The 120,510-nt window shown below is 42.1% G+C and overlaps 8 protein-coding genes across 13 annotated transcripts in view; 3 read left to right on the forward strand and 5 right to left on the reverse strand.

The window, feature by feature from the left end:
- Nucleotides 1–55, forward strand: part of atoh8 (atonal bHLH transcription factor 8) — an 11,387-nt gene extending 11,332 nt beyond the window's left edge. Inside the window, exon 4 of the mRNA XM_079168088.1 lies at nt 1–55. This exon is cut by the window's left edge and continues 501 nt beyond it. The gene's annotated coding sequence lies outside the window, so the exon portion shown is untranslated.
- A 4,345-nt stretch (nt 56–4,400) lies between these two features.
- Nucleotides 4,401–17,111, reverse strand: tmem129 (transmembrane protein 129, E3 ubiquitin protein ligase). The gene is made up of 7 exons (XM_079167867.1): nt 16,799–17,111; nt 14,206–14,264; nt 11,659–11,916; nt 8,558–8,718; nt 8,282–8,441; nt 8,117–8,189; nt 4,401–6,901 (listed from the first exon to the last, which is right to left on the reverse strand). The coding sequence occupies exons 1-7, from the start codon at nt 17,001–17,003 to the stop codon at nt 6,717–6,719; spliced, it is 1,101 nt and encodes a 366-aa protein (XP_079023993.1). The 5' UTR covers nt 17,004–17,111; the 3' UTR covers nt 4,401–6,716.
- A 2,464-nt stretch (nt 17,112–19,575) lies between these two features.
- LOC306701892 (uncharacterized protein) lies at nt 19,576–28,517 on the forward strand. 5 transcript variants are annotated; one of them, XM_079167323.1, is made up of 8 exons: nt 19,576–19,794; nt 21,858–21,954; nt 23,107–23,313; nt 24,899–25,064; nt 25,219–25,668; nt 25,896–25,963; nt 26,428–26,471; nt 28,305–28,517. In XM_079167323.1, the coding sequence occupies exons 3-8, from the start codon at nt 23,110–23,112 to the stop codon at nt 28,354–28,356; spliced, it is 984 nt and encodes a 327-aa protein (XP_079023449.1). In that variant the 5' UTR covers nt 19,576–19,794; nt 21,858–21,954; nt 23,107–23,109; the 3' UTR covers nt 28,357–28,517. The 5 variants fall into 5 exon arrangements, with proteins under 5 accessions (XP_079023449.1, XP_079023451.1, XP_079023450.1 ...); XM_079167325.1 differs by having other exon boundaries at nt 21,861–21,954; XM_079167324.1 differs by having other exon boundaries at nt 19,791–19,917.
- A 2,294-nt stretch (nt 28,518–30,811) lies between these two features.
- Nucleotides 30,812–40,649, reverse strand: rnf103 (ring finger protein 103). Its single transcript, XM_079168064.1, has 7 exons — nt 39,968–40,649; nt 38,780–38,928; nt 37,215–37,330; nt 36,158–36,580; nt 35,801–35,933; nt 35,071–35,157; nt 30,812–33,603 (listed from the first exon to the last, which is right to left on the reverse strand). Exons 1-7 carry the CDS (start codon nt 40,191–40,193, stop codon nt 32,665–32,667), a joined length of 2,073 nt encoding a protein of 690 aa, XP_079024190.1. The 5' UTR covers nt 40,194–40,649; the 3' UTR covers nt 30,812–32,664.
- A 2,615-nt stretch (nt 40,650–43,264) lies between these two features.
- Nucleotides 43,265–58,091, reverse strand: abhd18 (abhydrolase domain containing 18). The gene is made up of 14 exons (XM_079167452.1): nt 57,985–58,091; nt 55,080–55,188; nt 53,657–53,741; nt 53,343–53,443; nt 53,158–53,233; nt 52,691–52,777; nt 52,117–52,142; nt 50,652–50,790; nt 50,434–50,523; nt 48,844–48,945; nt 48,074–48,309; nt 47,673–47,809; nt 45,638–45,800; nt 43,265–44,907 (listed from the first exon to the last, which is right to left on the reverse strand). The coding sequence occupies exons 2-14, from the start codon at nt 55,169–55,171 to the stop codon at nt 44,850–44,852; spliced, it is 1,392 nt and encodes a 463-aa protein (XP_079023578.1). The 5' UTR covers nt 55,172–55,188; nt 57,985–58,091; the 3' UTR covers nt 43,265–44,849.
- Nucleotides 58,092–59,899: 1,808 nt separating this feature from the next.
- Nucleotides 59,900–63,854, reverse strand: igbp1 (immunoglobulin (CD79A) binding protein 1). The gene is made up of 3 exons (XM_079167630.1): nt 63,400–63,854; nt 60,977–61,309; nt 59,900–60,676 (listed from the first exon to the last, which is right to left on the reverse strand). Exons 1-3 carry the CDS (start codon nt 63,850–63,852, stop codon nt 60,404–60,406), a joined length of 1,059 nt encoding a protein of 352 aa, XP_079023756.1. The 5' UTR covers nt 63,853–63,854; the 3' UTR covers nt 59,900–60,403.
- A 3,754-nt stretch (nt 63,855–67,608) lies between these two features.
- On the reverse strand, nt 67,609–74,646 carry magt1 (magnesium transporter 1). The gene is made up of 10 exons (XM_079167009.1): nt 74,519–74,646; nt 72,778–72,947; nt 72,584–72,701; nt 72,058–72,198; nt 71,775–71,915; nt 71,192–71,281; nt 70,982–71,045; nt 69,986–70,060; nt 69,216–69,306; nt 67,609–69,135 (listed from the first exon to the last, which is right to left on the reverse strand). The coding sequence occupies exons 1-10, from the start codon at nt 74,597–74,599 to the stop codon at nt 69,120–69,122; spliced, it is 987 nt and encodes a 328-aa protein (XP_079023135.1). The 5' UTR covers nt 74,600–74,646; the 3' UTR covers nt 67,609–69,119.
- A 3,877-nt stretch (nt 74,647–78,523) lies between these two features.
- On the forward strand, nt 78,524–99,721 carry fbxo38 (F-box protein 38). Of its 2 annotated transcripts, none has more exons than XM_079168190.1 (21): nt 78,524–78,617; nt 79,987–80,209; nt 80,730–80,863; nt 83,070–83,233; nt 84,029–84,194; nt 84,364–84,639; nt 86,776–86,869; nt 87,252–87,382; nt 87,637–87,807; nt 87,953–88,095; nt 88,527–88,734; nt 89,004–89,207; nt 89,347–89,502; nt 89,855–90,598; nt 92,334–92,434; nt 93,115–93,217; nt 94,552–94,718; nt 96,187–96,332; nt 96,597–96,700; nt 97,572–97,685; nt 97,826–99,721. In XM_079168190.1, exons 2-21 carry the CDS (start codon nt 80,076–80,078, stop codon nt 98,002–98,004), a joined length of 3,639 nt encoding a protein of 1,212 aa, XP_079024316.1. In that variant the 5' UTR covers nt 78,524–78,617; nt 79,987–80,075; the 3' UTR covers nt 98,005–99,721. The 2 variants fall into 2 exon arrangements, with proteins under 2 accessions (XP_079024316.1, XP_079024317.1); XM_079168191.1 differs by having other exon boundaries at nt 97,845–99,721.
- Nucleotides 99,722–120,510: the final 20,789 nt, after the last annotated feature.

The following is a 120,510-nucleotide window of genomic DNA, read 5'->3' on the forward strand; positions in this document are numbered from 1 at the left end:
GCAGTTTTAATACTAGATGTTTTATAGTTTATAATCCTGTTATATTTCAAAGTATGCCAACTATGTTTATTCAGTACAAATAAAAATTATTGAAAACATATTAACTATTGTGATTTTTCACAAACACTACGTTAATACAATAAACTACTATACATTATATTTCTCTCTATATGTATTTATATGAAAGGAACAGTGTGTATGTTTTACGGGGATTTATTGGCAGAAATTGAATATAATATTCACAACCATGTTTTTATTCGTATATAATCATCTGAAACTAACAAGGGTTTTATTGCAATAAAATGATCCCTTCACATCTACTGTACATGGGAATGGGTTCACTCCACAGATTCACCATGTTTCTACAGTAGCCCAGTAGGGGCAAACCAAACACTGGCTGTAGAGAGAGACGTTTGCTTCTATTTGTTACCTGAAGGCCACTGTAGTTCTTCAGCACGCTTAGAAAAGGAGTGAAAGGAATTCAGTTTGTTGCAATCTGTAACTTTACCACTAGGTGCCACTAAATCGTACACACTGCTCCTTTAAAGGCCGCAATAAACTGTTATAACACAAATGTTAATGGGCCACTACAGTGCACCTCTATTAAGGTGGGGGACTAGTGAAAAAAAGACACTGGATCCACCGGATTTCTAATAATACAACTTGATGGCATCTTTCATTAGAACCTGAAGCTGTGACAGTCAACTTTGACATTGAAAAAAGGAAACATTGGCATTGAGATACTTGTGTAGGAAAAAAGTTGTATTGGCAATGAAAAAAAATTAAACACTGGCATTAGAAATAGTTTTGTTCTATTTTCACAGTTTTTTTACGATGACAGTTTTTTCCCACTGATCTAAAATCTATATATATATATGCAGATACATATACATATATATATATATATATATATATATGTATATGTATCTTAGGAAAAATTCACTCGAGCCGTGGTAACAATCATTAAACAGGACATTTATTCTTTGCAAAGAAGGAGACAGAGTTGATTCACATACAGTATACATGGATCAAGGCTGCTCGGAGATCTGTCTCCGAGCCTCGGATATTTATACCAAGTAAACATATAGTGTCACAGGCAATACGTCACAAAATCATAACACACACAAATTGCCTTAATACAGCATATTCTAAGTATCTGGACACTTTAACAATTGGTTCTAGTACAAAGGTCACTTTTATAATCAGAAGACTCCATGAAGTATTGACGCCGTCTACAACTTTATTTACCATTACAAGCAGTGCTGAGTGTTCAGATAGACTAAACAGCTGTGGCGCTTAATGTCAGAGGATGTTCACACAACAAGGACACATAAGGACACCAAGCTTTGTAAGCACACATTATATTTAGTCATTTAGATTTTCCCCAACAATGTATCTGCATAATGAGGAGAGAACTCTTTCAAATATCATTTTTGATGCCAAAATCTATCGTCACTGTCTTCCTCCATAGATTATTGCCCATGTGTTTCAAACACCACAACCTCCTCACAGCTGTGATCTTCTGATCATCAGTGTTATTTTACCAGATTTGACCAAGCTCCCCCAGAGCCACAGAAAACATTACACAACTGATTTCACAGGCTGAGTAGTACATCTCAAGTCATGAAAGTAGCAGAGGACTTTTACTTGTGACGAACTGCTCATAGATGCAACAATCTTTTCAATAAAGTATGTGTTGGCAACACGCAACCTCAAAGCCATGATGGCAATCTGTCACTAAGCAGAAAGAAAAAGAGTTGTTGAGGCTCAGCAGAGAGAGCAGGCTGCTCAGCAGCAGAAGGATTTACAGTCGTCATCTTAGATAACCAATGATTCAGGAAAATGAATTAAATAACAACACTGGTGGCAGGAGGTACTTGAGATCATACCTTGCTACTCTAATACAGACAAATGGGCGAGAGAATAAGATGAAGCAAAAAAGGTAGAATTCTAGTCTGTTGACAACACATCCCTATGAGCCGCAAAGTTCCTTTTATACAGTACCTGGTATAAGGGTATTAAACCCTTTTCCCACCAAAATAATATATGCGTGTTTTAAACCTCACTATAAATAGACGACAGTCTTCTTTCCCATTGCCATTAGAAGGGTAGCCTTTCTGGTTTCCTTCCTGTCACTTCCGCCATCAGAAGCAGGGTTAGGAAAAGAGTGAACATCTTAAGGTGGTTACTTCTTTTTCTAATATATTTTGCTGATTAAGTCTCTCTTTCAAACTCTCAAAACAGAGTTGTTGATTGTTGGAACAGTTGAAAGACTGAAAGAATTTTATTTGTGTCTCGATGATCAGCAATGTCAAATTACTGTTGTCTGATTGGAGTCTGGTACATGGGCTGAACTTATAGTCTTTTCGACCACTCAAAGCTTTCACACTACTTGTCATCATTCACACACCATCAGACTATCTAAAACACTCATATGCCTTGGCAAATTTGGGGTTAAGTGTCTTGCTCAAGGACACATCGAGATCCGACTAACCGGGGATCGAACCACCGATCCTCTGCTCTCCACTTAGCCACAGTTGCTGGTGGCTTTGATGATATCATATTAATTATATGTTTTGTATGTTAATACATTCTGATAATTGTCCAAATCTCTGTTGATTTTATTTATCATATATCCACTTCAATGTGCGTCACATAGCATTGCGCCATTAAAGTGGCGAAAACCTGCATGTCATGTTTCCGTCACTGTCCATCGGAACTGGAGCCGATACCTACCATAACTACTAGGGGTGCAACGGATCACAAACCTCACGGTTCGGTTCGGATCATGGTTTTGAGTCACAGTTCAAATAATTTTTCGGATCAACAAAGAAAAGGGGAGGAGACAAATATAACTTTGCTTTCCATTTATTAATTAAAAAAATGCAAGAACACTTAAAGCACAGAATGTTGGGCTATAGTCTTACATAAAAACAAAAATATTGAAGATGTCCAATTTGAAATAAAATGAAATGAATAAATAAAAATAAAACTTTCAAGAATACTAATTTTTGTGCAACATGAGGTATGTTAATACCCTCGTCCTTTGATCAATATTGAAAGAAAGAAACAGCCAGTGAGCTAGCTTACACTGTTTCAACTGAACTGAACTGCTCGGCCACAACTTGGGTCTCTGTTTATTTCCTGTCAGGCAGGGACGTGCGGTCAGGGGAGGCAGAGCCTCACCTGCCATCATGAAAAGTAAAAAAACAAATAATGATAAAATAAAATAAATTATATGTATCTACTGACCTGTGCTATAAATGTAATTGCTGTATGATTTCAATCATTTTAAGCATGTTTATAGTCAAAATCGCAGAATTTGCTCATGTCTTGTTCAAACAGAGAGGAGGCACGCGAGGTGAGGCAGCGACGAGCTGTGCCTCACCTCAGATTGCGCAATCCCTCACAGACAAGTTGAGCGCGTGCCTTTTGCTTTCTCATCGTTTGTCACCACTGTAATATTTGTAGACACTTGTATTATAAGTCCTTTCTTTCAATAGAATAGGTCATGTATTTCACGTGTGTGTAGAACTTATTATTCAGTCTTGCTGATCTGACATTAAACCGCAGTGAAGGACAGAGGGGAGGCAAACAGTACCTCTGCCTCACTGAAGGGGGCGTGCGAGAGCCCACGAGGCGGGTTCATGCTTGTAGTTCCGTTACTCTTCTTCTACACTTCTCTTCTTCTTCTTATATTTTCCTTTGACAGCAAACATTGAAGATTAAATATCTAAGCTTTAACAATTCCCCAAAAACAGGGAAGTATGACCAAATCAACAGCAATTCAACGTCGGACAGGTAAAGTAACATTTTATGTGTTTGTTGTTCTCTCTATAAATCCGTGGTTGTTACAGATTATCGCGGGATCTCGCGGGATCGCGCTCCGCTTCTGAAACGCTCCCGATGGGTCAGGTCGCAGATCGCGGAGCAGACGCTCGTGGTGGAATCAAATATGTACCATACCTATGTGTGTGTAAAGAATGCTGATATGAAATATGAAAAACAACCAGTAGTCAATGTGCAAGCTGCCAATTGAGAATGGTGATTTAAGATACTCTATATTGGGTTCATATATTTGTAAATCTGACTCTGAAAGAGTGTGCGTCACCAGCCACGAACCTCACCGGACGTCACTGCTGTCAGGTTATGTCATTCAAATACACTGCAATACTGTTTACCTATGTGTAACATAGTTGAACACGTTCAGATTAAATCCCGCTAAATGGGAAAACTACGCCACCTGCTGTTGTAAAGTTGGACCTGCACTGAATAAATTGATAAACGCAACGGTTTTGTCATAAGCAGACATGCATGCAAACATTTCTAATACAAATTTTAAAAATGACATTTTTGACTTAATCCATTTGTGAGTAGAACTTTATTCTTTCATCAGCAAAAACATAGTGTTATCAACCCCCCCCCAAAAAAAGTCTAAATGTCTTCCTGGACCTCATCAACGTCCTCCTCACGGTCCACTTCCTCGACATCTGACTCGTCGTCATCTTCGGTGTCACAGTCCAACCTTGTTGAGGAAGGCTCTGTGTCAGGCTCAAAGAGCCTTAGGTTTGCCCGGATTGCCACCAGTTGTTCGACCCTTGCATTGGTGAGCCTGTTGCGAACCTTTGTGTGCATGTTCCCCAACAGTGACCAGTTGCGCTCAGAGGCGGCTGATGTTGGTTTACAATAGCTAGCTACATCCTTTGCAAAGAAACACAGCATGTGCTGCATTCCATACATCTTTAAAATATAGTTTTGAATTACGTTTTTATTGCTCAGCCTTTCATTTGCAGTAATTACTTTTATTTATGATAAGTCGCCCAACTCATGTTTCTGGCAGACAATGTTCCCAACTAGCTGCATCCAGGGTCCAGCTGAGCTAGGCTTGCATAGTCTTGTTCTCAACTACATTTAAGTAAGTTGTTATATGCTTTTGCAAAAAAACTTCAGAAAAGTTCAAAATTTCCAAAATTCCCGAGCTTAACTTCCCATGGAAGGTTTCTGGAAATTTACCGGAAACTTTCCGCCCCTTTGCAACCCTATTTACTGCAGTCATTAGTCCCGGGACTGCAGCCTGCAGCCCGGCTCGGGAATGAATGACGATTATAATCTTTCCCATTGAAAGCAGAATGTTAGTGGGTGTTAATGTTTTTTTTCTACAGTGGTATGTTGCTTTACTTCAGCAGGCTCGATGAGAAAGGAGAGAATAGATTTCCAACACTTCTAGAGAGGCACCAAGGTCAGGAAGAGAAGCTGTTCAATGACAGACAAGAGGATGCTTCTCTAACTAATACACTAAAGAGGAGGGAAGTAAATCATGCCCACATATGAGAAAGGTAGATCTACAGCAGAATAAATATTTGAAAGCAATAGAGAATGTCTGAAAGCCTTACTGCTTTTCATTTCTTTGTCACCTGAATTACGTGTTTTCAGTTGTTTAAATTGACGCACAAAAATTCACTAGAATGCAGAGAATGAAGTGTTTGACACTCAAAATGTCAAGGGGGAGGACCCAAGACCCCCCACTTAACAGTATAATATGTATATATCTATTGAGATGAAATCTGATTGAGTAATATTCTCAGCAACGCAAGATAAGAGCTTTTTCTTGTTTACCTTTCCACTATATATTCAAGCTTGTATTTATTCAACATCTGGCATATAGCTCATGATTGTCTATGTGTATCTTTTGATGTAGAGCCGGATGTAAATTAAAACATTTTCTATTAATACAATATCTAATTAAGGATTGACCAAGATTTATTCGGAAGTAGTAGTTTCTAGTTTTAAATGGATTGTTATTTTTTCCTTTTGACCAATACATTTGGTACCTCCACATAATATTTAAAAAAGTTCTAATCTTGAGTTTTGGTGGTGCGTTTAACTCTGTTTGCATTTGTATTGCATTGTGTGCCTTATTGTCTCAACTCAAGCCATGACTATAAGAACACTTGAATAGTTTGTGTTTATATCGGAATGCTTGTTATTAGTATTAGGCTGCTGCTGCCTGCAGGCCTAGCCCATAATGCAGCAACTGTATCTGATCTTAACTGCAAGAAATATCTTTTATACAGTAAGAAGTACTTTGTGATTATCCTCAACTTTTTCGATTGTCACCCAAATTCAAATCTTTTAAGTTCTGTCATGGGGAAGTATCAATACTTCCGCTTCTACTTGTGCGAGATAGCATGAGTCACTGTGAACATATGCTGTAAGTTGAATCCTTGGTTGTGATCGTCTATTCCTGTGAATAACCATGTGATCACTTGAGTTGCTCCTAAAGGCTGCTTTTACATGTTGATGTAGAGTAGGAGTGAGTGGTACGTTGGCTCATCAGAGCATTCTGAAGTGGATGTACAGTGATACAGGCTCTTGTCATACAGTCGGCATATTTATTCATTGTTCACTTGGACGTCTTTATGCAAACCTAAACACATTGTGGATGTCTTACTGACGCACAGGGTAACCAGGGTAACTGAGATCAAACCTCTTATCTGAAAACCCCAAACAAGCATACCTCTCAAAATGTCACATTGATCATGCCATGTACAGCAGTTTCAAAACAATTGTTTATCAGAGCGTTTTTCACGATCACTCAGAATAAGTTCAGTCCAATGTCCTGTCCACTGCTTCTCTCTCAGAGGTTTGCTACTGAATGTTGCTCAAAAACACATTATTTTGAGCGGGAATAGTCTGTTTGGATCTGTTTAGTCGTCTCAGTGGACCGCACAGATGTCCAGTATACAGAATTTGGCTCTACAGGTGGGACAAGGGACTCTGCTGGACAACCAGGTCTCAGGTCTTTGCTGGTCTTGGCGGCTGGCGAACCATCGACCCAGACAGGACAGACACCACATAGGTCTGCAGAAACACTGCTGGCACTCGGACTCGTTATCGGCTGCTATAAACACACAGCGGTCACAGGGTCACAATTAGAATCACACAGCTATGAATAAGGACAACAAAGCTAGAGAAATAAAGGCAAGGAATAGACGGGACTATCATGTTCACAAGACATCGTCACATGAATGAACTCACACACACTAGAGTTGTTTTGATACCAACACCAGTATCAGAAATGCCTCTGATACAGACTAAAATACTGGATCGGGTATCGGCGAGTATGCAAGTCTATGCACTGATCTGATATCAAGTTATAATATCATGCATCAGCTCATTTAGGCTACACAGCTTCACTGACATTACTGCACATGTGCAAACTAGTACTACACACCTGAGGTTAAACTGGTAAATGGACTGTACTTTTATTTCTCTTTTCTAGTCTTCTGACCACTCAAAGCTCTTTAACACTACATGTCCTCATTCACCCATTCACACACGGCAGGCGCTGTGCTACGGGAGCAATTTGGGATGAAGTGTCTTTCCCAAGGACACGTCAACATGGACTAGAGGAGCCAGGGATCGAACTACCTTCTAATTGAAGGACAACCCGCTCTACTACTAAGCCACAGTCGCCCCTCACTCTCATGTATCCGATTTTTCCTTGATAATTACTGTGAACAATAAATTTGTGCTTAAATCAGCAGCAGGAGAGCTAGTTAGCATTAGCTGTTGGCAGCCAGTGGGAAGCACAGCCCTGCTTGGCGACAGCACTAGCAGCTAACAGTACCAGTGGTTCCAATAAGCTACATCATTTACTGAAGCTCTATTCAGTAAAATTAGTATTAGGCAAAGGTAAATTATAACGTTATCATGATGTGTTCAAATGCAATGTTGTAAAATGCTGTTTTGGAGAAAAACTTGAATAAATCCAGTTGTGTTAAAGAGATGTTTTCTATAAAATAGATATTAGAGAGTGAATTTCGACCTGTTTAACTTCCTAACCCTAGCTCTAAGCAGCTTAGAATACGTCATTAAAACTACTATTTTCTTTATCAGAGCAAATACAATCATGTTTTATAATCACTTCAATCTTGTGCTTTTATGGAAATAACCACTTTAGATGACAATAACAAAGTAAAAGGTTAACATTTGTAATTGTTGACAGTTTACACTGACTTTGGGATGGTATAGTCAGAGTACATATATACTGTATATGAACTTAGTATCGGTACCTGGGAAGAAAATAAAAAGGTATTCACACACTCTCTCTTACCTTCTGCCTGGCAGAGTCTGACCAGCTTGCTGTTTGCTGGAACCTGCATACAGCCTATACATGGCTCCACCTCCTGAGTACGGAGAGACAATATTCTTCTGAATCATTTTTGCATGTTCTTAGTGATCCTGTGGTCAGGATTCAAACACACAGACAGTAGTGTACCTGTCCACTGGGTAGTGTGTACGGTTGATTGAGGTCCACCTGAGCTCGGAATGTTTCCAGGAAGAGTTCACTCATGGTTTGGTGGATCACTACATTGGGAGAGTTTCTGATGGGAGCATGGAGCTTCTCCCTGAGCTCTGCATACTCTGTAGAGAGGAGCCTGGAAACAGTGGGAAAGTGACATGACATATGCCGCTTTTTCCTGACAGCTCAAGACCCCCCCCCCCCCCCCCCCCCCCCCAACACACACACACACACACACACACACACAAACACCTGATATCAAAAGGTCTGACAGCAGGGTTGATGCTGTCCACTCTCAGGGTCAAGATCTGTGCTGGGGAGGTTAAGTCTGGAGTCAGCTGGTGCTGCCTGGAATCTGTCACTGTCACATGACATTCAGTCTGTAAGGCCATGTAGATGTGATATGTGGTCACCTACAGAAGGACAGAGATGGTCAGGCATGTGGATGAACAATGTTATTTTTTAGGTTTTTTTGCCAATTTAGAAAACTTCAGATTTCAGTCGCCAACCAACCCCGATGACGGGAAGATAGTGGAAATGTTTAGCTTGGTTTTACTGGTCTACACCTCGCTATGTGTGCACTCTTTAAGTTAGAAGTTCAATGCCTTTAAACATGCTGCAGACACAGAGCAACATTAGCATTTTTTCAGTGTTGAAAAAATTGATATTCAATTAATGATGAATATTCAATTGTGAAAAACCACACTACCACGGATGTCTGTGTCACACGTTCTCATGCGGGCCTGGGCCACTGCACGTAAAGCACTGAATGATGGGAGTCCCACAACGTCACTTTCATTGATTGAACATGCAACTTTAGTGGACAATAGTTCAACAACAACTGAAGGAACAACCTTAAACTAACTGTTTCAGATACTTGTTATATTGTAATTCATTCCCTGACAGCACAGTCCTGTTTATACGGAGCAAACAGCTAATGTTAATGGAGGTTGCATTGACTTGCAATGCACATGGAGTAAAAAGTATATAACTCAGGGCAATGTGCTTTTTCAGTTAAGATACCAACTAACAAGAGAGTTTGAAGCACTCTGTGCTGAACACCTGACTCTGCAGTAAGATGATTTGATCACTTTTCCAAACCCCTGTAGTACTCTGACTGGTGGTGGAGGAAAGCCTGAAACTCCTGCTGATTCAGCGGGGGTCCAGCTGGGCGGCTGTGGTGCAGAGTGCTTCCTAAGGTGTAATACATTTAAAGGCTTCTCCTCCAGACTGCCTAACTTTGGTGCTGAACATTATTCCTTTCCGCTCACCTGTCACGGCCAAACAGCTGTAACTCAACACAATTTCTCCCACAGGAGACTGACTTCCTGGATGGCATCTGGCAATCTACACATATAGTGATAATGACACCTAGTGTTTACATTAAGAACTGCATTTTAATATAGCCAGCAGGCCAACTATAGGTGTAATTTAAAAATAACTCCTGGACCATATTAATGAAGGTGTCAGCCAGCACATGGTCGTAGTTTGGACACATCTAGTTTGCACCAAAACATTGAAAACACAGATGCCCCTATCACCCTGTATGACTCTCCCATCGACGCTGTGAAGTCCTTCCACTTCCTGGGCTCCATCATATCCCAGGACCTCAAGGTGGGAGCTGAACATCAGCTCCATCACCAAGAAGGCTCAGCAGAGGATGTACTTCCTGAAGCAGCTGAAGAAATTCAACCTGCTAAAGACAATGATGGTGCACCATCGTTGAGTCCATCCTCTGCTCCTCCATCAGTGTCTGGTATGCTGCAGCCACAGTCAAGGACAAGGACAGGCTGCAGCGCATCATTCGCTCTGCTGAGAGGGTGATTGGCTGCAAGCTGCCGTCCCTCCAAGACTTGTTCGCTTCAAGAACCCTGAAGCGATCAAGACATGAGCTGTTTGATTCCCTTCCATCTGGCAGGAGGCTGCGGTCCATGAGGACCAAGACCTCACGCCACATGAACAGGTTTTTTTCCGTCTGCAGTTGGGTTCATCAACAAAGCCCTCACTGACTCGGACTCTTACACCCCCAGAACAATTTGTTAGTTATACACCCTTGCACATCTTTTCTTTATCAATATACACTTGCCACTAACATACTGTTATTTGTTTACCATATTGTAAATGTTAATATTTTTCTATTTTTAAATTATGTCACATACTATTGCACTGTGTTTATTGCACTGCTGGCCTAAACAGAATCAAAGTTATAGCTATTTTATAATTTAATAATGTTTCTTAAATACACTACATGTATCATAATTTATACAAATATTTTTTCCATTATCTTATTTTCTCATTGCACAGCTACTGTGTTCCTCAGTTGCTCTGCTTCCAGTGCAGCTTGTTTTAAGTAGAGCTTTTATCCAATCAGATGTCACCTCTGTGTCTCTAGGTAGAAGAGAGGCCCCAGGCCTGCAGACTCACCAGTGCCTCCATGTGCAGTTTAAGTGAATGGGGACGATATTGTTGATTGTCATAGTGTTCAACCAATCAGATCTTTAGTTTAACATTCGTTGACGCACTAGAGTGGCCTGCAGGCCTACAACTACGTCAGCATTAGCAGCAGCGCTGCAGTGAGATTCTGTGCTGTGATTGGTCAGTGGGCGAGCACGTGACTCTCGTAAAACGAAACTTAACAGCAGAGGCTTAGTCATGAGTTCATATTGAAAGATATGAATGAAATTATGATTCTTTTGCATTTTGCTTGGTGTAGACTTTTTATTTTTTTTTACCTAGCTTTGTTTTTTAACACTCAATGGCTGAAGGAGGATAAACGGATTTGTGAGTTGGGATTTAACTGTGGGATTAATCTTTGTCAACAAAGAAAAGAGGATGTGATCAGCATTTGGTAAGTCAACTGGTTTGTTTTTTTACATCTAATATCTGAATGGCCCTTGAGTGTGTAGCAGAATGCGTGTTGCTGCTGTTGTTTTTCCGTTAAGCTAGTTAGCCTAGCCTCCCAGAACACTTGCGGAGCATCAGCTGTTTTTTGTTGTGGTTCTTTTTGTTCCGGGTTCAGAGGTCACACAGACCGCTGTCTCCTAGTGAGCACAGAAAACATTATATTTCCTACAATTTAAGCTTCTGTATTTACCAAATGCACTCGTATTATTCAAACGTATTGTTCGGTTTGTAAGCCTCGTACCAAACGGTTTAATACAAATACATAACGTTACATAGTTACAGCCCAAGAAACGAATAATAACCCTAGCTGTGGCGCCATCATGTGGTTATAAGGTGGTATTTCAGCAGTGAAGGGCCAGGTATAAAATGCACGGCCCGCCACTGGTTTATTGTTATGCACCAGTATGCACTAGTCAAATTCCTTGTGCAATAAACTGTTTGTTACTCACCTTTAACACCCAGCTGTCAGTAACAATTACTCTGGCTCCAGGCACCCCCGTAGCAAACTTGTCTATGCGTCTGAACTCGGTGTTGACGCTGGATGCCACAGATCCCCAGCCGGGGTGAGGAGGCTGTATGTGGGCCTGCAGGGCCTGGCTGATTGGGTGGTTGTGCCAGTGACACCGAGACCAGTAGATGACAAGCGTCCAGCTGGTCAACTGGATGCAGAGAGAGATGAGGAGAAATGCTCTCCAGCTGTCACTCACCTGGTGAGACACAACAACACAGCTGAGACCAATATTTAAGAACTACTGACAACAAGGTGGCACCGAAAACACCGGAGATGCTCCACACTTAATCAGGACATACAGTGGGTACGGAAAGTACCCCTTTAAATTTTTCACTCTGTGTTTCATTGCAGCCATTTGCTAAAATCAAAAAAGTTCATTTTATTTCTCATTAATGTACACTCAGCACCCCATCTTGACAGAAAAAAACAGAAACGTAGAAATGTTTGCAAATTTATTAAAAAAGAAAAACTGAAATATCACATGTTCATAAGTATTCAGACCCTTTGCTGTGACACTCATATTTAACTCACATGCTGTCCATTTCTTCTGATCCTCCTTGAGATGGTTCTACTCCTTCATTGGAGTCCAGCTGTGTTTAATTAAACTGATTGGACTTGATTAGGAAAGGCACACACCTGTCTATATAAGACCTTATAGCTCACAGTGCATGTCAGAGCAAATGAGAATCATGAGGTCGAAGGAACTGCCCAAGGAGCTCAGAGACAGAATTGTGGCAAGGCACAGATCTGGCCAAGGTTACAAAAGAATTTCTGCAGCACTCAAGGTTCCTAAGAGCACAGTGGCCTCCATAATCCTTAAATGGAAGTTTGGGACGACCAGAACTCTTCCTAGACCTGGCCGTCCAGCCAAACTGAGCAATCATGGGAGAAGAGCCTTGGTGAGAGAGGTAAAGAAGAACCCAAAGATCACTGTGGCTGAGCTCCAGAGATGCAGTAGGGAGATGGGAGAAAGTTCCACAAAGTCAACTATCACTGCAGCCCTCCACCAGTCGGGGCTTCATGGCAGAGTGGCCCGACGGAAGCCTCTCCTCAGTGCAAGACATATGAAAGCCTGCATAGAGTTTGCCAAAAAACACATGAAGGACTCTCAGACTACGAGAAATAAGATTCTCTGGTCTGATGAGACCAGAGAAAACTTCTTCCAGAGTGCTCTGGACCTCAGACTGGGCCGAAGGTTCACCTTCCAACAAGACAATGACCCGAAGCACACAGCTAAAATAACAAAGGAGTGGCTTCAGAACAACTTTGTGACCATTCTTGACTGGCCCAGCCAGAGCCCTGACCTAACCTAGCCCTGACCTAAACCCAATTGAGCATCTCTGGAGAGACCTGAAAATGTCTGTCCACCAACATTCACCATCCAACCTGACGGAACTGGAGAGGATCTGCAAGGAAGAATGGCAGAGGATCCCCAAATCCAGGTGAGAAAAACTTATTTCATCATTCCCAAGAAGACTCATGGCTGTACTAGCTCAAAAGGGTGCTTCTACTCAATACTGAGCAAAGGGTCTGAATACTTATGACCATGTGATATTTCAATTTCTTTTTTAATAAATTTGCAAAAATGTCTACATTTGTTTTTTTCTGTCAAGATGGGGTGCTGAGTGTACATTAATGAGAAACAAAATGAACTTTTTTGATTTTAGCAAATGGCTGCAATGAAACAGAGTGAAAAATTTAAAGGGGTCTGAATACTTTCCGTACCCACTGTAGCTGCTCATACTGTAACTATATAGTTATATTATGCACATGTTCTCTCATTCTAGCCTGATTTTAAGTCTTGTTAAAATAACATCTCTATTTAAGAGTTCACCTGAAGTCCTCAGCATCAGCCACTGACTTTGACAAAACTGTTTTTGTTCATCACAATTTTGACTTCCCACAATTAAATGAACATGAGCAGCTGCAATATTGATGTTGATCGACTGCAATATTGACACTCAAACTCTGCTGCATATCAAACTGTGTACAAAGCATTCAACAACAGCATGAGAGAAACCCTCCTGAATGTTGCAGATGCAGTCGAGAGTAGAAGAGTAATACACTGTTTATTTTATGGGCAAAACGAAAATGCTCTTAATTCAGGTGAGGAAGAACCTTGTTTTAAGACTTATTTTGATGCAAAGGTTTGTTCATTAGCAGGAATGTAGCACCACATGATAGTGAAAGCAGTGCTCTGTTGATTTTTTATTTTGGCTCAGAAGTTTGGTACAATTTGATTTCTCCTGTAGGAGCTGCACCGTCTTATTCCGATGCAGAGATTTGTACATGAGCAGGAATGAAGTAGAGAAAGCAGTGCTGTTCATCTATATGTGAAAGTACAACCTAAACATCAATGAAAAATTGCTTTGGTCATTCTGTTCATAATCTTGCAGCCTTACTGGGAACGGACTAAAGTGTAATGCATGTGTATAGAATCCAAGTGTGTTCACAAATCTGCAGACAGAGAGACAGACAGGCTGACCTGGTGAATGTATCCCAGGTTTTTCTCTGGAGCGGCGATACACATCCCCATGTAGTAACCTGGAGAGATGGACAACAACTTAGACATGAGCAAGACACATGATATGAACAAGAGCACCAAACGACATCATCAGAGGCAGATCCCATCCACTTCGCCTACCTGCACCATACACAAACATCTAATGCCGCCCATGAGGACAGCCACAGGTTGTTTAGTGGTGTTCTCTGTACTTCAGCACATTGGATGCAAAATGTCATCATGATCATGTGGCTACGGCTCAGGCGGTGAGTGCTAGGGGCCCCATGCCCACAGTAGGGCCCCCAATTCAGAATGTGTCACCGTGACTTTCTTTTGCAAATACTTTTTTCATACTATTATTTCAGAATAGACATGAATAGAAAAATAAAAGTACAATGTAGCCCTAGTACATGTACACATATAAGTGCTGATTCAGGTTTAGTAAGGGGGAAACGCATCGATGGGGAAACAGCACTCAACACGATTTAGGCCGTGGGCCAACAGGAGCTTGGTAATAGACAAGCTTATTAATGAAGATTAAAACATGTATAACCGTTTATGAATTGCATACTAATGTGTTAATGTAGGAACAATGCCTTATTAAGGGTATACTCATACTACTGCTTCATAGCGTGCAGTTATTATAAAGGACCCCTTTTATGCTAACAACTTCTACAGTGGACAAATGAAAAATAATTGTTGCCACTCGGAATTCTTGCACACTTTTTGTTTATCGGTAACTTTGTCGAAGTTACTTTTTCAAGCAAATAGAGCGGGCGGCTATCTTTGGGGTCCGGCATGAATGACGTATAAGTAGTTAATATCCAATAGCGTGCTTGGAAAAGTGCAAGTTAAACGACCTCAATCCCAGTTACCGCTGCAGTGTCAATGTCATCAATGACATTAGTTTGTATTATTTAACATTTTTAAATGTACAACCACATTTGACTGTCAACAGAGTTAAAAAAAAAAAACATGTCGTATTCAACTATTGTTCTTTTGCACATTAGTTTCATTGTACTTGCTTATCGTGACATCTTGGATTTGAGGATTATAAAATCAAATATTCCCTGAAACTTCAGGCTTCAGCTGCATAATAAATACATCTGGTTTCACAAATATGAGACGTATTGTATTGAATGGGAACTTCAGCTGTCTCTTTGTCAAAGTGATGAACATAACGTCATCAAAACGAGCCACCCAGTACTTCTTTCCCTTTATTCAACGTTCATTTAAGGTTACAAAGAAGATGAGGAATACAATTAGTAACAAAAGAACTAGAAGAGGAAAATCAGTACATACATACTTAACTAAAGAGGTTTTGAAGGTGAATACTGGTCAAAAATATATATATATGGTAAAACTTACCATATAAATGAGAAGATTAAAAAGGTAACTTCTGTCCAGATCATTTCCCCATTATACTAGAAAAACACATCTTTTCTTTCAATTAATCTTAGTCTCACCTAACATTTTAAATCTATTAAACATTAATCCAGAAAAAGATTACATACATTTATTCATGAAAATAAATGTAGAGTTGTTTCTTTGCCAGTATTACTTCATACACAGGACTCAGAACGATCATTTCTATATGTTTGTTGGGTAGATCAAATGTATATTTTTAAAACACTTCACTAACTTAATTCTTGACAAACTATATATTCTGAGCTGCTGTAGAAACATGGTGATGCAAGATGGTAGACTCTGTGGAAGATGACCCGCTCCCTATGTAGATATAAATGGCTTTTTCTATGCTAACGAAAAGCAATTCTTAATTTCGGGTGATTATACACGGATTCAAATATATAAAATAAGTCTAAATCCATCCCTGATGATTGGACCACTCTTGTACCATCCATGTTTGTTAGGGAAGTTGAGAAAACTGGACCCATAACTCTAACAGACACAGGATGGGAAAAAATGTATTTGGAATGATCTTGAAACTTGAAAGAGTCTTGTGGCTGAACAGGTATTGCAAAGATTCAACTTGGAAACCCAGGAACCTGCTGCTAAAGCAGCTAACACGAGGCTGATACCGTCCTGTTACCAACAACACAAAGACTAAACCAGCTAACACGAGGCTGATACCGTCCTGTTACCAACAACACAAAGACTAAACCATCTAACACGAGGCTGATACCGTCCTGTTACCAACAACACAGACTAAACTCACTGGAGATCAGTATTTTCTCAAACTAAAGCAGATACGTGGCAGTCCATTTCGGGGCCTTTGACGTCCTTACTAGGTGAAGAGTTTAGGAGGTGTAGCTCTGTGAATGCATCACGTGATGTCCCACACGTGCCACAGATATTGACACCGTGCATAGAAAGTAGAACACTGTCCCACAACATTGTCCCACAACACTGTCCCACCTCAACATGAAGGCGTCAAGTCACCTGCTGGCTCGTCGTGTATGTTGTCTTTAACAGGAGCTCTGATCACTTATTAAGCTATCATGACGTGTGTACAACTAGACCTTCCAACCAATGAAGTTGATCAACATGTTCAACATAGCGACATTGTGACACATTTTAATGTTAGTTCTTTACGTATCTGAATGTTTGGTCTTACCTAAAGGCAGAGCGGAGTGGACCAAGACGGTGATGCTGGTCCTCCTGACGTGGTACTGGATGAAGCCCATGTCCTCACTCCCCAGCCACGACGAAAACACATTCTGGATGGTGAGACCGGCCGAACGGAACTCGTTGGGCGTAAACACGAAGCAGAGAGAGAACGCTACATAAGCCAGAGTAAAAGATAACTCCGGGCTCTCCATACCTTCTCTGAGTACACTACTACCGTGGTGGGACCTCCTCTACTTCCTTATGAATGTCTTCTTCTACCCGTCCTCCCCTAGTGTAAAGGTCCGTGCTGCCATCTGCTGCTCTACTTCTTCTGTTTTTGTGTTGTTGTTGTTTTTTTCCTTTTTCTTCTTCTTTGTTTTTTTTTCCGACAGCTGCCATCCTTTATTTTGTATTACTGCCTCCTACCGGGTTTAACGAACACTGTTATGTATTCAGTTACCGTTTTGAAAAGCTCCCATCCACCGTGTCTCCATGGTGACACCTTTGACCCTGACCTGTCCTCGTGCTAACCCTCTGATTTTGAAAGTTTCATATTTATTTTTATCAAGAATAGCCCCTTTTTTATAATTTGAACTATAAAAATCAGAATCAGCTTTATTAGGCATACATGGAATTTTACTTGGGTTTCCACTTTGGTCTAAACATACAAACAAGAGAAATGTAAGTATAAACATTTAACGACTATGTACAGTATAAATATAATTATATATCCAAAAGTATATATATAAATATATATTAGTGGTGTAATGGATCACGGTTCAGATCACCCCTCACGGTTCGATCACTCATGAACCGCGGATCAATTGAGTATTTATTTTCTTGTTTTTTTACAGTTTAATCATCATGTGTGTTATAAAGTGTTACTGCTGCTGTTCCTTTTCAAGTAACAAGTCCCCGAATACCAATGCAGAGTGTCAGTGAACAGATATAAAGCAGTAGTGTGTTCACTGAACGGAGCAGGTTAGAAGCATTTAACGGTGAAAGTCATGGTGAGCGGAGGAACTTGAGAAGCCCCCAGCATCATTTAAGTCGCATGTTTGGGAGCATTTTGTCTTCCCTGTAACTTATAATGACGGATAAGGGAGGTGGGCAAAACTGTTACGTATGTAGGCATTATTTAAAGAGAAAGACATACGATAACGGCAATACATCGACATGTCCACACATATGAAGAGCCACCATCCCGTCTGTCAGCGACGGGGGACACTCCGTTGTGGAAAACAAAGGATTTCAAAATCTGGTTAAAGTGCTTGAACCACGCTACGAAATCCACTCACGCGCCCACTTCAGTGTGAAGCTTGTTCCAGGCCTCTATGAAAAGGAAAATACTGTGACCGCTTTCACCACGGAGGAGTGGAGATTCATAGACACGCCCCCTCTGAGAGTCACACAGACGCACACCTGGTGCAGGTGCTGACAGAAGCAGCAGAGTGGAAGCTAGACAGGCCCAATAGTAATATCCCAGTCACCACAGAAAGGTCTACCCTCTCCCCAGACAATGGAGATATTCTCGTATTTTTTTAAATAATGTCACAGTAATGGTAAACATTATTGCAGTGTATTTGAATGACTTAACCTGACAGGAAATAAACAGAGACCCAAGTTGTTGCAGTTCAGTTCAGTTGAAACAGTGTAAGCTAGCTCACTGGCTGTTTCTTTCTTTTAATATTGATCAAAGGACGAGGGTATTAACATACCCCATGTTGCAATTAAACTTAACAGAATTGAATATTCTTGAATGTTTTATTTGTATTTATTTATTTCATTTTGTTTCAAATTGGACATCTTCAATATTTTTGTTTTTATGTAAGACTATAGCCCAAAGTGTTCTTTAAGTTCTTTAATTAATAAAGGAAAGCAAAGTTATATTTGTCTCCTCCCCTTTTCTTTGTTGATCCAAAAAATGATCCGAACCGTGACTCAAGAACCGTGATCCGAACCAAACAGTGAGGTTTGTGATCTGTTGCACCCCTAATATATATGAACATAAACCTATACAACAACGACAGTGGATATTGTTCTTGATAGTGGTAAAGTCAAAAACAGGAGCACTCAGAATGTCAAGTCAAGACAAACGGTATCCAGCTTTGGTTCCACTGCTTCAAAGCTGAGATCAAATGAGTCCATCTTCTCTTAATGATGCCCATGAGGTTGGTCCTGCAGTTTTCTCCTTTTGCTGTGGTTTATGCTCTTAGATGCTTGTTTTAAAAAATAGATGCACTTCTGACTTCTGGTGACTAGTAGTTGAATACCTATGTTGAATACACTTATTGTAAGTCGCTTTGGGTAAAAGCGTCTGCTAAAATACTTTAATGTAATGTAATGTAATGCTGCAGTACATTTATTAATTTCATTTATTTGATTAAAGCAATTAATTACGTAATCGATTAATGATTAAATCAAAGTGATTAACTCATTAGTTGATTATTTAATACATTTTAAGAATAAAAAAAATAAACAAGCAGGATTTCTTTTTAAATAAATTCTGATTTTGTTGCTGGCCACAGAATTCTGAAAAATCATCTTTGACCTAACAATATTACCATACTGTACTTAAATACTACTTACATACTGTACTTAAATACTTCACCGACTTTAAACAGTTAGGAACAGGCTACAGGATAATCTGAGGAATATACCTCTGAGGTTCTCCTCACATTTACCACATTTACCTTAGTCAGTCCTCCTAGCTTCTGATTGGTTAGTTCTGTCACGTGTCGTGTAGAAACAAGGAAGTGTTGTTGTTGTGAACTTGTGGATCAGTCTGGAGAACAGTTAGGCGCTGGTATCCGCGTCCATCCAGCTCTGTGTTCCCAATAGGAGTGACCCAACCACCACACACACAACCCTGTGTTAGGTGGTGTTATGTTAAGGATTTGGTGACTTTTAGTCCCTGTAACTGTGGATATCGCCATTTTTGTGCACCCGGATTGTTGTCCGTTCGAGAGAAGCTGATGAACTGAACGCTCCTAGTAGTTGGAGGTATGAAGGATTTCTGCAGCTTTTCCCCTATTTCATGATTTTTGTGATATTTGAACCAGACATTTTTCTCCCTCCATGTGTGACGATGAGAGTGAATCGGTTCATGTGCTGCAGTCTGAGGAGGTCAGTGGGCTTTCACAGCGGCTGGTGCTACCGGCAGGGTTTAACAGTAGAGCGTACAGTGTCCAGCTGTGTAAGTAATCACGTCAGCCAGCTGGAGACCCGGGGGCATCAATATCAAACACTTTATTTCCTGCATGCTGGTGAATTATTGAAATGATGGTGTTAATCTTTTTTCTTATGAAAAGGAAAGCACAAAATCCAGGTGCCAATTCAAATTATAACAAATATAATTGAAAAGTTGTAATATTAATTGAATAAAGTAGTAACTTAATTGTTATAAAGTCATATTTCAAGAAAATAATCTCCCTGCCCTGTAGTCTGCTTTATGTAATTGCTCGCTGGATGTCCCTACCTCATTGTCAAATGAGGAACTTTCTTTTGGAATATTGCTGAATCTGTGTAAAAGGGGCTTTTGACTGATCCAAAGTCAGTTTAATTCCACACATTGATGGTTAAGGTAAATTAAATCAACCGTGGCTTCACCCTCAGAGAGGTTCAACAGAACACTCATTAGTCAGATAAACAAGACACGAGCTCAGCAGCCTGTGAATGGAATGACGGCCTTAACCAAGATGCTTTGGCTTACAGCACAAGCCTTCACTCTGCAACAGGTTTCTGTTGGTTTCTGCTTGGAATAAGACCGAGGCCCACAACCAGCAGAAACAACAGTATGACTAAACGGTCAAGTGTCCCTATGGTTTCGGAGACCTTGTCTACATCAAAACAAAAACTCAACCCTGCACTGGAAAGTCCCCTTTGAAATATCGGAGTGCCTCAGATCAGATGTACAAGATTACTTTCCTCCTAGATCAGTGTGTAGGTTCTCAGATTGTCCATCAGATTGTCCTTGGTTGGATGGTGGACATAAGACCCCTGATTGTGACTCAGCTGTGCCCCCAACCCCCTCGTTTCACGGTATTGGCCTAACGGCTGCGTTCACACAAATCCCGGCGTTGCGACAATTTGCAGCAGGGTTGTGCGGCGGTGGGGGAGTGTCACTATTAGGGCGATCTAATCGACCAATTGAATGATGAAATACATAATACATGCATAACGTGTGTGGCAAGAATGACAAAGCGTGCGTTCCCCCACAGAAGAAGCTGAAAACCTCGCCCACGATCCCCTAAAGCATGGAAGCATTCTAGACTGACACCCAACTATGAGGTTCTCTGTCAACTCTGCAAACACTTCCTACTGCGAAAGCATCCCGAGCTCTTCGTCGTCAGCAGCAGACAGCAGCGTGTCCTGTTTTTCTTCTCATCTCAATCAAAGCATGATATATTAGGATTTACTGTTTTCACTTCAAATAGTTATTTCTTCATCTTCTTCATGTTCATTTCTGAAACGTTATTATGGTAACATAACGTTACACCATGTGTAACAGTGTTATTCCTCTGTTTTATGTTTTCTCTTTAATGGGTTTATTTTAATTATGAGTGAGAAAATGGCCTAAACCAAAAAAAGGAGACTGTTGTTACAATCTGTTGATCTATTCAGTTATTTTCCTCACCCCACACTGATGCAAAAATACATTTGATTATCTTAACTGCATCTAACTTCAGAGATAAAATCAATCCAAGTCATAACCGTTTAAGTTTTAGGTCGAGTACTTCAGTGAGATACTGATGATCCAGTTCATGGAAAGAGTTTCTATGATTAAATGAATGTGTCACAGTAATCCTTTGAATTGTTCTCATCAGGTATTTCAGAAATAGGGGTTAATAACTTGTGTATTTGTTTTTAAGACAAGATGATTGAATAAAATATTGAAATATGAATCAGAAAAGTTTTTGATGTATATTTTGGGTAAATGACTGGTCATATAAAACCAGTCATGTTTAGAATAATGGATAAATGTAGCAAAGGTAGTAGTACCTAATACACTTTTATTTTTTTCCGTCAGAGCGTTTTTATGATCTTCAGCTTCATTCATTTCTCAGCAGATAGAAGAAAAGACGGAGCGCTGGAGCTCGAGCAGGAAGCACGCTGCAGTGAGGATCCATGTAGTCAGCTGTTACACCATCCTGGGCAGTTGTGGTACGTGCTAATGTTTAGTTTTTTACCCTCATAGTTTTTTTTATCTTTCTTGTATACAGTATAGTTTTTGGCCCCATACACACACACACACACACACACACACACACACATGTCTTGAAGTTCTTCAGCGTGAGGGACGAAGACACAAAGCTCACAATTTGTCACAGCTGCAAGTCTAAAATAAGCCGTGGAGGAACAACCGTAAAAGATTTGGAACAACTAACTAATCAGACACTTGTTGTAATTCATCAGAGAAACTCAGTGCTCAGTCAGCACCGAGTCTCTCCAGCACAGTCCTGCTTATAACTGAGCTAACGGCTAACGTTAATGGTTGCATTGACTTACATTATGATGCATTCAACCTCTACTCTGTACTGAGTATTGAGTTAAAGCAAATATAAAGCTGTCATGATGTGTCCAAATGCAATCATGTCAAATTTAGTTTTTGTCGAGAAATGAATGCATTTGTTTGAAGGAGATGTTTTTACAGTAATATAAAATAGATATTATTCAGGGAGTGACCTGTTTATCTTTCTTACACTAACTCTAAACAGCTGATCATTATATAAGTAAAACTGATTTTCTTTTAATCAAAGCAAATGTTTTGAATACAATTTGACTTGTGTGTTTTATAATCAATATGGCAAATGGGTGATGTTGATGACTGTTTGCACTGACTTTAGGATGGTTGACATATTGTTGTGGGACAGTGGTAATAATGTGAGTCTGGAGCCTTGCTGTCAGTACAGTTTCAGTTACAGAAAGAATAAAAGAATTGGAAATCTGAATTGACCAAGGTTAACATATTGATGTGATACTCTCATCAGTGACTTACAATAATCTGCAGAATCTACTTCTGAGGTTTTCCTCACATTTACAGCAGTCGAAGTCCTCCTAGCTTCTGATTGGTTAGTTTAGTCACATGTGAGTTAGGAACCAGGAAGTGTTGTTGTGAAGCAGTGTGGAGTGCCCCGAAAGAAAGTTGTCCTTCTCCATCCTGCTGTTTCTTCCCTAAGAGTTGATCCAACCACCACACATCAGTAGCAATAAACTACTATAATACTCCTCAGGAGTGAATATTAGAATTATATATGTTTTCCTCATATTCCCACCTGTAATGCTTACAACATGTCCATGTGTTTATATCTGCAGAAGATGACCAAACCCAAAACCAAGGCTTGCCTCCACTGTCATGGAATGAATGCAGCAAACCGCAAAACATGCCAGTCGTGTTTTGCGAGCCTCTCCATAAAAGAGAGGATCAAGTTGAAGGAGGAGAGCTTGCGCTCTGGTGACTGGGGGGGGAAAGTGAAGGAGCACCGCAACGCAGGCAGAGTGGTGGATTCAGCCCGTATATCTGTAAGGACAATGTTCTCTCTCTGCTCAGGTCTTTACATGCCTGGATCATCTATTAAGGGTCCCCAGTCCCGAGCATTATGCGTGGGCCCCGGGGAGCCAGGCCTTCAAAAAAAGAGCTTGATAATGAAGAAGGCTCCTGGACCCCCCTACAGTCTGCTAAACCCTAATCCTTATGTCGTCTTTACTTGTGTTGATCTGCTGGTCCACATTTTGGCAGCGCACCAGAAAATATCTGTTCTTTATTTCCCAGGGTGCAGCATTAACCATCAATGACTTCACTGTTGTTTCTAGATCAGTGAAAATGTGTGTGCATAACGCTATTATTAACTTCTTATTAAGGCTATTGTTAACTTCTTATCAGACTGTATGTAGGAAGGGCACATAGTCGTTGTGACATCACCCATTGGCTTGTGGTCTACTGTTCCCTGGATCTTTGTCTAGTGGGATGTACCCCTGGCCTTTGTCATTGTTCTTTGTGTGTACTAAAGTGGGTAAATAACATTGGCTTTCCATTATATTGTCATGTGTGGAGGTGGAGCTAAAGCTCCTACACATACTGTTCATCAGCTATGCTGGTATAGCAGTTCTTGGTGTTAGCATCAGGCCTTATGTTTTCATCAATAACATCACATCTGGATGATTGGATGCTCTAAGAGGATTATAACAGACAATTCAGACTTCTAAAACGGATCCAGGGGGAAATTAATCTGATGATCTGATGTCCAGAAAGATGATACAGCAGAGCAGACGAGTCGTCATTTTGAAAAAAATCTGGACCCTGCTGTTCCTTTTTTTTTCTCATCTATGGCGTATGAACAATGTTTTCCTTTCCATAACTTTTGTCATTTCGTCCTTGATAATACATTTGGGATTATTGGGGAAATTGAGTTTCACCAAAGGATTTAATGTTTTGTTAACTTTCCAATCTTTAAAAGCCAAATTGCTCATGGCAAAGTAGCGGATGTCGGGAACCTTTGCTGGAAGGCTAAGCTAGTTCTTCTTTCCCATATTACATTACATTACATTACAGTCATTTAGCAGACGCTAAAAAGCGCCAAAGCGACTTACAATAAGTGTATTCAACATCGGTATTCAAGAGAACTACTAGTCATAAGTGCATATCCTTTGCTAAACAAGTATCTAAGAGCATAAACCGGAGCAAACGTACAGCGCAGAAACAAACACATACAATAAGTGCAACGAGCTAACACGAATACAATAAGTGCTGAGTGGAAGGCTCAAGGTAGTACTTCTTGAAGAGGTGAGTTTTCAGCCTGATGAAAGATGGGCAGCGACTGTGCTGTGCTGAGGTCAGTGGGGAGTTCATTCCACCATTGTGGGGCCAGGACAGAAATCAGCCGTGACCGGGTCGATCGGCCGCAGGGACCTCTGAGCAACGGGGCAGCAGAGCGGAGTGGTCGGGCGGGGGGGGGGTGTAGGGCTTGACCATGGCCTGGAGATAGGAAGGAGCTGTTCCTTTCACTGCCCCCATATTGTGGGAGAGTGAGCAAACAGCGTGACCGTATTAATAAAATGAGAACATACTTTCTTATTAAGCCGACTCTTTTAATGTCTATTTTTCTAGGTGAAGAAACTGCATGAGCTGGACTTTAAGCCTCTGCTGTTCATGGGGAGAGAGAGGAGAGGGGGCTGCTCAGCTGAGGTCATCACAGGCATCGGCCCCATACCAGAGGGACCTGTGAGGGAGGTCATTAAAAGAATGACTGCCCTTTATGAGTACTTCCTCAGAAGTGAGAACACATCTTTGTTTAACTTTGCCTTCACATTTTAGTTTATAAAGCCTTTTTGTAATATGATGAAATATGACAAATGAACTGTCTTTGTGGGGCTGTTAGCTATAAAGAACATTAACTCTACATTCTCTTGTTATTCTTTATCTCTCAGATTACAGTGAGCTACTTGCCACGACTACAGCTCCATCTGATGAAGCAGCATCAGCAGCATCAGCACCCCCGGTCTCCTCCCAGGAGGAGACCCTCCCTGTCTTAAACCGTGTCCCTGTGGAACTCCCACCTCCCACTGCTCCCTTTCTCTCCTCTTCTCCTCCTGCAACCCCTTCTCTCATTTTACCTCCTCTTCCCACTCTTTGTCTCTCTTCCCCTCCTCCGACTCCTTCTCTTTCTTCTCTTCCGACAAACCTCTCTCCCCCTTCACCTCCTCTCCTCCCCTGCTCTCTCTCTTCACCTCCTGCAACTCCATCCCTCTACACTCCTTTAACCCCCCCTCTCTTTCTCCCATCCCCCTCTAATCCTCCCACCACCTCTCCTCCAGTCGAAGGCCCAATGAGAACGAAAAAGGAATCGCTGGGAAAAAGAAAAAGAAATGAACCCACAGGTTGTCTTTTTTGTTTAATGACATAATCCCCATTATCATCACTCATCTTCCAATTCAAAGCTAACAGAGCTCAAGGCTAGCCCACAGAGCATGGCATTAGACTGACACATGCTTGTGCTCATGAAAAAAAAATATATATATATATTTTATTTATTGATTATTTATAACAAATATTTGAAGCAAATCATCTAGTTTGTTATCTATTCTGTTGATGTTCTTATTTTCAGGCTGCAAACAGCACACCTGGCAGAAGCTTTTCTTTTTTGAGAAGATAATAGAGAGGAGGTCAAACCAGGTAAGATCAGATGTGTTTCATTTTATTTTATTTATTACATTACAGACCTTTGAGGTCTACATGAACAAAAGATTTCTTGTAAATGTTTGCGACAGCCGCACAACTCACTCTTACTGTGAAGGACAACATTGATGGTCCATGATTAACTCCTTGCTGGCTTCCTTCAGTCCTTTGGAGATGATCCTTCAATATGACTCTTCCTTTGTGGCCCTGTTGAGTGCTGAGAGGCCTCAAAGTATGTAGGTTCATCTCAATGTTGGGCTGAACACCAAGACTCAGAAAGGTGTCTTCACTTCCTGTCATTTAGCTAAACGGAAGCAAAGAGGGGCAACTCCAATACTCACTAAATGGACCTTTTTTGTCTTGATTCATTGTGGGGACAAAGTGTGCAGCAGCTGGACACATGTGTCCGCTCAGCCCTTTGAATGAACTGTTGTGAATTGTGTCCTTACTTTGCTCTACAGGGAATAGAGGAGGTCAGAGTGCACTGGAAGTCTTGTTCAGCTTGGTGAGAGACTCTACTTTACCTTTACTACTCGGTCCAACCTACAGTATGAGAAATATGATCAACAGCAATCGTCATCACAAGCGACCTGTGAAAAGCCTTTAGCTCTGTGGTGGAAAAGGTTTAACCAAAGCGTTATTAGTGTTGTAGAAATGCTAAGAGCTACACACTGATTCCTGCCACTGTAACCCTGAATTTCAAGGGAAAGTAGGAAGTTAGATCAGTGGTTCTTAAATGGGGATACGTGAAGGCACTCCAGGGGGTACGTGAGATTTTTTTTAAATAGATTTAAAATTAGCATCCATTCAAAAATCCTTGAAAAATAGTTAATTAATAAATATTCAATAAAATATAAGTGTAAGTTCATTGTTAGGAAAAATTCACTCGAGCCGTGGTAACAATCGTTAAACAGGACATTTATTCTTTGCAAAGAAGCAGAGTTGATTCACATACAGTATACATGGATCAAGGCTGCTCAGAGATCTGTCTCCGAGCCTCTGATATTTATACCAAGTAAACATATAGTGTCACAGGCAATACGTCACAAAAGCATAACACACACTTAGAATATGCTGTATGAAGGCAATTCCTATCTGGACACTTTAACAATTGGTTCTAGTACAAAGGTCACTTTTATCATCAGAAGACTCCATGAAGTATTGACGCCGTCTACAACTTTATTTACCATTACAAGCAGTGCTGAGTGTTCTTGGATAGACTAAACAGCTGTGGCGCTTAATGTCAGAGGATGTTCACACAACAAGGACACATAAAGACACCAAGCTTTGTAAGCACACATTATATTTAGTCATTTAGATTTTTACTCTAACATTCATAAACTGAATTTTATATTCAGTAGGCTATTCAATTTCATTATCCTAAACCAGGGGTCGGCAACCCGTGGCTCTTCGGCCCCTCTGTTGCGGCTCCCTGAGTCCTCTGTCCACACTGGGTTAGATAACGGTAGTGATGTTTATGGATGTGACTACACATTTGTCATGATGAAGAGCACCGCTAGCTCCGCCTGTGCTATGAGAACTATATGCAGATAGATACTGTATACAGACAGGTCCGACAGTTCTTTACCATAACAATTGTTATTATTATTATGGTGTCATCATTTTTGATTGCCTAAAATGATTAAACAATTAATAGAATTGTATCCAGAACCGATTGAACCAAATGTGGAGTCATCATCACTGTCACCATGAGATCACTGCTGTATTATGAAACCAGTCATCAAGTAACAGAAGCACATGTGTTAGCCTCTCTACCAAAGCACAGGCCCTTTGAATATGAACAACATGGAAAGATGCTTTGGTTTCTTTGCCCTTTGGTTTAAGAAGTGGAATGAGAGTTTAAATTGGACCCAAACAGAGTTTAAACTCCACCTAGATATCATCTGGGTGAGATGATTCAGCTCAAAGACAAAGTGGGGGTGGAGCAGACCTTCATTTCACAAGCTGGAGGCTTTCTCTCCACTCAACTGAACTGGCAGGAAGAAAATATGTCTATCCACGCCTTCAATAAGAGGGACTAACTATTCACTCAAGAACTCAACCATCTATTCAGTCTCTCCAGTGCAGAAGGCCGAGGGACAAGTCAAATGATTTTGTAGCAAGCTGACATTTCTTCAGTCATTTGAGAATAGGACAACATGCTATAAAAGTAGTAAAGACAAAGAATGACATCAGACATCAAAAGCCTATTGGATCTTTTTTATGATGCCATGGGCAAAGGTTTCATTTGAATCTGTTATGTTAAAGGAAAAACCAATCACATTGCAGAGCATTATAATTCAAGTTCTATGTATTTACTGTGTGCTCTTTTTCACAGTGGCAAAGAATGGGAGGACACCTGGGAGCCTGCTGTTAATTTTTCGGTCTAGCTGTCGCTCTAGTTATCGTTTTTGAATTCCCATTTTTAAAGACTTGTTTGTATGTAATTGGAATAGAATGTATTCACTGTGTTCCAGGTCTAACTTTGTCCCTTTTTATCAATTATGTGATACGATTCATAAATTCCTATTATTATTTATTTCTTTATTTGTATGTATTATTTTTGCTTTATCATGTAGATATTCATGTATGTATGATGAATAAAAACATTTTGGAAGAAAAAACGTTTTTTTCAATCCCCTTTCTGGATACTGTAAAATATAAGTATGTTTTTATGTAATGTAATGTAAAATGTCATAGAGGCCATATTTAGCTCATTTTCCCGTTCATTGTGTTTTGGGTTTCCATTAGAACGAGTATACCTGTACTCTCCCTCAGTCTGAAACGCTCCGGGTGGAGATACTCAGATGAGGTTAAGCTCTAATGAGCCTCCCTGTGACGGGAAAGGGAGCTAAATCTGAATGTTTTCTTTAATCACATGTTTTCTAATCTGACTGGCTCCTGTGTTCAGCTCCAGGTTGTTTGAAGACTCGTCCCTATCCCGAATCAGTCTGGATCAGTCGTTGGTGTAGAGGGAGAAGAGCAGCTGGGAGAGTAAACATCTGGAGGTAAAGGTGCTGCAGGATGTAGTGCAGTCTGTTTGCTGCAGGCCACTCCACCCACGTTGGCTAAAAACGTGTTTTTCAGGTTTTCAGTGTAACTCCTCTCTGCTACTTTGAGCTCCTTTGTCAGTGAATTCCTGGACTGGTCGTACAGGATTCTGTACAACCAGCCTGACTGTAACCCCCCTACTGCTCTCATCAACAGATAACAACAGATAGAGCACAGATCTACTGTTTGGCAGAGCAACAAGCTTTGGAGCTCAATGCAAAGTTATATGTTTATATATATATATTAGTGGTGGGCACCGCATTAATTAATTAACGTCTTTTTATTTCTTCATAATGAGTTGTGTGGTAAAGAAAGGCCTGGGTGAATATACATATTATGCCTACCAAAAGATAGTACAACTATCTGTAGACATGAAAGCTGTGGAATCTTTGTAGCAGTTATTATGTCTTCCAAATTCATGTTTGAAAACAGGAAATGCTTTTTAAATTCAGGACAAGAAACCTCCTCCACCAAGCACAGGGTTAGAATCAGCTTTATTTCAGAGTACAGGGATGCTATTTGGCGTCTCACACACAAACTAATAATAAAACACGATCAGCTGAGATAACAAAGGTCTCAAAACTAGATTTGAATCGATAACCTCTTGAAGGCCTCAGGTAATAAAGTCCACATGAAGTCAGTTGATATTGTGCTTTAGTGCTGCAGATTCCCAAATCAAAGAAGAGTGGAGCATATCACCACATACCATCTGCTACACAGTGAACATGGGGTTACGCTGACTGAGACCCAGGGCAGTGGGCCGCTCATGCTGCTCCAATGAAAGCACATCAAAGGCTTTTATAATTCAAGAGTCCGCCAACACACCACCTTCAGATCATTCTGAAGAGAAAATATGACTTGTTTTATATCATTTGGATTTTCACTTATTTGATCTATTGGGTTATAGAGTCTGGTGGCCTCCGGTTTACGTTGTGTTCTCCACTGAATCAGATTGAGCTGCAGCCTGCAGTGAGTGATTTGTGTCGTCCTCATGTGTGTTAAATGATACTCAGGATTCAATGATAGCTACAGACCCGTACCGCCCAAAATGACGACCAAACCACTCCTTTCTTTTCCCGCCATTAACACATAGAAAGAGGACACGAGTGAGCTGAGACATTACAGTTCAGCCTCCTTAAAAGTTGATGAATTACAATTAGTTTAGAAACAAAGCCTGCCAGCAGCTCCACAGGTGGGATTTGAGACAGAATGAGATCTTAGCAAAGCATGTGTGAGTGTTCTAAACGTCATGACAACACACAGGACATGCTTCCTTAGCTCGTCTGCAGGGTGCCCGTCCTGTTCTAAAGGCAGCATGTCATTTATACTATACAGCTGCTGGGGGTCCAACGGTTACGTTTCTTCCCAGAACCTCCACTTCCAAATGTCAGAATATCCGCTCATTGTCTTTGATAAATTGAGACAACATAGTTTAAATGCTACAGTTATTCAATAAGAGCTTTGTTTCTTTTCTTGAGACGTTTAGGGGTGAAACTATTAATTGAGTACAGAAAGTCACCCGTCTGTTCTGTCTGTTCTGCTGAGCAGCATTCTGGTGACGCTGCCTGCAGCTCAGCTCCTGGTGTCGACATGGACATGCATGAAGGAAAAGTAAAAGCATGCACACTGAGCAGTCTCCTCTTCCACTCCCAGCAGCCCCGAAACTAACGTCACCTTCATACATCACACGCACCATGTTCAGTTCATCTCACTGACTGAGCCGTGGTGAAGGCACCATGACATGTGTCCACGAGCCGTCACAGAAAACACAAATACATCAATCTATTCTGTAAATTCAATTATTGATATATTTATTTAAACATTGTTTAAGGTCATTCATACATAATGATTAAATAATACCACCGTGTTGTTAAAGGTCCATTCATTTATTTATTGAATTTTTCGGCAAACTCTCAACAAAACATGTGACATGTGATGATCCCATGACGTTGATAAGGTGAATCCACACACAGCAGACACAGAGCAACAGGTGTTTGTGTCCAATAGTCGTGCTCCTTTTAGCTCCTCTTTAGCGGCTAAATGCTCCACTGTGTTCCCCTGCTCGTCTCTGTCTGTCTGTCTGCTGTTAGCCGATGGCCAGGTAGTGTTCAAACGGCTGCTACTGGAAACGAGAGCGAGTAGAGCTGAAAGAGAGTTGAAAGTGAAAATACAAGCTAACAGAGGCTGAAGGGGAACTGCAGTTATAATTCTCTGTGTTTGTTACTCCATAGCACACAATCATTGACCTACTGCTAATATAAAGTATTGATTAGTGCCGCTTTAACTGGGCTGGTTTAGTGTTGTAGCTAGCCTGTAGCTAGCCTGACGGCTGCTGTACGTGGCTTGTGGCCCCTGATCAGAGTCACATGCTCATCTCTCACGTTATAACATTCCATAATAGTTTGAACTTCTCTTTAGATCCTCAAACACCACGTTGACACGGTTTAGTATTGTGGTCCATGCAGACTGTTGCTTCTGTCCGATCTTAAAGTTGGCCACCACACAGACTCCTCCAACCTTTAGGGTTCTTTCATGTGTGAAACCGTTCTGTTGATCTGTGGTAGGACTTCCTAAACCAAAGACTAGTGTGATGAAGGCAGAGAATGCCAGCAGTGACTTGATGGCAGCAGGTCAGTGTGCATGTGAGCAGCCTATTGCTGCACTATTCTACACACACACACACACACACCTGCATCACATCAACGTGAGCACCCTCTGTGGTGTCAGGGGATTATTGGGCTTTCATATCATATTGGAGATGATAACGTCAAACTTCTGCAAGTTCAGGACAGAATGTTGCTGAATACCTCATCCTCACTATGACCACTAGGCTGTGCTCTGTATCGTCACCTGTTTGGGTTCTAAATGGTACAAACTACGAGATGTGATCGGGCAGATTAAAGGTACACATTATTGATGGGGGCGGGACAGGAAACCGGTTTGAAGCACGTTCTCTGTGGACCGTCAAAATAAATACTTGAGTCATGTAAAAATAAAGACCGTGAGGAGTTGATGGTTGGAACATGTCAACACCTCCAGAACCAGAAGGAGCAGAGTGTGATATTACACATCCGGCTCATCCAGTCATTCGTTGTACCGTTGTGCTGACTGATTGATTGTTGTACTTCTTTCTTGTGTTGACCAATGGGAGCGCTCGAAAGAGAAGACTATCCAGTTCTAAATACAACACGAACACGTACAGGATGGAGCCGTTAGTGTACACAGCTGTGTTTGGATGCACTTGATTAGTATTAGTATTAGATAAATACGCTTCTTGTCCAGCCTGAAATCAAAAAACACCATGTGGGAGAAATCTCACTGATTGAAATCTCACTGATGGTTTCTGGGTGAAAGAAGGCAAAAACCAGAAAGATGTTTTTATTGCACTACCAAGTTGGCTGTGACTTCACCAACGGTTACTGTGTGAATCCATGTCCTCCTCATGCAGAAACCAGCTTCACCCGTCTGCAACAATGGCCAGCACATCACCTTCACCAGTATGGAAGCAAGCCGATCGATGACAGCAGCAGTGTTTTTTGCTGAACTCCTCCCCGTCCCAACTTCACTCCAAATCCAGCTGTGATGACATCAGACGGTCTCCATGGACACTGAGCTCAGTGCCAACCAACAGGGGGGAGTATTCACCTTCAGGCCTGCAGCGTGTTGTCAGCAGGGCTCTGTGCGGCTCTCTGCTGCTTCTTCTTGTAGCTGGGCCAGCGACACACCGGGCAGCAGTGTCTGCCGGCGGCCAGCCACACCGCGATGCAGTGCTGGTGGAAGGCGTGGCCACAGGGCAGAGCCATCAGCAGCTCCTCGCTCACAAAGTTCTCCAGACACACCACACACTCGGAGCACTGCAGCACGCCACAGGGCCACACCGACCAATCGCAGAGGCAGCCGTCCTTCGCTGCCCCGTTGGCGGATGGCGAGCCTCTGTTCCCATGGCGACAGCAGAAGGGCTGACAGCTCCTGCTGGCCTCCACGTCGTTGCACACAGACGGCTGTGTGTCGCTGTCCTGGTTGCACAAAGACCTCCTGTGTCTTCTGCTGCTGCCGCTGTGTGGAGGGGAATCCATCGGCTCCCTGCTCTCTGTGTCTGAATGTGAACTTTCCATCTCTTCATCCAGCCTCCTACCCGACTCCTCACCAACAGCTCTGAACCTCCAGGTCGGCAGGGCTTTAATATAGTCCATGTCTACTAAAGGGCGAAGCCAGAGATCAGGGAAAGCCAAGCGCTCCAATAAGAAGAGGGGGTCATCCTCCCAGTCGGAGTGGTCAGACGGGACCTGCTGCAGCGATGCCATTGGGTGGAGCAGATAGGAGGTGTACCAGTCCCACAGACTGGCCAGCCACTCCAGGTTGGTGGTGCTGTCCTCTTGGCTCCTGATGCCACAGCGGCGTTTCTTCTCAAAGTAGTCAACCAGCAGGCCGTGGGCCAGGTAGGTGGACAGGAAGAGAGCTGGGTGGGATGAATAGAAGGTCCAGTCAGCTCTCACCAGGCTGGCCAAGGTGGTGGTGTCAGCATACCGGAGCAGCTTCAGACTGTAACCATACAGAGTTTCCAGATAGGGCAGCTGGAGGAGAGCCTAGAGGAGTGACCAATCAGTGATCAGTTATTATCAATTCAACAAAGGAAGGAAGTCTCTGGCTAAACACTCAGTGGCCACTTTATTAGGTCTATCTTTCTAAAAGTAGGTAGGAACCCCCTTCTCCCTCACAACAGCCGGATGGTTTCTACAGGGTGCTGGACACATTCATTACACATTCACATACTGACCTGGTATCAGATCATTGACTAAAAATCATTGTCACTCTCTTGCACATTCATAGTTAAGTTGATATTATATATATATATATATTCCAATAGTATTATTCAAACATATTGTTTGGTTTGTAAGCCTCGTACCGAACGGTTTAATACGAATACGTGTATTGTTACACCCCTACAACCAAATAACTGTGTAGCTGTGGCATCATAATGAGGTTATTAGGAGCTGGCTCAACTGTAGTAGGACAGCACTGAAGGCCCAGGTATGAAATGCACGGCCCGCCACTGAAATACACACATATATATATATATATATATATATATATATATATTTTTTTTTTTTCTTGTTAATAGAAGTGCTATATAAATAAATTGTTCAATATTAATGTATATATACACACATTTTGCAATGATACCTAAAATGTAGTTATCAAACTCTTTGAGATTTGTAATGGATGCAGGACATTTTACAGTTGACCAATAAACGTACTGCTTCCCCTACCATTGTCTGTAAGAAAGAAAGAAAATCTTTTATTTTCATAATCTATGTGCACTTGTTTTATTTCAGCTCATTGTGAGGAGTCTTTACTGCCACACTAGTTCCTCTCCTTCCCTCTTGTGTGCTTCCTGGGGGCGGAGCTTTGAGCACACCTTGGTAGATCCTCAGCAGTCTATGACTTGTTGCTCTCCCAGTGTGAGCTGCTCTGTTTCAATAAAGTAAGGCTGGAATTCAACCGTGGTGTTCTGTCTGGAGATGCAGTGACTTCAAAAAAAAAAGAGTAGGAGAGATATGAGTAAGGAAAAGTCTGCTAGCCGCTAGGCTAACTTATACAGCGTAAAAGGCCATAGGCTAAAGCTAGTGCTGACTAGTGTTGCACTGTGATGTATAAACAAGATGATGACATATACATATATATATATATATATATATATATATATATATATATATATATATATATATATATATATATATATATATACATACACACACACACACACACACACACACACACACACACACACACACACACACACACACACACACACACACACACACACACACACACACACACACACACACACACACACACACACACACACACACACACACCTGTCTTTGCTAGCTTTTGATGCATATCAGCGATGTAACGTGAAACCCTTGTTAAGTGTAGGTATTGTATCACATAGATGCCCGTGTGCGTGCATTTGCATGCACTAGATCCCTTTGTTGAACACAAGAAGAATTAGTGGGTGTCGTCCGTTGTGAGTGCGGGTGATTCCCTACCAGAACAGGAAGCCAGGACACCAGCAGGATGGAGTTGTAGGTTCCAAGTGTTCGGATCAGAACTACAAACCGTTTCACCGTTGCTCCCTGTCCAAGAAAATGAACACGTTTCAATGAAACTGGACAATAAATACAGAACTAACTGCATCTCTCTCTCTCTCTCCAGCACTGTGTAGAACATCAATGGTGATACAATTAGCAGCACCACAGTTTAGACTACATGTTACAAAAAGTCCTAAATGTACTTCATTACTCACTGTAAGTAAAAGTACATTACACCAAATTATACTGAACACATCTTACCAATTCTGTAGAATGACTCCTTTTAGAGTGTATTACTGAATGTACATGTTATTGTTAATGCAGTGTGCAGCATTGTAATGTCAGAAACAGCCCAATGTGGCACCTCTTAGTTCAAACCTGCACCGTGGCTGTATGTCACTACTGTACAGCACGTGTGCTGTTTTCTACTTGCTGCTATGTTCTTCTAGTTAGCTACGTCACGTTAGCTCTCGGGTTATCTGTGTGTTTTGGTAAGAAGTGGGAAAGGAGTGAACGGGTTATCCCAGACCAGTGAGCCAATCATCAACAAGGAGCTGCATGCAGCCACGTAGTGGAGTAAAGGGGGCAATATTTCCCTTTTAAAGTGTAGCGGAGTTCAACATTGTACTTGATTAGAAGCACTTTGTTCATTTTCACCACTGTGTGTAACAGAAAAACAGGAAGTGACCTGTGTGATGAAGAGGTCCATCCAGGCCAGCAAGTTGATCAGAACCAGACTGAGGACAAACAGGTCATTGACCTCTGGCTGGATGGAACGCAGGAAAGTATCCATGGCAGCCAGGGACAAGAACTCCCCGGTACTAAAGACAAGAGAGGAGGAGAGGAAGAAGAGGAAGGAGGGGAAGAGACAAAGAGAAGAGGGGAGAGGAGGAGAAGAGGAGTGAAGTGAGGGAGAGGAAAAGAAGAGAAGAGGAGTGTAGGAGAGGTGGAGACAAGGAGAGGAAGAAGAAACAGACGGATTAAGGACATTTGTAGTTGTTTGTAAAAACAATAAGCCATTATCATTCCCATGTTCAATCATCACCTGTTGCCATAGCGATAGATGCCCTCCGGCGTCTTGAGAATGTAGGCGGGGCTCTGTGTCACATCAATCTCCAATAGGATGCTGCGGTTGTCCCAGTGACGTACATCCACGAAGATGAACTCAATCCTGCCGGTGAACTTGACGGACAGCGCGGAGAAGAAGGCGGGCGGCTGGGACAGACGGGCGAACAGAAACATCTTCACCGGGTGGGCCGGGTCCGAGCGCCACTCCTCCACCAGCTGCTCGGATCGACGCAGGGTTTTGATTCGATGAGCCGCGTGCGAGGTCATCCAGCGGAAGATGTGCTCCGTTTCAATGCGCCGGCCGTTGTATTCTTTCAGCATGACTTTACCCTTCGATGCCGACGTCTGGGGAACGGACATGATGAGGGTGGAGCGCTGCCAGCCACGCTTGATACATGACCTGGGGGACGCCACACAGAGGCAGCATGTCAGCACTGCAGATAGGGAGACGTGTCCCTTTAACTTGAACAGGCGCTCTCTGATGACAATCACCACATCAATACTCCTTGATGCAAATAACCACTATAGATGACAATAGCAAGGTGAAAAGATAACATGAAGAATGGTTGACGGTTTAAAATGACTTCAGGGCAGTTGAACAAAGTTAGCCTGGAGCCTTGTAGACCAGCTGCTTTAACAAAACAAGACGATATGGGCCTATATTTGTATCCACTGTGCAATATAAATAACCTGTGCAATCCACAGTGCAATATTAACAACCATTCAGTACAATGTATATCATATTTTTGTTGTTTAACTTATTTATTATACCTTTACTGTGCGATTACTTATTTAATATACTTGTTTTGATCTTGTTCTACATATGTCTCTGGTTAGTTCCTTTGAACTATCCACTCTGCTGCTGTAATCCTGCAAATGTCCCTGCTGTGGGACTAATAAAGGATTATCTGATCGTATTGGCGGCAAAAATACAAACAGAAGTAGAGGTGTCCAACAGAACAAGGAGACATCTAAGTTCAGAGTCTAGATGAGCATCATTTGTCATGTGTGTCGGTGCATTTGAAGCTTCCCACCTATAGTCATTAGAGCAGTTGAAGGTTCCAGTTCTGATCCCAAACTGAGACACCTTCTGCACCATCTTCCTCCAGTTGGACTGACTGAGCAGAGCTTCCCGGTCCTGGGCGATGACCTGCAGGTAACACGGGGACATGACGGGTCAGACAGCTAATACTGAACACACCTGTGAACCCTTCTGACAGTGGGAGTCCTAAACTCTTGTTTTCCTCTTGCTGTATCCCATTCAAAACAAATATTACAGCCAGGCTTTGTTATTTTAGCCTGTGTGGTCCTCGGAGCAGAACGTGGGCTGTAGGCGACTGTTGTTTGGTATAGTAGAGGACAGGTAGCGGAACACACGTCCCGAGTTCATTTCCTTGAATCCAATCAACACCTGACATTAACATGTGCTCTGTATCTGGATACAATATGTCACAAACACCATCAGATCCCTGGATTCTGCATTAATAAGCATTTGTGATCACAAAGCAGGGCCTATTGGGACAAACTTGTCTTGAATCTAACAAGCTGAACTAGGATCAGTCTGTTTCATGAAGCTGGTTTGTAGCTCAGATGAGCAGACTGAGTCAAATATTATATAAGATGACGATGCACCATCCTATCAGACAGGACCCCAGCTAGGTAATTCATGATATTATAAGTGTAACGTGTGCCGGTAGCTCCCATGAATTTTGCTTCTTTTTTTGTTTTAATTTGTCATTTTTTCTAGTTTATTATTGGAGCACTAATTTCATATGACAGAATTCCTTCATCAACATTGGGAGAGGAAGAGTTGGGACTGAGTGCTGCAGCCCTTGAGGCGTTCACCGCCCCACGGCCGATCGACCAGCTAGACCTGCAGGACCATGTTTCATGTTTTTCTTGTGTAGCAAAATGTTGTTGTGCACCCCTGTGTTGCATAATGACAATAAATTACCCTTGAATCCTTGAATGTACTTTGCATGTAAATAGGATACCAGAAAGCCTGACAAAGAGCATGAAAATAGAGCGTATTTTAAAAGAATGACGTGTACGTATCCCACCGCTGGTCCAAAATCACAGAATATAGCTTTGTTCCATTTCCACTGACCTGCTAGTTGTATTAAATGTCAATGACTTCAGAGAAATTTCATCTGTGCTGCCCTCCAGAAAATGGAATACAGCCTGTGACTCGCGACATGCACTGATAGAGGATGTGCCCGATCAACACACTCACGGCTCAGGAATGCTCCAATCACTACTCTATTTCTTGTGTAAATTAAACAATCTGTGATGTGCGTGTAAGCAGTGCTAAAGAAATTGTGACCGGCTGACTTCCTGTCACCATGTCTACCAGATCTGGCTCACAGCGTTCCCATTGCAATATGTTTGGACATTCACACCTTTATGGAAGCTTTATGCACTTCCATAAAGCTGAGGAACTTACGAGAGACACATGAACAAGATGAACGTTGACGGATTAAGAGTGTGTGATTAGAGACAATGTGATATTCCTGCTGTATGCAGCACGATCATTGCCATGTCCACTTAATCAGGCAACAGCACCATATTGTTTTAATATAGTGTTCTTAAGTGTCTTTACCTGAACCAGCCATATCCCGTCTTTAGTGTCCTCCACTAATTCATAGAAGTGCATCTCTCCACTGAAGTGTGTGGTGCTGGCATCTCCTGCCTCCGTCTGCTCCCTTTCCTTCTTGATGGCTGAGTACAGCTCACCCTGAGTCAACTCTCCTGTGGGGGAACAAGAGAGAACCATTTAAAAAGGACTCAGGACTTATCCTCCTGTTAGCCAATACATTCATTTATTCTTTGATTCAAAGTACCACAAACTCTAGGCAATAATAATAATAATAATAATAATAATAATAATAATAGGTATTTTGACCTCTATATATACAATTTGTTCAACATTTGATTTAATCTCATTGAAAACTGCAGGCAAGTGCAATTTAGATATAACATCATGATCAGGAACTTGAATTGACCATTAATTTAAGTATTGAATAATATCCATAATGACAGGTATCATTAAGTCCCCTAAGTACAGCAGGTAGAGATGTTAATAACCAGTTATTGCCAACGCACGGCCCATGACCCGGTAATGTGCAGACTCACAGGTTCTGGATATTTCAATGAGGGAGGAGAACGTGGGAATTGTTTCTATGTGTCTTAGAACATGTCAGGAGAGGATATTTTAAAGTAGACTCAGCCTGGAAACAGACCAAAGGATCAATTCCACGTTCCCGTCAAAGGACCATTGTCAGCACATTTTACAGAGCAGATAACTCTAGAGACACAAATAAGACTTCAGACCAACAACGCTGACCAATCAGGAGAAAGGAGGTATGAAGGTGTTTGGTAAACATCGAGGTGTTTTGTCCCTGAACTGATCAAAGTCCTTTATCAATAATGTATTGCGTCATTACTTGGTATCAGGTGGAAATGTTCTTTAACTTATGAGAACATATTTCTGCTGTACATTGCAATATTTTCTAATTATTTCCCCCTCTTCTTATCCCACTATCGCAAAACAGTCGGCTGTTAGTCACGTTGTATTCTTCACTTACAAGCTCCAACACAGCCGATAGAAACAGTCCTCTTCACTAACATTATCATGTATATGCCAAAATGTCATATTTTAGAGTTTGAAAATCGGATATATCAGCTGATGTATATTTATCTCTACGTAGACGATCGGCCCCGGACAATGTAACACAAGCACAAGATGATTGTGGCCCTGACTTGGGATCAGACTGAAGCCGATCTTTACCTGATTTCTCGACCAGCTCGCTGACGTCCTTCTTCTCAGCCAGTCCGGAGTATCCCAGCCCTCGACACTCCAGGATGGTCTTCAACTTCTTATAACTGAGAGTAACTGGATCCACCAGCTGAGTGGCGAACATCCCGGTCTCATACCAGACTACCGCCTCAAAAATTCTCGCTAGCATAAACAACACTATGAAGTACAAGAGCAAGAAGAAGAGCTTCAACCACATTTTACAGCTGGACGAGAGCGCTGCTGACACCAAACGATGTCTCTGTCATAGAGTGTGTGTGGAAACCGGACAGGCTACATAGGCTTCCAATCACCTTCCAGCGTTAACGTTACCCATTCACGACAGATAACGTTATTAGCTTGCTATAACATATATGTCAGACCTGCAGCGTTTGTTCGAGTGTAGCTGTGAAGGTATTCCCTGACCGTTAGCTTCCGTCACCAGTAATTTACGTTCAAGAATCCTTCAAACGGTGACAGCTAGCTAACTAGCTTAGCATCGCAGGTAGGCCTAGCTATCAACCAAAACAAACAGGCCTCGTCAAGCTCCAGTGTCTGCTGCACGCGCTGCGATTTCCCGCTGAACGTCAGTTGAGCGTGAAAAGCCGGACTGCTGCTGTGGCCCAGATATCACAACATTAGAAAATGACAGTAATGACGGATCTGCTTTTTTGCTCCGATCAGCTGGTGTACACAGAAGAGCTGACGTCATATCCGGCTCCACCTCACACATGTAAACAAGGACTTGAAACCAGTTAAATGGAAACCCTGCAAAATACGGTTATAGATCTGGTTATAATACTTTTCAGAATAATATATGTTAATATTACTGGAATATTATATTTGTGCTTTTATGTCACTTTAATGTTGCAGCTGGTAAACGATTGACTACATTTAATTACTTTGTATGCTGCAGGGCGGTTTAACCTATAATAATATGTTTTTTATGATTTATATTTTGTATGAATGATATGCAATAAATCTGCTGTCAAATACATGTAGTGGAGTAATTATTTGATGTTGTGGAGTAGAAGTATACAAAACTCAAGTTAAGTACAGGAACTTCAAAACTGTACTTAAGTACAGTACTTGAGTATTATGCAGCTATAAACAAAGGTGAATAGCTTTTTCCAAACGTGTACCAACTGGAATGATTCATAATTGTATCTTAACATTCTGAACCAATGGATTTGGGAAGGGAAATCACAAAGTACTGACAGAAGGATGTCTTTTCCTATCGTACCCACTTCTTCTGGAATAACCTCACTACGGACATCAGACCGATGACTTCAGACTTCAATCAGACTTCTTTTTACAACCAGAGGAGTCGCCCCCTGAAAACCATTAGAAAGAATGCAAGTTTAAGGAACTCCTGCTTTAGCTTCTCTTTTCAGAACCAGAGGTTGCCGCCTGATTCAGATCAACATGTTTGCTGCTAAATAAATTAATAGAAGAAATTGCTAATTGTATAGACAACGAAGTATGCAGTTGGAGTATATATATATAGATATAAAAACTAAACTTTTAATACCATTGATCACCCTTGATAAATTGCTATCAAAGGGATTGGGTTGAATTGGTTGAGAAGCTATTTAAGTATTAGGCCCAAAATTATTTCTGTACACAAATGATAAATGCAGATTATCAAAGAAACTGGAATTTGTTTTATGTACAGACAACACGAACATTTTTTGTTCTGGGGAGAATTTGAAGCAGCTTTTGGAGGTGATTGCATTGGAAATGATTAAATGATATATCAATGTTGTTTGATATAAATTAAATTCGAACAAAAAACAAATATAAGCTGCTTGAAAATTGTAAGATAAACACAATTAATGTTAGACCATGTTAATATAGACAGAGTATATGAGAACACATCTCTGTGATATTAGACCACAAAGTCTGCTGGAAATCTTATACAAGATATGTGAGAGCAATGTTGCCAAGGTGCGTTGCAGCTCTGGGAAAAACAAGGAACATTCTGGATCATTCACTGGTCGTGAGGTCGTTTCTGGGGAAAAGACACATCACTCTGCTTCTTGTGGAACTACAAAAGCCCAGAGCACTCATTAGGCATACCATAAGAAAGAGCCATGAGGGTAGTAAACAATGTAGGATATCATCAACACATTAACACACTGTTTTTAAAGTAACAAGTTCATGGATCTGATGGAATAAAGACTGCATCAATTATGCACAGAGCAAGAAGGTTGCTGCCACAACATGGCGCCTTGGCGATGAGGACTACCGGTGGAGGTGCAGACAGACGCAAACATGAAGAATGTGCAATTTATTTTAATATTTTATATTAGCTTCCAATTCCAAGACATGGAGGGGGGGGGGGGGGGGGGGGTATTAACATACACAAAGACATGTGTTCTCAATTGTATATGTTATATTTGTGTTGTCATATGGAGACCTTATAGAGTTAATTCAGGTACTGTGTGATGGACAAAGAGAACAGCCAATAAGAGGTGCTGAAGGTGACATGTGTCAATAAAGTTTTACTTTGGACAAAAAGAGTTGCACTGAACAGAAGTGATGCCCCACGTTGTGTTATTCCTCCGTAATTATATTCGGGTTAGCACTGGGTATACAGGCCGGAAACGCTGCACAATCTACATCTGCTAACAGGGGGGGGGAATCATAGGCTGAAAAAAAGGTTATTTATGACATCTACGATAGCTTGGAAGAATATGCGGCACCGACTTTGATGAATTTACCGTTTACCAGAGCACAAATAAGACAAGGCTCGATAGCAACCTTTACGTTATGTACTGATGCAACTTAAAGGGATCCCTCAATTCAAGTAAGACAATGACGTAAAGTAGGCTAGAATCTATAACAAACATTCTCATTTAGAAGTGACACCACGGAGTCCTCACCAACAGCCTGCAAACAGTTTGTGGAAGAAAGTCGATCAGCTTTTATGGAGCTCTTCTCCAGCCATGGCCACAAAAGCTGAGGGCCAAGTTTTACAGGAAAGTCCATCGCTTGTGATCTTTTGGCTTTCCACATTGAAAATTTGACCAAGAAACTACGTTCTTAGCAGCACGGTAGGGTCAGTTGAGATGACTATATGAGGTTCTCTCCTCTTGGAACCACTGCTCGGACCGTCTGTGGACCTTTGTCACATTCAGAGCTCCTGTGGTCTGAGCTGGCTTCATCATTCTAGTTCTTCAGTCTGCTGTTAAATGATCCGGTTCATAAACTAATTCATCATCTTCATTTCCAGAACTGCTGCTCTGCACTCTACCTGACCCCCGGTAATGTCACGTTACCAACATTGAGCCAACTTAAACAAAGTTTTTTCATCACTGTTTTTATTCATAGTAACAGTGAGACATCAGCACCATCATGAGGCCACACAGGGAAATACAACATTATTCATCATCTCTTCTGTCTAGCATTCTGGGAATAAAATAGAACTCTTACTTATCTCAGGTCTCAAGTGACTTTTCTTTAAAATACATTAGAAAAACTACTGGATTGGTTGCGGAAAAAGTATTTTTTACACATTGGACAAATTCGGTTTGGGTAAAAACAATTCTCAGAACTTTTGCTTTCTTCGGTCGTGTGTCAGGCTATGAACTTCATTTGGAAGCATTTCCTTTGAATGGAGCCGCCTGTAATTACCCTCCACATAATTTCGCATTCAAAATGCTGCTACTCATGCCTATATGTTTTGTTCGTGACCTTCTTTGCACAATTACTGCTAAATTTGTAGCACTATATCACAAACCATCAAAACCCCAACTGCTCTCACAGCCATATGTGGAGTCCCTCCCTCAATCTGATGTGACTGTCTTAGCTAGATGCTTGTTTGATGATATCATCTCCTGCTCCACCTCTCATTCCTCTTGGATTAGGGATATTTTATTCTTTGTTGAATAAAACAAATCAGGTGTTCTGTTAGGGGTTCATCATCCACATTGACTTTAAGACACATTTTTAACTTAACATTTATGTCACATATTGAAGTGTGTTGTTGTGCATTTGTGGGTTGATTTACTTAGTTATTGATTGTCTCATCATTTGAGTGGTGAACTAATCTTTGTTGTCTGTGAATATGTGAAAATCTAATGTGACCTCCAATAAACAAAAACTGAGCAAAATGTTTGATCTAACAGGGAATAAGAAGGACTGTGTCTAAAGGGAAAGGTGCTGCTGCTAGTGACAAACAAGAGACTTATCACCAACTGTATCCTCCTATCAACCTTGTATCTAGCCACAGTAGGCACGAGTTCATGAGACACAGCGTGAAGAACAGCTAGCAGGAAAGAGACAAATATTTTTCTCAGGAGTTGGTAAAAAGAACACTTAAAAGTTTAAAAACGTAATAAAGTGATAAGTAAAGTTCCGTTTACGGGTCCTTGTGCTGCTCCCAAGTGCCCCAAGAAATAAATAACGCCTGTCACACTTGTAGTAACACAGTAGAAATGTTGGGTACAAGTTAGCAATAGCTGACCACTGAAGAGAGTGAACTGTAAATAGTGAGGCTGATATCTATCAGATCAAATGACAAGCTGCATTGTTTCCTAATACTCCCTTGTGTACATGTTGGTCATTTTAATACAATATTACAGGTTGTGTCTGTGTGTCCTGTCCAGACTTCTCCAGGTCAAATATTGATACCACTGTGCACTGCCACGGGGTTAAAGTCCACTTACTAAAGTGAAACTAAAGGCCTGAGTGTTAGTTTAACAACCACATACTGGTGCAAATATTTCCACAACAATTTTTGATAGTTTTAGTCATTTTCTATAATTATCTGATATAAATGATTAGAAAGCAAAGCGTTTGGTTTGGGGACAGGAATGTCCAGCCACTGATCCTGGTGCTGTTCCCAGAAGGAAAGGGCTTCAGCCTGCCACGGCTAGTGCAGGTCGGGATACTTCAGGCAGAATCTGTCGAATGTATCATATATGGCCCGTCTGGAAGGAAAACAGATCATCAATTCTCCAGCAATGACACAGCAGAATGTGGCACGACAAAGACAAGATCATGTAAAAATGAATGTGAAACACAGTCTGGGGTTGGACTGGTTTTTTCCATGCAACAAGAACTCCACGCTTGTTATTATTGTAATTATCTACAGCTAGTGTAACCTGCCACCAGGGACGTTTGTCTTCTAAATATGCAAAAGTGGGCGGTCAGGCCTGCTGCCTGTGTGTTTAATGTTTAACTGTGATAGTCTGAGATATATTATGTTGCTCTACTCTAATAAATGCATCTTTCCTCCTGCTTCTGCAAAGTGATTGGCTTCCTTTAAAATGATTTCATCCTCTGGCTTTGGAGGATATCAAGTCATTCCCTGGTGGTGAAGGCAAAGCAGAGCTGCAAGTCTTGTTTTTGATTTTTGAGTCTAAAGTCATGAGATTGATGAGATTCTGGACTTCACTCCATCACACACGACTTGTTGCTACTAGGAAGAGAAAGGAGTGATGAAAGTGTGACAGGGCTTCACAGGTTACAGGTGTACTGACGTTTACTTACTAATAGCAGTACTTCATACAGGAAGTAATACTACAAGCGAGTCAAATACAAAGTGTGTCCTTAGCTAAATACAGAGTTTTCTTGTCTGCACTGTTTAACTAGATATACCTTACACAGCTGATACCTGAGCACACATTCCTCTTGATACCCTTTGAGTCGGGAGTTTACCTGAAGACGTTCTGTTTGAACAGGTACGCACTGATGTGTCCTCCATTTAGATATCTCACTTCACATCCTGGCCAGATCTCTTGCAGACTGAGGACCCCTGTTCGAGGGATGTAGGCATCCTCTTTGGCCTGGACCACGACAATGAGACTGGTGTCTACAGGGACTAGGACAAAGGGAAGGACATATCTTATTTATTTCTGTACACACTTGCGTATATTGCTCAATTGCTGCTCTCCTATGAGCAAGAAAGCAGGGCTCTGCAGGCTGCTCAGTGTATCAGAGGCTGGAGAATCAGCCATCTTTTCAGAATAGCTATTCTAATTAATGTTAGCGCACATATTTCCAACATGTCTTATCTGTTCTATTATTATATTTAGAATATCATATGGGTATTTATTTCCATTTGGTTTTTGTATCATTTTGAATGCATTGTGATTATATTTGACATGTCGTGTCAAAACAGGTTGTGTCACGGAGTATCCATCAGGCTCTTCATGACAGGCCTGTCCAGACAGCGTGCCCTGGTCCTGATCCTAGTCCTCTCCTATCTGGAACAGATATAATAACTCTCTCCATGATCCAGAGTTACCGCGTGCTGACTGGTCCATAATGATTATGATGTCTCCAGGAACCAAATTGTGCTTGACTCTGGTTCACTTCTGACATTATTGTAGCTGAGGAAAGTACTCCTTTGTCCATATTTTCCAGAACAAAATTAGACCTACACACTGTACGTCCCATCAAGGGGCACTATACAAATCTTCTTTCTGAAAGAAACCATTGAGAAGCAGGACGTGGTAGGGAACCAGAGCCTCCAGGTCAGCAGGATCTGTGGATGCCTTTTTACAACTAACACTTACAATGACAAGAGAGTACAAACATGTCTACTTCACAGATTAGTGTGGAGACCTTCCTCATCAGTTTGTACCCTTAAAGGTACAGTTGAAGTCCTCGCTGCAGGAGCTCCTTATGGATCTAAGAAGGATTCTGTTATTCCATAGAGCTTCTTAACTGTCGATCAGCGCCAATAAAGTTGTTACCATTATCCGAGCAACGTTCTTTGACTTGTTCTCATCTTGTTATGAAGCACTGTAAGGCACTGATGAATGAATCAGTTGCTACCTCAATATGTGCAGCTCTCATCGTGAATCTTTTGGGTTTTTACAGTCTACTCTCACTAAGGTAAATGGTGCTTTGTCTGGAGATACCCTTTAAGCAACTCTGCTATCTGTCTGCCTGGGGCTCCTTGTGTCAGTCAACTTGACAAGATCTTTCTTATAGCTACACTGGTGCCAGTAATCCAATATGTCTGGCTTAGCCTTGCTAACATGTGGTTTCTACCACTGTGACTACTTGTCTCAGGATAATGTCAGAGATAAATGGACTGTACTTATATTTCTCTTTTCTAGTCTTCCGACCAATCAAAGCTCTTTAACACTACATGTCCTCATTCATCCATTCATTCACTGATGACAGGAGTTACCATGCAAGGTGCCACCAGCCCATCAGGACTAACTAACATTCACACACCACAGGACCAGCCTGCGGGAGAAAGGACACAGTGGCATGGACAAGTGAAGCCGGGGATCGAACCACCGATCCTCTGATTGAAGGACGACCTGCTCTACCACTGAGCATAAGGAGATCTTTGGTCCGTATGACTGGATGCTTAGACTCTTCAAGCATCACATGACATCAGTTTGAATATGTAGCTTGTCCTCCTCAGATTCTCTTCTTTTCGGAGACCTCCCCTAGGAATCTCTCCTCTCCTTCCCCGTAGTGTAGTGTAGAGTTATATTAGGCAATGCCAGTTCAAACTGATAACCGTGCATTGCTTTCTGTTTTGGGTAAGTATCATACGACTTGTACTTGTTTTATCAGAGCCTTTGGGGACAGCAGCAGCTTGTAGAATACAGGCTGTCAAGTCAAAACCCAGCACATTGATGTTTGCTAGGCGGCAGCGACGGGGATCGATGCATTTCTTTGGTACCAATCAGAAACATTTCCATATCGGTCCGTCTGCATTAAAACTCACCAGAGAAGTTGGCCATGTGTGTGCATTCATCCATCACTGCCTTCATGAAGCTGATAGACTCTCTATGTAATGATGGCCGGTAGAATCTGGCTGAGTCCGTCTTCTTCCCAGGCAGTGTGTCGTTTCCATGAAGGCTTCTAAGAAATCATTTGAAAGAATCAGTTTAAGAAACAAAACATAAAACTAAACTTAACTAAAACATACAGCAGGTCTACTTCCAGCACAGTATTGTAATTAGATTTGATTGCGATAGCACAACGATTTATGAGTAAAGTATCATCTCAACACAATGTTATGTGAAATGTGTTTACCAAGTAGGTTTTTTTAGAAGTAGTGTGTGATATTTGAAGCAAAAAGCATATTCAGCAGCTTTTGTTTGAAACAACTTAATAATTGAGTACCTTGGTGGAGTGCCCGAGCTCATCCCAGTGCTGTTCCCTGATGATAACAATTGGTCTACTCTCGTCCCGCCCCCTTCAGGGCCTGCACCAATCAACAGGCCTTGTCCAGCCTCAGCTTCCCCTCCAGCTTTGGAGTTGTGACCCACTGACGCTCTGACGTCTCCAGACAGGCCCAGCAGATGCTCCAAAGAGTCCACATTCTTCGTGAAGTCTGGACCCATCCTAAAGGAATCAGCCTGATGAACGTGGACAGATACAATGGACTTATTAATGCTCATGAGTGTTCATGCATGGGTTTGGTAAGTTCTCCAACAGAATCCTCATCACTGCTCTGCTTCTTGGAGAGCTTCCTCAAAGAGCCAATTCTAACTGTACCATTTATTATGAATGAAAAATCTCATGGATTTGTTTGTGACAAATGTCAAACGTCCAATTTTTCAACAGAGCTGAAAGATTTCTAATGTGGTCAGTATCCTTTCATGTTGACATGAAACAAAGAAAAGGGAGGTGAGCATTTGTGAAGCTACAACAAACTAGTCGTAACTGATACATCGTCTAGTGATTGATCAACTTATCACTCAACTTTTTGGTACATAGTGTTTGCACATTAATTCTAACTCAATACCATTTTTAATATCCTAATCAAACTGTAACCTTCTAGCCAATTGTACCACCCTGGTTGTTATGAGAAATCACTATACAAATTCTAGATATTTTGAGTTGCTTTGTGAGAGTTTGAGTAAGTAATAAAAAGTAGAAGGATAACACACCCCACAGTAGTCCAACAGCTTGATGATCTCTTCTTCATACACAGAGTTAATGGCATACTGCTTCTCCAGCTCTGTCCAGTTCACTGCTTTGCTCAGCACTCCCTACACACACACACACACACACACACACACACACACACACACACACACACACACACACACACACACACACACACACACACACACACACACACACACACACACACACACACACACACACACACACACACCTTGAAGGTGCGAGATACGAGAGCATTCGGAGCCTCTCAGCATGGTGACGCCTCAGCTGAGGGCTCATAGCTAATGGTGCTAACAGCGCTAGCAGTACAAACCAATGCAAACGTGCTGACAGCGCTAACTTGAGGGGAACTAGAGGGTGGGTGCTACGCCTCTGCAACGACGCTGTTGATAGGGATGACATTATCAGCTCTAACCACCTTGAGATGAGAGTAGCGGCCGTGAGCTAACCAGTGGTGCACGCTCACATGCACTAACGTGCACTAAAAGCACGCCTGGCCGGTCCGCCTATGTCACCAAAGCACAGATAAACTCTGATAACACACAGAGGGAGAGACTTCATTCTCTGCTCAGGTAGACATTACTCCTCTTTATCTTTACATTGATAGTAGTTGTTTGCTGCTATATTATTATACTTTGACTGCTGTATATTGCTCCTTTAATACAATACTAATACACCTGTACATTGGTCTCTGTAATTGTCCATGAAGAGGTTCCTTCCTTAAATGATTTCAATGCAAGTGTGCAAAAATGCCAATCTGTATGTAAGACATACGCTCTATGGGCCGGTCTGAGGAGAGGGAGAGGGAGCGAGAGCGAGAGAGAGAGAGAGAGAGATGAATGCTCAGAGCAACTTCCCGTTGAGCCCGTAATGGACCATGAATGATAACCCTCCTCCCTTAGGTATTTTGGTTTATGCGTGTATTTGTTAATGTAGGTGAACCGATGCCACGTTGAGCTCTGTCCACAGCTGCTGACAAGAGAAGGTCAGAGAAGGTCAGGTAAGGCCGGAATTATTTTCTTGTTGATTGACAACTGAAGACATTTCTTATCTTTTAGTTTCTGGTACAGTCGGAAGGCTTTGTGCTAATTAAATCCACAAGACCCAAGTTTTGTTTGAATGGGTGAACCATTCTGCTCAGTTTTTAATGAAAGTAAATGTGACAAGAAAATTAATCTATTAATAGCCCATACAACAGATTTATAATATCTCTGCAAACGTGAGACCAGTGCTACAGAGTTCATGTTCATGGGAAGGCCGTTTAGTAAGAACGACACAAAGCCGGAATGAAAGTAGCCTACTAGCTACTCATTGGGTACTGGTCCAGTCGCACCAGAATGACATCATTGCACAAATTATAGCCCATCTGTAGTGTAATATGGATATCATTAGAGCTGATAATATTAGGCTCATTATCATGGTTTAGACTGAATTTCCTTGTTTGTACGGGTTGATTGCACACCGTCACAGCTATCAACCAGTAAGGTGAGAAAAACACTCGTGTTTGGTCATGTCATCTTTAGTGCTGCTCTAAAAAGGTGTTGATCTATGTCGGGTGGACTGAGCATTACCGTGGTGAAGACACTGGAGGCAGTGGACCAGGACAAACAGGGAATCAGAGGGATGGGCTTCGGCCAGTTGGTCACTGCCAGGGACGCCATCTGGACACAAAGACATACAAGACTTCATGAAAAATACTAGCTATTTTATTGTATACACGTGTATTTGTATGCAGGCTTGATGTCAAATATTTAATTTCAAATGTGCTTTAATAGAGAAAATGACTCACATATCCTCCCATGGAGATCCCAGTCATTCCTAGTGGCCAGTAGCCTTCTCTCTCCAGCCACCGGAGAAGCACGGTTGACTCCAGGATCAACGCCCCTCCCATCACAAACAGGTCGGACACATTCTTTAGACTGGAGCGCCTGGAATACTCACAAATAATGTCTAATAATAATATAATGTCAAATAATTTCTACTATATAAATCACACTGACTTGACTTAAATAAACTGCTTCCATTAGAGCTTTGGAGCCATGAGACTAAGACTCATAGCAAAGCACAGAAATAGTGCATTAAGCTTAGTGATGGAGGAACATACTGAGCATAGAGCAACAGTGGAGAGGTCAGTCATGCTTCACGTTTCTCTTGTTGTTGGAACTCTGGGATGCATTGTAATTGCTGTCAATCCAAGCAGACAACAGCTGCCGTCCTCTGAAGGAGCGAGCTATTAACTCTTTAAAGCCTTCAGAGGTATGCTAGAACTGAAGTACTGAAAGCTGACATCACATATACATTCCCATTCTCATTCATCCTTTACATCTCTGCAGCTTGAAGCACCAGTATAGTGGGATAGGTCGGATACTGGACCGTAGCTGCTTGACGGGGTAAATGTGCGACCATGTAGAGAAAGACATGACGTCGTGTAACTAAATTAAACAAAATTAACTGGAGGGGGGGCGGGAGGGGCCGTGGACCGTAATATAATGGTAGGGGAAACACTGACACATGATGTGAATCCTTCACAACCTGACAAACAGGACTGTTCACATTTTGTCATTATGTGGTAGGGCTGCACAATTATGGTAGAAATGATAAGTACAATTAGTTTTTGTCAATATTCAGATCACTATTATTTATTGATTTTAGGGACAAACATTTTATTATTATTAATATTTTATTGCACTTAGACGTTTAAATAAACTTACTTTCATGTTGCGCTATATTCCTGCTAATCAACACATCTTTGCATCAAAATAAGGTTCTTCTTCACCTGAAGTTACTGCATATTTATTTTGCCCATCAAATATTATTACTCTTCTACTCTACGCTGTATCCGCAACATTCAGGAATGTTTTTCACAGCCAAAAGTGACAGCTTTTGACAGCTCCCCAAACAAAACATCTGGATCGCCCCCTGCTGGCCAGCTGCTAGTTTAGGAAGCTTTAGCTTCATATGATGTACAGCAGAGCTTTCTGTGAGCGGAGCACAGCTTCTAAACGTCAGCATCCCAGACAATCATTTCATTGTGGGAGGCCAAAATCATGATTGCGATTAATATCATATAATATAATATATATATACGATATTAAATAATAATTTTGCAGCTCTAGCCATGAAATGCAAACTGAAGATCCTTTGTCTCATTTTGCTTCTCATGTTCAAAATTGAAAGCTCCCTTTTATCTACTTCAGTGTGAACTAAAAAAACAATCAACCAAGAGACTAATGTGTGAATGGGAGGTAACTTACAGTTGGTCTTTGGGTTTACGGTAGCCATGTAAAAGGTCAGTCAAGGAATAAAACAATGTTCACAACAGCATACAGCAGATGAATATAGAAGAAGAAGATGTAAACATATGACCTGAGGATGGAATTCTGATGTTTGTCTGAACATATTTCTGAATTCTTTCCTGTTTGAATTTTTCTGAATTTTCTTTCCTGCCAGTCCCATATGTGTGCCTGAATCAGGCAATAACCTATTATCTTTTATATGGTTTTTTCATCATTACACACCCGTATTGTCTTCATCATTATTGTGTTTCTAAAGCATTAGCCTACTAAGTAGTCAAGTTATTGGGTAAACACTGAATACACACCCTTAAAGGAGTACTACTGTACGGTGTCTGTGTAAACAGTGGTATAATCTCTCCTGTGGCTCTGTAGGAGCTTTGTCAGGTCTGAGAAATAACCCTGATGATGTCATGGTGATCAGATCTCAGCTGTACAAACAGGAGGGAGTTTCATTAAAGTGAGGCTGTGCAAGGAGAGTTGTTGGTGAAGTCTGGTGGTTGCATCAACAGGTTTAAAGAGACAATAGAAGGATATAATAAGGGTTCTCCAGAAGCAGTGAGGCCATTCCTGCCTCTTTGACCATGGGCCTGGCCATCAGGGTCCTCCGACGCCAGAAAAACTACACACACACACACGTCATTAATGCTTAAGGGTCAGACAGTACAGAGTTCACAAGACAAACATCTTTCCAGGGTTTTAATGATGCGGCTCTGAACTGTTTCCCATTGCAAACAAAGACGATGGTCACTGAGCGAACATGCACCCAAAACCCAGCTTGTTAAAAATGTTCTTGGTTCCTCAGTGCCGCTGTGAAAAAGCTTCACTTGTATTTTAAAGTGAGTATTACATGTTAATATCAAAGTCATTATTCATATAAAAACACGTGAATAGAGAAGGACATCCACAAGAGAAACAAGGCCGATATTGGTCGTATCGTGTCCATCATCCTCCTCTAAGTGGACTTTGTACACGGCAAGGTTTAAAGGTTCAGAGTCTTACGTGGTCTCCGGTCCCTGCCAAGTGGATGCATACTGGTCTGTTCTTCTGCCACCTCTTGGGAACTATGAACTGGAACCTGAAAGAACACCCAGCCCATAGAGAGGGTCTCTTTAAATATAACTTCAGGATTCCAGCACATACACTGCATTAGCCTCAGTAGTAGAGGATGACATCATGCTCTGTACCTGGCTTTGACAGCCTCCGCTGGCAGGATTCCAGGAACCAAGTGCTCCAGAGGAGAGATAAAGAACCCATCATGGATCTGACAGTCAATGTGCTCCTCTGTCTGCGCGCGCGCGCGCACACACACACACACACACACACACACACACACACACACACACACACACACACACACACACACACACACACACACACACACACACACACACACACACACACACACACACACACACACACACACACACACACACACACACCTGTGAGAATACTATACTAGTTATACTAGTGATCAATGAAGAGAGCATCCATGGAGTACCTTGTTTATGTGAACTGGATAGTCTTCAGGCACCAGAGACCGGCACCTCTCCCTGTCTCCAATGATCTTACGGAACTCAAAGATTCTGTAAAACACCAAGAAGGGAGAACAGATCAGTTTTACACCAGTACAGTCTGCTCCATCACTGGTTCCACAACAGCACCTGAACTGGCTGGCCTGAGTGACCTCAACTCTACATCACGATGAATTGTCACCATATGGAGTCACAGCCTTTTGTTTTTTTCCCCATACAGCAGTGGCGGACCATGCATTTTATACCTGGGCCTTCACTGCTGTCCTGCAGCTGAGCCACCTCCTAATGACCTCATTATGACAACACAGCTCCATGAAGTGAGAGTGGGCTGTGATTGGTGCGTGGCCGATTGGACGCTATGATTCAATCGGCTGGCTGTCAGCTGGTTACAGCTGGGGCGTATAACTTCCATGTCCTGCATGAACTTACGCTAGCTTCATTTCAGTCAGGAACACTCTCGTTATAGATTTTAAAGACAAACTCCATCCTCCTTTCTTTGTTGACAAAGAGTTTAATCCCACAGTTAAATCCCAAATCAGTTTCTCCTCCTCCTTCAGCCATTGAGTGTTAAAAAAACAAAGTTAGGTTAAAAAAAAAAAAAAAGAAATATATACAAGCAAAATATGTCATAATTTCTTCCATATCTTTCAATTTGAAATCGTACTACTTCGACTAAGCTTTGCTGGCTACGTTAAGTTTCTAGTCACGATAGTCATGTGCTCGACCACTGACCAATCACAGCGCACGCTGCACCTCACTGCAGAGCTGCACCTTAAAACTGAGCTGCATGTAATGCTGAGGTACTTGTAGGCCAGCTAGAAGGCTCTGGCACGTCAAAGAATACACCCAACATGTCAAACTAAAGATCTGATTGGTTGAAGACTATGACAATCAACAATATCGTCCCCATTCACTTAAACTGCAAAGGGATTTACTTCGAGTCTGCAGGCCTGGGGCCTCTCTTCTTACCTAGAGACACAGAGGTGAAATTGATTGGATAAAAGCTCTACTTAAAACAAGCTGCACTGGAAGCAGAGCAACTGAGGAAGACAGTAGCTGTGCAATGAGAAAATAAAATAATGGGAAAATTATAATATATGTAGTGTATTTAAGAAGAATTATTAAATTATAAAATAGCTATAACTTTGTGATTCTGTTTAGGCCAGCAGAGAAGGCCTTGCAGGCCCTGACGGCCCACCACTGCCATAAAGTAACTACTTTTCCCTCTGTTTTCCCATTATTATATTATATCATACTAGACCAGGGACTACATCTCCCAGCTGCCCAAGGAGCACTTGGTGATCCTCCAGGAAGAATTGTATGTGATGACAAGCTCCTGTACTCTCCTGATATTTCTAGCTGTATTGCGTTCTTGCTTTTTTTCAATACCTCTTGAGGTCGTCAGGCTTCCCCCATCCCCCAATGAAGAGTTTGCTGAGGAGCAGCCTTCTGTAAAATACATCCAGTCGGCTCACACCCATGGACCAGCATCTGGCATCTACAGAGAGACAGAGTGTGTTATCTCGCATAATGTATAACACAGGCGCTGTAACAAGTCAGACTCCTGTATGTTCTTGTGTGCACAAAATCTGAAGAAAACAAGTGGCTTGCAAACAACACTGAGGTACTTTTGTCAAGGTGGGCTCAACCCGAGCTAAGAGAAAAAAACTAAAGGAGCGATCAGGTGGCCAGAAACCCCAACCTAATCTCTAGTTTCCTCTATTTCAACTGAGTTTGAGAAGTTGAACTTTTACATTTATTGAATATATATATATATATATATATATATATATATATATATATATATATATAATCTTTATAATACTAAAATATTTTCTGAGATGCTATTTTGCCTATGTCTGAAGCAAGGTAGGAAGTTTTTGTATCGGATTTTAGAGCAGTATAATACAGCTGTTGTACTCCTATATTGTCTTTCACTTTTCCCAGACATCTGAATGTTACCACAAATATACTGCAACTTCAAAAGGTGTCAGTCAGAGATATCAAGCACCCCAGAGGAAAGGGAGCCAGCATAAGAGCTAGGCTGTTCCACTACCCAGCATGCTTCTGGCTGATGTCCAGTCACCAGGAAGTGGAATGGATGAAATAGGACTTGGGTTGGCCCAGCAACGAGAGATCAGAGAATGTAGTGTCTGCATCCTGGAGTGACCCGGCTCCATCGTGGCGTCCTGGATCAGCGTGTTATGTTTGCATCAATGATGCTTGGTGCCCAAACGTCATCAGCGTTGACGGACAAGGTTTCCCTGATGTCAAATGTTTCATGTTACCAGTGTTCTTGTTGCTGTGGTGTATTGTGTTCCTCCTGGATCTAATAGATGCACTACAGGAATGTACTGCTGTTCTGTTTTTTTTGTTTCTGGTTTTCCTGGTGCAGCATAGAGGGACAATAACTGCCTTTCCTTGTGTTGTACAATAATAAATGAACCTTAAATAACAATCCCAACATACTCAATAACCTAACACATAGCCTCTAAATAATAAAAGCCTCTTAATTGAATTTTCTTTATTGTATATAGACAGCTACAAAACTGTCATTAAAAATACACGGCCTATTTGAACTTGTTACCACAGAAATGCTGTGGAATAACTGAAACCTAAAGCACAGCTGTTACCTCAAACAGACCAAAATACACCCATTGTTGTCTGTTTCAGCTTTAGTGGAAGATGACAGGTCAACAGTAGATGCCACATAGAAGTGGTATACATGGACTGAGAGCTGGGAACCTAAAAAGGTAATTTCTTTAATTATCTATAGTGGATGTAATGCATATTTGTGTGTCTGGAACAATGTGGTGAAACAAGTCTAAGTTGTGAACCAAGTTTTCATAATGTTTTAAACAGTTTTTTAAAGTATTTTTTAACTTCACGGGATAAAAAATGTCAGGTGGCACAACCTCATATTTATAAAAAAATATATATTTTCCTAATATTTATTCCTAAGTATCCCTTAAAGTGTCTACTGTGCCTAACACATCGTATTTTGTGGTTGTGTTATATATATATATACACACACACACTTAATTTATCATAATTGCGTTCTCTTGGCCAGGTATTTAGTATATTTAATATTTGATTTTACAATTAAACATAATAATACAAATGAATACATACAATACAATAGTTCTTCACATCATATTAAGCAAAAAAAAATAATTCACTTTAACCTATTATTTATTGCTTTAAATTAATATTTTAACTGGTCACATCACCATGACATTTATCAGTTGTGCCACCTGATAATATCAGTAATCACAGGAAATATGCTGAATATTTGCATTTTTATTTCAAATACAACAACATTCTTTCAGTTGCACCACCTGACATTTGCTACTTATGTCAAATTAAACAGGCATCTACTAGGACACTTGCATTAGCTTTTGTTACATATACATTTTAAATAGAATAAAGACATTTATGATAACATAACATTGTTCTAGTTTTACATTGGTTGTACCGCCCCGACATGGAAAGTGAACCACTCTGCCTATAAGTTGAAAGTAGCTGTTTTTATCAATATTCAAAAGAGATATGAAAACATTTTCACTCTGCTATAAAGGTCAGTTGAGGTCCTCTTGATGATGCAATATCCTGTTTACTGTTCTGCACTTTACTTTCATAATAAAAGTCCCATCTTTACAGTTGTGCCACCCTGACATTTGAGAACATTCAAATTGCTGGACTAAAGTCCAGCAATTTATATTATTGATATTATTGATATTGAAATTGATATTGACTGTGCTTCGCTTTCTCATAATGTGAAGCACATATAATATAATATAATAACACATCTTTATGTATGGAATCCCACTGTGTCCCGACAGCGTAGGATGTTATTGATGTGGTAGCATTGAAACGTTCCAACTAACGTTATATCGTGAATGATGTAACGCTAACGCTACTGAGCTAACCGCTAGGTTCATTGAAGAATGGTCTATGCCAGTTGACATAACTACAGTAAGTTACATAATAGACCAATATCAATGATTAACAGTTCCGTTATTCAAAATGACAAAGCATAGCCTTTATAAGAGTCCCCAGCGTTATATTTTGCCGGCTCTTCATTGGTGGTGTGTAGGAATAGGAACACACCACCCTTGAGACGGGATGTGAAACTATTATTCGCCTGCCGTCCTTAGTTGAACTTAGCTAAGAGAGCTAACGTAACTAGCCTTCATCATTCGTGGTTCCAGACCAAACAGCGACAGACAGGCGGGGGTGAGTGGGACCGACAGACAGACAGTCGACAGAAACAGTCACGTTAACGTTACAATACCTCCGACTGTGCACCGACGTGTGTTCTCCTTGTGGACTTCTTCGCACTGCTAGCTAACAGCTACCGTCCTCAGAGGGCGAATGACATTCACTGACCACGTGTTAAGCTACTCGTTTGCACCCACAAATAGTGTGTAGGAACTTCCGGTTACAATATTAATCTAACCTGTTCCAAACATGTAACGGACCAAGGTTACGTCAACATTAGTCATATTTTCATATAATAAGCCACAGATATGTAAATAGAAACGTGGCTGAAAGAAAGAGCTTTTATGAGCATATGAAAATCGAGCAAACGGGTTTGACTAGTTTGTTCCTTTTAGAATAACTTGTAGCCTAATGACTAATAGCGTCATATCTAATAATATGCAAACGCCAATTCTCAATTACGTAACAAGTGTGAGCTTCCAGTTTGTGTTCGTCCCTTTTCTGTTAGAACATGCCAATACTTCCATGTCCAAAAACAGCTCCTTGAGGAAATGCTCTCCAGTTCTATGTAGAACTTGACTGACCCACAGCCCACACCTCATCCACAGCCCACACCTTTGGGATGAACTGGACAGACTGAACCTTATCTCATGGCTCAATGTACATACATTTGATAAAAAGAGAGCCCAAAATGCAAAATACCATGCAAACTGTTAGCGGTCCTGTGTTACAGAGAACCAAATTCCCTTTAGGCTCATTTTACTGCAACATGGTCCGACAGTCTGCTCCTCTCAGTCCTGGTTCTGGTTCACCTGTGCCTCCCTTCCCTCCAGTGGGTCCAGTAATACGTTCTGGGCCTCCAGCAGCATGGAGTAAGTGTTGGCTCCCAGAGAGAAGCTCTGCTCCTGGAGGAGGAGGAGGTACTGAGCTCTCCTCCTCCCGCTGGAGTGTTGGACTGCAGGCTACAGCAAAGCCAGATATGGGTCAGTCTGGGATGGGCCGGTTGCTGTGGAGGCCCTGCTGGTACCGATAACAAGCATTAAGAATAACTATATAGAAATGGACAATCTTCTTGCTGATGGTATCGTTTACTTATGTCATACAGAGCCATCAGTATTGAATTGAGACAGTTTCATAAGCAGTTAAAAGTTCCCTATAAACTTTAACTAAAATAGATGATCTTTTAGAATCCCTGTTGATCTTCGGGTCATTGGCCAAATCCCAATGTCCCCCCTAAACCCTCAAACCCTGAACCCTCAAAGACTTACTGACGTCACCTGGTGAGTGGTTGAGTGTGAGAGACTGTGAGGGCTTGAGATGGTGGAATGGGACAGCACTTTACTGCAACATATCACGTTACCATGAAAACGACAACAAATATGATGTATAATTGTGTGTATTCATTTTATACTTTGTACTCCCTGATTTGAACGTCTTCCAGGATCTTTACTCACAAGATGAGAAGTAATTTCATATAATCTATTTACTCGTTTTTGTCAGCTTCAATGACAAAATCTAATATATCCATCTTTAACCCTTAATGTTTCTGTGTAAATGTAATACTCCAGGCTGAACACACGTGAGCCGTCCTTTGTTTACCTTTTTTTTACGTTTCCATGCGTCCACTGGTTACCCCGTGTTTAACGTCACATTGCAATGATTTGTGGGTAATTCCCTTAGGCTAAGTCAGCATACCATGCTTTATGAAAGGGTTCATAAAGGGCTCAAAATGTCTGGGAGAGAGCCTCAAACACTCGATGATTTGACAGTAGGACATCCCTAAACCCTCACGGACTTCGCGGGAGCGCGCTTCAAAGTCTGTGAGTCCGTAAGGGGGACGTTGGGATTGCGCCATTGATTTCTCTAATAAAGGAATGTTTCTGAGAACCTGATGTGAATACATTACCACAGATGTAAAGAAACCGACCAATTGTTTAAAAACAAACCTTTCTAGCAATTGTAAAAATATTTATTATTAAAGACTTATCTTTGGTAACTAAAATGTATCCAGTCAAGTGAACTTCGGGGCGACTAGCTAACTCCACACACCACAAAATAACGCATGTTACCGTTAGCTAGTAGCTCGTTAGAAAAGCAATAGATAGGATATAAACAGATTGTTACCAGTTTCTGCACACTGATTGTTCTCACTACGTGGTTTGTTCAGTCTCTTTATTTCCCGATGACAGTATTAGGGGAAAACACACGACAAAGCAGAAACATTGGCATCATGGCTGGCTTCCATGTGGAAGATTTCTATTAAGACTAAGTGAAAAGCATGACATCACAAAGGACTGTTGAACCCAACCTTGTAAAAGACTTAACAGGGACATGAGTAAATCAGTTGTAATGTCACTTAACTAAACAGGTTTGTTTGGCAATGCTGTGGTGTGTTTCTTGGTTTGGTGACCTTCTCATACAACAGTTTTTAAGGATCAGAAATGTGAGGAGTGTCCGTCCACTTCCTGGACTGATCAGAATAGAAATGAAGACTAGCCCATGTTGTGGCGGTTTCCATAACCTCTGCGATGAGTGTCTTTCCAGTCCTCCCAGTTTCTGGCTTTCAGCAGAGACTCCTCGTCATCATCGTCGGCCTTCTTCTCTTTGTCTGCTTCTTCCCTCTCTTTTGGGTCGGTGTCCTCCTCCACACCCACCTTGCTGGGAATCCCCTGGTCAGGCATAGCTCCTCGTTTCCTGTGCTGTTCATACCAGTCGTCTACTGTCATGGTGGGGAGGCTGGGGTAACCAGCCCCGAACACTCGAGCCTGTGGATGAAACAAACACATTCTGTCACACATTGTTGCACAGCAGGTTAAGGAAACCTCTTTGCTGACAGTCAGTGATTATTCTTTTAGGTCAACGGCTGCAGAGATAAAAGTGATTTATCAACATTAAGCCAATATCGGTTTATACATGTTGGCCGATTGATCAGTCCCTCTCTACTCGATGTGCTACTTCTGCAATCACCAGCAGACAAAACCAGCTCTTCCTGCTGGTTTTGTCAATGTATTGCCTCCCTTGGCTGGTCCAGTACTAGCTGGCCTGTCTCCCACCCAAAGTGTTACCTGAACAGCGTCCTTGGTGAGAATGAAGGGTTTCATGGGAGGCCTGGCTGGCTGAACTGGCTGCTTGGCGGCACCCTGCTTCAGCCCATCCATATTCTGGAGTATCTCCACCTCCTGGTCAATGCTCTCTATTTCCTCCAGACACACAGTGACCCATCTCCGGACATTCAGATTGTAGAAATCTCTGCTGACTTCATCGTCGGCCTGTCCGCTGTCCACAGCACTCCGTACATCCGACAGTCTGGCTTCCAGCTCCTTCCTCTGGCGGTACCGCTCGATCTTAGCTTGTCTCTGTGCTGCCATGGAAACCAGGTCTGATGGGCAGGGTTTAGGCTGAAACAAGAAGAGTATCACCAGATTCATTAGCAAACTCTGCCGCTAGTGACACTTTAGTAGACTCACTTATTAGAAGCCACACTCTCGGTACTATTCCCACTGTTACCACTCAAACAGCACTGCCCTCTCCTTCCTGTTGGGCTCTGCTCAGTCAGGTGGGGTTAGGTGTAAAGCTGCTGTTGATATGAACTGAACACTTCCTGCATGACCTTCACAATAAAAGTGTTTTGATATGAAGGCAGTGAGGAATGACAGCATAGTCAGCACATATTCTCAAAGATCACTCGATGGTAAGCAGGTTATGGATGAGGGTATTATGGGGAGGGGGGCTCCTGCTCAACGCCGTACTTTTATTTTTAATCTCATAATAAATATATATGGATTATTTTTCATTATTCAGCCTCTAGATTTCACCTCTGTGTCTATTACTGACACACAGTTGCTAATGTATCAGCCAACATTAGCCAACTTGTTTTAGGCATTAGTTAAATGTTACCCTTTACCATAACAATAGCTTACATAGCATAATGTTAGCAATCCTTGTTATTTGCTGATGTATACAAGTCATATGTGTGTGATGCTGGTTTATACATTTGATTTTTAACCCCCGCATTGTGTCCCATACGACTCACGTTCATTTGTGACTACATACACCACTAACAGGCAGGATACGTGAGGCGGCAGCATGCGCACATGAACACGTAGATCTCAGACTTCTGTCTGATAATGGAGCATTATAAATACAGACGAAGTTGTGTTTGAAAGGGGACTTCCTTTAGAGAATGTTCCAGAGCGACTATAAGAATACCTACAAGACCACCGATAGCATCAGCAGGCTCCTCAAGTGATCAGCCATTGAAGCGTTCAAAGCTGCTGGAGGAAAGCCGTGTTCTCAGGATTCAGCACTGGGCGACATCAGATTGCTCACCCGGACAATATCAAATGTTCATGTTGAAAGAGCATCGTCTAGAGTGACGCAGATAAAAGATGAGACAGGATATCACCCAGGACAACAGCTCCTTTCCAGCCTTCTGGTTGTGCACTCTTATATTATATTCTTTTCCCTTTTTCTCCTTATTTATTTTTCCAAACATCTTTATTTATGAATTTTCTTTCATGTTTCCTAATACATAAATATATGTGACATTTTATCAATAAGTTAATGCCTCCGTTTAATATCATTTTTGGTTCATTTAATGCCATATCAATTTATTAAAGCGGTTTTGGTCCTCCATATGTCACAACTTTTAAGCAGGTTGCATTTTGGGGCTTTTCATGATTTAGGTTTTCAGTTGTTTGAGTGCAGTCTTTGTGGGTTGCACAGCCTATTTATTTCATTATCTTTGGTTATTAGATGATTTTAATTGATATCCTGTTTGTTTTACAGTTCTACACTGGTTTTCTGATTATTAGACTGATTATTGAATTGGGCTGTTTTTTATTCAATTATTAATTAGTAGTAGGGCATGAAAATGTAGACCTGATCTGGCAACACTGATCTCGCCTACTGATGCTATTGGTGATGATGCTGCCGTTGGTGATGCTGCTGGTGGTGCCGATAATGCCGTTGGTGATGATGATGCCGTTGATGATGCTGCTGGTGGTGCTGATAATGCCGTTGGTGATGATGATGCCGTTGATGATGCTGCTGGTGGTGCTGATGATGCCGTTGGTGATGATGCTGCTGGTGGTGCTGATAATGCCGCTGGTGCTGATGATGCCGTTGGTGATGATGATAATGCTGCTGCTGGTGGTGCCGATAATGCCGCTGGTGCTGATGATGCCGTTGGTGATGATGATAATGCTGCTGCTGGTGGTGCCGATAATGCCGCTGGTGCGGATGATGCCATTGGTGATGATGCTGCTAATGGTGGTGCTGATGATGCCGTTGGTGACTTAACAGTTCTGCCTACAACTAACAACATGCAAACAGCTACTGCTTCTTCTACAATGGTTCATTCTAACATACCCGTAACACTATGCTGATTCTACGTTTCGACACATTATGCACAAAAACGTAGCAAACCAGTATCCCCGGCAGGTGATCGAACGGTAACGTTACCCAACACACATCACTTGTCACTTACCGTTGCCTTGGCTGTAGACGATTCGTCAGGACTTGCGTTTTCATTGGTCACATGCGGCAGTTCAAAGTGTGATATGTCATACTCTTTACATCTCTTCAAGAAATCCATGAAGTAAGCCCGGGCTGTCTGGACTATCTTTAGTCGCTTGTCTCGGCCGGTCTGCTTCATGGTCAGGGCTCCACACAGAGCGGGCAGCAGCAGGTACTTCAGGTCAGCCGTGGCTATCTCCTCGAGCTCTTCATTGCGGCTGAACAGGTCGAGCAGGGCCACCATTCTGGACGCTTCTTCCAGCATACCGATACCGCGCTTAACTCGGACCTGGATACTGGTAGAGGCGAGGGGTTCGTTTGTACTGTCTACCTCCTCAAATATCTTCCACCCACGTTCAAGCAGGTCAGATAGTTTAGAAGGTTCCGCGGCTGAAACATCGTTGGTGTTTTCATATTCCGCCATCTTGTCACAGATTCCGGGTTGCGTCTTCTTCGTCTGTTTATTAGGTAGCAGTGGCTCAAGGAACTTGACTGCCCACTACAGGACAAACACTAAAACACATGTCACATCCAGGAACCACATTTGAGTCTCATCTAAAGATTCTCCAAAAGAAAGGGGGGAGACACTTCTTCACCTGCTGCCTGTCTCAGGTGAACTCGCATTTCATCTGTAGAATATTCATCACACACTCACGGATACAGTTGAGCAGACATTCTGCTGTCACCACTGAGAGGAAACCATCAGATCACTGACATCGTAGATATTTTAGAAATCATAGATAACAAATTACCTTTAATGTCTCACCAAAAAATTGCAAGAAAGAGGAAGAGATCCCCACTAAGAGAAAGTTAAGGGACTTTAATATTAGAAAAAATCATCTCGGATCAAATATTCTCTCCTGGGACAACCTCAGAGAGCAACCACAGGCATTTAAAGCACAACAGAAAAAGGTGTATACTTCTGATTACGATCCTAATGAATCAGGGCCATTCTTAAAAATGGGCAACAATCACTTTTAACATCAGGAAGTGTGAATAGTTAACTTTCCATCTGCTCCAATTCCATTTTAACACAACAGTTCACTGCAGACCTACTACAGGTGAAAAATGGTTAATTATACAAAGTGCATGTCAAAAATGAATTACTGTTAAGTTACTTAATACATCCCAAAACAACTTAAAGGGCCAGTGTGGAGCATGTTGGGGAATGGACTATAATATTCATAACTATGTTTCCATTAGTGTATAATCACCAGAAACTAAGGTCCTTCATGTCTCCACAGGGAGCAGGTTCTCTTCAGAGCTCTGCTCTATGGGGTCAGATCAGTCTCAATAATCGCAAATGCACACAGATAGACTCACAAATGCAAACAGAAAGATTCACAAATGCAAACAGAACAATTCACAAATATATTCGATTTACAAATGCACACAGAAGGATTTACAAATATATTCGATTTACAAATGCACGCAGAACAATTCACAAATACATTCCAATGCACAAATAAATAAATTACGATTTATATAAATGTAAAAAAAAAATCACAAATATATTTCTGCATTTGTATGTATTTGTGTGTGGATTTGTATGTATTTGTGTGTGGATTTGTATGTATTTGTGTGTGGATCGCACTGCATTCATTTGCAAATCGCTTCACATTCGTGTACGGATTTATGAGACTGTTCTGCCGTCGCTGGATTCACAAATGCGTTTTTTTCAACATAGACCTGTCTGTAGCCAATCAGATGTCAGCCTCATTTTCAACCAATCACATGAGCGCAGCTTCATACATATTCATACATATTGTAGCCGTCTGTGTTCACCCAGAGCTCTACGATACCTCATATCAGTAGAGACCGGACCAAACTATGTGTGTGTAAACCATATGGTACAAACAATGAGGCCACTAGGCTGCTAGCGTAATGCTGCGGTTCACACCAAACACGATTCGCGCCGCGTTAATCGCGCCGCCGTTCTCGCCGGGGGACTATTTGTGTTCATTCGCGTGAATCGGTGAATCGCGCTGAACACGCCGGTGAGGGAGCGCGGCTTATCGCCCTGATAGCCGTTCAACTGTCCGCCGTCAACTGTGGAAAAAATAACCTCTATTTCTGCTTAGTATGTGTTGTGGAAGTCCCAGATATCACGGGGAACCAAACGCCGTCATGTCTGGTTCATAACATAGTCCGGAGGAGCTCCGTGGATTTCATCGAACTGTATTCTGTATTCCTCATATCAGTAGAGACCGGACCAAACTATGTGTATAAATGTTATTTCGGAGTTCCTTTTTGTTGGTTTATTGCCGTTAAATCATAGCCAAATCAGTTTATGTTGTGTTCATACAGCTATGGTAAACAGCCGACGTGTGGCTTGCTAGACACAGTGAATACAGTTCGATGAAATCCACGGAGCTCCACGGAGCTCCTCCGGACTATGCCGCGCTCCCTCACCGGCGTGTCCAGCGCGATTCACCGATTCACGCGAATGAACACAAATAGTCCCCCGGCGAGAACGGCGGCGCGATTAACGCGGCGCGAATCGTGTTTGGTGTGAACCGCAGCATTACGCTAGCAGCCTAGTGGCCTCATTGTTTGTACCATATGGTTTACACACACATAGTTTGGTCCGGTCTCTACTGATATGAGGTATCGTAGAGCTCTGGGTGAACACAGACGGCTACAATATGTATGAATATGTATGAAGCTGCGCTCATGTGATTGGTTGAAAATGAGGCTGACATCTGATTGGCTACAGACAGGTCTATGTTGAAAAAAACGCATTTGTGAATCCAGCGACGGCAGAACAGTCTCATAAATCCGTACACGAATGTGAAGCGATTTGCAAATGAATGCAGTGCGATCCACACACAAATACATACAAATCCACACACAAATACATACAAATCCACACACAAATACATACAAATGCAGAAATATATTTGTGATTTTTTTTTTTACATTTATATAAATCGTAATTTATTTATTTGTGCATTGGAATGTATTTGTGAATTGTTCTGCGTGCATTTGTAAATCGAATATATTTGTAAATCCTTCTGTGTGCATTTGTAAATCGAATATATTTGTGAATTGTTCTGTTTGCATTTGTGAATCTTTCTGTTTGCATTTGTGAGTCTATCTGTGTGCATTTGCGATTATTGAGACTGATCTGACCCCATACTGCTCTCTGTAACCTCACTGAGACACACCACCAATAGCTACACACCGTCCCTTTAATTACAGCAGAGGTGATCTGATTTTTTCTTTTAAACTAATTTTTTTTAAATTCTTCATTCATCAGTTGTTTCTACAAATTGCAATTTCTCATTTGGAAATTGCATTGGGGCGTCTGGTAAACTTCATGAAATGCCCATCGCTCCACTGACTAGTATTTGATAAGATTGAAGACTTTTCTGTTTGCTGCTGCCTTTAATTGAACCGCATTCAAGGATATTAATACATTTTTGCATTTTACTACTGTATTTTATTTCTTACATAGCTTTTTAATGTTTCAATCAATGTTCTTAAATCTCCTTTTCTTTTGCCTCATGTTTTGATGCTTTTATGTGAAGCACTTTGAATTGCCTCGTTGTTGAAATGTGCGATACAAATAAACTTGCCTTAAGATTTATTCAAATAATTTGACAGTGAATCAATATTCCATACATAAGACATGTCATCAGACTGACTCAGGAGACACTGAAGTGGCTCAGCAGTGTACGGCACAGAGGAGCAGAGAACATCTTTTCTTTAAAAGATGACCTCAGTGTTAATCAACACAGGAGCAAAGGACTCCGTGATGAGAGGACAGCATGTATATTATGTTACGAGTGTTGCTTAGAAGTATTTCTATTTCGTGAGCATGAAATCAATCTTTATGTACCTTTGGTTTGGTAAATTGGTCTAAATACTACAGGTACCATGAGCATAGTGGGGCACTGCTCCTTGATGGTAGACAGGAGCACACACACACCAATAGTAGGAAGCTGACTGTTGCAAACCAGCCAATAAGATGGAGGACCAACCAAGCAAAGCAGCAACATGCCCCTATATTTACGGGCCGGTTTCATGCTCTTAATGAGCTGCAGCGGAGCGATTAGCTCTCATCCTGTGTGGCGGCTCGTTCAACAACACAGGTTGGTAAGTTAGACGAGAAGGAGATTTAGGCAGGGAAGCTAATATGGTTGTTGTCTCTTGTGTTGTGTAGCAGACAGACATCAAATATGGTTTAAACCCATTTAATTGGCTGTCTGGAAACAAGTTCTTCATGTACGTACACGGATGGATACAGTATTCTGACAAAGCAATGCAAAGGTGGGAAATGTTAGATTTCTTTTCAAAGTAGATTAACACCTTCACTGGTACTTCATGACATTTCATGTTTAATGACATCACCACACAGCTCATTCAGGATCACAGTGCAGAGACAGTCACGAGCAACGGGAGCTAACCGGTACTAATCAGCTCATTCTAGCCCCAGGACTCACTGAACAGTTAAACCGACCATGTGCACGCACAACAGTTGCTTTTCTCACAATTGAGAATATTCAAGCCACTTTACCCCCTTAGATGAACTGAGAGCCCTCTACAGGACACAACGTCTGCACGTCAGCACCGGAGTAGGCAACTGATTAGTGAGCCTGGTGATCGGAAGTTTCTTTCTTTCAAGTTTTTATATACTCATTGACTCCAAGCTGCTTTGATTAGTTTTACTGCTTCCAAGTGGAAAATAGAACTCTTATCCTATATTTGTATTTTTTTTTTGTTTACCTCACAGGTATCACGCTCCAGTGATGCAACTAGCCAATCACTGCCAAGAAAGGAACAAAAACACAACTGTAAATACTTAGAAAGGGCCCAAGAAACAATTAGAGAATGTGGTACTCATTCATGGGGAAATGGACAGTGTTCAATTGACTGTCCATGTGCTTGTATAATCACAGAATGGAGAATAAAGTTTCCAGTAATAGACACATGCTTAATTGTGTCAATCAACAATTGCTTCTAAGCTCCACAGAACTTGATCTCCTTTACTTATAGGGGACCTAATTAGATTGGTTTATTCTTAAAAACTTCAATAAATGAGTGGATAATGATTTTGTGTACCGTTTATATATATTTTCCCTACATTTAGTGCCATAACATGTTCTTTCCAGAAAACTTCGTTAGGATATTACAAGACCCGTATAAGATGTTACCAAGATGAAACCCTGGATGACTGAAATACAGTTCGCTACACTATGAATATCATATCCTAGTTTAACTTCAGCCACCCACAAACAAACAGAACAGAGCCCGTCTCCGCCTCACACAGAAGGGTACACACTGAAATGTGTGTCCAGTTGCAGCTGGACTAGAAAAAACATTCCAAAGTTCTAATGTAGAAAACACCTTTTGGCACAAGACAGTTTAGAATGCACACTGGTGATGGCTCTGTTGTTGCAATTGAATTGCTTTCTGAGTCTTTGTAACAGAAGGCACAGTGTGTGTGTGTGTGTGTGTGTGTGTGTGTGTGTGTGTGTGTGTGTGTGTGTGTGTGTGTGTGTGTGTGTGTGTGTGTGTGTGTGTGTGTGTGTGTGTGTGCGCGCTGACACACGTTTGGCTCAACAGATTAGAAGACGAAGCAAAGAGAAATGTGGCGTTGCCGTGGGCTGCACCCTGCTGGCTGACAGCCCATTGGGGGAGGAGCTTCCTGTTCACACTTGCTGTGACGTTGGAGGATGCTGGTCAGCATTAACTCATCAGGAAGCTGCAGCAAAGACAAGAGGACGTTAAGTCAACGGAGCAGCCATTACATCAGCCGACGGCAGCAGGTCTCTCTGTCCCTACCTGTATGGGTATCCATGGTACTTTGCTCTGAAGACGGACAGCAGCCAACTGAAGAACAGCATCACCAGACCAATACCTGCTACACACATAACTGACACACACACACACACACACAGTCAGTTTTGCTACATATATAGTACATTCCTATATAGTACATTCCTGTGATTGTGTTGATGAATGGACATGCATGGTTGTCTATTCATATTCAGCAAGGTCCTCAGCTCATTATTAGATCTACTTTTCTTTTCAACATTAGTGATAAACTGTCAGAAGTCACTACAAAAGCCAAAGATGTACTGGTCTACTTCCATTCAGTCAAACCTTCTCATCATTAATGGGTAGGTTTACCAAAACCTCCTAAAAGTACCATGAGCTACAGAAATACTATTTCCCGGTAATTTCCCCACATGGAGACGGGAAGGCTGCTTTTATACTAACAACATATTCTCATCCAACTCGGTAAATGAAGGCTTTATTTAGACCAAACCAGAGTGATTGTTGACAGCGAGCAGTGAAAACAGTTTTACATAGTTTCTGTGTGTTTTAAGATGAGTTCAGAAGGTCTTAGTTGGGTGAAGGTGAGAAACTTGAATTCAGAAGGCGCCCAGTCATACTTTCGTTCACAACATTTTGAGTGTTTTCTGTTTATCTGCTGCTTCATATAATGGCCTGTTGGAGCCCAAGCTGTTCCAGTAAACACATGAGACATTTAAACATTGATGTAGAGGAGCCGAGGAAAATAGGAACAATCGGTGTCTGTGTGCACATACTCTTCCTCTTTCCAATGTCGATGTCAGAGGTAGCGGCCTCACACAGCAGCACCATTCCCATGGTAACAGCAGCATCTGACCGGAGGGTCAAGGTTTAGACAACGAATGCATGCGATGCCCAACGTTCACTCAGTCTACAGAACAATGCAACCGGATCAGAGCCGACACCCTGGGTTAGTTTAGATCAGGGGTCGTCAATTCAAACGGTCCAGATTGAGAAAATCTCCTCGTGCAAAGGTCCGGAACATTACAATAATATCTAACTTGTGCTATTTAGTTTTAAATAAGCCTATAGTAGTAACAACGTCTCTGTGGAGTCAACAACTGTCAAATCAAATAAAGAAAGTACACATTTATATTTTAACAATTATTTTTCTCAGTTTTCAAATTTAACTGGGTGGATTATAAACAATACATAGAATACATAAATAAATGTTCTCTTATTTCAAGCTCCATCTACATCTACACATCTTGCCCTCAGTTCAGACTGGAGTGTTTGGTCTAAAGGTGTATGTTTGGTCTCGTAGTGGCGTTTCACATCGGTGCTTTTAATAATGACCACGGTATCTGAACATATGAGACGGAGTGGTTTAGTAGCGCCAGCAGGAAGAATGAACAAATACTAGTCCGTCCATTCTTTGCTAAAAGCTCTGTTTTCGTGGTCCACTTCTCTTTTTAGCGCGCGCCATGTTAAACTGCTTCTCCCACTGCTCTCCCCATCTCTCCCCATCTCTCCCGTCTGTGTGGAAATCTCACTCGGCTCACGATGCGTTTCAGAATACAGATATTCGATTGGCTGAGTAGCGTCACGTGAGATGATTTACAATGCATGTAATTGGTCGGTGTGTTTCCTGGACTACCAAGTGCCGTAAAGGCTAGAAAAGCTGTGCAGGTTAAAATAGAAGCGCTCCGCCAAAATGTATAATTCTCAATTATCCATCAGTTATACGTCTGGGTCCGGATCCGGTCCCACCTATTAGTGAGTTTGAAGGATACTGAAGAGGAGGACGATGTGCGTCTCAGCCACAAACTGGGCCTGACTGCTGCCGTGGATGTAGCTCTGAAAACACACACACACACACACACACACACACACGCACACGCACACGCACACACACACACACACACACACACACAGTTCACATATCACCATATATCACATATCACTAATGCAGATAGAATGTGAATAGTGTGTTTCTGTCTTACCACTTGACCGGTGCTGGGGTTCTTGTGTGCATAAGGTGGTCCTCTGATGTGGTTCCACATCTGGCCTGAAGTCATGATCAGAACAAAGCACTGAAACAGACAAAAAACAAGACAGACATAATCATCAGGGTGTATTCATTCATAGAAACTGAGCCGAGAGACTTTACTTTAACACTAAAGTGATCTTTCAATCCAGAAACATGACATTCTGTTGACTCATCTTTTTTGTTTTAACTTCAGGCCTTGTGTACTCGCTACTGTTACCCTTCTTAAACCAGGTACTTAGAAAGGTCAGTATTTGAAGTGGGTTGATACTCACCTGTAGCAGCACCGGCACTTCTACATGTTACTCTTTGGCGTACCCTCCTCTGCTCTCTCCATATTGTGTTCGCTAAGTGATTCATAATGACTTAAATAGAATCAACAAATACAGCACAGAACCGCATACGGTGCCAGTGGGTCGGATCCCACGCAAATACAGATGAAATCACGCAGGTGACACGGATGTATGCGTGTGTGTGTGTGTGTGTGTGTGTGTGTGTGTGTGTGTGTGCGTGTGTGCGTGCGCGCTGGCTGTTATTACCAGTGCAGAGAAGGCCCAGACATTCTTGTTAAAGAGAAACTCCAAATTGTGTCTTCTCAAATACGCCAGTCCTCCGATCACAGCCAGGAGGAAGCCCAGCAGGAGAGGCCCTGCATAGTTGGGTGGACGAATGACACGGATCTGAAAAACAGACAAACACGACTATAGTCTTCAGAGGAGTCTTCAGAGAGTGTGATTGTTAAATTCAGAGACGAGGTTATTGGATTATTTAAATCAGAGCAAACACAATGATGGATCACATAATAGCATGTTCTGCAATTACCTGCACATCAGTCCTGTCTGCCACCCACCTGGCCAGCTGCTCAGCCGCAAAGCCTCTGACCTGCAGCTCATAGGTATCCGTCTTACGAGGTTTCCCTTTGGCTGGGAAGTGGAGGAAGGTCGGAGCAGAATTCATACTAAGCTGCAACACAAACACAGAAAATACCGTCAAACAGGACCCATAGACATGCAGCGTGCGATGTTAGAGTGATGGAGCCCATGGCCAGTTGGGGGTTTGGTGCCTTGCTTAAGGGCACCTCTGCAGTGCCCAGGAGGAGAACTGGCACTTCCTGTCCACACTTTGTTTCCAAAGCCAAGCCCCCACAGACTGGAGGTCTGAAGTCCAACCAAACACTAAAGCAGCTCACTTTGCTGATTAGCTCTCCTGATGTGGAGAGAGAATCAGCCGGTCCAATGTCTGGTAATGACACGCGCTTCTTTTGTGTTGGTGTCAATGAATGGATGGCAAACTGTTCGAAAACTAAAAAGGCATAACTTCCGTCTTGGTGAACCAAAAAATGTCTCACCATCTGAAAGACGTCTGATCCTTCATCAAAGTCGACAGCCGCAAAGAAGACTTTGTTAGTGAAGGCAGAGGAATAACGCCAGGAGTTAGCCAGCACCTGGAACTCCTCATCAGCTTGTCTGAAATGAAAAGATGCATTTCAATTCACAGATAACAATTCAAATAACAGCAAAGCCCAATGCTCGTGCTACTTACTTGCAGACCCCACACTGTCTCTGTGGCTGCAGCGCCGTGAACATGATGACCACCGAGTAGTTCCTGGGAGGAGCCTTCACAAAGCGACGGAACTTCTCTCCGTTCATCCGGATCACTGAACGCTTGGAGGCCCAATCCATCATCTGAGTCACCTTCTCTGACATCAGAGTCTACAGAGGACACAGACACAAAGACAGCTACTGGTGATGGATGCAAAAGCAGTAGAACAGAGGAGCAAGGCTAGCAGCCACCGTGATGCTAACAGCCTCAGACAGTACTTTAGATCAGGGTGCACATTACATCCAAGACGGAACAATACAAACTGAGATGTCGTGTAAAATACATTCAAACTCCTAATAAATACAATTTCAATCCAGATAGTTGATTCACCGCTCGGATAACATTTGGAAGCAAGCTGGTTTGCAAATTCTAAATCACATCAACATAAGAAGAATGCAGCAATACAAACTATACTCATGTAAAGAGTTAAAATGTGTTAAAGGAGCTGGCCAATCCACAAGTGACCAACAGTGTTCAATATTAAAGAACAAATGCATTTCTCAATCGATAAGTGTAGAGCTCCTTCGTGGTTTCATTTTGTTCTCGTTATTCACGTCATGTGAACAGACTCTTAACAATATGACAGAGAACAGCTTTTGTACATCTTCACAGGTTATTTTGTGGAAAATAAATTTCCTTTTCATTTAGTATACCTATGTTTCTTCCATTGTTGTCCCAGTGCATATGACAATAAGCTGTTATGTGTTATACTGTTGGGTCCGTTCACACCAAACGTGGCGCGGGGTGTGAACGCAGCTTTACACTGAGATAAAGAATGTTTGATCTGTCTATATAATGTAAATGGACTTGTAGTTGTATAGCGCTTTTCTAGTCCTATGACCACTCAAAGCGCTTTAACATACATGTGCCACCAGTCCATCAGGACTATATAACAAATTCATACACCTGGAGCTATTGGGGTTTGATGCCCTCTGATTGAAGGACGACCCATTCTACCACTGATCCACAGTCACGTCCACATCATGTGATGATCCTCACAATTTAGAATATATGAATGATTGCTGGTAAGAGCTATGAAGTTTAAGTCTTATTCCTGATGCAGACTGGCCAGATTTTCTATTGGAGGCTTTTCTCTGACACAGTTTCACTTCCTGAATATTCAAATGATGGGGTATGGTACCACTGGACAATTCCCATTGTGATATTCTATGCAGTGGAGGACTAACTTGTATCAATGTGACTTATATTTATATATAATAAAAACAGACTTGAATGAAGCCATCATATTGAGAAAAAGAGAATCAGCAGATGTTAGTGTAAATCTGACAGGGAGTACCATTGTAGGCATTAGACAGGAAGTAGCTACTGGTCGGAGCAGTCTGCACTTCCTGCACGGCTCCTGCTTGCTGCCGTGTTAGTTAGCTAACGTTGAGTGCGTCTTTAAAAAGTGTCTCCACTCTCTGGATTTCAGACGTGTGGTGTAACAACACGTCTACAACCACTAGCAGCAATGAGGTATCAGTGTCGAGAAAAATTAAATTAGTTGTAAACTAATTATTTACTCAACGTTAGTGCCACACACAACCACACGTTAACGTTAGCTCATTTATGGTTGCTGTTAGCTTAGCTTTAAGACTGACACGGACGATAGAGAACTTTGGAAATATTTCACCCAAAGTCTGTCCACTTTCTCCGCGTTATGATATTGAAGGCATGTTACCTCTTTTTTCTTCTGTGCGCCAGTAGGGTCATTGTAGAAAATAAAGAGGAGAAACAGCGAGATGAAAAGTTTCCCAAACATTCTGCAACACTGTACACACCGCTGCCGACCACACACACACACACACACCTTCTGTCAACCTCCTATTGGTCACCTCTCAGCCAATCACAGTCAATTGTGATTCAGTTTTGCTTCTGTTTTTTTTTTTTCAACTTTATTGAGAAAACGTAATACACCGATTACATTGACTAAACCACATGTTCCAGTTCTTCATTATGAAAGTTGTAGTAAATATATTTATTAGGATAAGAATAACAACAAAATATAGGGGAGGGAAAAATAAAAAAAATAATCTTTTGGACTTAATAAGTGAGTAAATTTGAAATGTCTAAACAATGTAATAGTTCTGTCAAATTTAAAATGTTTGAAAATTTAAATTGGTATCTTTTAAAATATAAAAGAAGGGTTGTCTGTTAAATCATATTATTTTATGGATGTATTTTTACAAAGATACTAATCAAGTTACTTATGTAAGTTCATCAGCAGGAAAACTGGGATTGTTAAAAATGAGTAATACATGAATATTTGTTCATATATCTTTTTTTAAAGGTTCTGTAGACTTATATCAAACAAAAGAGTAGGCATATAGTAGCATAAGAACTATTCACTAACACACATCATTATGTTCCCCTTCACAATAACAATCAGTTCATCTGTTGTTTAGAGTCGGGAAGAAATGACAGATATTAGCTTTAGCAGGGTGCCTGTGTACAATCTTAAATACAAACTCCTCCATCAGTCTTCTTCTTCTTCTTTTTCTTCTTCTTTGAGATTTGTACCAGTTTACATTACTGCTTCCTTCTGGATTCATTGATCCAGGTGCTCTCATAAAACCAACCAACTAGTTCCTTTCTCCATGTCTCCACTCTAGGCTATCCTTTCTACACTGGCCTCTAGTGGGCTACTCCCCCTGCTAGAGGTATTTATTCTCTCTTCTGTATATTTTCTGCATATCACTATGCTCCACTGTCTCTCTATCATGACACAATTTGCAATGACCTGTTGGATGTTTTCTTCATGATGAAAAGCATACTGTCTAGGTTGCTGTGTCCAATTTTAGAGTGTCAGAACTCATTTAGTGTTTAGAGTTATAGTTTGATGAATAGGATATATATATATATATATGTATGACCAAGTTGTTGTGGCAGTGGCTATTTGTCAAAGAAGGTTTTCTTATTTCTTCTTAAAAATAAAATTGACATCAAAAGGCCACTGATGAACCATTTCAGTCGAGTTGTACTCAGGCAATTAAGAAGTCCATTGTTTAGGCAAGATTTGTGTTAAAGTGGATTTTAATCTGTCTTTTCGTGGTGCATCACCTGACACCTTTATCGTTAGTCCTGACTTGCACGTATAATAAGTGCCTGGGTGGTATAGGGTCCCTGTTGTCAACAAATAAAATACAGAAATAACAATAAAATAATAAAACGAATGAAATAGCTCTTACAAACGTTTTAAATCTCACTGGGAATGTAAGCAGGTATTACTGGGGAGCTGATAAGCAATAACCATGAGATATATATTAGATAAACCGGGCCCTGCAAAGGTCCACGATTGATTATGGATGTATAGCGTAAAAAATGTGAAACCACTAAACACAGATTAGACATGGTTCCAAACAGAGCTTTAAGGCTGTGCAACAGATAAAAAGATGTCATATACTGAATGATAATGTAGAAAAAGAATGTTAGGTTTATGACAATATATACAACTGGCTTTTCTAATCCCGATAATGGATAGGCCTAAATGTGAATTTCATGTTTTTTCACTGTCCATATCTTCAGCAGATATTATTGCAATCATTTCTGTTTTTCAGTCAGTAGAACAAGCAGCCACATCAGTTGTCATTTGCTCTGCTGCAGCTGTCAGGGGATGACGGCATCAACACCAACGGTTAGAGAAGGTCCCATGGTAGAAATACACATAATGCTCTCAAGACTACATAAGGTGGATATAGGAACTGTCTGGCTGGGTTCCTGCTCATGTGGGTCTTAACAGCAATGAATTAGCAAAAAAGGCTCTAAAATGACATGTATGAAGATTTAAAACTTAATTAAATTGAATTTATTTTTGTATAGACCAAAATCACAAATTACAAATTTGCCTCAGAGGGCTTTACACTCTGTTCACATGCGACATCCTCTGTCCCGGAACCCTCACATTGGAACAGGAAAAACTCCCCCAAAAAACCTTTAACGGGGAGAAAAGAGGAACAAACCTGTGGGAGAGCAACAGAGGAGGGATCCTCTATCAGGATGGACAGAAGTATGATAGATGTCATGTATACAGAATGAACAACATAACAGAATTACAACACATTCAATGCATATGACAGAACCACGGCAGGAGGCAAGACCAGGGTCCAGGTATAACCAGGATCCATGGAAACCTGCGAGGCGAGAAAGCACAAAGACTCTGGGGAAGAAGCAAAGCCAGCAATGTGCACCAATGGCATCGGTAATAGAATCAATAATGCCAATTATTAAAAAAAAGAAGCAAAATTAGTAATGAGCATGAATGAGATATGAATTCATACAGAAGGAGAGAGAGAAGAGGAGAGAGGAGCTCAGTGTATCCTAGGAAGTCCCCCGGCAGTCTTGGCCTATGCTTATCTAGGGGCTGGTCCAAGGCAAACCTGACCCAGCCCTAACTATAAACCTGAGCCAGCCCTATAAGATAATAGATAATAAGATAATGTCTTTTTATTGTCATATACATAAACACAAACACACAATTTGACCTCTGCATTTCACCCATCCCTAGTTTATAGGGAGCAGTGGGCTGCTGAGAAGCGCCCTAACTATACACCTGAGCCAGCCTAAACCTGAGCCAGTCCTAACTATAAGCGTTATCAAAGAGGAAAGTCTTCAGCCTACTCTTACATGTGGTGAGTGTGTCTGCCCCCCGGACTGAAGCTGGAAGCTGGTTCCAGAAGAGGAGCTTGATAACTGAAGGCTCTGGCTCCCATCCTACTTTTTAAGATAGGAACCACAAGTAACCCTGAATTTAGGGAGCGCAGCTCTCGAGTAGGATAATATTGTATTATAAGCTCCTTAAGATATGATGGTGCCTGACCAATTAGGGCTTTGTAGGTGAGGAGACGGATTTTAAATGATATTCTATTTACAGGGAGCCAGTGCAGAGAAGCTAATACAGGAGTAATATCATCTCTTTTCTTAGTTCTTGTTAGTACACAAGCTGCAGCATTCTGAATCAGCTGGAGAGATTTAAGAGACTTATTAGAGCAGCCTGATAATAAGGAATTGCTGTAATCTAGTCTAGAGGTAACAAATGCATGAACACATTTTTCTGCATCGCTTTGAGACAGGATGTGCCTGATTTTTGAAATGTTACCTAGGTGAAAGAAGGCAGTCCTTGAAGTTTGTTATATCTGGGAGTTAAAAGACATATCGTGATCAAAGATAACTCAGAGATTCTTTACAGTGCTGCTGGATGCCAGAGCAATGCCATCTAGAGAAACTACTGTATATCATGAGATAACTGATGTCGGCGGTGTTCTGGGTCGAGTAGAATAACTTCAGTTTTGTCTGAGTTTAACATCAGGAAGTTGCAGGTCATCCAGGTTTTTATGTCCTGAAGACATGCTTGAAGTTTAGTGAGCTGGTTGGTTTCATCTGGTTTGATCGATAGATATATTGGGTATCATCTGCATAACAATGAAAGTTTATAGTGTTTGCTGATAATATTGCCTAAAAGAAGCATATATAAGGTGAACAAGATTGGTCCAAGCACAGAACCTTGTGGAACTCCATGACTAACGTTAGTTTTCATCGAGGTTTCATCGTTTACATATATTAAGGGAACATTTGTCATGAATCCAGACACTCCGATACAGTAGATGGCGGCATGCACATTTTACGTTGGGTTACGGTCCGCCAACACCGTTAATTAGCACAACGAAGAAGAAGAAGAAAAGAAGAAGAAGAAGAACTGATAGAGCGCAACTCTTTAGCAAATCTGCTGTAGTCACAGGATGGCTGAAGAGCAACAACACAGCGGCTTTGATCCAAAAATGCCGGTAGGTTAGCACCATTGCTAAAGGCCTTGTTAGAGGCGATACAGTGTTAGTCAGTGTGCTTGCTGTATTGTTTAGTTTAGTGGTTTTGTCTCTGTATAGAATGTTCACTGCAGCTATGCTAACAAGTAAGCTAGCTTTGACAAAGACCAGGTTAAACTTTACAGCATGATAACGTAAAACGTGTGTGACAGGTGTGGACCAACGGCGCTTCTTCTGTTTTAAAGTACTTCTCACATTGTAAGCAAACGTGTAACGTCTACTTGTTTGTGAACAGATGTACTGCTGTTCGTCAGTTGGCTAACAACCACATATAATGTTGTTTATGTTTTTTTGTGGTTTTGCTGAAAGCTTCCAAGCGGAAGTGACATGTATTTACTATACAGTGTTACCTTAGCACCATCGTTGGGGAGCTGTTTTCTTTTTAGATTTCCCCCGACACACAGTAGCCTTGAAAGGAAGCATCCGGAAAGTTACGTGAGTGACCACCTAAGGCTTAGAACTTCCACCAAGTAGCTCGTGCTAGCGTGTCAACCAAACTCTCGTTGACATGTGCAACTGCTGAAACGTTCGACAGATACGCCTGCTGACGTTACGTGCGTTCACGAAGCCCGAGGAGTCCAGTGTGTTTGTAATGTATCTTTACTAACGGACGAGGAATCATTAGAAATGTGTAGCATAGACTCTCAGCACTGATGCTACCGATGCTTAGTATGAACACACACACACACTGTCGTCCGTAAGATACGCTTCTCAAATCCCTTCGTGTTTAATGTTGTTATGACACAAACTGTTTCACAGGAAATATGCCAAGATATAAAGTTACTGAGTAGCTGGTAAACAAAGTTCAGTTTTAGGCAACTGACGAGGTGTTTCTTTATGTATTAAATATTTGCGTTGGCATTTATTGATATTCTGTTAGCAAATGAATTTAATGATCCAGGTTATGATGAGTGCCGAACTTATTTAGTGACCTAACTGTTTTGAGGGTAAGTATAAATGATGTATGTAATAAATATATCATTTAAAAATGTATAGTTCTACCCAACCCTCATGGATTTTGAGCATCAAATGTTGAGATTCCTTCAACAGATAATTAAAATTTGGGGTATGAAAGGTATACAATATGGGGTGTGTCTGTCTGATGAAAGATTTCCATGAAGGATGTTCACGTTTATCCACGCGTATGCCTCTTCCCGGCAGAAATAAAAGAATTGAGACATCTTTCATGATGGCAGACCAGATCAATTTCCAGGTCACCTGAGAAGCGATGACACATGATGAAATAAGGCCGATGCCAAGCGGCCCCTGTCTCTGTATCCTCTCCCCTCTCTCCCATTAACCTGTCTTCCTCTGTGATTGTTGTGTCCAGAATTAAGGTTCATGCTTGGGAAATAGAGCCTCCTGCAGGAGGGAGGACGAGTGTGTGTGTGTATAAGCCTGGGCAGTGACACACAAGTGATGGGTCCGAGGAAGAAGGCCTCTAAACTCCAGCCTGTAGTTGGCAGCTGTGGAGAGGAGCCGGTCCTGAGACCGAGTGAGCCCAAAGATTACATCAATGAGCTGTCCCATGAAGTCCTCTGTCACATATTCAGGTACACTGCCCTCCACCTCCACGTCATACTTTACATTTGACTCTAGGGCCAGGTGAGCTTCTACCCGGCTCTATATGTGTTTTTATTGTCATTCAACCTGCATGATCATTACCATGAGTAGGATGTCGGCACAGTGGGTGAAACAAGTAAGGATATCACAGTTGTAATTTTCCCTTTTTATTTGAATATAATTGTCTAATATACCTGAAAAGTCAAGGTACTTCATCACATTGATGCAACAATCATATAAGAATCCAACATTGCCTTACAGCTGTCCTGCTTATTGATTTGCAACGCTGCCACAGTCTTCTAATAAACCCAGAGATATTAGAGGGACAGCTACTAAAGCATTAACAGTATTATCTAATCTCTGATTGACAAATGTGTATCATCTCAGGGTATGGATCGTCATATGATCCAAACCGACCATGGTTGACGTTTACAGAAATAAGAGTTAGACATTGACCCAACCCTAAGGTGCAAGAGGTTTTGAAAGTTTGCACCATGTTTTGTTTTGTAGGTACCTTCCCATGAAGGACATCATGTGTATGGAGTGTCTGTCCAGAAAGCTTCGGGAAGCTGTGACTCTGTACCTGCGAGTGGTCAAGGTAGTGGATCTATGTGCTGGTCGCTGGTGGGAGTATATGCCTTCAGGTAAGGGCACAACCAGGGCGTCCCTAGCAAACACACATGTTCCGTGTTCTGGTGGAGGTGCAGTCTAAAAAGGTGCTTTTCAGCCTGTGGTGAAAGACGGGCAGGGACTCTGCTCTCCTGACTTCAGTGGGGGATTAGAGGTAGAGCTGGTCATCTGCTTATCAGTAGTTTGATCTCTGGCTCCTCCAGTCCAGGTCGAAGTGTCCTTGGGCAAGAAAGTGAACCCCAAATAGCTCCCTAAGGCTGGGCCATCGGTGTGTGAATGATTAGTTTAGATCCTGATGGGCAGGTTGGCACATTGCATGGCAGCCTCTGCCATGTATGAATGTGCGTATGAATGGGGTTGACATGTGTGCCGCACTTTGAGTGGTCCTAAGACTAGAAAGGCTCTATATAAATTCAAGTCCATAGGACCAGAACAGAGAAGAGCTTTCACTGTGATGAGATCACAGGGTCCTCTGGGTGGGTGGGGGGGGGGTGGCCAGTCGTCTACAGGCAGAGTGTAGGGTTTAAACAAAGGTTTAGTGGTTCATTAGTCTTGAACTGGATGTGAGCCACAGCAGGAATCCATTGTAGAAACAGAAGAGTGAAGTGGTTTGGGGTAATCTGAGCCGTTTTCTAATTTGAACTGCGGACAATCGTGTCAGGACATGTTTGGAGTGTCCTTTTCACACATGTAGCACGTAACAGCAGTTTGTCTGTGTCAGACGTGTTGTCACCTACTGGAAATACTCTGTTTGGACAAGAACTAAACTCTGAGGCCAACATGGAGTGTTCTATGCATTACACCGCCACACAATCATCCTCATGGTTGTTTTACTAGAACTCCACTCAACTCTTCCCACTGGGGATGGGCAGTGTAGAAAGGTTCCAGTGTGGTAGCCTTCTCTATGGGGGGGTGCTAAAGAGGCCTTTTATTGTACAGAGTGTAATTGCTGAGCTTCATTGCACTGGTTGTCATACGTGACTGAACACTTTTAATTTGTTTATCACATGTATGTGTTTATTATATGTGATACATGTCCTTTAATACAAGGTGTAATGATCAGTTTATAATGGTCGGCGCAAAGGAAAGACAGTGAGTTATGTGCTTCCACTGCTGGTAATAAGAATAAGGAGCTTTATGATCTTTATTTAGTTTGTCAAACAGGGCACTATGCTGTGATAATCATCAGTGATGTGGATATAATGACTATGTGGGTAAAGGCAAATAATAGAGCTGTTTGGTAAATTAAGAAACTACCATCACCTTACTGTAATGCAGCCTTTAACACCAGGAAAAGACTCTCAATCTAAGAGGATATCTAGTCTCCTATCACCAGATCAGTCGCTTAAAACTCATATTGTTGTGTGACGGTTTGAACAGAATTATGATGTTGAAGTCAGAGAAAATCCGTTTATTGTTTGAGCAAAAGTCATTATTTTATTGGTTGGCTTATTTTTATCGACACAGAAATTTGTAACTGTAGTACAATTTTGAGGTACTTGTACTTCACTTGGTTACTTCCATTTCATGTAACTTGATACGACTTGTCCGCTACATCTCAGAGGCAAATCTTGTACTTTTAACCTCTCTGCATTTGTTCAAAGGAATTAGTTACAAGTTAGGCTACTTTGCAGATTCAGTCAGACAACATAATGAGTGTTGGTTTACTTTTCGTACTTTAAGTATATTTTGTTACTAATACTCTTTTTACTTCAGTATTAGTTTTAATGCAGGACGTTTACTCATAACCGAGTATTTTACACTGAATCAAAAACAAATTGGTTGTATACATATGATTGGCTCTATTCACACAACTACACAGACTTTGTACCACAGAGCTTGCAGGGTAAAGGGTGTTTAGTGTCTGGTCCAAGTGATGTGAACATGTGTGTTCTCACATGCAGCTCCTCTGAGTGACGTCTCCATAGGTTCAGGGTGGCAGTGCATATGTGTGGAAGGGGCTTTGGGGAGGTTGACCACTGGCTGTTGAGCAGCTTTCTGGACTAGCTGCAGAGGTCTGGGGTCCGATGGTGAGGATGAGTTGATGTAGTAGAGCAGGGGGGTGACGGTGTCGTGCTGATGAGTGTATTTACTACTTGTGTACATCAGCGGCTCATTTCAGAGGTGTTTTTGATTCTTGAGTGCAAAGCTGAGGCCTTTATGAAAAGCACCACACGTATTGTGAAAACAATCTTGAGTTTCTTGTGTTTTCTGTGTTAGGCTTTACAGATGGCAGCTTTCTGCTCCTTTTGAAGAAAATGCCAGATCTGGAGCAGCTATACGGCCTCCACCCTCGATACCTGGAGAGGAGACGAGTCCGAGGCTACGAGGCCTTCAGTATACCCGGAGTCCTGGAGGCACTACAAGCCTGTCCCAATATACTGGTCAGTAAGTTGTGTGAGAACGATATCCTACTGCAGCAAGGTGCACTTATACTGTTTTCAGTCCAACTAACAGCCGTACCACTGATAGCACTGATTGGTTCCTCCTCTGTGGTTGTGCTCTTGTGTTTCTTGATTACAAAGCTGCATCCTCTTGGTTTTCTGTGGCATATAAGCGCTCAGTCCTTGAACCACAGGCTTGTTATCGTTCTCTAGCCTGTAGTGAGTCTTTGCTCTAGGGCGGAGGGAAAAGCTGGAAGATCATCCTTCTTGTAGTAACGGATGCATTGTAGGTCCTCTTCTTGAGTTTGTTGTTCTATTCAGTCAGTGACTTCGCTGCCTTCTTATTTAGCTAGCCAACTTGTAAACAACACAACGAGGTTCACAATCAGTTTTTACTGCCAAGTAGGTTTGCACATACAAGAAGTTCCTCTTGGTGATTTGGTGCAAAACAATACACACAATGCAAAAGTCATGAAACATAAAATAAAGTAGAAAATCTAAGAAATGCATGTTTCTTTTTAAGTGGATGAGCTGTATTATTATTGATTAGGACAGCAGTAGCAGCAGCCTCCTGCCAGAAAGCAGTGATTCCATAAGTTTGTGTCCAGGGTGGGATTCAAATTAATTAATTAAAATATTCGTACATTTTTTTTTTTTTAAATTCGATTCAACTATGGCCATTACAGCTTAACACACACTGTCTACTTATAAAAACTGCAAGATGAGGTTGAAGGTAAAAAGCTAGTAAGTAGACCTTGAATTATGATCAGATAACCTTATTTGACCCTATTTCAGGGGGTGGAGACATCCCATCTGGAGCTGGTGGAAGCCATATGGAACTACATGCCCCAGGTTCATATACTGGGAAAGTTCCGTAACCGTAACGGAGCGTTTCCCATTCCTGCTGAGAACAAACTGACCATCCCCATCACGGCAAAGATCCAGACGCTACATCTAGTGGGTGAGTAGGATCCCAACACATAACAGATCCTCAGCAGCTTCATCCTCTTAGTGCATGGGTGATGAGTGGTCCTGTTGGGGGGGGGGGGGGGGGCCTTGCTGCGTCACTACTAATTTGTAGACCTGCACAGCTGTATTGGTGAACATCACATCGTGATTGTTTCTCACAGGTGTGAATGTCCCAGAGATCCCCTGTGTGTCCATGCTTCGCCACCTTTATCTGAAATGGGTCCGTCTCACCAAACCACAGCCGTTTAAGGACTTCCTGTGTGTGAGCCTGAGAACCTTTGTCATGCGGAACTGTGCAGGACCAACAAACTCCCTCAAATATGTTCCCCTGGTTACTGGGTTAGCATCAGCCCGGAACCTGGAGCAGCTGGAGCTGGTGAGAGTTCCCTTCCTGGGAGGGCTGATCCAACACGTGGTGGAGGACAGTTGGAGGTCAGGTGAGGAGATGATGTGTTTTACCAGAGTAATGTGTGTTTGTCCTGTTCCCATTAGTAATATAACGCAGAGGTCCCCGACCTTTTCTGCGCCACAGACCGGTTTTATGTCAGACAATATTTTCACAGACCGGCATTCAAGGTGTGGCGGATAAACACGACTATATCCTCCGTAATTTTGTTTTGATTACTGTCACTGCAGAACATCCCGCTTCACAAAGATAGGATTTGGAAATGGAAGCAGGGGTTTCAGTGCTTTTGTGGCGATCTCAGGATATTCAGCCTGGGTTTTAATCCAAAACACCAGCAGAGTTGTTGTCTCAAACATACTTTTAAGGCCACCGTCATTTACAATCTCCAGCAGCTAATCTTCCTCTGGCACGGATAAGCTCAATTCATCTGGTTTGTTCACAAATGGGTCGCTGATCCATTCCTTCGCAGTTCATGGGTCTTTTGTTGTTGGGAAGTAACGCTCAAACTCTTTTAAAAGCAAAGATAGGTGATCGCGCACCAGCTGGGAGAATGAAGGCTCAGTCTCAGTCTCTTCCAAAATCCCTGCTAAATGTATGAAATATCCCTCAGTCCACTCGCCGACCCCGCAATTCCAGTTTGGCTTTGAATGCAGCTACTTTATTTAATTTGAAGATGGTTGTGGTTTCCCCCTGAAGTGACAGATTGAGTTCATTGAGCAGGTTGAATATGTCGCACAAGTAAGCGAGTTTTGCGACCCATTCCTCGTCACTGAAATGTGCTGCCAGTGGTGACTTTTGTTCTGGAAGAAATCTCTGCAGGGGCTCTGGTAACTGGCCAGCGATCTCCCTTCTGGATAGCCATCTTATTCCTGTGTATAAGAGAAGGCATTTGTGCTTTGCGTCCATCTCCTCACAAAGCTGCTTGAACAGACGGGAGTTGAGTGCATGTGCTTTGACGTGGTTAATAACTTTAACCACATCATTCAACACACTGTTCAGGTCAGGTGACATTTTTCAGCTAGCCAGCATTTCCCTGTGAATGACACAGTGCATAGACTCATATTCAGGTGCAACCTCCTTAATCCGAGCAGTTAAACCAGAAAGTCGTCCAGTCATGGCAGCAGCCTATGTAATCATTCAGAGACTTTAATAGTTCGGCGGCTGTGGTGTTGGTTGGCAACAATAGTGCACATAACATATCCTCCTGATAAAGATGTCGTACATAAACAAGTAGTATTGCCTTGTTTTCAATATCGGTAGACTTGTCAACCTGGATTGCGTACCACAGTGACTTCTTAATCCTCTCAAACAATTGTGTCTCGATGTCCTCTATTTCCTCAATACGCCTTGTGACGGTGCTAGCCGAAAGAGGCACCGGCGCTATCTTTTTAACTGCAGCCTCTCCTAAGAGTTCACGGCAAATGTCCATAGCGGCGGGCCTGATCAATTCTTCACCAATATTAAATGGTTTCTTAGCCTTAGCAATACGGTTAGCCACTGAGTATGATGCTCTCAGTGCACTCGCATTTGTTGATGTGGTGACATGTCAAGACGCACAGGCACATGTCATTGGGAGAGAATCTGGTCATTTTTCAAAATAAAACATCTTTCAGACTCTGATAATCAATCAGTCTGAAAAATAATAAAGTGATTTATTCTTTCTCTACCAAATGACGGGACCACTGATGTAACGGACCATAGTAGATCCGCACGGACCCCCCTGTGGTTTGCACGCATGTGAATCGCAGATTAATTACAAAGTTTAACAATCATAGTATGATATTAAGTTTTACTGCCGTTCATCATCGATGAAAATATGCAACCTGATTGCATATTTCCTCAAATACTGATGTGACTGCTCTCAAGTTTAGCTAGTGGTATCGGCCGATTAATCGGCTCCTGATTCTTTTAAAATATTTTTTCCTGCTCCAATCAATCATAATATCGGCCTTTTAAAAATCTATCGGTTGACCTCCATTCAATTTGACCGGCAAAAAAAAGAAATCTTCTTTCTGAGATTGATGTGGCCGGTTTTGATGAGTGCATCGCAAGATCCTCTTGTCTCCTCATCTGTACATACCAATTGTGATTTCATATTTCTACCTAAAAAGCCCACTCCTTTGATTAAGTGTTTGTTCTTTGTGATACTGTGTATGTGTACCCCCAGGAGGATTTCGGAACCTCCACACCATTGTGTTTGGAGCCTGTAAGAACGCTCTGGAAGTGGACTTGGGCTACCTCATCATCACCGCTGCTCGCAGGTGCACAGCCAGTCATCAATTCCTGAAACTAACTGAGGGTCCATGTTTAAAGCAAAATGCAAAGGGGTTCATCTTGTGGGCAAATGTTGGAGACACTGTTCAGTCACTGAACAGAGTAAAGAGTAAACCTGTAGTAAGTAAGAATGATACTTACAGTATGTGAGCTTGTTAAGGCCTCATGTGTCAACAATATATGTGGGCAGTATTGTCAGAATACTTATCACGGCATTATCTTGCTAACATTTATTCTTGTAAACAACATTCATGATAGAAAACTCAGAATTCAGCCAGGTGTTCTTAACTTGACTTAACAGCAGAAGATGTTGTCAGTCTAGTAGGACCAACAGTGGTACTTACTTCATGATGTCTGTGTGTTGAACAGGCTTCATGAGCTGCGCATCCAGCCCTCACTGACGAAAGACGGAGTCTTCTCAGCTCTCAAAATGGCCGAACTGGAGTTTCCTCAGTTTGAGACGCTTCATCTGGGATACGTGGACGAGTTCCTACTGCAATGTTAGTTCCTTCTGTGAAATATGTCCACCGGGCTCAGAGAACACTGGGCATGTTTCCTTCCCTACAGAAATGAGCAATCGTCCTGTACTTGATCCACTTGTTTGGTCCCAGCCGTGGCAGCGTGTGGCTGGTTTTGCGTTCACAGTTCCACCAGGCTCTCCCACAGTGTGTCGACTTGGATTAAATCAATTCAATTAGTTTGGTTTACAGGTGTGTTCAAATAGAAAATACGACCTTGTGTTTGATAAATGCAGGTAAGCTGAGTCATTCGGAGCTGGTGAAGTACGGTCTGGCTGATGTCATTGAGAACCCCGGCATCATCACAGATATCGGGATAAAGGTGGTGAACGAGGTGTTCACCAATATTAAATACCTGCTCATCTACAACTGTCCTCACCTGCATAACCCTCATCACTGGATCACAGGTAAAACACACTCACCATCACTCTAGCTTCTGCCACACATGGCCTGGATATTAATGTCCATATGTCACTTTCTCTATATAATAATAATAATAAGGGTGCTTGATAAGCAACTAGTCATGTTCTGCCTGTTTGTTTCTGTCCTCAGATCAGTCCAGATGGAGTCGCCTCGTTGATCTCACTCTGGTTCGCTGTCATGCTATCAAACTGGAATCCTTCTCCCAGTTCATAGAGTTGCTGCCCAGTCTGGAGTTCATCTGTCTGGACCAGATGTTTAGAGAACCCCCCAAGGTATTCGGACACTCACAGCAACGTGAACCATCTCTTGTATTTATCTCGCACATGCTGACGTCATTTTGCTTCAAGGAAAAGTTGAATCTGGAGTTTCGCCCACTTCCTCTAAAGTCATCCAACTAAACTCCAGAATCCAGGTTTCCAGGATAATTGAAACACTTGCTCACACTTCAGCTCATAAACTTTGTCTTTACCCGCCGCCATTTTCTTGTGAGTGCCTGATCAGTTCTGTTGTGTGCCCTCTTAGTATCAACAGAACTATTTGACTAAGTCACCATAACTGAGTTGATGTCATTATTAGTAGAGACACTGAATGTTATACTTCAAAACAACAGTAGAGGATGTGGGTCGTTGATATGTGGCTGATACCTAGTCTGCGTAATAGAGTTAGGATATGTGTTGATGCATGTCATGTGTGTGTGAGACAGGGCTGTGCCAGGGTGGGTCTGAGTGCAGGAACTGGTATTGGCGTGTCCTCAGCACTGGTCAGCAACCAAAACTCCAACAACGACAATGACAACAACAACAACCATCACCACCACAACAACAATGAGGCCAACCTGCCTCCTGCTCCTCCACCTGTCGTCGTCAACAACATCAACAACCAAAGACGGCAGCAGCAGCAGCAAAACAATGGCAAGTCCCGTCTGCATTCTTACTCAGCAGAGCAGCAGCAATCAACATCATGGATCTTGGCTTCTAAAGTATTTCCAACCCTTCATTTTTCACATTTTCAATAGAAGCATAGCGAGGGGAAATATTGTAGTTTTGCAAAAAGAAGCACACCTGAATCCCAAGCTCTCTAGGCCCATCACATGAGCCCTTTGCTCCGAATGCTTAGGATGGGTTAAAGGCAGAGGCTTTATGTTTTGATAAAAAAATAAAGTTTAAGTTTGTTTTCACAGCACCAGTGGAGGTAAATGGGATGGAGGATGAAGAGGAAGAGGGGGAGGAGGAGGTGATGTTGGAGCAGGAGAGCATGGAGGCTGGGCCTCAGATAGAGCTGAAAGGAGCAGAAGGGGAGGTGAGAGCTGAAGGGGCCGATGTGGCTCCAGGGCCCAGTCGTCCAGCTGGAGCACCACCACCACCTCCTGATGAGGAGCAAGCAGGTTAGGAGATGCTCTTTTCTTTTAGAATAAGCAGAGGTTAAGGCAAAAAAATGTGTTTGCTCCTACACTCTTACTCCCCATTTGATAAGCTCTCCTTATTTATTGTTGATGTCTGCTGATACACCCCCACCCCCCCCAGGTCCCAGTGGTTTAGTCCAGCAGTGCAGACCAGCTGGTGCCGCTGTTCCGAAGCCCCCGCTGGTCATCTCAGACTCTGACAGTGAGGAAGAGGAAGGCCTTGTTTCAAGGCTAATGCCAGCTTCCTGTTTGCAGCAGCCAGCTTCCTGTACAGAAGGTGTCCACACAACACAGAACACATCCAGCAGCCACTCACAACATGTCTTATTGGGTTGTGGGTGCACTGTAGACGGGGGGTCAGAAACACAACAGCTACAGTATGAGGGCCTATGTGCGAGTATAATGTCGCTCCTTTCTTGTTCAATAGTACACACACCCACACAGACACACACACACACACACACACACACACACACACACACACACACACACACACACACACACACACACACACACACACACACACACACACACACACACACACACAAAGACTATGAAAAGCACAAGAGCTCAGTTCACCTCACCAGTGTAACATAAGTGTGTGTGTGTGTGTGTGTGTGTGTTTCCAGGTAAAGGAAAGACTCCTCTGAGGCGGGGAAACCATGTGGCTGTATCAGTGGCAGTCTCGGTAGAACAGACAAAGACTCGGGTGTTGGAAAGCAGCTGTGAGAAGAGCTGTCAGGTGACCAGTGAACAGATCAAGGCCGACATGAAGGCTGCTGCTGAAAACAGCAGGAGGACTAGCGTTAAAGGATTTGCCGCTGAGGCTGTGGAGACCGCTGCAAGACCCGGGGCTGACAGTGGTCCGGTACGGGGCGCTGGGAGTGCTGCTGGGGTAGCAGCAAGGACTGGGGTGAGGCCAGTGACTGGATCAGGGGTCCGGGTTGGACCTGGAGTAGCCACATCCAGGCCGGTGGGTGGATGTGGGAGGCTGGTGGTGGGGACCAGCCACAGAGCAACCACAACCACTGACAGAGCGACAGGAACTGGCAGGACTAACGACTGCACAGAAGGCCCCTCTGGTGCGCATTCTGGGGACAGTTCCACAAGAGAGACTGGGCTGAGGCAGAGCTCCGGTCCTGCCTGTGCAGACGGTCTGGAGCCCAGGGGTGGTGCTGCTGTAAACCATGCTTCTAGGAGACCAGCACAGCTGACTGGACAGGGAGAGAGACAACCTGCCCCTCCTGGATCAGCTTCTGCCAACTTTTACGATTCACAGCAGGGTCAGGCCAGAGACGAGGACTTTGTTCCTAGACGGCCTTTGACCCGATCCTGCACTCGTATGTCCTCTGTGTCCCTGATATCTGAGGAAGGTAAGAACAGGCACAGAACACATTTAGTGAATGTCCACTAACCAGCACTTGGGGAGGGAAACTTTTGTTTTCGTGCAAAAGCTCGGGCCTATGGTTTCATGTTGGTGCACATCGAGCTCAGTGAAGTGGTAGTTGTACAGCCAGTAATTTCATTTCCCCCTCTAAAGACAAAGAGACGAAATGTATAACTAACTTATATCCAACTCCCCATTTAAAGATCTCTGTCCTATCAGGACATTGATGTTTAGATCAGGACCAGCATGAAAAAGTAAAAACGGGGGGACTAGACCTCTCATATTCACTAGAATATCCAAGAACTACCACTGTGACATAATCCACACAAAGACTACACAGACATGTGTGACCAAACAAGGGGTTATGAGTTCCAATAAACAATGAGCATGGTTTAAGTGAAGGAGGTATACATACAGTTTTTATGTTTTGGGAAATCAACGGAATCAATATGCATATGTGGAAAAACATGGTATAAAGCCTTTAGTGCAGAGGTCCTCAACCTTTTTTGAGCCACGGACCGGCTTCATGTAAGACAATATTTTCACGGACCGGCATTCAACGTGTGGCGGATAAACACGACGAAATGATACGATCAGCATTAAAACAAATATAAAATGCATAAATAAATATAACTCACACTAACGCTGAATCAGTGGAGCCCTGAGCTTGTTTCTCTGCAACAAGACGGTCCCATCTGGGGTTGATGGGAGACAATGACACCCGAAGTGTGTTCCTCATGTCTAGACTACTTCGTTTTGTTTTGATTGTTGTCACTGCAGAACATCCCGCTTCACAAAGAGGATGTGTGAAATGGAAGCAGGGTTTTCAGTGCTTTAGTGGTGATCTCAGGATATTCAGCCTTGATTTTAATCCAAAACACCAGCAGAGCTGTTGTCTCAAACATACATTAAGGCCACCGTCATTTACAATCTCCAGCAGCTGATCTTCCTCTGTCGCCACATATTCTGCAGAGCGGCAGAAATACTCCTGATATTTAATTAGACTCCTGATGTTGTCTGTTAAATGAAGCTTTATTTGTCTTGGAAGTTGTCGGCTCTTCTTCTGTCTCCTTAGTGGCCTTTTCCTCTTTGCAAAGAAGCTCTCCAAAAGTGTTTTACTCATTTTCGCTAGTTTGCGGGATTAATTTTTAGAGGTGACGTATCACGTGACCGAGACAAGCGTCTTCATGTGTCAAGAGCCACAGGCGGATGAAATTGCGAGAGATTCGGGTCATTTTTCGAAATAAAACTTTAAAAAATGAAATCAATAAAATGGAAATAATATGATATTTATTCTTTCTGTGTGGCCCGGTACCAAATGACCCACGGCCCGGTACCGGTCCGCGGCCCGGTGGTTGGGGACCGCTGTCTTAGTGTATCCAGAGGGAGCTCTCTCAAGTGGGATAAATGTCCTCAAGTGATGTCACTTGAGTCAGTGTTGGTTAGGTCTGAAGACCGGTTTGAAAACCAGACGGCTGTCACTCGCTCCTTATCTCTGCTTGAGGCTACAGTACCAGCATAACACACCTGAATGTACGACGCAACTGTCTGCAGTTGAGTTGCCTTGTGGGTAATTTAGGTGCTAGCTTTTGACAAGGAAGAAGAATGTGTTAGATTTCTTTCTCTGGTTCTGCTGCATTGAAATGTGCCCTCAGCAGTTAGACAGTGCTGCTTACTTTTCTAATGTTGAAGGTGATATTTTTGCCGCCTTTGTTGTTAAGAGCTGTCCAGAGCCAGGCCTCGAGTAGCAGTGAGGAGGAAACGAATGGCTGACAAATCAACCAGCACCTCAGACCCGGTCACTGAGGACGACCACGTACAGGTACACACACACACACACACACACACACACACACACACACACACACACACACACACACACACACACACACAATCATATCTGTAGACATTTGTTTTCACTGAGACATTCTAGTCTGATGGTCACAGTTAAAAAGGTGTTGTTGGTTAATGGGTGAGTATGTTATGCATGTATATGCACTGTACATCGTATGTAATGCAGTTCTCATAGGAAACCTGTGACAGAGATGGACAAGATTTTCAAAATCGTTTTTATTCCCTGGGGGGAGCCAAAGCGTTGCAGTTGGGGCTGAGAGGGAGAGACTTTAGGTCAGAAATCTTAACCATGTGGGATCAATGGTACATGGACTGTACTTGTATTTCTCTTTTCTAGTGACCACTCAAAGCTCTTTAACTCATCATTCACCCATTCACATCCATTCATACACTGATGACAGGAGCTACCCATGCAAGGTTCCACCTGCCCATCACGACTAACTAACATTCACACCCCATAGGCAGGAACAGCCAAGTATTGATTGGTTGCGCTGTTGCTTTTCTGTTTTTAAATGCCTTTAGTCAACAAAAGCAGTGTCATGTGAGCTCCAATGAGCCAGGATGCACATGTGAGGGGAAGTTAACAGTTGTGTACTGTGTATCCTTTGTTGGTATAATTGACATACTGAGATGCTTTTGCTCATGCAGATTTTGTCTCTGAAGAGTAAGAACCTGGTGGGCATCACTCTGACCAACTGTGGGATCACTGACCTGGTCCTCAAAGACTGCCCCAAGATGATGTTCATTCATGGTAACAGACCCAATGTGATGACTCGTGTGGATGTTTTTCTCACTTTTGTTTTTGCATCAGAAAGATACTAATAATCTTAAACCTCTTGGAGGAAATGGTGCGATTTTTACTTTGATTATTATTTTTCACAAATGACTTTTATTTTTTAAAGTTGCATCACAAACTGTCCAAAGTACAAATGTTGAATTAGCGAGGTAGATAGTAGAAGAGTCTACCCAGCCACCTGAAAGGGTTAATGTACTAAAAACATGTTCTGTACATCACACATTCAGATGCTTGGAATCCACTCAGTCCTTTTTTATAGCGCTGCATTTAAAGTGGCCATAGACAACTTTTCAACCGAGCACTTCCAAGTGGCAAAGACGACTGGATTGCTCTCCATGTTCCTCACTGCCTACTACTGGTGGCACATTTAGCAACTTGTTCAGACCATCAGGGAAAAAACAAGAAATGCATTCAAATACATTATATTGTAAATAATTTCCAATGCTAAAAATCTCAGTCCACGGCTCTGTCATCAGCACTGGGTCTCTCCCTCAATGCAACCCACACAACTACTGAGCTGTATGCAAAGGACCTGTGTGGCAGACACAACTGCAAAGTGAAAGCAAGGCTAACCGATCTAAATGCTGACGGTGTCATTTTTCTATAGCCACTACATTGTGTTTTAACATTTACTGCATAATGATAAGTTAAAGCAAAAAAATGTCTATTGCCACTTTCATGGTAAAATTCTGAACCTTATTGTCAAATGTTCTGTGTGCTAGCTACAACATCTTTGATGAAACCGTGTCATTTCCTTGAATATTTAACAATAACAATTCAGCTCCGGTGTCTTTGGTCCCGAGCTGCTTGGGTCTTGGGGAACTTTCTTGTTATTCTAGTGATATTAGTTACCAAAAACGTACACAATGTTGTTCACAACAATATAAATACAATGGATACACTGACTGATGACTGACTAACTCATTGCCATAAAAGAACCTAAAAGAGTTACTGAATTAACCTTCCAATAGGACCACGATTACTAATAGCAATGATACCCACACTGTCGGCCATGTGGAGTATGAAGAGTAAACCTGGCAGCTAACCGGTTTAATGTCAGTTTAACAGACGTATCTATAGTCCCTAACCTGTGTTGATATAAATGAGCTAAACATGGGGGGAGTACATGTTCATCACTGTTCTTCAATCCAGGGTTTTGTGTGACAGTGGTGCAGTTTGAACCCCCTATCAAGCCTTATGTTGAGTTCTAATAACACAGTCCCAGCAGTTGTGCTGAGTCAGAAAGCCTTCAGTCACAGTGTCACGTTGTGTCCTCCCTCTCTCTGCAGCCACCAGATGTCGAGTGTTGAAACAGCTGCGGGTAGACAGTGCGCCCATAGTGAACCGGTTTGATTACGCTCAGTGTAAGAAGCTGGACATGGAGCAGGTCCTGGATCAGATACTGAGAATGCCTCCTGAGAGGAACCGCATCATCTACATGCGCCCTATGCACCAGGTTGGTAATCTGTGACGTCATCTCCGTTTCCTTAGAAACAGAATCCTAACCATGGATGCGTTAAGAGACGCAGCCACTCGGTCTTGCTGACAGTTGGCCGCTCACGATCACTCAGCTTAGTTATAGCTCTGTCTATTTTGAGTTTGTTAACCCTGAAGGTTTTAAGTTCGTGAAGTCATTTTAAAGTGTGTGGCATCATCTCAATGTAAAGTCTATGGGCAGAGCGGGGAAATGTAACGGGCGGAAGCAGACCAGAAGCTAGGAATCTTTGGCTTTTCATTCAAGTGACTGGGTGTCCTCCAGTTCCTCTAGTACAGGGTCTCAAACTCCTCTTCACTCTGGGCCACATCAGCATCACGGTCGCCCTCAAAGGGCCGGTTGTAAATGTAACTACTCCTAACATATTGGTAAATAACTGTCTCTGCATTTGATTATTGTTTATTCAAGTGTTAAAATATTGTACATGCAGTTATATAAATGTAAAAATATATTTAAGCACATTTCTGTTATAACTTAAATCCTTTTTAATTTAGGGTTAAGAACCCCACATGACTCTATTAAAGATCAAACTTTTAAAGAAAATAGCAAAGACAAATATCAAACAAGTTATTACAATAACTTTGTTCAAATCTTAAAATCCTTTCAAGGGTGCGTTTGCAGGATCCCAGGTGAAGTGTTTCATGTGTTGTAAAGCCACGTTTAAAGTCATCTTCAATGTACTCACAATGTAGAGTAACCAGCCAAAGAGCTGCTCTATGACTGTGTGTTTTAAGTATCTCATCATTATGACTTTCTATCTCATAACTTCGACTATGTGGATATTTTTTATTATCAAGTCTAACTTTAAATTATTATTATAATGTTTTTTTTTTCCTTTTTTTTTCTTTTTTTTTGCTGGCGGATTCGCGGGCCACATAAAATAAGGTGGTGGGCCGTATTCGGCCCGCGGGCCTTGAGTTTGAGACCCCTGCTCTAATACATCCATGGTACTAATCTACTATGTACTACAGACACGTCAGTATCTACTGTCCAAAAGGCATGAGAACACCCCAATATACATCACATTCTAGTTTTACACTCAATACAGCAAACGCAGTTTCAGCATTTGAATGAATTCAACAAGCTTTGTATTGGATATCACAGGAAAAAAGCTGTTGCTACGCTGCTATATCTTTAAAATGTAGTTTGTACCAAACTCCAATACTGCAGCGTCGATAGAGCTACAAATTTACATTTGAATGCTGCGAAGGCACGTTAAAATGTCTGCATGTGCCTCATGGTGATTATTATTTAAGTTTTCTACCAGATGGATTTTTTGCTGCTTTAGTTGGTAGATCCATTTCATGCAGGAATACGTTAATACAACACCTCTTACATACATAGCAAAGGTGGAAAACACATCCCATGATGTAGTCGTTGTTCTGCTGCTCCCGCTCTACTCTACATCTCTTTACTTCTCTCTCTTCAGATCGACTCGGTAGCATTGGAGCGTCAGCTCTTCCAGGGGCCCTATCCCTATCACATCGCTATCGTGCACGAGTTCAGCAACCCTCCAAATATACGCAACAAGGTTCGCATTCGCAGCTGGATGGACACAATAGCCAACATCAGCCAGTGAGTAATATCTCTGATAACAGGTGTTCCATTAGAAATCAATCCCTTTCTGACCTTCAGCCTTTTTGATTGTAACGCACTTTGTCCTGCATGTTAATCGTGAGAGAGTGAACATGGTTTGATGAACCAGAATGACCAACCATCCAGGAGACGGGGGGCACTCAGTTGACCCATGTTGGACAACCACCTCTCAATATCTTCTTCAAAAATGTATAACAGCCAATCTAATAAATGCAAAGTTAAACTGAACTCTTTGTGTCTCAGAGAGTTGATCAAGTACGAGTTCTTCCCAGAGGCCACCAGGACAGAAGAGGATGTGAAGAAGTATCCGACGTACCCCTGGGGCCGGGACATCTACACACTGGAGGGTAACCTGGCTGCATCTTCATTAAACGTTCAAAGATATGTAGTTGTCTCCTGAAGATAGACGTGCGCGTAAAACATGTTCCTGCTTTGTAGCCAGTAACACATTTAGATCATGTGTGGAGCCCTCTTTAAGGACCAGGAAACTGTAACAATGATTCCTATTTGCAAGTGCTGAAACTCAGCTTTCATTGTTCACATTGGTTATTAAATCAGTGCCTGTTTAGTATTGCATGCTAGACTAAGCGTATAAGGTGTGACAATATTTATTATGTGGTTGGAAATCCTTTGCAGCCAATAACTTGCTGAAGCCTCGTCAGGCTCCTGGTTGAGGCTCTGCCAAGTTTGTAATGCAGTCAGCTTCACTTCCTGTATGGTAAAGAGCTTTAGGAAACAAAATAGAACTCACCAAAACCATCATTGCTGGTCTTACCAACAATCAGCAACTCTGTTTTGAAATAATAAACTCTTATTTCACAGAGTTAGATGGTAGAATATGCTGGCTGTCTCTCTCTGCTCTCGTTCTTCAGAGGCAGACCGTTAAATCAGCAGGATAAAATGACAAACGTCGCCCAAAGAATTGCCTATAATGTACTATGTCAATCTACGATAGCTGATCATTTCATCCAGTCGCCCAAGTCCTACTGTGTTCACACGATATGAACTCTCTGTGCTGGAGTTCAGAGACAATGCAGTGTTTTCTGTTCCCAGTGCATTAATCAATGATGTAGAGAAGCTGTGTGAAGCTGAAAATCTTCCAGATGCATATTGTGGAAGAGGATGAAGGAGAATGTATGGCTTCTGTTCAAACAACCAGTTGAATGGATGTGTTCAGAGCCCTTACAGGTGACTGTCTTCTATGATGTCATTGTTCAGGACTGGTGGATGGTGCTCCCTACAGCATGATCACAGACTTCCCCTGGCTGAGGACTCTGAGAGCAGCTGATCCCAACAGCTACGCTCGCTACGACTTTGAGGACGATGAAAGCAGTGAGTGGTCAATCCATTCACCCGTCCTATCATAGGACACTCACTAAACCTCCACAATTCATTACCATTGTCCCTGTAACAGACAGAACCTGATTATATAAGCACTTGAACTGTTTCCTCTCTGTTGTGTCGTGTGAAAGCCACCATCTACGCACCCAGGCGTAAAGGCCAGCTGTCAGCCGACATCTGCATGGAGACCATTGGGGAGGAGATCTCAGAGCGCAGACAAAGCAAAAGAGGAGTGTTTCAGAGGGTGGTGGTGCTCTTCCTCCATCACTGTGATACACCAGGAGAACCTGTGGATGATGACTACATCTAGACAGAACAGATGACGGTCCTGCCCGCTGCCTGAGCTCCTGACTGACGCACTCTTCTTTGGAAAAGAGACCTAGAGATGTAAAGTCTGTTTGGATGAGGTTCACAGCATATATCTGACAGTGATTTTCTTAATATTTGAGCAAAATCTTAAAGCCTGTATGACTGCCCTAGAACCGTACCTTCTCAAATAGCATACCGCTACTATGGCCCTGTTGGCCAGTATTGACGGCGTAACCCCAGGCGTCTGCACAGCTGCTTGTCTACCATGCAGAGAAGGGTTATGCTCTTTGTCTGATCTTTCACCCGTCCACCGCCAAAGTCTGCCTACCTCCTCACCACACTTGTGTCCAATCACAGACAGAAATGGCCTTAGACAGAAATGTCGAAGATATGCTTTTTAATTCAGTTTTAAGTTCTTGTTTTCCTTTAAACATGCAGGAGAGTTGGTGACTCTGGATGGTGGACAGTGTGTGTCATGGCTTTGCATTTTACCACAAGCACTAGATGGAAAAGAGACCCGAGGTGTTCAGTCCATGTGGAGCTGAAAGGAATGGATCAGTTGCTGATTAACTTTCCTGTGGTAGATTCTCGTACTAAGTATCAGTCCTCTTTGCATGACAGGCCTCTTGGATAAAGACTTAAGGCTCCACTGCCAGGGAAACTAGGGAAACAAGAACTAGTTTGTGTAGCTCATGTCGTCACTCCTCCAGCCTGACGAATCCCAACACTTCCGTGCAAATATAACATGTCCTGCATGGCTTTGTCATGTTGAGACGCTGTAGTTGGCGCAGACTATGCAGCATTGACAGAACGGTCAGTTCTGACCTTTCCCAATGACCGAACAAAATGCTCTGATTAGATCAATAAGCCCCGTGTCCATATATATATTATTATTATTATTATTATTATTATATACACACACATAAAAGAAAGATATGGACCATGACCACCGTGGGAATACGAATTTTGAGTTCTGAAATGCTTCTGAATTTTGAGGGGGGGTGAATTATGAGAATAAAGGCAGAATTCTGACATTGTTAATATTTAGAGCTCTTTCATTGGACTTCTGATGTTGTTCTCAGAGTTGTGGGTTTATTCTCATTTTTCTTATTCCCATCTCCCTACAGGGATTGTCAAAGGGGGATGGGTCAGTGATGTCATACGTGTACTTGTACAGTATGTATCACTAGGACACAGCTGGTTCTATCTGACCGAAATGTGTTATCGTGGAGAAATTAGAACAATACTGCAAACAAAGAGATAACAATTATTCACCCAACAATCTATTGTGCAGTACCAAGTAATATGAACTGAACCATCAAACTGTTTTTGTTTTTCATTTTCAGAATTTCTTTTCATTGCTAAGGATTGTTTTTTTTCCTGTAGCTTCCTCTAAAGGGTTTCATGTCTGTGGACAGCTCTGTCCTGAAGGACTGTAAAGCAGGGGACGGGACTGAGTGTTCACGATGTATCAGGTATTCCTCAAATATGTTAAAGGTTTGGGTTCAGAAAGAGGACCGCCTTCATCATGAGCTGACTGTGAATGTTCACTATCAAAGGAGCTGAAAATTCTTTTTGCAGGTTGAATGGACTGAATAGGATGAGTTCAGCCTTCTGTTTGTGTATAGACTGTACAGATGTCATGGATGACAATATGCTTCCATGGTGTTTATATGTTTATAATGAAAGAACAAGACTATTTCACATTGAAAAATAAAATAACCAAAAAGAACTCTTGTCCCCTTTGTTGTCTTTGTTGTGGCTCGGACATAGACGAGATAAACTGAGATTATAGAACTGTACTGCCTCTGAATAGTTTTGACAATAAAACTTGATCTCACAGATATTAGTGAATCAATTATATTTCATGTATGCCACACAGATCATTTCCATGTTATATATTGGCTCCAATCAATTATATTAAATAAATATGATTCATAAGTCTTCGTAGAGAAAGAGGGTGAGTAATAAAATGTGTTCTCACACTTGACAATGAAATGTTTTTTCCAAAACCAATCAAGTTGAGCATAAAGCCCTAGAAAGGCTTTGTGCAGCCTGAACCTGCTGGGTTATTCTCTGAAAACAGAGGAGCTATAGAGGTTCTTTGACTTTAAATAGTTATTATTGAGAAGATCAACACCAGCGTCTTCATATTGTTATTGAGTGTTTGAATGTCAAACTGCTGAAACTCCCATCTTTGAACTTGCTTTGAGCCTCTTGTTTGTTCATGCCGAAGGTTCCAGAGCAGAGTGGAGCTGACAGAAAGCAGATACAAGCAGCTGTAGATCTACCTGTACACACACTGCTAATGCTGGCGCCACTAATCTCTGCTCTTCCTGCTTTGACAAGTTGTAGAGAGGATGGAGTCACCCTCTCTGTCTGTGTGTGTCGCGCTCTCCCTCTCTTTCACACACACACACACACACACACACACACACACACACACACACACACACACACACACACACACACACAGTTCTGTGAATCCGATTCCTCTGCTGCTGTCAGTCAATGTAAACAGAGTGAAACTGCCCACAGCCTCCTGCTGTTCCAGTGACTTCCTGTGACACTAAACAGCTTCTGTTAGGTCCTCACACTGTTTCTACTCATTTCATGTTTAGAATGTATTAGTATTTCTATCATTTCTTCTTTCTTACTCTTGTCTTCTCTCTTTGGTTGAACTGGTTCATACCCACAGTTACATTGTGTTCTGCTGGAGACGGGGAACATCAATGTGCTTGAATATGGCTCCTTCATGTGGGTCAGACTAGTTTTCTAATCAAATATTCATTTTCTTGACATGAGGACAGATGATCCATGGAGGCATTATTTTTGTTGTCATGTTCTGAACATTTTAATTTGCAATAAAGTATGACAAACACTTTCAGTTTGCAGGTTTTCTCTGTTATTTGAGATTATTTGTTAATCTGCTATTTAGACTTTTATAAGAAATCAATCAAATGTATACAGTCATACATCAAATGCAACTCCAAGTGCTGAACATAAAGAGTTAAAGAGAACATGGGTTTAATGAATACAAAATAAAAATCTATAAACCAATAAAAGAAGAGCATTACCATAGTCAAGTCCACTCAGTGGTGGGCCATCAGGGCCTGCAAAGCCTTCTCTGCTGGCCTAAACAGAATCACAAAGTTATAGCTATTTTATAATTTAATAATTTTTCTAAATTATTTTCTCATTGCACAGCTACTGTCTTCCTCAGTTGCTCTGCTTCCAGTGCAGCTTGTTTTAAGTAGAGCTTTTATCCAATCAGATTTCACCTCTGTGTCTCTAGGTAAGAAGAGAGGCCCCAGGCCTGCAGACTCACAAGTGAATCCATGTGCAGTTTAAGTGAATGGGGACGATATTGTTGATTGGCATAGTGTTCAACCAATCAGATCTTTAGTTTGACATGTTGGGCGTATTCTTTGACGTGCGAGAGCCTGCTAGCTGGCCTACAAGAACGTCAGCATTAACGCGCAGCTCAGTTTGCAGGAGCAGCTCTGCAGTGAGATGCAGTGTGTGCTGTGATTGGTCAGTGGGCGAGCATGTGACTATTGTGAAACGAAACTTACAGCAGAGGCTTAGTAGGAGTAGTAAGAGTTCAAATTAAAAGATATGGTAGAATTTTTGATATCTTTTGTATTTTGCTTGGTGTAGATTATTTATTTTTTTACCTAGCTTTGTTTTTTTAACACTCAATGGCTGAATAAGGAGGAGAAACGGATTTGTGAGTTGGGATTTAACCGTAGGATCAAACTCTTTGTCAACAAAGAAAGGAGGATGGAGTTTGTCTTTAAGTGATCAGCATTTGGTAAGTCAACTGCGTTTGTTTTTTTACATCTAATATCTGAATGGCCCTTGAGTGTGTAGCAAAATGCAGGCGGGTATCGTGCCTCTCTCCTTACATAGAGAAATAGAGGCTGAATCTGATTGGATAAAAGCTCTCCTTAAAACAAGCTGTGCTGGAAGCAGCGCTGCAGGCTGGAAGCAGGGCAACAGAGGAAGACAAGAGCTGTACAATGAGAAAATAAGCTAATGGGGAAAAAAATGATAATACATGTAGTGTATTTGTGAAAAATTATAAAATGATGAAATAGCTATAACTATGTGATTCTGTTTAGGCCAGTAGAGAAGGCTTAGCTGGCCCTGACAGCCCACCACTGAGTAAGGTATACTTAGCCTTTTGCACTGTGCAATTAGAACCATATTTAAATGATGTGTGCATATAACTCAGTGATCAACTAAAATGTGATGACCATAACTCACTGAACATTTGAAGTGTAACCCGGCTAGTGAGTGTAACCACTACAGGTTGTTTTCTTTCAGCAGGTGTGTTTGCTCGTTAATTAGTCTGTGATTAATTAGTCACCATGGCAACGCTTAACTCGCAGATTGAGATTTTACTGTTTTCTTTACGTTTAGGGGATTCAAATGGTGGACGTCATGAGCTCAGCTAAATGCATTGCTGTTTATGATTTAAATCCTCGGCTTCTGTCTCTGTCCTCTTCCTCTTCTCTCTCGCGAGCGTTCATCTTGTGCCAAAATGGGTGTGTCGTGTTTTTTTAAGGTTGGTAATCTTGAGAAACTAGCAAGAGTTTGCTTTAATTAAAAGATGCCATCTCTTAAAAATACCCAACCCGTCGCAACACTAGCTTCAAAAGTCTTTAAATCCAACAAGAAAGTTGCCAAGTCAGCAACACTGACAGCCGGTCCCTTCAGGTCACTCGCCCTTTCTTTTTTTACATCATTTACGTATTGAACTAATACTGCATAGGCCTGCTTAAGTTATGTAAAAAGCATACTTATATTATGTAACTAACGTGCTTATTTCAACTCAAACCTAAATTTTTTTGAAAGTCTAACCAAATACCTTTTTTGCATAAACCCCAAAACTAAGTAAACCTACTTGGAAGTTTATTTTGAAAGTCACGGCATCCCTGACACGTCCAAAGCTGGCGCTAGAGAGGTTCCTAGAGCGTCATAGTTTAAAGTGTAAGGCCCAGTGGCGGCTGGTCAATAGAGGGCGCTAGGGACAAATTGTCAATATGTGTGTTTTTGTAATATGTGTAAAATATGATATCTGCGCAAAATAGATGCTTTTCCTGCTCGTCCTCTCCGCCTGTCTGCACGTCTCAGCAGCTCTGGGGCGCTGGAGAAAGCGCCCACAGGAGGCGGGTCTATGAAGCAGTTTAGCCAATTGCTGATTAATGATATAAATGTGTGACATACAATTTAGCCAATCAGCGTCCTCAAATAGATTCCACATGGGGCAGAATCTGTATCGCCCCAAATTGCGCATTCTCGTCAGGAGTAGTCTCCACAGGCGAGCGCAAGCACTACTCCAAGACCCGTTTGAGAGGAGAACTTTGGAGGAGAGCTGATCCCAGATCAGCCTGACCTCACAATCAGACAGCAGACTATAGATATATAGTTATGTATAAATAATTATAGGTATAAATATATATATATATTTCAACTCAAACCTCAATTTAAATATATATATATATATATATATATATATATATATATATATATATATATATATATATATATATATATATATATATTTATACTGTATATGCATGGATTACTCTGTCAAGCAGCCATATTAGGCAAAGTGAACATCTTTTCTTCTACATAGTTGTCCTCAGTCTCATCTGCTTAACTTGGTCATGGAGGCATCACCATTTAATTGAGATGATAAATTAACAGTGAAAACTCATAGCTTATATCTATATATATCTATATGTATGTGTGTTTTATATTATACTGAATATTATTATATGATATATATTATACTGTATATATATATTATACTGAATTGCCTGTGAGGGAGACAAGAGTAAGAGGTCCTGACGTGTTTATCAAAGTGTTATTTACTGCTTTTCTTCGTGTTGGAAAAAATGTTAAATATTTAACTGCAAAGTAGTGATGCGCGTTTGATACCTTAATTTCTTTGCATTAAATCATACTGGGATGTTTGCTGAAATTGATTGGATGTGGCACAGCCCTACCTAGAACATGTTCCACCAGCCGCCACTGATAAGGCCACTGACCAAGTGCTGGGATGTGACGAGTCGGCAGTGAGTATGTGTTGCCAGGGATGTTCTGGTCCAATCCTCCATCTCCACTATCTTTGCAAGGACTGGCAGATCTGACAACCACACTAACTACTGAGTGTGTGTAACTGCTGAAGGTTGCTGGAAGTAGCACAGAGCCAGAGAGGAAACTGGACACAGTCTGTTTTTTGTCCTCCCAAAAATAATACAGCAAGTGTTGTTGTTTTCCCCATCACTCATACATTTCACAAGTGTCAGTCTTATACTTCCCATGTAACAGATCAGTGGATGTTTTCTACAGTTTAGTGGGCAGGACTGCTCTCCATATGAGGGAAAGGACTGCAAACACACTCTGGGAGATTTATATAACATTTACTTCTGATGTGGACACATTGTACAACTAGTTAAGGTGTGTGTGTGTGTGTGTGTGTGTGTGTGTGTGTGTGTGTGTGTGTGTGTGTGTGTGTGTGTGTGTGTGTGTGTGTGTGTGTGTGTGTGTGTCCGTCCATCCATGCAGGTCCATGCTTGCTTGCCATCACTAATAGCCCAGTCTTGTCAGCTGCTGTAAACAGTGAACCATCTCCAAACATTACCTTATTAAGACACAAGACACAGAACAAACAGAGAGAGGAGTTCATACCTGCCCCCCCTTCTCTCTTACACACACATCTAGTTGTGACACATCTACTTTAACAGATCAGATTTAAATCATAAAATAGATTGCACTGAGAGCACAATATATCCAAATATTCTAACCAAACTAAATAGTTAAAAAACACTGACAGCTTTGCTCTGGATCAGAAACAATGCTTTTCAAAGTGTGCAAGGAGACACACAGTAGGTTCCTGAAGTTTGACATCATTCTCCAGCCTCAGATCCTTGGCAGCGCCCTGCCCTCTGGCAGCAATTCAGCAGTTTAACTGGGAGCTGCACCATGAAGTGCTTTAAAGGTCATCAGTCAAATCTTATTGGTAGCAACTTAAAACAGGGCTGATGTGACGTTCTTGCATTAGGAAAGACTTTGGGCGACCAAAACAAATTATTTCTGATTTGTTTTCATTTAGCTGAAGAAAGTGTTGGGACATCCAGCACATACAAGATATAGCTGATGAAAGTTGCCTTCATTGCTGGTTTTTAATGGGACATTAATGTGTGTGTGTGATGTAACAATGGTACTGAATATTGTGTTATTGTATGATATGTCCCAGTGGCATCATGTATACACAGAACTACAGGAGGCCAAGGATGGAGCCTTGGGGAACTCCACAGTCACATGGGCTACAGAAGAGGAGGCAGCACCGACTCTACTGAAGGAGTTCTGTTGGATGAATAGGATTTGAGCTAGTCTCAGGCAGTGTCAAACATATCCAGCATCAGCTGTGAGTAAACAATCATTTGTTGCTTTAATGAGTGGAGTTTTGCTGCTGTGATGTGAACAAAAAACAGCTTGAAATGTATCAAAGATCTTATGATTATTCTTAAAAGAAATCAACTTCACTAAACAACTCCTCGTAACGTTCAATAAAAGTCATTTAGAAATGGGTCTAAATTCTATTTTAATCCAGAGGGTCGAGACTAAGTGGAGGGCTTGAGACCCTGTCCTCGCTGGTGGTCCTGGCCGACATCACTGTCTTTCTGGCCAGCTCTGTTTCAAAGCTAGAGTGAAGATACTGGTACTATATAAAAGTAGACTGCGTTGTGGGCAACAATCATGCAGTTTTTGTATGCAATATAAATGTGTTATTTTTGCCTAATCTAAAAATGGTTTATTTTAATATGTAGGATAATCACAGCCTCATGAAACTTTACAAACACAAACTACAGACCTAGTGCATTCAGCGGGTGTGGGTATACTGACAATAAAAGGGTTTCTGAGCAATTTTAGAACAGAAGAGTTCACCATTCAATTCCCAAAAAATCAAATCTTACAGAAATCTCCAAATTTTGATACCAAATCACAGCATGGATTTTTCTTCGGTGTTCCTCAAGGTGTTGGTATCTTATTGTGGTATTTTGAAGGGATATGTGATATTTTATGATCAATTCTCGAGTAGTAAAAAAAAAGTTAAATACAGCAAAACATAATACTGCGTAGCAAATGGTATCAACCCAAGAACTGCTGCAGCAGCTTATGAGACACGTGAGCATAGGAATGGTCTTCATATACTTCTGAGCCTTTTACACTTTCCCTTACCTGTGTCCTGTAAAATGTGAAGAAGGACAAACGTTGCTCACAGGGTTGATGGTTTTGAAAATCAATGTGCGGTCATGACGGTTTGTTGCAGTGATTTTGGAGAAAGAGGACCTGGCTTCTTTTACTGCTTTTTAACTACTGATTTTTTTGATCTTTGAGAATTTCATTTCATCTTCTGTTCTGCTTGTCTGCATTTTCTCTCCATTTCTCTGGTGTTGATATTTAGCCACAGCTGCGAGTTGGTTTGACTCGCATGATTTGTAAGTTATTTGGTAAATCATCTGTAGACATTTTGGGTTTTTGGTTATTGTTGTGTGTAGATGCAGTGGTGAAGGCCTTATGGAAGCTGTCAACAGAGTTGGTATGGAGGACACAAGAAGAAACATAAGGAGAAGCTGTGGGAGTAGGAGGTGGAAGGGCCGTGAAAATGATTTAGCTTGGTGGTCAGAAACATATAAAGCAGTCTCATAGAGGTCAGCCCTTTCAGAGGATAGAACAATGTCCAGGGTGTGTCCCTTCAAGTGAGTGGGACCCTCAATTGACTTGAAACATTTTAAACTGTCTACATGTATATTAAAATCACCTAAAATCAAGAGTCTACTAAAGCAAGTTGTAATGAAAGCCAAAAGATCAGATTGGCCACCGTGTGAAATTTGCTTCCAAACCAGGCGCTCTTCCTTGAAGATTGTTCAGGACTGTGGTCCACAAAGCTATCAGTGACATCACGGTGACTACGTCCACTTCTTAAACAGTCTCTGCTTTGGACTGCGGGGCGAAGCTGGAGAACATGTGAACTCCACACAGCAAGTTGGAACCCAGAACTAACAGCACTAACCACTGCACCACTCAGCAGTGATGACATACCCACATATAAGAAACACACACGCTTTTTCTGAGAGTAATCTGTCTGTCTGTCTCTCTGTCTGTCTGTCTCTCTGTCTCTCTCTCTCTCTGTGTATGTATGTCAGACTGTCTCTCTCTCTGTCTGTCTTCCTCTCTTTTTCTTTCTGTCACTATATGTCCGTCTTTCAGTCTGTTCTTTCGTCTCTCTATGTCTGTCTGTCTTCCGCTCTCTTTCTCTCTCTCTGTCTCTTTCAGTCTGTCCTTCTCTCTCTGTCTGTCTTTCAGTCTTTCAGTCTGTCCTCTCTCTCTCTGTCAGTCTTTCAGTCTGTCCTCTCTCTCTCTGTCTGTCTTTCAGTCTGTCCTCTCTCTCTCTGTCTGTCTTTCAGTCTGTCCTCTCTCTCTCTCTGTCTGTCTTTCAGTCTGTCCTCTCTCTCTCTGTCTGTCTTTCAGTCTGTCCTTCTCTCTCTCTGTCTGTCTTTCAGTCTGTCCTCTCTCTCTGTCTGTCTTTCAGTCTGTCCTTCTCTCTCTGTCTGTCTTTCAGTCTGTCCTCTCTCTCTCTCTGTCTGTCTTTCAGTCTGTCCTCTCTCTCTCTGTCTGTCTTTCAGTCTGTCCTCTCTCTCTCTGTGTCTGTCTTTCAGTCTGTCCTCTCTCTCTCTGTGTCTGTCTTTCAGTCTGTCCTCTCTCTCTCTGTGTCTGTCTTTCAGTCTGTCCTCTCTCTGTGTGTCTGTCTTTCAGCCGTGTAATAAGTTACACATGGTATTTCACTTTGCTTTCCAGTCAGCTGCCCGATGCAGAAAAAGCCCAAATTTAGAAGAAATATGAACATTTTCAAAGGTTTTTTTCATCCACTGAGGAACATATACTCCCCCAACACACACACTCACACACACTCACTCCTCCTCTTTTCCATTTCTCTGTTCACCCTTTCTTCCCTTCTACTCGTTTTTCCTTATCTTTCCTTCCCATTCCTTCCCTCCTCTCCTCCTCTGCTTCCTCCCCTTCCCTCTCCACATTCCCTTTGTTTCTCAGCTTCTATCTCCTTCTACTTCTCCTCCTCCCCCCTAAGGCCCCCCTTCTTTCCCTCTTTCACTCCCTCTCTTTTCTCATCCCCTTCTGCTCTATGTTTATCCCTCTCTCTCCTGTCCCCCCATCTTTCCCAGACAGACTCTACAGGTCACAAGTTGAGGCTTCTTGGTTCGTCTTGCATGAGCCAATCAGTTATGTTCAGAGGGGGCATTCCCTGGTGTAAGTCCCGCCCCCCAGTGACCATACAAGGTAACAGTGGAATGCATGGCTGGCAGTCCATCTGCTTCATAAGAGAGACACGCACAGAGAGCAGAGGGTGTCCCACACTGATGAGCAATCCTATTTCAGTGTGATTTGAACTTGGGCTTGCTGTGAGACTGCTGAAGCTTTAGAAGGATGCCGGTGGACAAACCTGCTCTTAAACAGCTCTTAGACAAGTGAAAGAACAGCAGTTTAAGTTGAACCTGCCAGTGGAGATGACAAACCTCAAGAAACCGCATCAGGCCAGCAGCCTGTCAGCTGCAGCAGATGACAGCTCCCCCCTCAGAACAAGGTATGGTCACGGTTCCCCGCTCTATACTATATGTGTACGTTGTCATCACTGACAATCGAAACGTGTTTTATTTAGTTCACGTGAACATAATGTCATCATACTTGGATATTGTCAAAGTAAGCTTTTTGCAAATGTATTAGAAACATCTGCATGGCATTAAAACGCCAATAAATCATCTGTTTCACTACAGTGAAAGCTGAAGTCCAATGAGGGAGCTCCACACTGTGTTATTTTGCTACGAAAGTTCTCATCATGAGTAAAACAGTGAAATACTTTGGTGTCAGTTGGAGGGCTCACTATGAGACACATCCACCAATGGCTGGATTAGAGGTTTGGTCACAATGCTACAACTCCAGTGTATAACTCAGTGCAGCAAACATGTACGCTTGCTGTGGTCACACAGTGTGTTGGGGCCTTGGGATGAATCACTCGACCACAGTGACTAACTGCAAAACAATAGAAATGCGGAGGGTCAGAAAAATTCCTTCAGAAATCTAAAACAGTATGGTGTACTTTCATAAATGATCAGTCGTCACGCAAAGTCCATGTGACAAAGAGGGAAGTCTGGTATCCAGTAGCCCACTCACTGCTCTCCTCCTGGCTGAAGCTGCTACAGTGCTACCTGAGAACGGGACAGGACTGTATCTGAACCAGCCTGGACTAGATTTACATTAACTTTACTGGACAAACACACATAGACACTACCTTTCTATAGTGAGAGGTTATTTTGGACTCAACAAAAGGGTTGCAAGTTAAATGTAGCGCGTCATGAGGAGATTAACATGATGGGGAAGTAAAAGAAAATGAATTTCAAAGCGTACTTTTGTTCATTTGTTATAAGCTTTGAATTTTCGATGTCAATAATCAAAATTTTCCAGACAGAAATGATTCTCAATGAAGCAAAAATCTCTCTCTGGTTGAACTGACCATAAACTTGAGACAAGGGGTCCTAGAAGACAGTAGACATGGCTTTGTGTTAAGGTGTCACAGGTCGAAAGGGTTGGCCACTGATGTAGATTCTCCAAACTCAGCTCACCAGGAGGGAGGGGGACTTTGTGAAGACAAGTGTGTGGGTGCAGTGTCAGCCCCCTACAGTATGGCTGATCTTACGCAGCATCTCATGTCACACGGTAGACCAGCATCAATGACTGGGACCAAGTTCACACCATGGACAATAGGCAGGAGGTGTTAGAGGAGGAGGAAACTACACATACGTGTACACATAACTCATGTCTGTTTCCTCAGGACGCTGCTGTGTGTCTTCAGATGAAGGAGAAGGAGGCGTGGAGGAAACACACCAGGTAGGAGCAACACACACACACACACACACACACACACACACACACACACACACACACACACAAGTGTATGTGACTTTTTCCTCTGTAGTGTTGGCTCTAAACCAGCTCATACAACTGTGTGTCTGTTAGTAGCTCATGGGACAATGAGGCAGTCACATGTTGTGCTCTTGAATCCGTTCCCTCCTATCTATACAGCATTAAAGTGAGGTCTTGGCTGCTGACTGGTGAGTCTGACAGGGTTGAGGAGGTTAATGGTAATGCAACAAAATGTCATATAGGCGATCCCTGTTCCCAGATCCAGCGAATAAAATATGTGTTGTAACGCCCCGTGTCCTGCTGAGGACGGGAACGGACATGAGAAAGTGTGTGGAGGGAGGAGAGGAGGAAATGCTGTATTTATTTACGGAGCAGTCAAAAGTCTTGGGGGCACTGGGTTAGGAGGACTTTCACATAACCCCTTACACACACACACACACACACACACACACACTAACACCAGACCACACCAGACCCCCTCTGGGAGCAAGAGATGCTGATTCCCAGGGTCAATTTCACATGGGAGGGGAGGGGGGAGGGGAGAGGGGAGAGAGGGGAGAGGCTTATGGAAGGTGAGAGAAGGGTAGAGCGGATGTAGAAATAGAGATGGAGAGAGAACCTCAGTCTTTGTTCTTCTTCATTTGAATGACTCTATTCTCACTGTCTTTATGTTGCTAACTGATATCTGTGAGGATTGAGTGTCACTTTGAGCTTTCTGCAGAATGCACACACTATCTCCAATAATTCAATTCATCGGAAATTCTGATTGCTTCATCATTGACAGTTCAACTGACATGTCACCTGCTTTCAGCACTCACTCTTGCCCTGTGGTTTTCACTGAAAACAAATGAAAAATGTAACTGCCAACAACTTCCATTGATGCCTCAGCTTCTTTCACGGCTCACACTTCAGCTGACACTAGTTCAGGGCTGCAGCATAAATTGCAACCCCCCCATACAATATTTCACAGGCAAGATTTGAAGACATTTAAACCTGTTCATTATCTTCTTAAATTCAAATACAGGACTTTCACCCAGTAGTTTTGTTGCGTTTTTGTTTTGTTTTGTTTCAATTTATCTCGATACGTGTTTAAAACTGTGACCGTAATCTGGGAGAAAATACATTTCCCTCCTAATGTGACTGAGAATGCAGTTTAGTTGTATGGGAAGGTATTTTGTTGGGAGGCTTCAGTGTTAGACTGGAGTACAGTTCAGCATTACCATTTTTGGTAATTGATTTTAAGACCCACTTTCATAGTCACTTTTAAGTGTACTTGGTCCGTTCTGTTTGATGTAGTCTGACACGGTGCTCTTCAATCAGTGGAGTAGGTCAGCTTACTCTTTCGGTGACTTTACACATCTGTGAGGTTTTCCTAAAGCTTTAAAAAAAAAGATTTCACATTACACAGGCGTCACTCAGCTGTGTGTGTGTGTGTGTGTGTGTGTGTGTGTGTGAGACAGACAGACAGAGCAAATGGAGAAAGAGCTTCCTGTGTGTGATTTACAGAGCCAGGAGGAAAGAGAAAGAAGACCATATTAGGCAATGTTTGGCTCAACAGGAGAGATTGGCTTTGACTGTTATCACAGCCTGTCTAAACACACACACACACACACACACACACTAACACATACACACACACACACACACACACACACACACGCTCCCCCTCAGGGCAGTAGCCTGTAGTCAGACTGTGACTGTCTGCTCTGTAACACGTCCTCCATCACAGAGCTGTCATATTCTGATTACATTTATACAAATCAGCTTTATTGCTATGACGCTAAATTAAACATGTTGAAACGTTTGAGTTTTTAGTTTGTGTAAGAGAGTTATTATCGGGTGATTCTATGTTATATCATATTGAGTCCATCAGGCCGTATTGATACAGTGGCTGTGCTGATGCATTGTTTCCCTCCTGTGCTGTCTGGAAACAGTTTTGTAGTGAAAACCTCTTTTAGTTGTGAGAGGATTCAAAGATGAAAAATGATCTCTTTTTACTTCACAGAATTTAGTTCAGCTCACCCTTTACAGTAATAACCGTACTCACTTGAATTCTAGTTTTGATTGGCCAAGACCAGAATGTGCAGTGGAGATGAGGGAATTTCATTTGTGCAACTTCATGCATAACAAACTATTGTTGATGTTGTTGTTGTTGTTGTACTGGATTGCATTCCACATCTTTCAGCCCAGAGCAATGCAGCTGTACATTGTTGTCCCTCCCAGACTATTTTTATACTAACTCTAGTTTCCAAAGTCAGGAGCACATGGCCAGAAACACATAGTAACACAGTCAGTAACACAGTCAGTAACACATAGTGACACAGTCAGTAACACAGTCAGTAACACATAGTAACACAGTCAGTAACACAGTCAGTAACACATAGTCCGTAACACAGTCAGTAACACAGTCAGTAACACATAGTCCGTAACTAATAGTAACACATAGTAACACAGTCAGTAACACATAGTAACACAGTCAGTAACACATAGTAACACAGTCAGTAACACAGTCAGTAACACAGTCAGTAACACATAGTCCGTAACTAATAGTAACACATAGTAACACAGCCAGTAACACATAGTAACACAGTCAGTAACACATAGTAACACAGTCAGTAACACAGTCAGTAACACAGTCAGTAACACAGTCAGTAACACAGTCAGTAACACATAGTAACACAGTCAGTAACACAGTCAGTAACACATAGTAACACAGTCAGTAACACATAGTAACACAGTCAGTAACACATAGTAACACAGTCAGTAACACATAGTAACACAGTCAGTAACACAGTCAGTAACACAGTCAGTAACACATAGTGACACATAGTCCGTAACTAATAGTAACACAGTCAGTAACACAGTCAGTAACACAGTCAGTAACACATAGTAACACATAGTCCGTAACTAATAGTAACACAGTCAGTAACACATAGTAACACAGTCAGTAACACAGTCAGTAACACAGTCAGTAACACATAGTAACACATAGTCCGTAACTAATAGTAACACAGTCAGTAACACAGTCAGTAACACATAGTAACACAGTCAGTAACACAGTCAGTAACACAGTCAGTAACACATAGTAACACATAGTCCGTAACTAATAGTAACACAGTCAGTAACACATAGTAACACAGTCAGTAACACAGTCAGTAACACATAGTAACACAGTCAGTAACACATAGTAACACAGTCAGTAACACATAGTGACACATAGTCCGTAACTAATAGTAACACAGTCAGTAACACATTGTCAATAACCCATAAAGGAGATTAAATCTAATACTAAGAATAGGAATGCATTATAGATGTTGCTTGTCTACCCCTCTCACACAGCAAAGCATGGACATTTAAAATGAGTCATTTTTCTGTTGTACCCGTGGTAACTTCATGTTCTGTGATAGCAGTGTGCTTTGTCATTACCTCCACTGAAGAAAGCAAAGCAACATTTTACAGGCAGCTGCTAGAAGGTTCAGAGCCCTTACAGCAGCTCACCAGCTGCTCTGACATGATACACCCCTGGAACGGGGATTCCAGGGCCCCCCTCTGCTCTGGAGCCCCAGAATTCAAAGAGGAGCATGTCTCTGGTTACCAGCAGAAAGGGGTTTTATGTGAACGTTTTCCCCATTTAGGAATCTCAACAGATTTACAAACGATTGTTGTAAGGCACAAGAATGAGAGCAAGTATTTCTACTGATTCCTCTAAACCAAGTATAGAGTGCATGGACGAGTTTCTCTGAATATATCTGATTTGGTTTTGTTTGGTAGACTATTGTTTGCAGATGGAATGTTGTAATTGTTTTGGATGAATAAAGGTGTGAGATACAACGTATTAGTTAATGAGCTTTAGAGGTGTCATCTCACTCAGCGTATTTCTCAGAATGTTGAACTGTTCCTTGTAAGAATATAGAGTACGTTGGATATTTTCACCCTGCCTTGGTCTCAACCCACTTTTTGTTCAGAGAGCCCTTTGTGTTGTACTTGTGGTCCCCTGTGTTCCTCTGTGTTCCTCTGTGTTCCTCTGTGGTCCTGAAGAAAAGGTGTTACTGAAGCTCACTCTACTGATGGAGGTATCTTCTTCACAATCATTACACTGACATGAGGACAACACAACAAAGTGTACTTGAACCAAAGCTGCTGCTGATGCAGAAAAGAAAGTAAGGGTGATGCATGTGGCCTGGTAATCTGGAACAGGATTCAGGCTCTTGTCATGTACCACACACACACACACACACACACACACACACACACACACACACACACACACACACACACACACACACACACACACACACACACACACACAGAGTCAGGCTGGGAGAGGGCAGATTTGTTTGTTGGATTGGTTCAGTGAGGGCAACACTTCCTGAGGCCAGACCTCGAGACATGGCCTACTGTGGGACTGTGGCTCTGTATGTGTGTGTGTGTGTGTGTGTGTGTGTGTGTGTGTGTGTGTGTGTGTGTGTGTGTGTGTGTGTGTGTGTGTGTGTGTGTGTGTGTGTGTGTGTGTGAGAGAGAGAGAGAGTGGAGGTCTTTCTTCTTAATATGGACTTGTTGGGTCCAGAGCAGAGGAAGAAGGACGGAGTAAGATAAAGGCCTCCTCTCCCTCCGCTGCCTTTTAAGTGAGTCTCTCCCCACTGTGACTAGAAAAGGGAATGAATGTAGCCAGCTGGAAGAAGAAGAAGAAGAAGAAGGGGGGGGGGGGGTGGAGGCTATCGGTGGGAGCGATCACAGACTGGAAGAGGGAATGTTTATCCAAAGCAGCAATCCCATTTTCCATGATCCCCAAAATAAAAGGCTGGCTCGGGCCTTATATGGACAGACTGGGAGTTTCCAGAGCAGAGACAGAGCTGTCTTGGAAAACACCAAGCTGTTCTCTGTCTCCCTCTGTCCTAAATGTCTCTGTCTCTCTGTCTTTACAAGTCCCTCTCTTTCTCTCTCTCCCTCTGTCTTTGTATGTCTCTCTCTGTCTCCCTATCTCTCTCCCTCTCTTTCTCTCTCCCTCTCTCTCTTTCCCTCTGTCTTTCTCTCTCTCCCTCTGTCTTTGTACGTCTCTCTCTCCCTCTCTCCCCCCTTTCTCTCTCTCTCCCCCTCTATCTTTGTACCTCTCTCTCTCTCTCTCTCCCTCTCTCTTTCTCTCTCTCTCCCTCTCTCTTTCTCTCTCTCCCCCCCTCTATCTTTGTACGTCTCTCTCTCTCTCCTTGATGTCCTCTGTGATATAGATGATAACTGTCAGAGTATCAGTGTTGGTGCTCAGAGGACATTGTGAGCCAATGAGAACATTGTGACCACAGTTTACTCACATGTGTATTTTCTAGGTGCTGCTGTTGAGATGATGGAGATCAGAGATGGAGGTCCAACAGCCTGCACTTTGGGTAAGAGAGAACAACTTTAAGACTCAACACAGTGTTGTCTGATTTGCACCTTTTGTCTTGTTTTGCCCTTAAGGATTGAATATTAATATGTACATTTGATATGAATGCAGAAAGGTTCCCACAGAGGCTTGTTATCTTTCAGAGCGACGCCTCATCTACTGAGTGGCAGGAAGCTTTTTACACAACTGCCTCCACTCAGACTTTGAAGTCCAGAGCTGTGTCTGCCTCTCAGAGTTGTGCCATTATTCAGGGCAATATAGTTCCAGATTAAACGATGAGAACACACAGAGCCAGCGGCTGAACCGACAGTCAGGTGTAGTTCCACCACGAGCCTCCAGCTTCTCTGGAACGTTCTTCAAAAACATTTTCCATCATCTGGTGTTTTTATGGTTTATTCATTTCACACTCGTTCACTGTGAAAATGGATTCATTAAGATTCTTCATTAACTTAGATCAGTAAAACAAATCCCTCCATGAGCAGCAGCACCGTCAGTGTGAGTGTGATGGGTTTAGGTAGAAACACTTTATAGAAGTGGAGTCCGTTCACCTTCATGGTCAAAGGGAACAACGTCGACTGAATATCAGCCTGTGATCAAAGGATACTTCTACCACGTTCTACTGTGGCTCATTTAAGCTGTTTGACCAGAGGAACCCTGTCACTTATCTGGATCTCATGTTGAATGTGAAGTTCCATTCTAATCAAAGTATCGATCTAATGACTCCAACTGTCAGATAAACACAGTGGAGCAAGAAGAGTCCCCTCTGAAGTACATGAAGGAACACAGAGAGTCTCCTAACATGGAAAGAGTAACGCAGCAGAGACCGAAGGGAAGACGCAGACAGCCAATGGTTATAGTGTGTGTGTGTGCCTGTGTGTGTGTGTGCGCTTGTGTGTGTCTGTGTGTGTCTGTGTGTGAGTGTCAGATGTCTGTTGCAATGTCTCTTTTAACAAAGTATGTATGTTGTATTTCAGATGTCAGAGATGAGCATGTAGAGAGGTGAGTATCATCATTTTAAATGCTTTATTTGGGAGTGCGTGTGTGTGTGTGTGTGTGTGTGTGTGCGTGTGTGTGTGTGTGTGTGCGTGTGTGTGTGTGTGAATGTCAGAGGGAGCAGCAGCATGACAGGAAGTTCATATTATGTAGGTCTACTGGGGGTTAAAACCATTTCCTGTTTATCCCTCCCCAACAAAGATGTTTGTGCTGTGCAATCCATCTCTCTCTCTTTGTCTCTCTCTCTCTCTCTCTCTCTCTCTCTCTCTCTCTCTCTCTCTCTCTCTCACTCACACACACAGTTATTCACACCCTGTTAATGTCTCACGCTGCTTTAACTGATCTTTCTACCATGTTAGCAGAAAGACTCTGCTGCTCTGTGTCTTTGCTTCTGTCGTCTGATTGGCTCTGCATGTTTTATTCAGCTCTCATGACATTGTTTTCATGTTTCCTCTGTGTTGAAGCTTGTGTCCTTTATTGTCATGTTATCATGTCTCATCATAAGTAAAATATCACTCACATCAGTGAGTGTTTTGAGATTTAAAAAAAACTAAAATCAATAACTTTTGCATCATATTTCTTTGTCAGTGTGTATAATGTGCATGCGGTTAGTCATCCCTGTGGCCCATGGTGCAGTGCTGCATCTCTGGTCAGTTGGTAGTCTGAGATGAAGCACTGTAGCTCGGGACGGAGGACAGAAATACCAGTGTGAGCGTATCCACAGCCAGGTCCCAGAGTCCAGCAGCAGGTCCCCAGGGCTCAGGTCTGCTTCAGACAGGGAGACACTGTGTGGCTCTGTGTCAGCTTGTGTCAGCTTGGGTTGCTTCTGTTTCTGTTAATATTCATTTATTTAGAGGACATAATCAAAAATGAGTGTTCTAGAATTCATTGAAAACTTTTAATAATATGAAAATAATTTTGTGAATGACTTTTAAGAATGTTTAATGTCTCTATTTCTAATAAGAAACGACGATCAGATTGAACTTTAACTAGAGAGTGTCCAGTGATGGGATCACACCAGCCCTGACACCACAGCATGTATGTCTACAGAGGATGGAGTCAGAGTTGGAGGTGCATGAGGCAAAAGAAGTTTGACTTCTGAATATAAAATACAGATGAAATATCCCGGCTCTTCAGGTGGTCTTTCACATCACTGGGCCCTTAGAGCGTGGAGTTTCCCCGGTCCAGCCTTGGTCTCCGGCTTATTCACATGAACAGAGGAAGAAAAATAACTCTACTGGGAGGTTGATTTACCTAAAAAAAAAGTTTGTTTCCCATTGTAAGTCTGAGGGAAAAAGTCATTTTGGGCCCAATGATGGACCCTCAAGTTGTTATTTCACAAATCTGCAGCTATTTAAGATCTGCTTCAAAGCCCGGCGCTCTTCATGTGGGCTCCTCACATCCTACCCGCCACTCCTCTGACCACACCAATCGTTGATGACTATAGTGAAACCCATGCAATAGATCATATGACCCCTGTGTGCCAAAAGGATGTTGGTGTTTAAACATAGCACCATCAGGAGAGGGAAAGAAAAATACAGATGTGATGGTTTCATATTTTCTAATATGCATCTACATATGAAGTCTGGAAAGCACAGCTTGACTTCTGCATTGTGTTGTTCTGGTGATGGACGATCACACAAGGAAAGGAAGGTTATTGATCTCCTCTCTCCTGGGGTCCAGTTTTCCCAGGAATCCCTTGACCTATCAGAAAGGGGGATTCCTGGAAATACTGTTCTTGGGGGCGGGGCTTATCAGCTATGCCATGTACAGTATGTTAATCCATAATTATGTGTGTTGTGTGTAACAGTGTTGATATTGACTGTATTTGAACCAATCCCTGGCTCCTCTCTGATTACTGCTCATGGTTTAATAAACATTGAAAACAAAGAAATATTTGTATGTATTGTCATTTAAACAATGCAGTAAATGAATATGTGCATTGCTACAAACACGGCCTTGTATAAACTTCATCAGAGCGACTCTGGCTCAGTGGTAGAGGGTCGTCCTTCAATCAGAGGATCGGTGGTTCGATCTCCGGCTCCGCTGGGCTCCATGGGCTCCGCTGGGCTGTGTCCCTGGTCAAGACACTTAACCCCAAACTGCTCCCGTAGCTGTGCCTACGGTGTGTGAATGTCAGATAGTCCTGATGGTCCCGTCATCAGTGAATGAATGGGTGTGAATGGGAACATGTGGTGTTAAAGCACTCTGAGTAGTCGGAAGACTAGAAAAAAGAAATACAAGTACAGTCTATTTACCATTATCATCACTTGAAGGTTTAGGAATAATTAAAGGTATGAGTTTAGGTCATAAAAAGAATGATGTTTTATCATACTCATGAGTATGAGTATATGATAAAACATCTACAGAGAGGTTGACTGGACATATCTGTGAAATTAACGCCAGCTTCTCCTCCAAATATGGACAACTTTTAGATTCAGTCAGAGGAGCCTTCTGCTTCTACTTTGAAGAATTTGATGAATATGCTTGTATGCTCAAATATATATCATATGCCACCAAAACAGACGTGGCTCGTTATAAGGTGGATTCATGCATGTAGTGGCTTTAATCACAGACTCGTCCTTCATATGAAAAGTTCACAGAGCAGCACGGTGGCACATTCAGTACAGATGGAGAGGATGTCTCCGTCAGACCAGTCAACCATGTCATGAAGCAGAGAAGCTGTTTCCAGGAGAGAGGAGCTCTGCCACCGGTCCTGGACCTGACTGGTTCCTGGATCAGGTTTTGGGACAAGTTTGGGCCATTTTCTTGCATTAGGCCTTGACCTTGTGTTATGCCAGTTGTCTGCTTCAGTGAGTGTCTTGTGTTGCAAGTACACACATAATCCTCATTAGCATGTTGAGCTAACCGTCAGTAAGCGATCCAATAAAACTCAAATATAGATACTGATTCAGTTCTCAGATTTGGGAGGACGAGTTGGATCAGTCGGGTCCAGTCATAAGGGTCTCAGGTTTAGACCCGTGCAGAACTGGAAGTGTTTGAATTGACCTTTGCAGAGTTCATCAACCACTGCAGCTAACTATGACCCAGTGAGGTGTGTATGCTGTATTAGCCTGACTATCTATTAGCCTCAAAATGAACCATTGAAATGATCCATGATTCAGCCAAAATTACACTTTGCATACACATACTGTCAGATGAGATATGACTTCAATGTTTAAAGTCAGAAAATCCCATGAATGCCATGAAAACGTGACATTTTGTCTGCACGTGTCAGACTTGGACTGGAGCAATGAGAGTTGTGAGAAACGGTGGAGACAGTAGACGGACCTGAAGCTCTGTGGTTAGTGTGCACCACCTCCTACTACGCTCTGACACTGTTGACACACACTCAATCCCTTGTTGTTTTCAGGAAAAACAAATCTGTTTTTCCCTATAGTTATTGGTATTAATTGAATCATTATTGCTAAATAGATTCAAACATTTAAACATCCAGACTGTGGTTACCATCTCCCTCCATGCCTGAGCTGTTCTACCATCTTACTGGAGCACTGTGAGAAGCACAGGAAACCTGTTGACAGTTGGGGGCTGCCTCAAAAAGTCACATGATGATGATGATGATTGTGATGCGTGACCACAAGGTGGTGCAGTTGTAGCGTGTAGCAGCACACAGGCTCTCCTCTTCCTCCTCCTCCTCCTCCTCCTCCTCAGCGAACTCCACTTCAGCCATGAAGAATGTGTGTTTCCAGGATGTTCAAAGTCATCAACCCGATGACTGTGTCCCATGCTTTCACCTCATGACACGTCAAGACACAGAGCTCCTCCCATGCTGCTGTCTGATGTTCGACACCCGGGTCCTTCCCCCTCCTCTCTATGAGACAACAGGAACATGGCTGTCTCACTCACACACACACACGCACACACACACACACACACACACACACACACACACACACACACACACACACACACACACACACACACACACACACACACACACACACACACACACACACACTTGTACTGTGTGTCTGAACTGTGTGCTTGCTGGTATTTGGATATGTGGACATAATGAGCTCTCTATGGACTTGGTGTACACATGTTTGTTTCGGGTGATTGGGTTAAAACACGTCAGATGACTGTTGGAATGGATCCTAAAGT

Source organism: Pholis gunnellus (genome assembly GCF_910591455.1).
Source record: "Pholis gunnellus genome assembly, chromosome: 10".
Classification (NCBI taxonomy): Eukaryota; Metazoa; Chordata; class Actinopteri; order Perciformes; family Pholidae; genus Pholis; species Pholis gunnellus.

Excerpts from the sequence above, each read along its gene's own strand:
- rnf103 (XM_079168064.1), bottom strand. The coding sequence starts at position 40,193 with ATGTGGTTGAAGCTCTTCTTCTTGCTCTTGTACTTCATAGTGTTGTTT. Across the intron at positions 37,331-38,779 it reads ACGGGATATGGCTGGTTCAG|GTCATCGCCCAGGACCGGGA; the intron begins GTAAAGACACTT and ends TGTTACCTGCAG. Across the intron at positions 36,581-37,214 it reads AACTGCTCTAATGACTATAG|GTCATGTATCAAGCGTGGCT; the intron begins GTGGGAAGCTTC and ends GGCGTCCCCCAG.
- tmem129 (XM_079167867.1), bottom strand. The coding sequence starts at position 17,003 with ATGGAGAGCCCGGAGTTATCTTTTACTCTGGCTTATGTAGCGTTCTCT. Across the intron at positions 14,265-16,798 it reads CCACTCCGCTCTGCCTTTAG|GTTACTACATGGGGATGTGT; the intron begins GTAAGACCAAAC and ends CCATCTCTCCAG. Across the intron at positions 8,190-8,281 it reads ACACACTACCCAGTGGACAG|GAGGTGGAGCCATGTATAGG; the intron begins GTACACTACTGT and ends CTCCGTACTCAG.
- fbxo38 (XM_079168190.1), top strand. The coding sequence starts at position 80,076 with ATGGGTCCGAGGAAGAAGGCCTCTAAACTCCAGCCTGTAGTTGGCAGC. Across the intron at positions 90,599-92,333 it reads GTCCCTGATATCTGAGGAAG|AGCTGTCCAGAGCCAGGCCT; the intron begins GTAAGAACAGGC and ends TTTGTTGTTAAG. Across the intron at positions 96,701-97,571 it reads GGACATCTACACACTGGAGG|GACTGGTGGATGGTGCTCCC; the intron begins GTAACCTGGCTG and ends GTCATTGTTCAG.
- abhd18 (XM_079167452.1), bottom strand. The coding sequence starts at position 55,171 with ATGGGTGTGAGCCGACTGGATGTATTTTACAGAAGGCTGCTCCTCAGC. Across the intron at positions 52,778-53,157 it reads TGGCAGGGACCGGAGACCAC|TTTTTCTGGCGTCGGAGGAC; the intron begins GTAAGACTCTGA and ends GTGTGTGTGTAG. Across the intron at positions 52,143-52,690 it reads TTCTGGAGAACCCTTATTAT|GGCTACCGTAAACCCAAAGA; the intron begins ATCCTTCTATTG and ends GACCTTTTACAT.
- LOC306701892 (XM_079167323.1), top strand. The coding sequence starts at position 23,110 with ATGACCAAACCCAAAACCAAGGCTTGCCTCCACTGTCATGGAATGAAT. Across the intron at positions 23,314-24,898 it reads TGGATTCAGCCCGTATATCT|GTGAAGAAACTGCATGAGCT; the intron begins GTAAGGACAATG and ends CTATTTTTCTAG. Across the intron at positions 26,472-28,304 it reads TGGAAGTCTTGTTCAGCTTG|TGGCAAAGAATGGGAGGACA; the intron begins GTGAGAGACTCT and ends TCTTTTTCACAG.
- igbp1 (XM_079167630.1), bottom strand. The coding sequence starts at position 63,852 with ATGGCGGAATATGAAAACACCAACGATGTTTCAGCCGCGGAACCTTCT. Across the intron at positions 61,310-63,399 it reads CGTCTACAGCCAAGGCAACG|CCTAAACCCTGCCCATCAGA; the intron begins GTAAGTGACAAG and ends TTCTTGTTTCAG. Across the intron at positions 60,677-60,976 it reads TCACCAAGGACGCTGTTCAG|GCTCGAGTGTTCGGGGCTGG; the intron begins GTAACACTTTGG and ends TTTCATCCACAG.
- magt1 (XM_079167009.1), bottom strand. The coding sequence starts at position 74,599 with ATGTTTGGGAAACTTTTCATCTCGCTGTTTCTCCTCTTTATTTTCTAC. Across the intron at positions 72,199-72,583 it reads GATCAGACGTCTTTCAGATG|CTTAGTATGAATTCTGCTCC; the intron begins GTGAGACATTTT and ends TTTGTGTTGCAG. Across the intron at positions 71,282-71,774 it reads TCTGGGCCTTCTCTGCACTG|TGCTTTGTTCTGATCATGAC; the intron begins GTAATAACAGCC and ends TGTCTGTTTCAG.